This window comes from Atractosteus spatula, chromosome 11, assembly GCF_055471065.1.
Source record: "Atractosteus spatula isolate fAtrSpa1 chromosome 11, fAtrSpa1.hap1, whole genome shotgun sequence".
Classification (NCBI taxonomy): Eukaryota; Metazoa; Chordata; class Actinopteri; order Semionotiformes; family Lepisosteidae; genus Atractosteus; species Atractosteus spatula.
Genome location: NC_142716.1, coordinates 8,574,250 through 8,683,351, shown reverse-complemented (window position 1 = coordinate 8,683,351; position 109,102 = coordinate 8,574,250). Strand labels below are relative to the sequence as shown.

General features: G+C 36.6%; 4 protein-coding genes across 7 annotated transcripts; 3 read left to right on the top strand and 1 right to left on the bottom strand.

The window, feature by feature from the left end:
- Positions 1–29,945: 29,945 nt before the first annotated feature.
- Positions 29,946–42,783, top strand: LOC148823471 (palmdelphin-like). The gene is made up of 8 exons (XM_088928403.1): positions 29,946–30,091; positions 31,832–31,912; positions 32,394–32,524; positions 36,496–36,610; positions 37,105–37,129; positions 37,238–37,354; positions 37,838–38,911; positions 42,209–42,783. The coding sequence occupies exons 1-8, from the start codon at positions 30,047–30,049 to the stop codon at positions 42,247–42,249; spliced, it is 1,629 nt and encodes a 542-aa protein (XP_088784529.1). The 5' UTR covers positions 29,946–30,046; the 3' UTR covers positions 42,250–42,783.
- Positions 42,784–48,346: 5,563 nt separating this feature from the next.
- Positions 48,347–56,801, top strand: LOC148823470 (uncharacterized). Of its 2 annotated transcripts, XM_088928401.1 has the most exons (5): positions 48,347–48,404; positions 48,849–49,062; positions 52,780–54,979; positions 55,630–55,718; positions 55,943–56,801. In XM_088928401.1, the coding sequence occupies exons 3-5, from the start codon at positions 52,891–52,893 to the stop codon at positions 56,030–56,032; spliced, it is 2,268 nt and encodes a 755-aa protein (XP_088784527.1). In that variant the 5' UTR covers positions 48,347–48,404; positions 48,849–49,062; positions 52,780–52,890; the 3' UTR covers positions 56,033–56,801. The 2 variants fall into 2 exon arrangements, with proteins under 2 accessions (XP_088784527.1, XP_088784528.1); XM_088928402.1 differs by lacking the exon at positions 48,347–48,404 and having other exon boundaries at positions 48,773–49,062.
- A 2,501-nt stretch (positions 56,802–59,302) lies between these two features.
- Positions 59,303–73,695, bottom strand: LOC148823469 (ferric reductase 1-like). Its single transcript, XM_088928183.1, has 16 exons — positions 73,625–73,695; positions 70,234–70,432; positions 69,541–69,689; positions 68,775–68,869; positions 68,174–68,312; positions 67,707–67,889; positions 67,351–67,449; positions 66,493–66,640; positions 64,411–64,524; positions 63,950–64,065; positions 63,102–63,188; positions 62,085–62,182; positions 61,443–61,501; positions 61,006–61,149; positions 60,383–60,441; positions 59,303–60,214 (listed from the first exon to the last, which is right to left on the bottom strand). Exons 2-16 carry the CDS (start codon positions 70,430–70,432, stop codon positions 60,122–60,124), a joined length of 1,782 nt encoding a protein of 593 aa, XP_088784309.1. The 5' UTR covers positions 73,625–73,695; the 3' UTR covers positions 59,303–60,121.
- An 846-nt stretch (positions 73,696–74,541) lies between these two features.
- Positions 74,542–106,300, top strand: agla (amylo-alpha-1,6-glucosidase and 4-alpha-glucanotransferase a). Of its 3 annotated transcripts, none has more exons than XM_088927347.1 (34): positions 74,542–74,615; positions 75,700–75,849; positions 77,666–77,876; positions 78,790–78,959; positions 80,019–80,222; positions 82,093–82,274; positions 82,390–82,501; positions 82,879–83,005; positions 83,816–83,918; positions 84,009–84,106; positions 84,870–85,009; positions 85,527–85,714; positions 86,534–86,657; positions 86,935–87,098; positions 87,708–87,809; positions 88,349–88,504; positions 88,997–89,147; positions 89,534–89,658; positions 90,621–90,733; positions 91,467–91,601; positions 91,820–91,950; positions 92,095–92,231; positions 93,043–93,176; positions 93,567–93,742; positions 93,899–94,001; positions 95,254–95,479; positions 98,307–98,418; positions 101,288–101,423; positions 101,651–101,763; positions 102,638–102,849; positions 103,280–103,377; positions 103,635–103,722; positions 103,847–103,980; positions 105,169–106,300. In XM_088927347.1, exons 2-34 carry the CDS (start codon positions 75,768–75,770, stop codon positions 105,284–105,286), a joined length of 4,605 nt encoding a protein of 1,534 aa, XP_088783473.1. In that variant the 5' UTR covers positions 74,542–74,615; positions 75,700–75,767; the 3' UTR covers positions 105,287–106,300. The 3 variants fall into 3 exon arrangements, with proteins under 3 accessions (XP_088783473.1, XP_088783475.1, XP_088783474.1); XM_088927349.1 differs by lacking the exon at positions 86,534–86,657 and adding an exon at positions 86,137–86,260; XM_088927348.1 differs by lacking the exon at positions 74,542–74,615 and adding an exon at positions 74,929–75,065.
- The last annotated feature ends 2,802 nt before the right edge of the window (positions 106,301–109,102 follow it).

Here is a 109,102-nt window from a genome sequence, read left to right as displayed (position 1 = left end):
AAATGCTAAAAATAGTTGTATGCCTCTTTGAATTTCACAGTTTACTACTTGTTTTAAAGTCTAGTTCAATGAAGGCATTATCAATTAAATTCTAATAATCTCAGCAAATTAAATTCTTCGTAATAGGTAAATGCAACTAGACTTTTCAGTTTACAGCATTTTCTGATCAAAAGAAATGATAACTTTTAGAGAGCTATTATGGTGTTTTTACAGTTTTCAGTTTCTGAATTTATCTTATTCTTTGCGTCAGAGAGTGAAATATCTAAGTTATATTTTTTGTTCACATCTCCTTCTGTTAGCTAATGCTTCCCTTTTCTTCACAGAGGTATAAACAAAAAGATTTATGTGAAACAGCTCAGTCTTGTTACAAAAACAATTCTCACCTTGCTCTGGTAACCTTGACCTTTTGAAACAGATAGCAAACAGGTAGACAGCCAAAGCAGTTGTACTATGGCTAAATGTTTCAAACCATCGATTCTTTTCACCACTTAATTCGGAATGGGAACAAACATCTTAATCGAGTCACAGGTTTATGATTTCAATTCTCACTATGCCAGGATGTTGATATTAATGCTATATAAAGTCTCTGTCAATTCAGAAAACATTCTTAGGTGTGAACTTAAATTATATAGATTATCTTTTGAACTGAGTTGTTCTAACTATTAAAAAATGAATATTTTGAAACCTGTGGGATATTAGGCAAAGGTATTTGATATCTATTTTAAAGCAAGAAAGCAATGAAATCGGTTTTAGGTCATATTATATGATATTAATATGTTAATATTAATATTAATAATTAATGTATAATATTTTACATTAATTCTGCATTATTCAATTTACTGGCACTTAAGGAAGACAGCAAATATTATTTGATAAAATAACATTTTACACAAAGCCTTTAACTGAACTTTTTTTTGCTTATATTTCGTCTGATTATTAATCGGTTTTGATAAAAATTAAATCATTTTAGTTGCTCTTTTGTTATGAAAACTCCACAGGCCCTAGAGCATGTACAGTATGCTTTGTCCCGTGAGTACTGTGTTCCTCATTACATGTCTTTGAAAAGTATAGATACAGTTGGATTTTGTCAACAGGTTTCTTCTTATGTATCCACTATTCCAAAGAAGCATAATCTTACTTCTTGCTGTGAACAACATTTGTTTTTTAGATGTTCCTTTTATCAAGGAAATTTACTTTCACTAACCTATAACTTGTATTTCTTCCCATAGTCATCCTGCTATGGCAGAAACAGTTTAGTTGGTCTTACCAAAGTTCAAACAATTTAAACAATCTTTTTGCTTGCTTTTAAGTACTTCAGCTATGGAATATACAGTAGCCTACTCTGCATGGTCTATATCTTAATGAGAAATGAAAGGGTAAAAGTTAGGAAAGAGGTGACTTCTTGTCTCAGTTTTGTACTTTGATAATGAGATTAAAGTGATTTTCACACTTTTTTTCTATTCCCCTTATCACCCAAGGAATTCAAGTCCATCTCCTTGAATTCTGAAGGGAATGTCTTAAAATATTCATGTACTTCACTGGTGGTATTCCCATTTTAGCTGTGAGTACCTCGTCCTCAAAACCTTTCACTCAAGAGCCTACATTCTGTATCCAAGGGCAGTTCAATTTCACAACTCAGAGACACAATTGTGGGCATATTTTTTGTTTAGCCAATGCCGTTTCATAAAATGTATCCGTTGGTATTTGATATAGCCAACCCTGGGTCTCGTTGCTGACAAAGAAAAGTGAATGACAAAAAATACTTTCCATCATGTTAACAGCTGGCACTTTGGCACATTTGCTTTTGTTAGTGTTAAGATTGCAGTGTATATAATACAGAGTATGTTTGGTTACTTTAGATGATCAATCATAAAGAAAAACTGTCAGGTAATGCCTTTCATTTCAGGTACTTTGTTTGTTACGTTGCTCCTCTATGGATGCTGCTATCTTTCCTAGCTATAAATAACTTGATATCTATTGATGGAAACCATAAATGAAAGTCATATGATGACTTTATTTATAAAGCACCAAATGACAGCATTCATCAAGCTGATAAATTAATAGAGACCCCTTTTCAAGTAGGGCAGTTGCTTGCAAATGTAGGTCGGGCCATAGGAGAGATACAATGCTGTGACTGGAATGAAACAGATCTACAGCCTCAGGCCACGGCCTCAAAATAACTGCCTGATGTATCCGTTGATGTTACATTGTATTAAGTCCAGCTGCATTATATTGAAATCTGGAAAATGAAACTAAATTCCCTGATGGGTTTACTGTATATTAACCAATTCTAGAAAAATAATTAAGAACTAATGTGTGTGAAATTACCAAACCTCTAGTTTACTTATGATATAGGGAGTAATTAGAATCAGGTGGTAAAATAATTGGGTAACACTTAAACAAGGACTGGGTTTGGGCAGCCCTGTCCCATATATGTCCCATATTAGAAACTTTGTGCATTTAGTCTTCACTATATACAGTACGTTAGTGAAAATGCATCATACCACAATTTCATAGGACCTCAGCAAAAGAAGAGGTGATGCCCATGAGTCTGGAGAGGGTTACAAAACCATTTTTAACCACTGGGGCTACATCCATCCGCTGTCAGATAGTCAACAAATGGGGACTATTAAAGACTCTTGTCTTGTATGTATGGTGACTCTTGCCCAGGACCTGTCATCCTGCCAGGATCTCCTCAAGAGCAACCTGGAAAATCATCAAGGAAATCACACAGAAGCCCAGGGTAACATCTGTTGGCCTCCCTCACTGTGGCTAATGTCAGTGTAAATACCTCAACCATCAGGAAAAGACTGAATGGGAACATGGCTTTCATGAGAGTAAACACTGATTTCTAAAATTATCACTATTCTCATCTAATATTTGTCAAAAAGCAGCTGGGTGAACCCTAACATTACTGGATGAATGATTGCTAGACAAAAGAGTCAAAAGGGTTGCACTTTTTGTCCACAATAAGATATGTTTTGTGTGGTAAAAAACAAGCATTGACTTCCAACAGAATAATCTCATCCTAAGTGTCAATCATGGTGGTTGGAATATCATGGTTTGAGAGTGTACAGTATCAGGACCCAGACAGCTTTTCATCACTGGGGAAAACCCATGAATTTAGTGTAGTTTCAGCATATTCCTGAAAGAGAATGTCACATCTTTCATTGTCAGCTGACGTTAAGTCGAAAAGGAGTCATGCAGCAAGATATGTTCATAGAGATATAAGCAAAGCTACAACAGAAAAATAAGTTTTGCATTTTGGATTGGCCAAGTAAAAGTCTGGACTTAAACTCCCTTGAAATGTTATGGAAAACAATGTTCATTCATGGAAAACCTCAAATGTCACCACAATGAAGAAGGTATGTAAGAAATAATAGGCCTACATTTAGGGAATATAAGGGATCACATACAGTGCTTAGATACATACATATGTTTATTTATATTTACTGCTGGATCATTTTATTAATCCAAGCACCTTTCTTTGCATTGTGAGATGTGCAGCGTTTATTATTCCTCTTAGACCCTGGGTTCAATTCCAGACCTGGAGTGTTATCTGTCTGCAGGTTTGCATGTTCTCCTCATTTTCATTTGGGTTTCCTCCAGGTGCTCCAGTTCCCTCCCACAGTCCAAAAACATACTGGTAGATTAATTGGCTTCTGGGAAACTGTTGGTATGAGTGTGTGTATCTACTGTATGTATCTGTTCTGTGATGAACTGGTATCCCATCCAGGCTTGAAACTGCCTTGCTCTCCCTGCTTGCTAAGATAGGCTCTAGCTCTCCCATGACCCTGAATTGGAAGAAATGCTTAGAAAATGGATGCACTGTATTGTACTATAATATTTCTTAGTGTAATAAAGTCTCCAACTTTCTACTTACAAAACAATGAATAATTTGTGTTCATAAAGCCCCAGCAGTCACTAAAGAGACAAGTCGCAACTAAGAATGTACATTTTTCAGACATTATTCTCACAGGTTCACCAATATTATCACAATACTGCAATTTTACAGTTGCTTTTACAGCCTGGATTAGGGGCTCTAGACTCAAATAAAAAATAAAGTATTTCATTTCATCTTTGTTTATAGATTTATCTTTCATCTTTTTGCAATGTTGAAGATGATGTATGCAATTAGTCAGATTTCTAAATGGCCTCTTGATAGAGAGGCCTTCATACAACTCCTTATATACCTTATATATACCTTCATACAACTCCTTGATTTAACTTTAATTTATAATCCATGATCTACCCATACCTGGGATTTTGTCGCATGACAGGAGTAAATTCAGCAGAACATTTGGAATATATAATGTAAACTAATATATGATTCTTTTTTAAAAACATAGGTTTATGGTATAAAATATTTCTGCCAACTTTCTCAGGTTGTGCTGTAGTACCTTACTATGCTGAATAAAGATTCTAATACTGCCTGAAACAGATCAACTTCTTTCCTGAGCCAAGGAAGAATGTAAGCAGTCTGTAGCCAATAAGAGACCAAGCTTTTCTGAACAGATGGTTCAGGTTGTTTTCTGCCCCAGGGGCAATTTGGACAGATTTACGCTCAAACCTTCTAATCTTAGTGAAGGTACAACAGAGGAGAAATTAATGCCAACATAACATCAAGCTCAGGGCAAGTGGCCTTGGGTTTAGGGCAGGGAATTTGCAATGAAAAAAAGAATTGTTCACATTTGTAAATGTCTACTGTATATCTTCACATAATGTAAAATTTAATTGACTATAGCAAACCTCTCTGAAAGCAACATTTACAGACTTTGAAAATACAAATCAGAACTCTACCACTGAAAAGCTGGATAATGGTACCTATTAAAACAGGCAGGTGAAATCAGAACTACAAGGCAGAATTCAACAGTCAAAATTTATCTGATACTTTAAGTGACAACACTGGGCTGTTGTTTCAGCTCTGTAAAATGCAGTTGTCGCCTTTCTTGCCTTTATCTTTTCATGGCTTAGGTTCTTTTTAATATTCCCAAAACACCTTTCACAGCCTTGAAACAAGACTGTACCTTATTGCAAAATGTGTATTCCTTTGTTCCGTAAACACGTAAAGTTTCATTTTTGGGGCATCTACTGTTGCAGCCGCCTTTTATCTTACATTATTACAGTAATGTATTAGCCCCTTTTTTCTGTATAATGCTCATTTCACAGGTAATGTCATATTTTCAGTGTCTCCTTATTGTAAGCACTGTTATCTGTCAAAACGGCATCTGAAAAGCTTGAATGCTTGTGATGGAAAAGCTTTGAAAACCGCAAATACATTTGTAGAAAAAAACCTCCCTGCTAGAAATCAAAACAAGAATCATTTCAACAAATAAGACCTAAAGAAACATTTTAAAATCAATAAACAGATCTCCTGGAAACATATACATTCATCACGACCGAATTAAAGAAATGTAGCCTTGTGTAAGATATGAGAAGATGAATTGCATAACTCTGGTGCCTTCTTTGTAGCAGTGTCATCCTGTATTGTATTGGTAAAGTACATTCATACAAGTAGAAACAATAAAAGCTCCCAGCAGGCATGGGTACCACTGAGAGTGCTTTTGGGTTTCCAGCAGATATGAATTGATTGAGCAGTTCAGGCTTTGCTGCTCTTCAGCCTTTTTAAAATCATTTCTTCACCAGTGTGTTACATTCATTAAAATCAAAGACTAGTGGGAAAAGAGACTAGAATACCAAATACTGTAGCTCTGTCTGTGGAACTACTGTGATAATACAAAATGAATCAAAACATGATCTTCAAGGGGTTTCTATATGGACGGTATATGTACAGTAGATCTGAATATGTGTGTTTATTGCAAGCATTGATATCACATTTTACAGACACGCCATTTTTCTGTTACTTGTCAGCCGGATTTCAACTTTGACATTATCAGCTTTGATATTACCTTGCTTATCATAAACGTTACTGCCTTTACATATAAAAATAAAAGGAAATTATTAAAATGTTCCATCAGTTAAGTGTCGTACATTTTCCTGATTTATCTGACAGGAGTGGATTGTCTAAATAATAAAATTATCATAACAAAGAAAGTAATTGCCTGTGCTTTTTCTTACTAAGAAGGGGAAAGATGTCATAATTTAAAAAGACAAGGCTTTTTCTTGGAAAGGGGGTTAAAAATGACTGTTAGCCAGGCTCCTTCCATTTGGAGTGAGTAAAGCAGTCATTTGGTTTCCATGGCAGTAGGAAATCTGTATCGGTAAGTGATCCAGAAAAATAACTAGTGCTGGAAAATACATTTTCAACAGGTCTTCTTTATTGTTGTATGTATGCATGAATACAGAAGGCATTTTGATTTACTTTATATTTGTGACTCATGTTGACTCTTTGTTCGAATCAAGCTGATTCAGAATCAAATTCTGTAGATCTTAAATAATAATAACATTACTTTATCAACCCTTTACAATTCCTTGCATTAGGAATTTCTTTTTACATACCCCAGCTTGCTCTCCATGAGACACACAGACAGGAAGAGAAGCTTGGGGGTCAGAGCACAGGCTCTGCCATTGTACTGCACCCCTGGAGCAGTTGGGGATAAGGGCCTTGCTCAGGGGCCTAACAGAGTAGGATTTCTCTGCCAGCTGCAGGATTTGAACTAGCAACCTTCCAGCCACAGGCCTGGATCCTTAGCCACAAAGCCACAGCTCCACCCAATACTCAGTGTCTTTTCAGAAAGACATAGATAACCCTATACTATTAAGCTACAGTACATAGTAACCAAATATCTGGGTTTTGTATGACCAGTAAATAGTTTAAGTGTGTATGAAAATACATTTTGGGAGATGCAAGATACTAGAAACACTTAAAATATGCAGTTATTTTCGTGACAAACTTTTAATCACCCTTTGCAAGTTCTTTTAAGTTGTTATTTTTAGAATTATGAATAAATGCAGTAGTTGGAGAAGTGGTAGGTAAAGTCCTATAAATTAAGAATACTTCTTGATCCGCTTCTTGGTTGAAATTGTCTAAATCTGTCAGCTTGCACATCTAATATAAATTGTCCATTTCCTGTGGCAGAAGTCTATTTAATGATCACCTGGTTCTTGTGTCTGTTAAGCACCATCTGTTTTCACTGATTAGCAAGTGATACTGGAAGGTGTTGTAATGAATCAGCCACAAAGAAAGGAGTGTATAAAATATACAGTCAGCAAAAAACAGTGAAGTGGTTAATTTAATGTGCTTGTTTTTTGCTTACTGTTGTACTTTTGTATTGCTTGGAAGCACCAAAAATATACTTATGATACATTTTATAAACTACTACAACATTACACTCCTCTCAGGAGGAAGACACTGTATAACCCACTACAGAGTATTAATTTCATGGTCTCAAGTTAAGGTAAAGATCCAGCAAAAGACATTTAAGCATGAAACTAAAAGTCTATACATACTGTACTGTAGGTTTCTTTATACAGTATAGGCATTTGAGATGTAAAGAAATTAGAACAAAAGAACACCCATTACATCACAACATCATCCGAGGATCCAAGTTTCATTGCGCCGTGACAGAAACAGAACTATAAGTCCTTCAAACTGTCAGTTTACATTTAGATGCTGACAGCTGTCCCATTTCATGACACTGTCAAAATATTAACCTAAAAATTTACTGCTTACAAGGGAACTGAAGTATTGAAAGCTTCACAGATAACTGTAAGGTATCAACGTGAAACTAATAGTGCAGATAGCATTACTGTTTACAGTTAATGATCCAGTGGAGAAATTTTAATAACGCATCTATGAAGAATTTATCACTAAGAGGACAGTATAGTTTAAAGAAAACCATAAATAAGGGAAACTTAATAAATCCCTCAGTGTTTACATTTAAAACTGTATTCCTGGATACCTAAGCTCAACATAAATTGAAAACCTCAGGAGTGTGATTTTAGATCAAATCAGTAATTTAAGGCTGTCTGAGGCATTTAGGATTTTGCCTTTCTGGTTTTAATCTAGTATTTCGTGGTCTCAAAAAAAGTTCCTGTTTTTTTCAGTACAGTGTGAGTAATATTTCAAGATTCGTATCAGTGATCGAGGAAGTTCTATAAAATCTGTTGAAAATAAGGTAGAAATTCAGAAAAGAATGTGTATTAAGCAAAATAATTCCCAGCATTTGCCAGAATAAAAAGCCTTTCTCTGCATTACATTGGGATAATTAGTACTTAAACATGAATTCAGTTCTATATAATAAGCTGTTATTTAAGAACTGGTTAATTTTCAGATCCTGTCTGTGCTGCCTGAGAAAAGGTTTGACATATTCAAGCCTTGCATTCCCTGCTGCCCATGTAAATAATCACCATGGTAACCACACCAAGGAAATTATGAGTGCCTAACTGCAGCTGTCATCTCTTGGAGTCAGCTCTTAGTTCCTAACCCCCCCCAGCTTCCCCACCAGCCTGTGATTAACCATATCACATTCTGACCAACACCAGCACCAGTAAATAACTACGTAGTCCAGGGTAATTAATTGGAAAGTAATAGCAATACATTACATTTCAGGTGTGATTAGAATGATAATCAACTGAGGGAACATGCAATTTGGCTCATTTCATTCAGAAACAAATGTGATTTTCTACTATATTTTTGGACAGGTTTGTTTATTAGGTTTGGGTTCAGCCAAATATGTATTATTCTGGTGTTTAAAATATTGTATGAATTAAGATTGAGCACCAAGATGGGGTCAGATGCAAGATTGCTACAGTAAAGCTACTTGACATATAGTGTTAGATTTACTTTAACTTGCTTACTGGACAATTAACTTCCAGGCTATGAGATGAATTAACTCATTAATTGCCACCAAATTCCAGATCACAGATGGTAAATGAATTCTGAAAGGCTATAGAACCAGATTTGACCTGACGTACTGTATACAGGATTTTATGTTTTACATAACTTGCATTTATCATGGCAGAGAAAAGAGGTTAATTAAAGATGTGAAGTGACATATCTGATGCGGAAATATAATTTAAGTGTATATAATGGTTTTCAAAGCATTCAAATACACATTCAGTTAATAGTATTTTTTAGCAGTTTTATGTTACTTGTTTACCACTATGCATATGTACATGTTTGATGGCATTTGAATATGAAATGAAGAAATGTCCTTCTGTCACAGGTACAGAGTGAATTAAAGATGCAGTATAACCCAATAACCTGTCCAGTGGGAGGCATTGCTATCATTTTGACTCTAGCACTACTAGCACTAATATAATCATACATCACTTGATTTACCAAATACAGTCTGAGTTTATTTACTGTATGTATATATAGGACCTTTGGTCTATTCTCAGTGTAAAACCTTTATTCTGTATCACAGTTTTGACTTGAGAAAGAAAAGACAACAATTGGAATGTGATGAAAAGCCCAAGCTGTTGCTTTTGCTGTGAATAATGAGTTATAGATTTTAACAGATTGCCTGAACAATCTGTGACTTGTTACCATTTAAAAGACCAGGATTTATAACCTTGCCTTTCGTTCTAAGTTATAGGCACCATCTTACTTTATTGCAAGTTTGTCCTGAAAGGGCAATGAGAGAATAGTACATTAATATTATTGCTAGTGGAGCTGTGACAAGTGCCATAAAAGCTCATTTTAATTCAAGTCATGATTCAAAACTAAATTTGCTGTAACGCAGGATGGTTTAAAATCTATTCTGGGTCATGATTACCAGTGTTTTCCATTTACACTCTGGACAATTAAGAATAGATTGAGCAGGGATTTTCTATCAAGATTTTACATTATAGCCCAGAAATGAAATATATTGAGGCAGATAAATAATGTACCCTACTTAACAATCAGTATTTTTAAGCACAATAATGTACACAAAGGCTTACCACTAAGGAGGTTAATGAGAGTATCAGATTCGTTTATATTTCCAGATAATTTTACTGCTACCACATTTAACCTAACGTATCACTGTTACCATCATGTGTAAAGAATATGAAATTATTATTTCCTTTTGAATAACCAGAACACAGTGTAATAAAACAAGAAAGCAATGGAAAAAAAAAACTTGTTTGATTTTGTTTTCAATGAGGTGTTTAGGGAACATGTGTTGACTGCTTTGTTTAGCAATCTGAAATGTGCTTTGTTTCTACAGAGTTGTATCAGATAAAATTTAGCCTGGATTTAATAAGTAAGGGTTTTTTTGCTTGTCATTAGGATATGTTCGCCCTCTGTGTTCTCTAGCCTGCTTTCTCATAGATTGTTTAATGCAACAGTTGCTGTTGAGGACTGACAGTTCTGTGTTCTTTAGCTCTCATTAAATGATTTAATGCCGAGAACCTGTTCAGATTTTCGTTCACCTTGACCTCACAGAAGTATTTTCTTTGATCCTGGAAAACTGAATACCATCCTACCATAAGAAAACATTGTGACACTGAATAATACAAGATATGTCTCCTGGACCTTTTTTTTTCATCCAGAGCACTCAATTGTTTCAAAAGTCCCTAATTGAAGCCTTGTTTGCTAAGGCGTCTACAGCCTGCCAAAAGTATCACTTAGTCAGCACCTGGTAATGGCACATGAAGAGAGAAACAAAGTGTAGCAAAACCCAGATGGGGTCATAGCTTATATTTATCATGCTTGGCTGGGTCTGAGCCTACCTATTTTCACCTACTGCAGTTTAAAACACAAAATTAGGCTGTTTCAGAGCTTTTAGCTTTCAGCTGCTTCATTTTTTGCAATTTAAAATCTGACAAGTGAAGTAAATCTACTCTGAAATTAAGCATGTAAATTTTCCATCTGGTAGAATAAATTACTCTATATTCAACAAATGCAGCAGAATGATGGATGAACAGACCAATGACATATTGGGCCATTTTTGGTAAAGAATTGCTTACTCTTACCCTTGATTCATTCGTAGGGCTACAAATTAATTTATATTGAAAATTGATTCCATTTATGCTACAGTAGAAAGAATTTTCAGAAATGACCAAATGAAGCTCCTTTTTAGATTTTTTTCTACATTTTAATTATTTTTAAATGTGTATAATTACTTTGACAGTAACTTGACCTTGATGAGGAGTGATTCCAGTAATATTTAGCTTGATACTAACATACGAGATGAATCGCAGTGTTGCCTTTGACTTTGTGAACACCTGACTCCTCCATTCCTCTCTAAGGAACGTGGGCCAACAAGCTAAGATGACATCTAACAGCAGTGTCAGGGAAAAGAGAAATTTAGTGCAAGTTGAGTTGGGATTTAGTACCATCTTCTGGCGATAAAGGAAATCTCTTTATTAACGATTAAAACACCCTGTACAGGCACAGTTTACCCAATAATGTACTATACAGCTTCTGATGAGTGGAGAAAATAAGGATAATTTTACAGCTAATTTTTCCATAGCTTAACATTTATTTGTTGCCTCTAATGCACAGACAAGCAAGCCCAAACCAATACTCTTCATGTTGTAATTAATTGAAATTACATACAGTACATCTGTAATATACCTGTAATATATATTTAGACCTCTGACACAGAACAGTCATGAAATCTCCATGATTTTGTCTTGCTATGCCACACAGAAATTATGAAATGTTTAATACTCTTTCCTTATTCTACCCTAAACTTGTTCCAGTTAAATTTTAGTATAGCATATGAATGACCACCTTTCTGAGAAATGAGATTTCCCAGAGATGTACATTGTCGGTTTTAAACATGTTCAAGGACACCTGTAGCCATTACATAGTGTTAGTTATCTTTGTGATTATTAATGTGATGATTACATTGGCTGATAGGAATGTTTACACAAAATTCAAATACCCATATTACAAAACAGATACTGTATGTTTTACAGCTGTAATTGGGTATTTAAGACCGATAAACATTATCCGTAACTCATTTATAATCATCCTGTTATAATGTAATCTGAAAGAAATTTAATGAAGCACACCTCCTTGATTTTGATTCCTTCAATTAGAAAATGGTTTCCTTAAAAAATCATTTAAAGTTAACACAATGATAAACAGGCTCCATGGATGTTAAATCACATTGTTTTAAGCTGTAGTTTTGCCTGTAGCTGTATGAAAATATCAGCAAAAATATCATTTGAAGTAGGCATTTATAAAGGCTCAAAGCAACGGTCTCTGAATGAGGAAGGGGAATGTCAAGGACAACCTTAAACAAATGATTTGGCTCACTTTTCAAACAAGAAAAACAAAGAATAAACCTTAACAAAGGAGCAGGTTTTTGAACATCTTCTGACGGCTGTAGTTCATGATGCCTAACGGTCAAATTCAATTTTGTATTAGGCTCAGCGAGTAAACCAGATAGCAGTGCGCATTTGTAGCCTAAATTGAATCAAGTCTAATACTTTTATAAAACAATTTTGACAAAAGTTTTTATTTTCAATAGGTGTCCCATTCTCTACTGCATTATTATTCTGCGTGTAAAGAAGACATTTACATGAGTGCAACTTTTTTTGTTGTTTTGCATATTTTTGCTAGCAAGAAAACAGCAAAAAGTGTGAAACATGACAAATCCTCTCGTACACTCGTGTATGAAGATTAAATGTTTCTCAGATGTGGTAAACTTCCCATTTTTCCTTACAGTACATGCATTATTTACATACAGTAAAGTGATGATTTTGCACACCAAAAAACCTTTAAGGATTATTTTGCCACTGAAATGAGCAAATGTATGATAATAGAACTTTCATTAGTATATTACCAGCTTAATATTCTATACGTCACAAGCAGTTATTTTTCTGGTGCTGGTTCTGTAAGCCAAAACAAGTTCCAATAGATAGTGAACAAGGTACCAATATATACAGTATGTGTTGATATTGTAACACTAAATGCCAATGAAAATACGTGAAAGTTTAGCTCATGGGGTAAGAATGCTGGACTGGTAGAAAAACAAAGAAACGTTTAGAGGGCTGCCAGTAACTCATTTATCAAAAACAATTACTCAATGGCCAGTTGCAACGGTGTAAGCAAATACAACAGTGATTGGTTAATAACAAGCCAAGGAATGTAGCTTTTATAACAGAACAACGACATGCAGGAATTATTAGAGCTTGCCAACCACAAAGCTTATTGCGTAAGAGAACAATGTAATGTAAAATGAAACAAAATCAGAAGCCTTTTCTTTGTTTTCAGAGTCATTGTAATCAGTTATAACAGCAGAGGTCAAAACATGTCATCGGTCTTTATTAGGATTTATTCACCAGCGTAGCTGTTGTATTTTTGTATTTTAGTAGATTGTTTAAAACCCAATGGTAGTATTAGTGGTAGATATGTGGCGAACGAATTTCACAAATAATTCTAAGGAGACCAAATTAGATTAAAAAAAACAAAATTCCACATATCCGCCCTCAAAAGCAGTTTACATATTTTATTTCAGTAATTATCCTGATCCTATACTACATACAATTGAAAATGTGAGAGCAGAAGCAATAAATAGAATAGGAAATCAGAACCCCTGCTTAGTTTTTGAATGTAGGTTTACTTCTGCTGCCATGACAACAGTATTGCACCTTTGGCTTTGCTTAGATGATGAATAAATGCTTTTAGTAATTTTGCTCATTTTGAAGCTCTTGAGAGAGCACAGTTAGATTTGTGCAGTATTTAATACTTCATGTTATACTGCACTTGCAATCAACTACAGTATATACTGTAGATGATGGATAAAGAGGTACTGTGTATAGTAAATATGTACATGTGTATATATATACAAACATTTTTGCCTACATACAGTATTTGTTTATAGGTGTATGTACATATCAGACTCAATACACATTTGTACTATGCACTTTTTTTCTCACTACTACATATTTATTGTCCCACAACATATTTATTGTTCCTGTTATAATTAATTATGTTTGTAATGTACTGTCTACACTGTCTGGTGTTGTCTGTTGTTCTGTGGATATCCTGAGAGATCAGCATAATTAAGAATTCTGACGTACTGTACAAATGGCAATAAACTACTCTACTACCTTCTGTATTAAAGCCATTATCAATAAAATGTTGCATGAAGACCTACTCAAGATTCATTTTTTACCCATGTTTTAAGAAATTCCATTAAGAGGTGGATAAATGGAGAAACATTAGAATTGTCCCAATAGAATCTGCTTTTAATATCTTTGTTTTATGAATATCTCTTTAATACTGTGCATTTTGGATAAAAGTATCTAAACCACTCTGTTTCTAGGGTTATTTCAAGACTGTGTCTTGTACATGCAGTAGATTTGGTATCTCATTGGTAGAAAACTCACCTGCTGCTGTAGTTAAGGATGAGATGAGGTACTGTATATTGCTTTGGGGTCTGGACTCCTGATTGTTCGGGTTGTGGGATCTCGTTACTGTACCCAAAATGTGCTCCAGCAAATTCAGCTTTATATAATGGTTTTAAAAACTGCATATACAAAAAAGAGTGTATTTTATTTTGGATAAAAGTGTCAATCAAATGAATAATAATAACGCATCCAGGATTTTCTTTCCACACATTCACAATGCCCTAGAATGCTGGGTTCACTTGCAGTTTTTTGTCTTAAAGTTAACAGCACATTAACTATTTTTTAATACTGGATTTATGCTTCACATTATTTCAGTTTTGTGAAGTCATGTATTTTGAGCGGATTTTCAGTAAGCTGACAAAAATGAAAGAGCATTGGGCGCTACTGTTATTAAAATAAATTTCAGTCTTTAGTCTGGTGGAAATTGATGGGATTTTAATGTGGACAAGGTAAACATATGGAGTCAATGCATCTACAGGAATAAAATGCTATAATACTAAATTACTCGCTCTGCTTCAGAGTCAAGGAAATAATGTTTGTCACAGGAATTGTATTGCTCTGAGTGTTCGCATTCCTACAGTAAATAGCTATTTTACATGAATTACCTGATTAAAAGGTATTTTACAGCACACTGACAAATGTTTTTTTCTAACATGGTCGTGACATCCAATAAGTTATGGTATGGAAAACTTCCTTGCCTTTCACCTTACCAACTCAAGAAAGCCCTTATTAAAGACTTGTGTTATACCTTATTTTATTATTAAATTACTTTTTAAAATATTTTTCTTGCTGTATTAAAGAACCTGTTTATGCTTTTTGCATGACTTCATTAGTGCGTTTAGACCTTCAAATTGCAAGATAATTTACAATTTAATATTTTGTTATCATAGGCCATTACGTTCTTTGGCTAAACACCAGTAATGAATCATGGAGAGCATGAGTAATAGGAAACCTTAAAAGTTAGCAGTAAGAGAAGAGCATAGATGATACATACTTGTACAAGCAAACCATGTATGCGAGCAGCATGTGGGAGGAAGGGTGTAAATCTGAGAATTGAAAATTGACAAAAAACCCTTTGAATGGGAAGGAACATCATGGGCTTGTTTGAGGTTCGATCCAATGTTTATTGCCTTAAGCAGTGGAAAGCAAGATTATTTTTTGCTTTTCTTAAAAGAACCTGTGATCCTCATTCTAGGCCAATTTATTTTTGTGTTAATGCCACAAACCTCTAATTAACCTACAGTCAGATTTGCTTTGTACCTAACTGAAATGAGTATATGACCATATACTGAAACTTTACTTTATATGTAATGATTCAAATTACTTTTTATGTAATGTAATACATAAATCCATGGCTCAACAGATTTTGCCTATAATGGACAAAATCTTCTAAAGAGGAATTTAGCCTTATATGAAACACCAGACTTTGCATAAATAATAAAAAAAGGTCAAAATTAATACTTTACAGTTTGCAAATTCAGAAATGTTAACAGTGCTATTGCCTTGCTTATGATGGGTATTCCACATGATTTAGCAAATGTTATACATTATATATGCAACATGAATATGAATATAAGAGCTATTAGATACAGTATACAGTATCTGGTAAAAAAAGGCACAGGAAAAAAATCCATTGACTGTTGATTGCACTTGTTAAAAAATTTCAAAAGCTCCAAAACACATATATACACTGTATATGTACAGTACTGTATAAATTTCTCATATACAGTAATTGTGTTTTTCGAATTATTTAATCTATTATGCAGTGCTGCCAAATAGAATGGCAGAGGAAGGCCAGGAGGTGTCCAGGACCCAAGAGCAAGGGCCAGGGTTAGTCGTCTGCCCACTCCTGAAGGAACAAGGGCAGGGAGAAAAACCAGAGACAGAGCAGGATTAGTTAGTCTGCACCTGAAAGGACAGGGAGCCTGTCATCAAGTAGGTTTGCCTTGAGGCATGGAAGGTAGCAGGCTGAATGGAACATATGCTCTTCGTGAGGTGTCTCTGCCAGAGGCCAGGTCAAGCCCAAGCTGTCAGGGCAGCCTGGGGAGGTGCAGCAGGGACGGGGCCAAGCAGTGCACCTCCTGAGGACCAGATCCAGCGCAAAGTCTCGGAGGCAGGTCTGGACAAGGGGCAGTGCAGTGAGGCTAGCAAGCTGAAGCAGAATCCAGTGGGGAAAACCCAGGTGGAGAGCAGGCAGACTGGGGCACAGGGCTGGAGTGAAAAGGAAGGATCACTAAAGCTGACAGCTGCGTAGGGCTCCAGGGTGTCAGGCTGAGCTGCCAGAGCCCCTAGACAGCCATAGCACCACATGATGACTGAAAAGCCCAGCACAGTAGCAGACCAAATTGCACACCAAAGGGGAAAGTGCCATGCCAGCAGAGTGACTTAGACACCATGGAACTAGAAGCGCCTCACACCCACCGTGGGACAATTCTAGTGCATCAGGAGTGCCAGGGAACAGAAATGTGTATGCTAACAATGGGCAGCAGCCAGACCAAACCCACAGTCCCACATGGCACTGCTAACAACCAAATAGCCAGACGTCCGCTGCACACATCAGGCTGGAGCGGTGTGAGGGCAAGCAGAGTGAAACAGGAGAACATGGGAAACAGGGCATTTAGGCAGTCCGGGAACAGCATGAAAGCAGAAAGAGCTGCGCTGGGAAACTGCTGGCTCATGGTCTGTAAGTGCAGGGCAGGGAAAAGCAGGGACTGTAAACGCAATGATGGCTTGCTGAGGAGAAAATAAAAAGGACTTAAATATCCAGCAGCAGCTGATGCAGACTACTCATTACAATCAGGTGCTATGAGTATTTGTCTCCTCAGAAACCGGTGCAGTGCAGGCAGGAGAGCGGAGGCATGAACTGCAGCCATTACAGCTGCATTCCTCCACGAGGCAAAGCTCGTGACAATGTGATGTTCAACAATAACTGACACCCCATCCCCACTATTAAACCAACGGTTTACTGGACTTCTCTCAACCAAATCAATATATTATTTTGAACCTTGACATGCTGTTCATCAAATACCTATGTAAAGCTGAAAATTGTACTACTACAGTACATCTCAGGTGCTAATACATAAAGGGAAATTTAAGAACTCCATACTTTCCAGAAATGTATATATTTGTAACTTATATCTGAACTTTTCTGGAGGGCTATGCAACCATGTCTTTTTCCAGTGTAGGTGTGGCTATATATGAACTGTTTGCACTGGCAACAGTGTTCCCAATAGAGTTAAAAGCCAGTCAACTTTCTTCTTTTATCAAATTCTTGATCTATGGAGTAGATCAAGTACAGGAACTCGAGTGATACTCTAATGACATGCACTTACAAAGCTATGAAATAGCCCTGCCCTGCAGTCTGTTGACACTGAATTTACCTTAATGACACCAAGATCTTTTTAAAAATCTGAACAAATCAGGATGAGAGCTGTTTGGTGCATCATAAAAAGTGAGATAGTAAGGGAAAGAAAAAGTGGTAGAGAAATGTTAACAAGATGAGAAATTTATTAGCCTAGGACTTTATATATTAGCTCACATACTTTGAAGGATATCACCTACCTCAGCACCGCTAAATGTGTGTTCACACTCTTTTGCCATATTTTCTAGAGTGCTCTTTGAAACCTAACAGGCTTCCAAAGAGTAGTCCTAAAACTTTAATAGACAGTGTCAACTACTGAAGTGGTCTTTGAAGGACTACTGCTTTTATGTTGTTAGAATTTAAATCATTCAGCTTACTGAAAACAAAATCAAAAGTCATACTGTACTTTAATGTGTACAAATATCCTTTCAGTTCAGGAGTGTGGCAAATACAACAATTGTGGAATGTTTGTTGAAATAATGGTACATATTTGAAGAATAGTCTGACATAGTCTTTATTTTTTATTTTTGTAAGCGTATTTTTATTGCATTATTTCCAAAACAGGTTGTATCCACTTTAAGTTCCACAATAAATTAATAATTATATCTTAAATGTTTTTAAAAATATCCAACAGCCTTTAAATGTTATTTACCATTAACTGTTTAAAGGGGAATTGCAGTCCCAAATTCTCAGACTGGTTATTAATTGTCTGTAATAAAATTAATTGGTGGTAGTGCAAAATTTTACAAATTCTGAATTAAGTACAAAATTGTGATCTTTGTGAAAGATCAAACTGCTGGTCTCATCAAGGGAGAATTGTGACTTGAAGCGGCCCTTCCTACTCACTAGTCACTATAATATCTAATGCAATGCAATGTACGAGCGAATAATTACAAGTTGTGCTTCAGATATTTCACAGCAGAAATGTTACAATGTGATCTGTATGCAATGCAAAAAAGTAGTTTTTGTTGGCAAAATCGTCTCGAAGTCCAGAGTAATGTTTCTATTGGATTAAAAGAGATGTATTCACAAGCCTGCTTGTTTGCAATGTAATAGGGCCACTTTGTGTCACCAGAAGTTTTGGTATGTTGTTCTCAATCATAGACAATGATGGCAATGTGGAGCTGCCAATGGTCTATTTTGTTATGTAAAGTGGAGGTACATTTCACTTTTTAAATTGAAATGCACTCATCAATGCTGATTCTTCCAAAATATAAAAATAGTGTTGCAGTTCCCCTTTAACTTATAACTAAATTATACCATATTATTTGACGATGGCTGCTTTCTTGTCATTGCTGAATCCTTCTGTTAACAGGTCTGTCATGGTGAAAAGTTAAATACTGGGTGGTATTGAAGCCAGATAAAGTATGTTTATCCTTTTCTTTTGAAGGTTCAAAGACACAGCAGCAACGTGTCATAATCACTTTGTGACAGTTTTTCTGGAAACGAAATGCTAATATGACTATGAGGCTCTTGAACTTCTCAGCACTTTTATGGTTCAAAAGACCAATCCATATCTTGCCAGTAATAGAACCAGTTACCAGATTGTTTGCTCAGGAATGTTGAATTCTGCACTGGAAGCTAGTGTTCTCACATATACAGTAAATGGTGATGTACTGAGAATTCCTGAGGCATTATTCATGGACCTTCTGTCTGTGTTTTTTAAGATCAGATTTGGTTTCAGCTGTCACTCTTATAAATGGTTCCCATGTGTTGTGTGTTACTGATAAAGTTGCTGACCATAGGACAGATGCACAAAATGTGTGGTCTGATGGCTTTCTTATTAATTAAAGAGGTAATTTTATTTATGTAATATTTTTTATACATGCACCCATGTGTTAAATGGTAGTTTATTTGATGGCTAAAATTTGTTTAAGTGCTTTTGATACTACTGGGATCGCAAACTGTGAGCAAGTAGATTTAATGAGTCAATAATCGTTTCAATGATAGAGTCAATATACAGTATATTATATAATTATGCTATATGGTATTGCATATAATTATATCCTATATGATAGAGTACAGTCAATGATCTGTTCTCATTACATTTTTACATGTTTGTATGAAAAAAGCCTTACTTTACAGTAAAGTTAATTTACTTAGCTAGGTTTCCTGTCAAACGAGGCCTGTGTGTCCATTAGATGTCAGTGTAGGTTATTACATAAATATTCTTTATAAGTAGGTGTTATTGAAACTTATTGATAAGTGGAAAGTGAGCTAGATGAGACCAATGGTCTTTTCTTATTTGCAAACCATTACTGGCATAACAGTTATGGCAGGAGATAAAGTACAGATGATGCACTGTTGAAAGGGAAGAGCCTTGTAATTAAATGTGTTTTTCACTTCCTGTGTATATAATAGTTCTGTAAAATATTTTTTTCTTTTTCTAGACATTCGAGACAACTTCTCCAGGAGAAATTTAGATTGCACACAATGTTGCTCTGTACATGTTTTGGTATTGTTTTTTCTAGGACAATGCTGAGTTTATTTCACTCTATATGCATTTCAAAACCTTTACATATCTTTATTTCTTAGGTATTGTACAGTATGTCTGACCACTTCACAGAGGAACCAAAAAGTCTACAATTAATTAAAGGGCAACTGCAGTCCCAGTTTCTCAGATTTGTTATTAAATCTCTGTAACAAACTTAATTAATTGAGGTTATCACAAAATTGGACAAATTCTGAATTAAGCATAAAATCACAAGCTTTGTGAAAGTACTGTACGGCCGCGATGTAGTCGCAAAACCGCTAGTCTCACTAAGGGCAAGAGTGATACGTCACACGTATTGTGACAAAGTGGCCCTTCCTGCTCACTAGTCCCCGTAAGCAAAAAGGGAACTTGTTACTATTGGTTTAAAAGAGATGTATTCACAAGCCTGCTTGTTTTCAATATAATATAGCCACTTCATCTCATTGGGTGTTTTGTTGCCTTGTACTGAATAGTGACAATGACAACACTATGGCACTGCACTCTACTTTTCGATGTAAATAAGAGGTTTTCTATTTTATCGTGTACATTTTAATCTCACTGTAAAATGGGCATTGAAAGGGACTCATCAATGCCCATTCTTTCTAACCCTGAAATAGAAAAATAGCCTTGCAGCTCCCCTTTAAATCCATGTGCTTATTTGAAACACTGGATTTGAGCATTGGTGAAGATTTTAAATAGTTTAATTTATTTAAAAGGAAAATATTTTTAATTAAAGTTTTTAGTGTGCTTTCTAAAGAGAGAAAAGGATCCAGTTTTTTTTTCCCATGTGCGATTCTGTCAGTTTCCAACACCATGCTGTGTGTAGGCTGCAGCAAATTTAAATATTCCCAAAAAACTAGAACAGTCTGTGTAATGGCTGCAAGTGTGACAGTTTATGAATGCATTTTCATTAATTAGAGTGCTGGTTAGAAATGTTACACTTAGGTGAGGCCCAAATTGTAGCTGACCATAAATAAAAAGACAACAGTGTAGGAATGCCTGATATTTGCCTAGTTTCTGCAACCTGTCTCTCATTTGATTTGTGGATGTATTTTTGTTTAACCAGCAGCTCAAACATGCATTCTGTCCCTATGAACTCATTTTTTCATGTTGTAAACTTAGTGTTATATTAAATTGTCTCCATAAACTCCATAAAGGCAATATTAAGATATATTGTGTGTATGTCATTGTAGAGTTGTCTTTGAAATGAGCTTACATTTCTCAAAATGGGATTTGTATCCTCAAAAGATTAACTTTATCCCCAACATGAGTGCTCTTTTACAAGTTAATTCCCTGTCCAAGAATTTGTTTTTTAAAGAAAGGCAGACAAAATGTTTCTGCACTCTGAGCCTTGGAGGAAAAAGCACCATCATTGATAATGACTTTTTCCACACCTTCCAAAACTTAATCAAATGAGCTTATGAACTCAGCTGTTGATCCAGATGCAGATGCATTTTTACACCTCACTACATAACTCATAGCTAGCACAAATCTCTGCACAGGAATAAACTCATTCCAGAATTTCTTTTTAGATACAAATGTAGAAGATACCTTGCTACCCACAGCCACTGTCTTCAACAACACCACCAAAAACATTCAACAAAACAGTGCATCCTGAACATAAAGTGAATTTCTAAAAAAAATAAAAAAGGAAAGATGCCCCAAGCATTGACACACTGCTACAGGCTGTGTCAATAGATAAGTAGATAGAAAATGGACATCATATTTATTTAGAATTATTTAAAAATATTGATAAGAAATCATTGATGAAATTTAGTAGCTTATTTACATTATTTTTAAGTTGCCCATTGACTATTAAGAATAGCTGAAAGTAGACTAAAAAAACTGCTTAAAACATTTGTTTGGTCGAGGATTAGTACAATTTCTTATTTCCTTGTCACATATGAGCCAGGGTAATGCTAAGCATTTGGAGGTTCACCATGTTTCCATGGATACTTTTTCTACATGCCTCAGGCTCTCAGTGAAGGAAGGAAATCATTGTATCAGTGATAGTGCTGTGGCTATATTGACAATTCAAATGCTGTATACTGTTTCTATTTAAAGTACAAGATACTGCTGAAAATCTGAAATAAAGAAGCAAGGCAGGTGTCTAGGAGGCACTTGTAAAACTATCTGGTGTTTAGTCGTGTCTTACACTATTTTTTGTAATTTCAAGCATTTACGAAGTCTATTCGAACAATTCAAAAAGTTAATTTCATTCTTTAAGAATGTATTTGAATATTTCATGTTTGTGTATCAAGATGTGCATTAAATTACATTTTTTGTCAAAGTGACTTAATAAATGTCATAGGTTAACCAGTAATAAGTGCAGCTTAATGTTATGCTACTCATAATAAAACATGTTATGGAAAAAACAGGATTGCATAAATACTTCTATGAATGTTATTTTTATAAGAGTTTCCAAAAAGAATTATGATTAAGTTTGATATACTATATCATGAATTAATCCTGTACTGTATTCCTAGAGCAGTCAATCTTTCACTATGCAGTTACTGTACTGTGCAGTATGCGGGTCTGCATAAGAAAAGAATAATGTAATATGATATACAATATCAATGTGCATTTATAAATACAAATTTTGGCAAAGAACGTGTAAACCATAAATTATTTTACAGTGATTGTATTGGCAATATAAACAATGACCATTGAATCATTTTATTTTTACATAAACATTTCTACATTTTTAGAAACTATTAGGATATTATGCACTATGTACATACATCCTCAATATGTATTTTCCATTAAACTTAAAGGCTTCACATTTTTATGAATCAAAGGTTTTAAAGTTAGTTGCTTCACCTACTGTACAGTACCTTAGCAATGTAAAATTATTGAAACATTATGATTTGGATTGCTATAATAATAGCATTGGGTAGAAACTAATTGAAATTAAATCCAGTATCTACTTGCCAAGTAAATTAATTGGAGTTTAGGAAATCAAACAGCTTGACGTAATGGCAAAGCCTTTGAAGCTAATTTGGGAGAAAAGTAATTCCCTAATTGTGTGTTGGTGTCTAAGCCTGTGCGTGTCAGTTAGCAGGAGACAGCTGTGTAGACACCAGGAAGAGGCAGCCAAGTAACAACTTTCTGCATTGAAACTGAAGCATTGTTTTGCGCTGAGATGTTAACTCACAGACTGCTGAAACGCACTGCTCTGATGGCCAGATGAGATGTTGAAGGGCTGTTCTACAAGAAACTCACCCTTTTTCATTGGTGAGAGGGCAGTCTGCCAGGTCTTGGTAACCCCATCTCAACTCTCAGACTACCTGAACTCTCAGCCTGGTATTCAGAGCAAAGCTATGCACGACGCCACACAGACCACAAGGCAGTGAGCTCAGATTACAGTGGTCACCAAAGAAGTCTCCACTGATTTACAAAGACAGGTAAGGGATTTCTCTTCTGTGTATAGTTTTGCAATTGTAGCATATTTTTAGCTGCAAGAATTTGTACATTGGTCTTTTGTTTGATCGGTATGTTTTACATTAAGTGACAATGTTTCTCAGTTATCTGTGACAGTGTGCTTTCATTTCTGTAGAGCACTGCTAACAAACACTGCATTTTGTAGTTATATCCAAGAATGGCTTTGAAATTAATTTTAAAATTACATCTGTGTTCTGCTTTTGTGTGGTAAATTAAAACAAAAGAGAGCGATATTGTGGGGTCGATGATAATCTTTTAATCCTTCTAATCTTGTTGCTATTTCGGCCACTATGTCTGACAGTTGGAGGTCTTTAAAACCTATTGTCAACAGATGCAAGGAGTCGAGAGCAATAATATTCAAAGGCTAGTGGGGAAAAAAATAAAAAAAACTCTTTTTTACTTACTGAAACTCTCCTGTTAATAACAAACTTGTGAAAGCGGAACATAAATATCTATACATTTCTATAGCTCTAAAGAATAAGAAGTATGTGATGCACCATTGTAGTATTATTTGTGCCATGAACCTTCTTTTATTGCTCTTAGAAATGAAAATAAGTGGCTTTCTTTCTAAGCGAAACAATATAATGAGCATTCATTATGCAAATGACTGCTAAATCTAGCTGTAGCTAACAGATGGATCTTCGTTTAAAGAGCACCACACAGCCCTGTACACTTCATAAAAACTGATGCAGTCAAAATACCTGCTCAGTCCCACGGCCCCACACAGCCAAATCACACCCATTTTCTCTCCACTGAAATACTTTTTAAAAGCATTTGTATTTTTGTACAGCCCGCTGACAGATGCTCCTTCTCCGAGAAATAATTGTCAAGTGTGTTGCTTTTAAGTTAAAAACTTATGAGCTTTATGACAGAAGACAATGATAATTATGTTCTAGAGTGTACATTTATACAGTAGCTGCATGTCTGATTACCATACTAAGAGGGCATGTGTGCCAGAACAGAAGAGTACACAAAAAACAATGTGAATGTTTGTTCAGTTACTCTAGTTGAAGCAGATGATGAAAGAGATTTACTGCTTATGCTACTGGTGATTAGATTAGAAAAGTCAGATTACTGTGAAACCCCCTTCCTAACTGAAACCTTTAAATGTATTTAGAGGTTTACCAGCAATTATCTTTCATACCTCGTGTTCTTTACTAGAGCAGCTTCTTCAGGAGTGTTCACCATAAAGGAAGTCAGAATTGTAAAACAAGTATGCAATGAACATTTCCAAAAGAAGAAAAAAACAACTTGTAACAAAATGTCAAAATTCACTGGAGTGTTTTTTATGTTTATATTCATTTTTAACATTTATAAAGCTTTCTGTGGTTTTAAGTATCATCAAAGCAGCACTTAGAATATTATTTTCCTGATCCTACAGTACATGCTGTAATTCAGAGCACCTATAATGGAAAATGGCAGTTAATAATCAAAATGCATAGTTGAAAATGTTGGGTTTTTTTCTGAACTTTGAAATTTGCAAAAGTGGATTCAAAATATTCTCAAAATAATTAAATCTGAAAGAAAATGTTTTGAAAGAACTAAAAAATTGCCCTCATTCCAAATGTAACAAATGTAACATCATTGTTTGTTTAAAATGCATATCAGGTCGTTCAGTCCTCTGAACATTTCAAGCTATATACCACAGGAATGATGAATTTAGGTTTATTTTCAAAACTACAGTATCTTCACATACTGTAAATGCACCTTCAAATAAGAATCCCTGCTAGTCGCATATCCTGTATTCACATAATCAGACTGAAAGTATTTAGGGAGAGATTGTGAATCTTTATTAGAAATCCCACCATTCATCCAGAGCATTCAGTTTCCTTTTATTTAGCGTATTTCATAAAGGTGCAGAATGAGGAAAAAAAGAAATTTTCAGGTTCATTTTCAGACTTATTTTGATCATTTCTGAGACATAGCATGTGGCAATAGTAAGAGGTTCATTTCTTTTTAATTATTAGAATTTATCTTGCATAGATGTACTCCTTACAGCTCCTTTTTCTGTGTAACAATGGCTGCTGCCTGTTGCCATTCAGGGAGACTAAGTCCCTGGAGAACTGCATGCCAGACTCATTTGGTTCTTGACCGAGATATCACCTGTTGAAAATCTTCAGTGATCATCCATCGTTGTAAAGACTTTAACACACATTCTGGGTCAGTAGCACTAGCCTGGTGACGGCTGAGCTGGGTGGCCAGTTATTTTTAGGTGCTGTGTACATAGACATAAAAATGTAACTTTACAACAGGTGGAAAATAACTCATGCTAGAACCTTCTTTCATGTCATAGCCTTTCCTTGTAGTGATTGATTTTTCTAGGTATTGAAATCCGTAATGCCATGTTCTTCAACACACAAAATGTATTCCTTGCATTTATATATATATACTGTAACACACTGTGCATTACTTCAGCTTTAAATACTGCATGTTATGAAAATGTGACAAATCTCATAGGTGTGGGATAAACATCACATAATAGTGAGCCCCCCCCACCCTTTTTCATTTTTGTGTTTGTGATGGAATTTCTTATCCAAATAGTGACTCATATTTAATTATCATCTAAACACGATGCATAAACATCAAATACTGAACGTTCTTTGCCAGATTTTGCCCTGTAATTTGCATTGGGAATGTGTTCATAATAGATATCCCAGCATAAACTGTATGTACTGTATATGGTTGCTAGCTTTGAATTTATGTAAGTGAAATTGAATTACAGGTTTGTTGTTCAGACAGTTCAGCTTTCTAGCCTTGTGAATCAACCCATTAATATTTCCATTCCCATAATTCATAGAGGCCGTGTGCCATGATAAGGCACTTTAGGCCTGGAAGTTTTTCCTTGGAAAGAGATATGATGAGAGATATATAAGAGAGATATTGATGTTGTTAAATGAAGTTTGGTAGGGATGGTGACACCCTAGCTCCTTTTGCCTGACTGTTTTAAATAATAATTTCCAGTGTTATTTATTGTTTGCAATGTACCGTGTATCTTTCACAAATCCTGCTCATTTCACATTTCGTCTCATGCATCTATCCTCCATCCCATCCCAAATTTTGGTTAACTCCATATCCTGCCAGGAGGATCCTCAACCAAGTAGATGAAGAAAAATCTAACTTAAACTTTAAATGCTTTATCAACATCCTCAAATGCATGGATGTCATTATTCCTCATGAAATCAATTTAATTTCAGCAATTAAAAAATAGTTCAGCAATATATTGCATGCCTTTAAGGCTTAAGTGTTTCATTGAGGCTTCATTGCAAATTTATATACACAATTCATGTCACAATATATACACATATGTACTACTGTATATACCCAGAGTACAGTCCCCCCATTTAATTAGCAAATGCTTTTATAATTTAGTGTAATTTTGTTGCAGCAGTAGGAGGGACAATTGTTTCATAACTCCTTACCCTCCCTCTAAAATTAAAAAGTCTTGTCATGTTTTGGTGTATTTTCAAAGTGTTATTTTGCATGTAGAAGGACATGCAAGACTGTAAAGTTGGTCAAAACCATCTTATTAGTTCTAGTTCTTTTTTCCACTGGACAGTGAGTGAAATATAATAATTCTGACATCATGAGGTATTGTCAACATGTTTTACAGCCTTGACAATTTGACAAGTCAACAATCTGATTTGCCTTTGTAGAACACCAACCACTGTGACAGTAACAAATAGATCAGTTCCCACGGGCATCAGTTATTGACCCAGTTCATATAAGGTAATGCCAGGACACATTTCACGAGATCTTTCAAGAGATGACCAAAAAATATAAATGTACATAGTTGTGTGATTTTATCACGAAAATGTCAATTGTTGTAAAACAACAGTAGATTTTCCACTTACATTTTGCAAGTCAGTCAAATGTCAAATAGATATGGTAAACCACAACAAAAGATGTTGTGTTATTATATATTATGATAAATGTTATTTGTGGTACGAGCAGTTCAGCAATTAGAAACCACTCAGTGTGTCCTGGGATATTGCCTGTGTTAATGTGAATTAGTGCTGAATTCCTCTTTGTTTAAAATGTCATCAAGTGTCCTTTCATTAATCATTTTTCTTATTTACTGATCTCCTTAAATATGGGATAAATCAAGCACTAGCTATTTAAATTCTGCTGTTCACTACTTTAATGTTACCATTTAGAAATAATGCAGTAGTTGATTGGTGTTTAAATTAAGTTGTATCCTTCAGTACCAAGGATAGTAGGGAGTAACCAAGGAAGTAGAGAGCTCCGTTTAAGGTTGCACAGAATTGTGCCAAACACAGCAAAACACATCTGTACACCTAAGGTCTTATACTTGCACTTGAGATGCAAACATTTCCTTAGTGTGCTAACAACCTACACAGACACCTACAGAGTGTCTTAAGTGCCAGACCATCAGGAGTGGGAAGAGTTTTGTTTCCAGGGGAAAAAGAGAAGGCAACCATGCTGACAAGCTCCTAGAAGAGTTTAGGTTATTTATATCCTTACCCTTTACTCTATTATTTGAATTACAGTCTGTTTTATAAAACCCTATGCTGTATAATTTCTATATTTGATATTGGTTTTATTTTAAAAAAGTACAAAATTGGCCATTCCTTGCTTAATATCTCCTGGGGGAATCAAATTTGTATGCCAAGTATGTGTACAGTATATACATACTGTATGCAGATATCTTAACTCTAACCAAAACATATGAAATATATTGTTCTTGGTTAAATACAGTGACGCATTGCATTAGAGCCTACTCCAGCAGAGAATGTCTATCCTGCACACACCCAGGATACAACACCAGTATAAACTGATATGTCTTAGTACTGTGGGAGGAATTCAGAGCTCCTGGCAAAACTTCACAAGGCTACAGAGGGATCATACAAACTCCACACAGAAAGCACCCCAGGCTGCAATGAAACCGAGGACTCAAAAGCTGAGAGGCAACAATGCTAACTGCCAAGCCCCTGTGCCACCTCCATATGTGCTGTACATCAAATGTGTAATATATTCAAATTTTAAATTATATATATCTAGTAAAACCCACTATTGATTATGAAGAAGCTGATTCTCCCAATAACAGTTTCAGTACAGAACAGATTTTTTCTGAATACAGTCACTCGAGAAGTGAGAGCATTGGCATTTAAATTGTTCTGCTCTGTTTAGAACACATGTCTTAGAAAGGACATGTATCAGATTTCCAAAGGTTCCTGAAATTATGCAGCCAAACTGTCTCTGATTGAAAAACAGCTGGTAACAGCCTATTTACTGAATTTTCAGTACTACGACAGCATATCTATTGCTGGAAGGAAGTCATTTGAGGCTGTCATGTAGACAGCTGGTCACAGTCTCAGTCATCCACAGCGAGACTGAAACTAAGATTAACTGACTTGGGTCGGAAACTTCTTCTGTTTAGAGGTTTGCCAGCTTCACTCCTTGGGGTAAAAAAAAACCCAGTAGGTTGTATGCCTCCTTAATTTCTAAATAGTTATTCACTTGGGACTGTTAGTTGTTTAATCAACTGTCATACTGGTCCAATAAAAGTTGAACTTGGACCAATGTATCCTTTAAAACTTAATTTAAAAAACAGACATAGAAAACCTTTTGCATTCTGTCCGACAAAGTCCTGGAGCAGAGATCCCCCAGTCTAATAGTCTAATCTTTTTGGAAATTCTACTTTTCTCCCAGAATCTGTTTTTTTCCCCCATGGCACTGAAACTTGATCTTGTTCAAAATGTGTTATGAATGATTACTTTCCAATTCATATAGGTCAGTCATATGGGTGTCTAAAAGCAGAGAGATCTCATCACAACTACTCTTTAAAGTTCTGCCTCCAGGGCATCTGTTTTTTGTACCCTAGCTTGCACTTCCTCATTGTAATCAATTGATTTCGACAAGTGTTTTAAGTGAATAAATTTAGCACTCGTCCTCAGGGCAGGGAGTTGAAACCTACTTCTAATATTTAAATGTGACATAAATGTAAAATACAATGTTCACATTTGTTACTAGAGCAACCATTTATTTATTTATAGCACCTGTTAGAAATCTTAGGGGATTTCTTATTGTAAAGCTATGTCAGTTGTCCTGTCACCTAGTCTTTGATTTGAGTTCATCGCAGAAAGCAGACTCGATAGGATTGGTTGCACTGTTTATGGTTTCAAAGAATTCTCCAACAATGACCCTTACCGGTCTGCTGCTTGAATCACCTCTTAAATTCTTGCTGTAGAGACAATGATAAAATATTGCTTTAGTATCAAGTAGTGCTGCCTCTCCATCCCTAGAAACTTTTGTAGGATAACTCTGACATGTGATGTGTCAGAGAAACATGCTGGCTATTTCAGCAATCCAAGCCTGCGTCCCCCACCCCTCCACTCCTGTCACATGTGCCTCTACCCAGGAGAGACTCATCAGAACGTCTGTCCGGCTATCACAGATCCTCCACACAGCTTCAGCCCAGCATCCTCCTCTCTCTCTGCTCCTTGCCTAGGACTCCTCTTATTACAGCTTTCCCCATTTACTTTTGTTTCAGTGCGGAAATGGAAGAGGCAGAGCTGCTGAAGGAGAGACTCCAGGCCATTACAGTAAGTGGAGTTGGGCGTTAGTGTTTGAACAATTTTAAGAGTCTAAAGGGAAGCATTCTTTTCTGCTTAACATGCTCTGAAAAATGCACAGAGAATCTGCTTTTGCTTCTCTCTGGCAAGACCTTCAAACAGTCTTTCTTTTCAAACTAAACTCATTCTTCAAATTGAATCAGTAGCTATCAAACTTTTTTCATTTAAACGCTGAAACGTTTGGCATATCAACCTGAGGTCATTTTAAAAGGTGGGGGTAGTGCTTATTAAACTATTTTTTTCTTTCACAACTCAAAAGAGTCAGGTTAAATGTATGAAAGTAAAAGATTGTTCCTGGTTGTTACTCTGGGTTTGAAGGTCAAAAGTATTGTTCAATAATAGTTTATTCATTTTTTTATTTTTACTTGAAAATTTAGAAAAATTAATTTATCAAAATATTTAATTAATTTCTGTTTGTTTTCGTAAAAGGGGTTTAATACACTATTCAATGCAGGATAATGTCAATTGATTTCCTGTGTAAGGGGCTATCTGTTTTCACTGAGTCTGTGCTTTACTAGGATCAAGTACAGACTATTAATAGAACACAATAAGACTTCATGTTTGCTTTGCTACGAATTGTGCCTGAAAACACAATTATTTTTTGTACTTCATAGCTCATATATATACTATTTGCAAAGGACGTTTAGCTCAGAAGAGATATAAAATATAACTTTAATTTTAAATTTAATGTAAACAAGGAAAATGAAACTTTGGCAGTTTATGTATCTGGTCAATGATTTACAATGTAAATATATTATTGGCATACCTTCTAGCATGTTAAATTTCTTTAAAAATCATTACCCTTATGGAAGTTATTTAATATTTCCACTTGAATGTTGGAACAGATTCTGAAGTGATTTCATTTTCTATTTTTGTAACAAAGAAAGCAAGACCTGTGATTTATTTGTGATATTTGTTTTCTGCATTTGGGTCACGTACTTCTCTATCAAACTACATCTAAAAGCACAAAAGCGAAACACTGAACCAAAACAATATCTCAGAAGTGGTCTTCCTTATATCTTGCAATTTGATTAAATAAGTATTCGATCTGTACAACTGCAGCATCCATTATTTATGGATGTGTTGACATTAAGTTCCTGATATCCTCCTTGAAAACATTTGCTGAATAATTAATAATTAACAATAATTGCTTACACTTATATAGCGCTTTTCTGGACACTCCACTCAAAGCGCTTTACAGGTAAAGGGGACTCTCCTCCACCACCACCAATGTGCAGCATCCACCTGGATGATGTGACGGCAGCTATAGTGCGCCAGTACTCTCCCCACACACCAGCTCTCAGTTGGGAGGAGAGCAGAGTAATGAAGCCAATTCATAGAATAGTTCTATAAAATTCTCCTGTAATGGATATTTAGAACAATATATCCTCTGTTTACAACATACTAACTAAATTAATGTTTTATGAAAAGGACACCTTTGTACGTACCAATGTAGTTTAGTGGAAAATCTGTTTAACTGACTTAGAACAATGGATGCAGGTAATACATGGAAGCATTTGATAAGGGCTGCCCCAAAACAGTTCACTGCCAACAGGTTGCACTTTAAAAATAGTGCAAAATGCACCACAACGTTTGTGAGAATGACATATGTAATTAACACTTTGTGTGAGTGGGGAAATGGGGCATTAAAAAGTGTCAATCTCATGAAGGGATGAAAATCACAACATTTATACTGTTTTGTTTTTAAAGGATAAGAGAAAAATACGAGAAGATATTGCAAAGAAAAGAACAGAAATAGAAGAAGAAAAATTTAAGCTTCAATATCTGAAGGTACGGTTTTCCTCTTAAAAGATCAAAGTGATATTGTTAGTTTTTGATTAAAAAGTTAAAGGATATAAAAAAGACATTTACCTTCCAGCTGTCATATTACTGTTAGTGATAGGAGTACTATAATTATTTTAGGTCTAGGAATAACAATAAATGTTTCTGTATTTTTACAAAGTAATTCTTATGCAGAACTTAGTAATCCTGTTAAAATGTTTTTCAAACTTAGTTACTGATTACCTTGTATGCCAGATAACTAGGATCCAGCACTTATATTAAAACCCAGCTTTTATTGATTTTGAAGAAAAAGCAAACAAATAAAAAAATAAAATACAGTTTACACAGGTTAAAATATGAGGTGAGGAGTCAAAAGAGGTGGTATAATATTTTCACAGGATGACACTTCTGCTGTCCCTGATTTTTTCATTATGTTCAGCGAACAATTATTGACAGGCATAGCAAATGACTTTCTCTCTTCCACAAACAGAAAAAAGCCTTAAGGGAAAAATGGCTTATGGATGGATTAAGTTCCCCAAGTGTGCAGGATGAAATGGCTCTGAAACTGCAGGCTCAGGATAATCAACGACAAACGAAGATTTTGGAGAGTAACATCAGCAGGTACCTGACATAATGTGTTCTGTGAAAGCATGTTATGCTCAAGCTCTACAATACATTAGTCAGACCTCATTTATAACAATGTTCACTGTTGGTCAAAACTGATTATCATTAATCATTATCAGGGATTATCATAAACAGACAGTTAAAGGAACTAAATCTATTAATTGTAATTAAATCTCCCTCTGCATATGCTATGTTCTAGAGTTTATGTATAGAAAATCCTAATGGATATAATGTCTGATAAAGTTGGTTTACAAACAATGGAGAAGTATAGTTAGGGTCAACTCAGGGGACTGCTTTAGACAAGGACTGAAACAAGGTCCAGGGTTCACAACTGGAAATGAAAAGGGCATTAATTTGGCATGATGAATAAGATACAGTATGTTTGTGCTTTTCACAGTCATACTATAGGTGTCTGTAAGAAGCTACATGGTGGAGGCCCAAGAGGTGACGGATTAGGGTATAGATTCACTTGGCTACTAAACTGATAAATGAGCAAAATGAGCTGAACAGCCTTTCATTTGTAACATTTTTTAAATTCTTTTATAAACTCCTGAATCTTTATCAATGTGTAGGTTTTAGTTTGTGATTGTCTGGCAGCATCATTTATGATGCCTATAGGTAAGACACATAGGCACCTGACAGCATGACAGCTATGCTATGTCAATAAAAGTACAATTTGGGGCTATAAAACAGTGAAACTGGGGACTTTGAATGCCTGGCTAACCTAGCCCTAGCCTTAATTAACCATCAAGACCAGTTGTGTAAGGTTATCTGTAAGAATCACATGCTTCAAAAGACAGCTTTCACACCATAACCAAACATGGAAATTCCAATAAAGTCTGCCAACCAGCTGGGCTAGAATTCTAGTACTGTACGTGTTCAGCAGGAGAGAACTGCAGGAATGTTGCATCAGCTCTTTCTTCCCTGATAACAAGCAGGGAATGAACTAGGCTCCTCTAGTTCCACATGTAGCAGGTCTCACAGTGCATAGGAAGAAACTGTTATGCTGACATCACTCCCTAGGTCTCTGAATAGCAGTATTGCAGATTTAACTATTGTTGGTGGGGGCTGTGTGGGTCAAGGCTGGGAGATGCCTGAGAGGTGACAATTGAATCCCAGCTGGGGATGAGCTACACACATGTCCTAACCTTTATGCTTAGTTGAAAGTCAGGGGACTTCAGGCCATACATATGAGGTGAAAAAGTAAGCGTGAATATTCTTGTGATCAATGGCTATCTCAACCAGTTCCTAATTTATTGTATTGTAGGAACAGACACAAACACAATATAATCAGGGGGCTCTCTGTTTCTTAACTGCATGTACTTTCAAGGCTATTGAAAGTCTGAATTATTGAATAGGCCATTGTAAAATCTTACAAAAGAAACAATATCAAACAATAACAAATATCATGCCAAGCAAACAAATAGGTATCTCATCTCGGCATTTGTTGCTTTTGAGCTATAGGTAGGGTAACTGAGTGCTTGCTGAAACGTTTCCAGGAAATAACAGGGCCAGGGTGGAATGTGAACTGCACATTGGGATGGAAACTAATTTTTTCACAAAATCTCTAGTTTCCATGCAGAATGCAAGTCTTTGGGTTTATCTGCACATGAAAAGGACCTCGTCTCCTGTAGAGCTGCTTTCTGGGCTGGGAACACCTCTATTGGGGTTTCTTCTCTCTAAAAACTGAAATGTACAGACAGGATGTGACAAGCTCAGAATGTAAATCATTCTCCCTGCAAGGCAGAACTGACTTCTTGAATTGTCTGGTGTCTTTAGCATTCAATCCTATTTTACAATTACAGATATTATTTACTGTATTACTACAGTGATAATATACTGTATAATAACATAATAGTGAGTACATAAACTCACTTCAAATTAAACAAAAAATAATGTTGACAGAAAAACTATTGCCTTTTCTATGAAAATATTAAGTGATTTTTAATAGTTTTTTAATGAGTTTAAAATGTAAGATATTCAGTTATTTTAAAGTATAACTATAATTATTTTGTTTAAAAGATGATCAAGACAGATTATTTTAATTTTCTTGATGGCATCTCCAGGCTTCTCTAACAGCAATGTACTGTACTAATGTTAATTACTTTAAGCACTGTGTGCTGTAGGTACTATATAAAAAAACATAAAAGCAATGCTCAACATAATATGTAATGGTTGTAATTTCAATAGTGCTTAAATAGATTCCGTAACCTTTCCTGTAGAATGGCTAGGAATATTAATGTGGACTTTCATGTAACGTAAATTACCCCAAAGACTGGTTCCATTTACTAATCAGCTTTAAAAATTGCCCTTCACAGGTTTAAGGTTGGTGAGGTCAAGTATCACCACATAAACAAGGAAAAACAAAATTGTGTTTCTGAATATGCATCAAAATGGCTTCCAGCCACCTGTAATTCATTCAGAATGAATGGGTAACATATTTAATTCATCCCTGTCATATTAAAATGGGCGCACTTGACATAGATATTTGATTTGGGAACTTGACAAATAGAAACAAAAACCAGTGTCTGGTAGCTGCTGTATGTAGAACTGCTGTATATAGTGTAAAATAGTGTACATTAAGTGGAGTACTTAGAGCTTGTTTTTAATATGAAAGGTCTCACATTGAAAACAAGGTAAATAATCTGACATCTTTAGAGCTTCAAACATGAACGAAAACTATTAACACTATCAAATAATAATTGTGTTAATATGGTAATTTTGTCAATGGCATTCTGTAGAAATTATGGCTGTAAATATATTCTTTCACTATACTGAACATCAGAGAAGCACAAGATTTCAAAACCATGGTTGTAACAGGTTCACTGCCATTTTGCTTTGTTGCATGCACATAACAGGTAAATTCATGATGCTGGTTAACATTTGTCACAAACAGAGTGTCTAACAGAGTGTCTACTGTGAAAGTCACTGACTAGTACCATTGGAACAAATACAAGCTGTACATCTGCAATGAATAATCTATTCTAGGTTGCATATGTCTGCATATGAATTCTGTCCCATTATCCTCAAAGAGCTTGCAAAAGCATGTCCGTTCACTGGTCTCTGAACCCTACATGCCACACATCATCCCATCTCATCCCACAAATAGTTCATGAGGCTCATGTGGGGCATACCACAGCATACCTGTCCCAGTTTCATCTTACAAGAATGACATTGCCACACAAGTATGAGGCATGTGTGTGCATTATGTCTGGATCAGCCCACAGAAAAGGCAGCAAGTGAGGGTGACAGGACTTGATCAATGTAGCACTGTGCTGTCAGTATGCCATCAATCACAACAAGTAGAGTTCTGTAATGACAGGACACTACTGGAACTAACTGGCGTCATGTAGTTTAGACTGTTTAGTGCCTTATATGAGAAAAGGGAGGAGAACTTAAAAGTGCACTCTAAATTTCACAGGGAGCAAGTGCAAACTACATAGGATGGGACGTACATGTTGATGCAAAGAAATTGTAGGCATCACATGATCTAATTAGTGTAGTAATGTATATTCAGTGTACATTCAAATTAATTTATAATAAATTTAATTTGTGATATGTGATATTTCCAGAGGCAACATAATTGGAAATTACTTTAATGAAAATTCTGAGGTTTTGTCATAATTGTTTCTTATGTCTTAAAAAAATGGTAATATCTTTTGAGTTTTTTTCTTTTTTTCTGACCATCTTACTACCACAGCTGTGCAAAGGTTTTTTGGTACATATTACCTTTTCTCAGAAATATGTTTCTTACGTAAGTTGTAGAAGTATCACTTATAGGGCATACATTAAAGATTTACAGGTGAAAACCTGGCATTAACCATTTGGTTTTCAGTAATGAAAACAAATACTGTATAGTTTTTAAATTACATACTTACAAATTAAGAATTGCCAAACAAAATGCAGTGGGTGGAGGTTTGGAAACAGTATCTTGCATTTCAAATTGTGTTTTCCCACTCTGCCTATAGGATTGAAAATGAAATTGAGGCTCTTGAAAGGCAAGAGATGATGATTTCAACCAACGAGAGTCTCATTCTGAAGAAGCTGAAGGAAGTTGAAAGGTCAGCTGAAGACATCATAAAGGTACAGTGCATTTACCCATCTTCACTGCAAAACTCGGCATTCTGTCTTTGAAAACATCAACTTCTGTTCAGTTTGCATATGTCACGTGGCTGTTGGTTCAGGCCAACAAGCAAGCAAGAAAGAAATTCTGCAAAAGAAATGTCATAAATCTTTTTGGCTGAGACGATTTTCAGATGGAATTGTGGAAACCTTCATGACATGGTGGCATTTGTTTGAATAGGACAATGGAGTTGAACAAAAATCAGTTGATGGAGAGCTGGCTGTGAAGGTTCTGAAGACAGCAGAGTTATGTCAAGGATGAAAAGAGTAACCTAAAGAACATAGCCTTTCTAATGCCGAAAAGGCAGATTAGGAAAATGACACTTGTCGGTGTTTTTGATTTATTTTTTCTTAAACTTTATTTTGATATATAAACGAAACTGAAGAAAATGTGACTCCTGCATCGTGTGCTTGGATTGTTTTCAGTTTTTAATTTCTGAACTATTTCCTCACAGGCAGTAAAGGCAGATGTCAAGCAAGGTAAAGCCCTTTGTTGCTATTTTCATTGTCATTTGTTTCAATTTTATTCCTACAGCTAAGCAATCAGGAGGCAAGAATAAATAAATGGCTGTTTTATTTCCATTACAGAGCCTATTGAATATATTTATTCAGAGATCCCAGATATTCCAAAGTCCTACAGACCCACAAACCTGAAAAAAATGCCAAGTCCAGAACAGCAAATGGATAATGAACAAAGCAAAAAAGGTATGAAGCTAGGATATTTTACTGTATGACAGTAAACTTAGAGTAAATTTTCTTTTAGAAAATCAATGCAGGCATTGCTTTAATTCCCTGTGTAATATTAGATACTGTACTGTACATAAGATAGAAAAACAGTTAATAAAATACACAGATTATGTACGTACTCCATAACTTTGTCAGTTGAACTGAGAGACTTATGTGTAATATGAATACAAGTCTGAACTTCAGCCCTATGAAACCGTAGTCCAAAACAAGAACTGGTACTAAAATAAAACTTTATTGTTAAAAAATTAAATATCTAAACTTTGGGTTTATTTCCATGAAAAATTACAGAAAAAAATACAATGTTTCAGAAACAAATTGTGTTCTTCAATTTGACAGTGCAATTGTGGAAACAATGGTCTACATTGTCTCTGTAGTTTAATGAGTTGTTCGAATTGCTACTTTATTTGCTGGGGCAGTTTAACACTTTTCATTTCTCCACAGCACTGTTTGCAATGGAAATCAATGTAGAGAAGGATATGAAGACTGGAGAAAGCCAAGTTCTGTCGACCGCAACCGTCACACCTGAAGCGTTTCAAGAGAAAGGCATTAAAGTCTATGACGATGGTAGAAAGTCTGTTTATGCACTGTGCTCTGATAGGGAAGTTGCTCACAACGGCGTTGATGAATTGACTCCTATCGAAGTGGAGGAGCTCTTGAGGAAAGCCACAGAGAAAAAATCCAAAACTGCCTTAGAGTACCATGAACCTGTGTTTTCCAGCTCATACAGCAGACCATCAACTCCACGGCGACGTGACAGGCCACAAGCCAGTCCAGAGCCCAATGGCCTCCAAGAGTCCCCTGAAAAGCACACTCCCATGATGCCAGAACTCTCTCACAATGACACGGCCCATTTTCAGGAGGAAATGGAGTCCCACATTCCGCACAGACGTCCTGACGGGCCTCCGAAATTTGCCGAAACCAGCCCAAATGGCAAGACTAACCAAAACATTTTCTCAAACGGAGATGAAACCCATTTACTGAGCAATATTGCCAAGTCAGAGCCGATGCCATATCAAGACTCCAGGGATGCCCACCATGCTGCAGTATTTGTTAATTCAGTGGATGATAACAAACAGTCAGCTGCAGCCTACCCAGATGATCCCAAATGTAATGTTCTTCATGCTATGCCTACCAGTGTTGCTAACGAGGAGCCCGTCACCATGATATTTATGGGTTATCAGTGTGTTGAGGATGATGTGGAAACACAACAAGGTATGGGTTTTGAGGGGGCCATTCGGGCTGAACTGGTAGTTATTGGCGACGATGATGACAATGAATCACAGCCTTCTTACCACCCTGATGGATATCACAGCAAGGTTTTCCAGCCCAGTATGAACTCCAGACTGAGCCATTACCTCCCAGGCACTGAAGTCAATTGCAGCACAAACAACGTGTTAGCTTATAGCGATTCAGTCCCATTACAGGATCAAGAAACAAGACCAAACCACGTCCCAAACAGAACATATTCAGATGGGCAAACCAGCAGAGATGCCACTGAAGACGTCTCCGTGACAGGTATTAAAAAGAGAAAAGTGAGCTGCTGCACACTGATGTAACTCATTTATCTGACACTAACATCCTGTTCTCTGATGTGAGTGTTTGCAAGAACATTTTCACCAGCTGGCCATGCTTTCTGCAGATTGCATGCTGATTTTACTCATCTGCATATCTGTGCTTCATTTCTTAACATTGCTCAATCAAATTATAATGAACAGCAGAATAAAAATGCAGGCACTGATTCTGTAGTAGAAACTGCTTAAAAAGTACTAGAACAACTGTCTAGAATTCTCAAATGAAAACAGAAGATTTTTAACGTGCCCATTTGACATATCACTGGTTATGTCAACATTTTGACTTCTGGAAGTGTAACCTCAGCTCTTCCACTACACAGTGGCTGATTCTGTATGAATCATACACAGAAAGGATTTTAAAAATGAATAACTGTGTAGCGTAGGTAGTACATGTACTTGAACAGCTCTCGATGAAATATCAGTTAATAGTCTTGGACTGAGTCATTTTGTTTACATTTTTGATTATATAATTTTTTTTCCAAATCTGTCTTTTGTGTTCTCACAATAGTTTGCATGACAGATGCTTTCTCTGCTCTCTGTTTTGTACATTTTAATGATTTTCTTGATTATTTTCTTCTCCTTTGTATTTCACTAGTCTTAATTTAGAAGTTTACAACATTCTGGATAATAAATATTTTAGAAAAAATGCTTCTTTCTGCTTAATTCTTTCCATTTTCATTAGTGTTTCCCATTTTTCACTTTAACTTTTCTGATCAAAGACATGAAAATTTTGGCAAAGCTTCCGTTATTCTTTTAATTACTAAAAAGCATCTCACTAACATCCGACAGCAGCCTCAAGAGTTTTGGCTGGGCTGCTGTTCCAAAATTCTAACAAAAATCCCTTTTTTTCTGTTGATTTGTTGTTTCTGGTGTCATTAATGGTGTAATGGTGTCATTAATTTTCATATTAATGAAAACGATCCAAATAATGCTCGGATAACAATACATCCCAGAAAGGCTGAAGAATTTGAGGTATTTTATAAAGTTTATTGCCAATAGTCATTTCCTCCAGGAAAATGTAGGTAGGTGCTACAATACAATTGCAGCTGAAGGTGCTGATAGATTCATTGAATTATCTGTTATTTTAGAAGTGACATTTAAAAAAATCAAGGCACAAACTGTCACAATAAAAACAAGGTCAAAATTGGTCCATTTACTCAAATGAATGCTGTGATAATTTTCATAAAATTAGACTACAGTATGTAGTGACAGATTCATAAAGACAGGAACAGCAGGCATGGAAATGCAATTAGCAGTGGTTAGCATTGCTGCCTTGCAACCCTGGGGCCCTGGGTTCATTAGCACACCTGGGGTGCTATCTGTGTTGGGTTGGTATAGTTTCCCTGTGTTTGTGTGGGTCTCTCCACCCCGCTGTGACCTTGTATTGGCCCTGTAAAACAGATAGAAGATAGATAGATGGAACAGCAGGCTTGTTTTGTTTGCTCAGAGCTGAAGTTCCATTATTTTTTTCCCAAAGCGAATGACTGAGGTGGCTGTGTGAGGGTGCATTTAAGATGCAGACTTTTGCCATCCACTATCAACCCACACAGCAAAATCCCCTCAAAGCAGTAATTAAACCACACTGCCATTTCATTTGGCTGTTGCAATTAATTAATCCAATCTGTCCTAAATAAGTCTCTCAAGATGTCTTTTTATCTCATTTTCATCAATAGCTTAGCTGGGAAATAAAGTTTCGAAATTGCAAAAGTTTTGCATTGTATTAGCAGTCTGACTATAATTTACATGTCTCTGTAAACACAAATGAAAGAAAGAGACTACATCTTAAAACACGGATTCTGTAAAGGCACTCAAATAGTTAACCAATTAGAAATCTTTTGATGGGGGGAGGAATGACAACATAATTTGTACATACGTGGGGTTATTTTATTTTACTAGATTTCAGCAGTGAATAGTATGAATTAGAAGAGTAGGAGAAGCAACTTTGAAATCAAACCCTGTTAAAAACGTCCTTACTATCTGTGTTTAAGAACAAATAGTACCTAGCACAGTGATATATTACAATTGAGTTGTCTCTTATTAATCTGTTCTCTTCAATACTCATCAGTTTATTCCTGCAGTTCAGTTATGTATGTATAATATACACTGTGTGGCATTTAAAATGCAACAAATGAATATTGAAATAATAGTGGTAGTGTTCTGAATGCATTTCAGTATATACAGCGCATGTATGTTAGTTATCTAGAACCCATTTCATTGCATTTACAGAGCTCTTCAACATCACTAAATTCTTAAATTAATGTCAGGCCTTTTTAGATAAAGGTCTTCTTTCAACCATGTTAATGAATTAGCCCTGCTTACCAACCATAAAAGTCAGAAATCTATCAGAAGGAGATTATTATGTGATTTGGTGTGAAAGGCTCCTCATTTTAGTCTAAAGCTCACCATATTTCAGAGATTAAGTATCATGCCATCCATAAATCTAAAGGTTTTTCTATGCCATTTCTATTTCTTACAATTTATCTTCTAGCACTTCAGGTAATAGTGATACAGAACCTTTAAAAGTGTATTTGGGGTGCCCTATATCATAATACTAATCAAGTCAGATATCAGTCTACAGAGAATTCTTTATGCCAGTGCATCCCAGAGCACTGTGCACAGCTTAGCACAAGCAATACAACATGTACGAATAATAGCATACGACTTAAAATAATTCAGTTTCAGCCTGTGCAATATCTTATGGTATAAAATTACATAACCACAGAATCAAAAGGAGCATTTTTATACAACCAGTCAGAGTGGGGAAATCTGTCATTTCAGTGTGTTATATAACTGTTAGCCTTCTCTATGAGGTTTCATTCTAATAGAGCAGGCCAATAGTTGCATTATATAGTACAATATACTGTACCAAGAAACATTCAAATGAAACAGATGCTATTGGTTCCAATATTCATTTGTTGCATTTTAATGCTATTTGGTATATGATAAATGTGATATTTGTTCATTCATGTTTTAATGATTATTCAAAAACATTGTGATTTGAGTCTACACCATGCATGGTACATTTAGGCTTAAAATGTGCTGATCTGTCACTATTTGTCTCTTGGTTTGGTGGCTTAGAAAACAATGGATACCTCTTATACATGTACAGTACTTTCCACTTTTGTTGGTTTCCTACTTTTATTGCCGTAATAGTCTAATCTTTTGACAGTTTGTCCCCAAGGGAGAAATGTATTGCCATCATCAAATAAGTCATTTCATTGATTTTTTTTCTTGTTCACAGCTTTAGGAATGAGAATGACAAAGCTAGGCAAAAGAATGTAATCAATGAAGAGCAAGATTCCAGTAGCTGCCTTAAGGATTCCTTGAAGAACAGTCACAGAAAGACTGTCCACTGACATGGACTCTTTTACGTTTTGCACAATATTAAAAAGACTAACCTACTGTTGACCACTGTTGATGATAATTATACAACTTAAATATTGTATCAATGTAGACATTAGGGCATCATTTATAAACAGTTCGTCTATGCTTTCTTTTACTAGAGAACGCAAAAAAGATATTAGTTTCTATTAATGTTTTATTTTCCTCTTTGATGAAAGTGCCATTCAAATATTTGTTGTTTTAATATACAGTATGTGCCTTTGGTAAAACGGTGACTAAATAAGATTTTATATGCTGCTTTACTAGTGTGAGAATTATACTCATTTAGCAGTAGGGGTTATTCCCAATTGCCAAAATTCATATAAAAGTTCATATAAGCGAAGCCAAAGATGTAAACAAAATATGTATGCAATGTGAGGGCTACTAAACCATGGTCATGTTGCACAAATATTAATAAAAATAATGCTGTTCTCAACACTTCTAAATGTTTCATTATTTGCATGATAGTAAAAAGTACATTATCTCAAACCACACATAAAGAAACTGCAAAAATCAATTTTCTTTAAAACATGGTTTATATTTTATTTTGTTTGGACATCATACCAAAAATATATTAAATTGAGGTCACAGGGATTTTTTTTGGTGAGTTCAACCAGCATACTACAAATAAATAACTCTCAAGGTAATGGATTACAGAAGTCAAGTTTACCTCTCTATGTTAACTAGGAGAGCACGATCTTATATTTATGCAGCTGTGCTCATCTATTGACCCTTAAAAATGCTGTTTTTTGTCACCATATGAAAACTTTCTAGGTTTTTTTTTACATCGGTCATAAACGTTACATTCTTTTTTTCTGATGTTCAAAACCTACAAGCTTAAGTTTAATGGAAAGAAAGACAATAAAGGGAAGTTAAAACAAGGCACTGGTGGCATCTAGTGGCAATTAGGAGACTTACATGAAGAAATAACTGAACAAAATGTACTGTGGCATAAAGCACAAAGCTGGTCCTGATTCTAAAATGATGACAATGAGCACAGCTCAAAAGAGGACTGGGTAACTGCTAAGATCTTCTTATAATATAAACAGAATTTTGTGTTTATATTATACCATAAATAGAACACTGGATGCTGTGCTTTTACTTTTATTACCTTTTCTCAAGGGCAGAGGGGTGGCTCTGTGGCTAAGGATCTGCACCTGTGGTTGGAAGGTTGCTGGTTCAAATCCCTCAGCTGGCGGAGGAATCCTACTCCGTTGGGCTCCTGAGCGAGGCCCTTAACCCCAACTGCTCCAGGGGCGCCGTACAATGGCAGACCCTGTGCTCTGACCCCAGGCTTTCTCCCTGTCTGTGTGTCATGGAGAGCAAGCTGGGGTATGTGAAAAGATAATTCCTAATTCAAGAAATTGTAAAGGGTTAATAAAGTGATGTTATTATTAATAATGAATTAACCTTTATTACTCCTAAAGGAACTTATCTTGCGCTCAAAAACATAACATATGACAATAATACAATACAACAACTGTAAGAAATCTTAATACAAAACAAAATTCAACAACATTGCTCAATCAGAACTCTTCCAGTACCATAAAATTAAAAACAGACCTTGTAAAAAGTCTACCAACAACAACAGACGTGTTACTGGGTCCAAGATTGCACCAGTAATCTTGGCACCAGTTCTGATCACTTTGTTCATCTTATTTTTGGTCTGCAACAACAAGGCAACTCCCCATAATCCTATATTCATGAAGAATAATGACACCCAACAATTACATGCTTCTGAGGATGTTTAAGTATTTAGGTAAAGTGATATTTGGCTTAACTAAATGTTAACTGGTCCCCCTGGCCTTAGGAAGAGAAGTCTGGGATCCCCATGCAGATTGAGGTCACCAAGGAATAGCGGCAAGGTGGAGAAGGAGTGGAGGAAAAGAGCAGGAGATAAAATACAAAAGGGTTTGTGTATGATATACTGTATATACTGTAGCTCTCAAGAAGTGACATCAGGAATGATTGATTAGGAACAGCTGGACAAAAGTCACTTGGTTGTCATCCGTCCCAGGTTTCAGTTAGATATTCCATTTAGTTTGCATTTAGGCTTCAAACAGACACATTAACTTCCTGCTTAAAAACTCATTTCACTTGTCTTTTCATTGTGGCCGTGTCCAAAATACAGAACCCTATTTTACAGTATGTACGAGTTTCATATGTTATTGTTTATGTATGTGTGTTAAAGTATATGTGTAGTTTATTTGTAAGTAGCAGTATTGTATTTTACTGAGTGTTGTTGGTTAATGAGATCTATGGTTCTTAATGCAAATAAAATTCCATCAGACTGCATTTAATTAAGTAGCACGGAGAATGTATAAAGTCTTACCGATTAACATTTTGAATTAATCTTGGAATAATAGGCTTCAAGTATCATTCAATAATGTACAAAAAAGGGAACCAATTCGCTGCCAGTCTGAGAGTTAAGAAAATGCTACCTAATAACATTAAATTTCAAATAAAAAATAAACTTGCTTGGCTTTTCATATGGATATCCTTATGACCCATACACTGACATTAAAGAGTGCCCTTTGACTATGTGTGTTAGTGTGGGTTTGTGTGAGCAGAACAGGTGCTGTTCTGCCATTGGTTAGTTCCTTCACATCCAGTTGGTGTCTCAGCTGATATATTTTCAGGCAGAGAATCTAGCAAACACCTCTACTCCGCAGCATTTTGAAAAGGTAGGACAAAAATAAACTTTGTTTATGGTTTTTTAAAAATGATTTGTGACTCGTCTTAAAACAAACTACTTGTTTAGCAAACAAAACAGAAAATTATCATTATGTAATTGCTGTCTGAAGAAAGAGTTGTGTAATTTGCCATGCACAGTGGTTTTTTGGGGCGTGATGGGCTGCTACAAAAAGGGTTGTGCAACTATTGAACTCCCAGTAAAGAGGCTGGAATAACAGGCAGCAGACTGATTAAGAGGTGGAAATTCAAAGACAAATAGCCTGATTCAATATGTGCAAACTGCTCTCCGCTGAAGTGTGTGGGCTGATGGAAAAATCTGGGAGAGCTGGGGACAGTTTCAAAAAACAGGCAGCTTTAACCACTGAAATACCAAATCTGTCATACCTTATTCCTGCTCATTTTGGGGCTTCACTCATTTCCATATTTTTACAGTACATTCTTAGGATGATAACACGGTAACAGTGCTACTGTACCTTCTGCAATTTGTTTTATTAACAAGTTTAGGGAACTGCTGGTTTTCCCTTGTGTGTGAAATGGAAATTTTCTGTGTTTTTAAGAAAGAAAGATTTTTTTAAAAAGCTTGTTTGAAATTTGGGCAGGGTGAAATCAAAAGCATGAAAATGTTTGCATGCAATTCAATTAAAACTATTATTCAAAGCACTCTATATCTAATTACTCTTTATGTTTGTTAAACTTACCTCTGCCTTGATTGAAATTACATGGTCTGAATCACCTTCCTTACATACTCAGCTTGTTTTGCCACTCATAGTCTATGCAGTTGTCCACTTGGATACTGTTAATTCACTATTTTATTTCTACATCTGACATTTTTAAAGTGGCTAGAAGTGCACTCTAACCAAATCAAGCTTTTTTTTGTGATCAGAATTGGTGTGCATGCTAGTTACAAAGTTACTTCATGCATGCAGTTACATAAAACCCCCACATCACAGCCAATACCACGTCATTATTATAAACAAACATCTCTGTCTTGTCTCTGCTTTCAGGAATTTCTTACACCAGCCTGTCACATCTGGAGGCACAGTATCTGTGCCTGACAGAATGCATCAGGTTACTTGTAGAAGAAATAGAATTTTAAGGATTTTGCCAGAATATCCCAGTCTTCTGGTTTTCCAGTTCTCGGGTCTTTTTGTTGTAACTATCATAGCTCACCATTCTTTGACCATGGTCCAGTTATTAGCACTGAATAGGCATTGTCTCCTTAGCATTTTAGATAACATCAGACTGCAGGGTGTCAGACTTAATTCTACATAACTAATTTAACTTTATTTAAATTGCCTCGTGAAAGTATGATGTTCCAAAGACTTTCTCTCCCTCCCCATGATCAAAAATCTTTACACTGTACAAGTGATGTTAGAGGGAAAGCAGGCTTTGTATTTGGAAGTTGATGTTTGAATCTCTGGATCTGTGCAGTGTTGCACACAATCAGCACCTGTGCTGGGCTGCAGAAACACTGTTAAGGGTTTTCCATTGCATCTGAAACTCAGTTCCTTGGCTATTGTTTTTTTTCCTGAAAAAAAGGTTCATTTTAGGACTTAAGTCACAGAATAATGGAATGGACGTGCAAACCATTCTCAAATGCTTTGTACATGACCCTTGCTTCCTGTAAGGTAGAGAAGTTAGCTCTTTCATAAAAGCAATATGAACTCAGGGTCGTTGCACCTCAGTGTTGCAGCTAATCATTCCCTCTGCATTGTTGTAATTTTGATTTTATAAGTGAAATCCCCCGCTGTGGTAGTTTTCTTTTCACTGAGCTTTGAGCAGGAGCAAAATGCACTGTGATTCATTGGCATTATTCTCTGCTGAAAAGAGCCTGCATTCATCCTTGAGACTGCAAAATACATTCTGTTGCAACGTTTTGTCTCTCAGAGGTGCTTTGTTTCACACTGATAGCTTAAATTGTACATACATTCCCAATGATAGTGGTTTGTCAGAAGTTTTGTTCATGTAGTGCAGTAAGAGCCTCCACTTTTAACACTGATGTCACATGGATTTTTTAATTCCATTCTGCATACAATAATTAGTCTGGAAACAAAATCTATTTGATAATTTCTGAACAGAACTCTGACCTTGGTTGCTTATTGACTCTGTTCTAAAAGCATGTGGGCTAAACTGAATAAGGAGAAGCAAAACTCAATAGCTGGACTAAAGTACTCAAGCCTGGAGGCTAAACTAAAGGCTCTTACCATACTGGTAATGTTACCAATGCGCATAAACATAACGTGTCTGTTTAATATGGAGAAAGTGCTTGAGGGAAGTACTGTTTGTGTGATGATGAACCACATTTCAGTGGTGTGCATGCCAATACCTATCTCATCTCGTCTAGATCAATTCAGACAGACTCCCTCTGTGGATCGATATCTCCGAATCTAAAACTCTCTTTATTTTGCTCATTTAGCACTGCTGGATTGTTAAACAGACTATATTCGATTCTGAAATGCTGATCTTTTGGTAAGTTGGAGATGATTCCCTTCTGGCTGCTGTATTTGAAGTTGCTGGTAGGTAATAGTAAAAAAATATATACTGTATACAGAATCTGAGTTTCTGGAGCACAGAAACAGTTGTTTTAAAAATAGTCTAATGCATGTTTTGTGTTCCGAAATGTTTAGGTATTTACCAGCAAGCAATTGTGTGCTCACAGGCAGAAGGAATAAACTGTTTGAAAGATATTTCTTTATAATCATCAATGTGGTGCATGTATTACGCAATTATCCATCTGTTAGCTGTTTTTTGTTGTGGTGTTTTGTTTTTTTAATTTTACTTGCATAGTATGAGGGAATTTTCAGCCCTAGATTGTTTCATTGACTTTCATTATTTTTAAATGAATTTAAATCTCTGATCCACAATTTGTTATGCAATGATTTCATTATGATTGCAGTAAATGTGTTGTACAAAATTACCATTTAACAGCCAGCAAAGCCTTAACTGTGAGGAGAAAAAAAAGCGTTATTTTCGAAGGCTGTAAACAAGAATCAAATCTTTCGCCTGTGGGTAGAACTATTAGTCAATTCATAGTTTATTGCATCCAATATTTTCTGATCTAAATTGATAATGCTTTGTTGATTAAGAAACCACTCTTATTTGAATTAAACAACAAAATATGAATAGTTCTTAGAAGACAGAGCATTCTGCTTAAATGAGTCACAGTCATCTACGATATCCAATCCAGATAACCTCACTTAAAGACACTTTGAATGTCATTTATTTTTCACTGAAAATTTGTAATCCTATTTCGTATCCTATTTTAGTGAACATGCTGTATTTTTGTCTTAAACGGTTTGTTGCAGGACGTGATGAGTAATTAATATCAGAACTTCTATCAGAACATTAATATCAAACTAAAAGTAAGTTTCCCTGCTCTTAGAGCTTTATTTGAGTTTGGAAAGACTGGAACCTGTATAGCATAAATTTAAAGGAACTGACCTTCACGGGTGTATTTTTAAAAGTTTACAAAAACAAATCAAATTCTGGAAGAAAGGAGAATATTTCTGTCTCTAAATATTTGGATTATTTGCTTATTAATAAGAAAATAGATCAATAATGCAATTGAGTAATGGCATAACAACATAATATAATTTAAATAATAGACAAATACTGGTTATACATTATGTGTATTTTTTCTAGGTTAAATGCCACAGATCGCTATGTGTGGGCAGTTTATCAAAAGAAGGAAAATCACTCCTTCAAAAAAAATGAAAGTGGCTGCTTTTGATTTTGTTTGTTTATAATATGAGTGGATGAGGTAACGTCAGTTTTAATATTGAATGTTCCATCTCCCGTTGTCAAAGAGTTCGGCTCCGGTTCGATGCCTCTCCAAAATTTGGCAGGAGGATCTGGATGACATCACTGTCAGATGTGTTTCTGAATGATAGCTGAATAAATGCCTCTCAGCTCTGGTGGGAACTGGCTGGAGTAGCACAAGGAACAGAAACTCCTTTTCTGTTCTGAAGAGCACTAAGTGAGCAGGGTCTTGGGAATAGAAGGAGCTATGGCATCACTCGGGTACAGGTTATTTATTTACTTCATTTTTGCATGTGGACCCTTAGATGAAAATACAAGGTATAGTGGTTTCTATCAAAATTGTGAAGCATGATTAATGTTTGACAAGGTAATTTTTGGAAGAAAATTAAGTATATACAGTAATCAGAAAAAGGGTCAATTCAGAATATTTCTATTTTGACATCTTTACGAATTTGTGATTTCTTTTATCATGCTGGTTTTCTCCTGTATGACATTAAATATATACCTGTAGCTGTGGTAACTACCTTTGAATGATTGTGGCTGAAGATGATGAATAATATGTGCTCACTGCATGGGTTCATACAGTGCTCAAAAGAGCTGCAAAAGCTATAGTCCCGTTAGTTATTTGGTTTGTTTTTTGTCTATACAAGAAACAAAGGTCACTATTGCAAACTTGGCTATTCACTGTGAAGGTTTAGAACAGGGACTGAAAATATTTGTAGAGGTTTAGACAAGTAATTATGATACTGTACATATCAGAGTTTCAATGACTGAATACCAATGTTGAAGATAGAAAAGATATATACTGTATATTAACAATTAATACAATGATTATTCCACCAGATATTGATAGATTTAGTGTTTATGAAATTCGCTGAATAGAAGAATATTCTTTATCATTAAAAAGTGTAAGGTTCAGCATTCACATTGCGCAGATCAGACAACGATCGTAAATAGGATTTCAGTTTGTCTAAGATTATTATCTTTTTCAAGTTTCATAACATACAGTAAGGCACTTGCAAGAGTTTTTTAGGCATTTTTGTTGTTTATAGACTTTAGCTTGACTGAAAGGAGAATACATATATCCAGAATTATATTCCATATAGCAGCATATTAGTCAGAATTTATGCACCTGTAATAAATTTCGTTTTTAAATAGAGCTTAGTGAGTAATGAATGAAAGGATAACAACTGTATGTTCAGTAACTCTGCTCTACTCATTTTCCATGCTTCACACTTAAGAATCAGCTTTTTCGAATGTGACCCTAACTCTCTTCTGAACCTTTCTTTCCCAATCCAGTAAAATCAAATGACCTTTGATTCACCAAAATATCTAGAATATTGTTTAAAGAACTAAACTTGTTAATGGCTGGCATCTACAGTACCAGCCTAGATCTCTGCATATGTACAGTAAGGAGTAAGCATGTGCTTTCAGAAACATGTACAGTATCCATGCCTTCAAAATGTTTATTTTTTATAGCTAAATCAACATTAGAAACTCTAAAAGTGTTGTAAAGATTCAGAAAGAATTTAAATCCACATAGGAAGAAATGGGAATTTAGGCACTTGAGTGTATTGTATACTGGGCTCAGTGTGTTTTCAATAATAGTGTATCTTATCCACTACTCAGTGGCACACAATTTTAGGTATTTCAGAAAAAGGTGAGCAATGGAACACTGAATGTGTGAAGGATACAAAGCAACAGCAGCTTGAATTATACGTGTTCATCACCAAAAGCAGACAGAATTTCTCAAGTGTACATTATTAATGAACTCCAAAGTATGAACCAACAAGTTGCAGAGGGACAGATGATTGACAGTCCGTAGAGAACCTGGTTGGGGAGTACATACCTATTTTATTGGATCACTTGTTCAACTAAAGCCAAACTAGTCTTTTCTTGTCCAGGTGTATATTTGGGAAGCTGTATAAAAAAAACTGCACTAATTTGAATTAGTTTTAATACAGAAACAACCTACTCCTCAAACCACAGTTTTAGAATTCCATTCCAGCAAATAGAAGTGAATATCTGGATATATTTAAATATGCAAGACATTTAAATATTTTTGCTTAAAATGCACAGGGTAGCCTGAAGGCCTAATCACCTCATAGTTCACCCCACATTCATACCAGTGTAAAAACACAAGCAGAGCTCATTAAGGGCTTGGACCCAGCCATAGGGATCTGGCCTAATGCCTGACGGGTTTACTGGAGCTATCTGCTGCAGTAACAGTAGCACACAGGAACAAAGCCGTGGGTGAACAATTTAATCCTGCAGTGTTATGTAATTCATCATTTAGTTCAGATGGATTTCATTTCTGCCTAAGAGTGCATGGCCTACTTTTTGTATCATAGAAAAAAACAACTGCAAATTAGATACAATGAATATTTTAGAATGCAATCTACAGTATGTTCCTTCATCTATGCTATATTGTGCCGTGATTATCCCTAGGTTAATTTCAGATGTGTACAGTACGTTGTCAGGTGATTTTGACTTGAAAACAATGTTGCTTATAAGTAAATAATCTTGCCTGGTATTGTTGAAAAATTATTTAGGCAGTTAATTCACTGGCAACTAAATATGCTGCCGTCCCAATCAAGCTCAAGTGATGTGACTGAAGATGAATGATAACCCCACCACACACATTCTCATAATTTCAATGAAGGTAAGAATAGAGTTGCGGGAGTGTGCGCATATTTAAAAATAGTGGTAATTTTGTATTGAATAAATTAAAACAAATTAAATTACGAACATTGACAGACATACACTGTATGTTAATTTTAGAAATGGTATACTGTAGTTCAGCTTGAATTTGTTACTGATATTGCATAAAAGGAAGTGTTGACTATTAACAAATCGGAAATGACTAACGTGCTTGCTTTAACATAAACAGTGATTGAATTTATCCTTGATATCAGACTAAACAGGAATCTACTCAGCAAGGTTATTACCAGCTATGCTATGCTTTTTTTAGTTTTTAAATAAAGGGCTCTCTGGTACCACACACAACCAGAATCATCCAGAATCAATACATATTTTGATTCATGAGATTGTCTCCCCTCATTAAATTAGATTTAAGTCTGTACACTGGTGTGGTGATTAGTTCTGCTGCCTATATAACTCATGAGTCCTGGGTTTGATTCCAGTTTGGCGTGACTTTCGTGTGTGTCCTCTCCCCACGCACGGATGAAATTCCTCCCATGTTCCAAAGACCTGCAGACTGGGTGAACTGATGTCTCTTGTCTGTGTGCGTGCCAAGGTGTGCTCCCACCATGTGCCCTGTGCATCTGGGATAACCTTCGGGTTGCTGCAACTCTTACCTGGAATAAGCAGATGTCGAAAAACAGATGGACAGACAATTTAAGTCTGACACTGACTTTAAAAAACTGTAAGCACTCCCCTCTTCCACCCCACCCCTCCCCCCAAAAATAGGAAAGAGAGCTACACACTAATTTGTAGTCTCTTAGAACCATGCCAAACAAATTACACACTTGGTTTGAAGTGTGTTTCACGGATATTTGGGTATCGTATGCTTTCTTCCCACCTCTTCAACATCACAAAAAGATAAGTTCTGTGAACAAATCAAAGTCCCTGCAGTTCATTTTGCAGGGAGAGAGAAGGGGGTGATTCTCCAATCGTAACACTTGCATTCTGCTGCTGGGCTAGCAGTAGAGGTTTGTGATTCTGGTGATTTAATTTATTGTTTGTGAAGGAATGAGAAGCTTCTTCACTGTGCAGAGAGGTAGGTTTTTCATGGTAAAGGCAGTAACAGAGAGGAATAGAGAAATGTATTTTTTTAAAGATATGAATATTATTAAGTTTGTGAGGGAATGACAGAGACCAGAGAGACTTAGCATGTATGTACCGAAAGCTTTTCTATCCCAAATCACAGGGGCTTCTCTAATAGAATTAATTTTAAAAACAGAACTTGAATAACATTTTCAGTCCTCTCAATGTATTTTAACTTTTTTTTTCTTTTAGAGAGGCACAGCTGGAGTGAAAAAGAATAATGGAAATGAACTGAGTGAAGACTGCAGCCGCACTCAAAATCTGAAACAAAAAGAACAAAAATACTTCTCTGAAACAGTAACCATGGAGACAAGCCAGCTCTCAGAAATGGCTACTGTAGTCGACAATAAAATGGATCCTGTTGAATCAGAAATGTCTGAAAATAAATACTCGCCTGGAGCAGCTGGGCAAGCTAGTTTCCAGGCAGATTTCTCAGAGTCAAAAGAAGCACAAGATACAACAGAAATCCGTGTTGCCACGCCACGAGGTGAAATTCAAAGTGATGAATATGAGGGCTTTGAAAATGAAAAACAGGGTCTAAAAGAAGTTATATTCCAAGATGAAGCTTTAATTCTAGAGGTCGGATTAGTTGAGTTTAATCGGACAGAATCTATTACCTCTTCAGTATCAGACACAACATCTAGCGCAGGAAGTGTCTGTGAAAATGAATTCATTCTCAGAAGACGAGAACCGGACAGCCAGGATCATCCAGAAAATGTGGTTACTGTGGATGAATCTGGAGTCAGCCATGTCACAGAAACAACAGAACATGCAGTCCAAGACATCATACCTGAAAGCCCCGGAGATGAAGAACTGGAGACCTCTTTCTTAGAACAATGCATTAAAGAAGAAGCACTTTCTGATGTGTCCACAGAATCCTGTCATGAACTTGACAACAAAGAACTGATTGAGAGTCTACAGGATGAAATAGCTGCTGCTTCTTCAGACAGTGAAATTGATGAGAAATGGAGAGCCATATTTTCTTCCTCCGTCAATAAGGAAGGTGAAGATCTCTTTTTGGACACCACTAATGAGTCAAACATCCAGGAACTGTTGTTTGAAGAAACTGACAGGGATGTGCTCAACCCTGAAGCGCTCAATCAGAAGAACGAGGAAGTCTCTGACATCATAAGTATTGAGGACAAACCTGAGTACCTCACAGAACATGACTTTCAAGCACAGGACCATTATTACAGCTCTGCTCCTCTGCTTCATGGATTATCCAAAATTTCTGAAGATGAGGAAGAACTTAGTCAAAGTTTGAAGCAGAATATTTATGTATCACACTCAGCTTTGTCAGATCCTACCAAGAAGATTCCTGATGATTACTGTGTAATTCAAGAGACTAAGAATGCAAATGTCAGCACAGAGCATGTTGACTTTAGAGAAGCACGAAAACAGTTTCGGATGATGGAGGAGCAAACAAAATGCCAGGCCTGCCAACCTACTGTTAAGCCAAATACATGCCAGGGTGGCCATAGCTTCATGTACACTCCGGTCAGAAACATTGACAGGCCAAAAAAAGATCCTGAGGGTGATAGTTTAGGATTAAATGATTATCAGAATACTCTTTTCAGTCCATGCTCTGAAGACTCTGGTCTGGGTGACCCCAGCTATAGATCCCCTTACGATAATCCAAGTTTCGCCTGTGACTTCAAAGACCTTTCGGATTCATCATACAGTCGCCGGCTCATTCCTGAGACTCCCATTGAAAAGGAAATCCGCTTAGCTTTGGAGAGGGAAGAGAACCTCCGTCGTGAAAGAGGGCTTTCAAAATCAGTCAATGCTAATGAATGTACAGAGACCAAACCTAAACCTGTAATTCTACATCCAGGCAAGTACGACAAGGGAATGTGTCAGGAAATTGAGGAGAAGAGAAAGATGTTTGAAACTCGGGAAGAAGTCTGCACTTTGCAGAGGTCTCCAAAACCTCCATCTTTCACTATAACAGCCTCACCATCAAAAGGGCCTTTGTATCATGAAATGGCCGCTAGTAATGTCATCATTCTGGAGCCAGACACTTATCTCTCTTCCCCAAGACACCGTGCAAAAGATGCACTAATTTCTCCAGTGGCTAAGAAGTCAAATGAATGGCCTTCAGAGGCAACCAATGTTATCATACTTGAGACCTCCAACCTTATCATAAGGAGTGCATCAGAGTTTTGCCTGAACTCTGCGTCAGAGGAGAGTCAAGAAAACACTTTCCAGAATAATCCTTTCTTCAAACTGCGTTCCAGGAGCACCCAGTCTCTTGTAGATCAGGAAATTAAAGTAGCCAAACAGAGAGAGGAAGAACTGCAGAGGCAAAGGGCAAGTCTGTATGCAAAAGAGAAGTACAACACTGTCCTGGTATCACCGAATCTGCTGGACAGCCTGACCTTTGACAAATCAGGTAGGTTTCTATTGACAAAATAAGTTCGAAATGCATTGCTTTTTTGGAAGGAAAGCTGAAAGTATTTGCACTAATTTTGTTTTTGGTTTTGTAATGATTTTAAAAGCCATGTAACAGAAAATTCTTATTTTTATTACAAATGTTATTGTAAGAGCATTTTTCAAATAGGAAATAAACTACAGAAACAGTCCAGTTATTATTTTTTTCAGAATTTCAATATACTGTACATGTGATGATGTATACATTTTTGTGTTAGTCATATGTTTTCGAAATATATACAAAAACCCTTTTAACCATAAAAATGTAAAAAGGGTTACAAACAATACAAAGCCTTTCAGCACAGTTTATTTGACCACATGCAGCTAATTCATCTGAGAATCTTATCCAGGTAAATTTTGAAAGAAGCCAACATATCAGCTTTAACACTATAGCTGGGCAAATTACTACAGACCCACTGGTACATATAATTTAACAAACTATTAACTGAAGATTTTGTCTTCTCCTTAAGCTTGAAACAAACTCCAGTAATTTGACCCGTGCTTTGCCCCAGATCTATTAGTTTAATTCAAAATAATGGTTAATACTTTTAAAAATGTCTAACATTACCTCTGTCTGTGTTATTTAAGTACTATTCTTAAATTCTTGAACAGATTTGCCCGTGAGATGTAAATCTTCTCCATCGTCACCAATGAAGACAGCATACAAGATGGATCGATCAACACTTTCTTGTGAGACTAAGGTACTATCGTCTTTGTACATTATTTTTGTTTGTTTTTTTAAAACTACATTAATTGTATAACAGTTATAATTAGTAAGTAGTAGTAATGAATAATTTCTATTTAGGGGGCAATGTTATTACCCAGTATTCACGGCTTACACTTTGATTTGAAGTTGAATGCCTATCAATACCAGCCTTGAAGTTGAAAAGCTTCATACAACTACACAGACCAAACTCTCTTACAGTTTCCAGATTCCTTCTCTGGAGCTCGTCGCAAAAGTGCCATGGCATTGCGCTGGGAGGCTGGGATGTTTACCAATCAAGAACAAGAATGAACAGAGGATGCCATCCAAAGTAAAACATATAGATATTCTGCTACATTTGTCTAAAAATGGTGCAGGTCTATATTTGCTCATGGTTAAGCATGACAACGAGCTGCTTTTGTAGTTTTATTGATAAAAGGTTTATGCACAAATGAGCCAGAACATATATTCTTTGTTGTTTTGTGGAAATGCCACAATGCCTGTGTGCTATTTGGATTTCGTATTTAGTCCACAGTTATTTACGTATTACTTATACAGTGTAATTGTGTTGAGCACAGCTTTTGTACATCATGTCCATGCTTCTCTGGAGTTATATTACAGAAAGGGAAAATGGCATTTATTTATTGGATTTTCTTATCAAATTTACTCACCTGGCACTTCAGATATGTATTTTTTCCCAAAATGTGGAAATAGAATTTGATTTAGTGACATAAAAATCACAAACATTTAGAAACCAATTTATTTTAGGCATTCAGCATTATGCATCCCATAGTAACAGTAGATCATTTTAACTTGTTTCAAAATGCCTGATTTTGTGTTTGCAATATTGTTAATTTTTGTAAGCTTGACTGTGAAATGGTGTCGTTTACAAATATGTTTTCAGATTTAATTGTACTACTTGCTTATTCCTGAATTTGAATATTTCCTATAATACAGGAGCACTTTGATTGCCTTTTCACAGCTAATCTTTTGCTTGGTTAACCTTGTATTTTGAAAAAAATGAGTGTGTGGCAAAAGGTTGATGCAAAATAAAGGTGTGGCGAATCATTTAGAGACAAAATGGTTTCCTTTCTTTAATGAGTTACTAATGAACTGCTTAAGCCATTTGTGAAGTCTTTATTTAAGTCTTTTAAATTGTGGATGCAATTTTAGGAACATCATGTTTATGGCATCCCAGAAATGCTTACTCAATCTTTGACTGCTGTTCTTGGCAAAAAAAAGCCCCCCCCCCTCCCCCCCGCTGAGTGCTTATGGTTTCTCCCAATATAGAGTAAGAGTTCTGACTGCAAAATTATGGGTCGTAATTTTTTCCATGTTTCAGACGCCATGTGGGAATGAAATATTTTCATTTCATCTGCTGACATGTTGACAATTCCTTAAAATACAAATGTTAATGGAGAGCAATGAATGGTTTGACCTAAAAACTGAATCCTTAGCTAGAATTCAGAATGAACAAATACAAGTTGTGACTAATAATCAATTATTTAAGACTCCTTCATATAGAACAGCATATATAAAGTTTAGATGAAGTGCAAGTCTAATCAATATAACATGCAAGTACAATCACACACTAAGCATCAAAAGAAACCTTTTATTCTTAACACATTCACAAACGTTTTTGGGGAATTTGTTGATTTTCTTGTAGCAGGTACATTTTCATTTTATTGAACAGACAGGACACAAATACATTCATTATGCTGATTAAGATTTGTCATCAACAGGTCTGATTAAGAGGTAGTCAACAAGTTACTATCCTAGAAGAATGTGTTTAATTATTGGAAGCAACACAAGCTGCTCATCCACGATGAATCCTTGGCACCAGTGTGCAGATGCTCTCTAATGCGATTCTGTTCCATTCTTTTCATAGACTCTGAGCAGGCATGGTGTGTTCATTGGTCTCTGAGCTGTACATACCACACATCATTCCAGATCATCCCAGAAATGTTTAAGGAGGCTCCAGTTTGTGCTAAGTATGGCATCCATGCTATACTGTAAATGTAATATTGTCATCTCACAAGAAAGTATTTGTTACACAAGCAGCATGAGGACATATATTGTAACAATCTGGATGAGTCTGCAGGAAGAGCAGTAAACATGGACCAGAACGTAACCATGGTCTCAGGTTGTCATCAGTCACTACATCTGGACTGCTCTAGAAACTTAGACACTGCTGCTCAAATCATCACACTTGGACCTCCCCATCAGAATTGACCAGGTGTTGTAAAACATGAAGTTAAGAGGTGTGAGCCCTGCCAGTACCCGGATGGGAGACCTCCTGGGAAAGCTAAGGTTGCAGCTGGAAGAAGTGTTTGTGGGATCAGTAGGGGGCGCTCACCCTGCAGTCTGTGTGGGTCCTAATGTCCTGTATGGTGATGGGGACACTATACTATAGAAAGGTGCCGTCCTTCAGATAAGACGTAAACCAGAGGTCCTGAATCTCTGTGGTCATTAAAAATCCCAGGACATTTCTCGAAAAGAATAGGGGTTATGGCCTCCTAATAATCCCCATCTATCCCCACTGACAGTTGAAGTGTGGTACTGGTGCACTCTGGCTGCCATCGCATCATCCAGGTGGATGCTGCACATTGGTGGTGGTGGAGGGGAGTCCCCATTACCTGTACGGCGCTTTAGTGGAGTGTCCAGAAAAGCATGTAAGTGTAAGGAATTTAAAAAAAAAAACATGGCCTCCCAGATCATGTCCCATCATGGACTTACTGACTGTAACATCTTGCCTGGTTACAGATAGCATGGCGTGAACAATCCACACAGCAAGCAACAGTGTGCAACTTAGTCCACCCTCCAACACCAATGAAATGAAGGCATGGCTCCTTTGACAAGCATATTGATTATTTTCCATATTCTTCTTTCTTGATTTTTCACGAGTCTTGATATTCAACAGATTAAATCACCTCACCACTTGTGCCCAATCAACTCTCTCACCAATGAGGTGATTTAGTGATTACGCAACAATCACTGGAATATATGATCTTGAAAGACGAATTAATCAAAATGATGCCAAAAACATTTAATCTGTACCCCAAAACTGTAGACTTTATTTTTCTAAAAACAAACTTGCATACACAGTGTGATGGTACTATTGAAGTACCATCAGTACAAAAGATTTTTTTTTTAAATTACAATAAGGCTGGAAATGCAACGCAGCTGCTACACAAGATTAAGCCAAATGAAAAAATAGTAAGAACCAAAATAACATCATGCAAACATGAGTGTGGACCCAATACAGCCAGGTGGACACCGTTTGAGTTTCTCCACTTAAATAGGTTCAATTTGCAAATTACTTTACCTCTCTGAGAATTAAAAATATTAGCGCAATACTTTTGTAAGAGCTACTGAAGAATGTAGAGTGAACAGATGAAAGAGAACAGATGAAACAGCTGAGCCTGAGTAAGTGCTAAAAAGAGGCTGCATAAATATAATCAGTAACCTGGCAGATTAGTAATGAGATGGCAGCACAAATTCAGTTCATAATAAAAGCCATAAGGCACCCTTCTTTATTGAAAACAACCATTAAAATAAAAATGCAAAAGAAGGCACAAAAAATCATTTTAAAAATGTGTTTATTTATGTTAGAGGATTGGATGAGTCATATTGAAGACACAAAGTGCATTAGCCCCATTTGGGCTACATAAACTTTATTTAAGGATTAGGGTCTGAAGACCTACTGTTGAAGTTCACAGCACCACTGACTTTCACATCTGAACTGTAGGCACCTCCAATAAAATTTATCTCTGCTCTCCACGAGCATTAAAATCTAGAATGCACACGTTTTGAAGGCTTATTTTTTCTGTGCTGCTGTGTTTTCTTTTTGAAACACTAAAACAAAAGTAACAATTCTGTCGACTGGTTGTGAAATAAATGTTAATATCTAGCCTGATAAAACCTTTCCTATCTTCTGTCATGCTATTATATTTTCCCAATTTTTCCTGCATAAATGGTATTTGAAATAAAAACTAAATCTTACAAAGTCATATACTGTATATCAACACCTATTCCTTAGTTAACCACAAAAGGTTACTGACCATTAGTCAGCTTTTATGCATGTAAAGGCAGCATTAGACTGAGTGCAATTCTTAGTTGTGGAAAAATGTCCTATTACAGACCTACACCTTCTTCACCTAATTCTATATATGCTTCCAACTCATTTGATATTTCCTTAGAAGCACATTGCTACATACACAATATTTGTAAACACCAGGGCTATCCATTCTTTGAGGTTTTGTTCTGTCCTTTTATAAAATTCAACCACATGCTCCTCATTTCTGGTGGCTCTTGAGGGAAAGTACAACTGTATCTCACTCCAGAAGCTGACTGATTCTTCAAGCAAGGAGGTAGGAGGTCAGTTTCTTTATAAGCCTCTTTTCACATGTCATTTATGGCAATCAAAAGAGTAACGAGAAATCCCACATTTCCGCAGATATAGACTGCTAAAACAATCTTCTTAAAGAGGTCACCCTATAAGGAGGACAAAAGTGTTAATTATGTAAAAGAGCTAAAGAATTGTCCATCATAAATATTAGTTTTTTTTTTTCAAAAATGTATGACAAAGATTTCTAGAACACTGCCTGTAAGACCTGCAAAATTTCTGTCTATAGTTAAAAACAGATTTCATTGCATTCTTACCTCTGACGCCTCTGAAGATGAATGGATAATTTCCTCTTCATCATCTGCAACATTCTTAGCTATAAAGAAGTCCCATTATTAGATCAATTACCAGAAATCTTTCCATGATAAAATTCCCTAGTTCTAGAAACCCAATAAGTGAGCAAGTGTGTATTTAATCAATCTGTTTATGTATAAAACTCAGTCTGTACTGATAATAGAGAGTAAGCACATTTCAAATGCATACAATACAAAAGAAAGCATTTTGTTGACAATCCTGTTTATTATGAAGACAATAATCATTCTTTTAAGTGAGATGCTTAAAGTGACATTTACGCTACATTAGTATTCATCCCACGCTCGTTGTAAAATGACTGCAATAAGAAGGTACTTCACTGCTCTTTGTGCAGTCTTTCTGCACTAAATGGCACTTACACCTGCCTATGAATTATCAACTGTGCTCCAAAAAATTTAACATCAAATGCCATGGAAAATAACATTCATTTGTGAAGCGTAATTAGGATTCTTCCGATATTTTCTTTTTATACTATATCACAAGGAAACAAGAGACACAAACATCTGCTTTAAGAGGAAAACTGTATCTGGCATTTGTAGCAGGTTAACTTGGGGAAAAAAAGACCAACCTTTATGAATCATGTGGTAGTTGTGTATCTCCAAAACCAAATCTGCAGCAACATCCCACACTACAAACCCACACAGCACAAATGTATCCCAAGGGCTTGGAAGATCCAGAGCTTGCTGGTGAACTCCCAAGAACATAGCTGCAACTGAACAAGAAGAAGCACTCTTTTTGATAGAGATTATATTGTGGAGCTAGCTTTACACAGTGTTTATTATTTCTCAAGTCTATGCCAGCAGGGAACATCTCTTAAAATGCCAATCAAACTTGGCTTATAATTAAACGAAATTCTGAGTTAATAACATAGAGTTACCAGACACCAAAACAACAAACACGCCAAAAGGCCACTACAAAACAATTTTGTGATGAAGAAAACACAGTGTTAGAAAAAGTATTGTTATGCAGCACATGGAAATTCAATCTATAAAACATTGTACTTACCAGCAATTATCCTAGCAATGGTGCCTGCACTCCAATGCATCCAGTTAAAAATGTACCTTCTGAGGAGGAGAAAATAGTTGCACATTGTGTTTATTTGAAATACTTATTTTTCTGAACGTTTCTTCCTCCCTCCGCCTTATATATTAACATTGTTTTCAACTTCTCTTCAAAAGAACGCACTAAACAAATGGGCTGTCCATGAACGGGCAGTTTACCATAAATTGTTAAGGTCAACTACAAGGTGTTCAGTTTAAATGCAAACAGCAGAGCAAAAGGCTAGTTATTACTAGGATAAATCCACATTTCATTTCAGATCTGTTACAAGTATAAGAATTGATAAGCCTAGGCACCTCTGCTTGTCATATTCCCTTGAAAACCACCCTTCATATATTATAAGCACCACTTTAGGACAACCATAGGATATGTTGGCATGCATACATGTATATATTAGCACAGCTCTTACTTCATAATCACTTTTTCATGCTACTTAGAAAGCAACGCACAAAACGTATCTAAAGTAAATCAGGATGTAAGTCAATGTGTATTGTGCACACTGTACTGAAGTATTATAAAAGAAAATAACATAGGTAAGACAGGTGCAGAACAGTATAACTATATGGGTTTTTTTCTTTATATCTTTACCTCAAGGAATCAGGATGTGGCCTTAAAATAGCCATGATGGGCTGGAGAAGAGCAAGAGCCATAACTGTACAGCCAAGGAAAGGGTGGGCACCTGCATGCTGCACATGACACAACAATAATGAGAGATTTTTTTATTTTTTCACCCATGTTAGGATTGGCTTGATTGCTTCCTCACCAATCAGATCACTTAAAAGGTATTCCTACTGCTAGTAAAAGTAATGCTGCCGTGGGATGGTAGCAGCAGTGAGTGGGTAAGTATATGCCGCATGCTTGACTCAAAGCCTTTGTCCTCATCTACTGCTGTCTCAACCACTCTACACCCCCGTCCCACTCTCTGCACTCCTCCTTCCCCTCCACCAGATGCTCTATAATCCTTCTCTCCTCCCACTTCCAGAGCCTGTTCATTCTCAGCCTTTGCTGTTCAGTAATCGAATGAACTACCCACAGTAATAAATACAGCTGGGCCCCTGACCACCTTGTGGCACCTGCTCAAGGCTCATCTGTACAGACATCATCAGTGATTTCTCAGATACATTCAGTTACATTCCATATGTACAGTACATGTTTGGCTCTCAAGTCAGTAATGTGACTGTGCACTGTTTTAAACCTTAGTGTCTAAATTCACATTGCCTAGAGCAGAGCATACATTGCACTTCAATATTGTGCCTTGACCTTTATTTTATTAGCTTGTGGTGTGTACAGAATTGTGATTACCTAAAGTAAATTTCATTTTATCTTAAGACACGCTAGATGATGGCGTCCGACTTACAAAATTCAGCACAATATTTTAATTTGGTAGGAAACAGTGACCTCTGCTGTTCACACTGCGAATAGCACAGAGAGCGAAGGCAGAGAAATCGGGTCAGATGAAAATGAAGCGATTGTGTGAAACCGAGCAAATATACAGTTTAAATATTGTGTCAGCACCGCAGCTGTTAAGAGATCTACAGCTAAGTGAAAATGAAGATGGAATGCCAGAGGTTTTAAATGAAAATCACACAGAGACTCAAGACTTACGTGATTCCAGCCACCTCTGTAGGCAAAAGGCAAAACAAAGGCACAACAGGTGAGTAGCACTGTGAAGGTCATTAAGATACGATGCACCTAACAAAGCCAAGATTAAAGGCAGATGTAATTAAAACTTATTTTAAATAATGTTTCTAATTAGCACCATGATAGTGTAATTATTGCAAGACCACTGCTAGTTATACCGATTAATTTGAGGCTAAAGAAAACAGGTAATTCAAGCCGAGTGTCTAAGAACAAAAGCTACTACAGAGCCAAATACTAGTAGGTAGTTCATTTAAACTCATATTAAATGTGAAAGCAACACGCTGTCCCAGCTGACACACAATGTACAAAAGATGTGACACAACCTCTCACAACACTGACAGATGAGATGTACAGTGAATCACCATGAATCACAGGCCTAGAAGACTGTATCAGAGACATCCAACACAGTAAAACTAACCAATCATCGTTAGTAATATTAATGTATCTCTACTGATCACACCCAACTTAATATATTATTTGCATTTTGTATTCAAAACATTGTCATACATTTGCAGTGCACTTTGTACGACACTTTCTATAAGAGCAATTTCAAACTCCATGGAAAAACAGAAAGAAATAAGGAGACACCATTGTGATATGAAAAATGATTACCCAATGATGTCAGTGAAGTTCTAAAAATATTTTTCAAATTCTGTTTAGCACACATTTTCATAATAGCTGCAACCCTAAGTAAAAAATAAACTTTGGAGGTGCTCATTATCATGGTCAAAAGTCTCATTTCTGAACCTGTTACATTTTGATGACTATGCATGAATTCAAGTGTTCTCTCAAAGATCTTCTAAATCTCTCACCTGAAACCATATCTGCTCACCAAACAGTCTGCTCTCTGGCCACAGGGGTTTAAAAAATCGAGCAATAATGACACCAATGCTAACAGTTGATATCCATGCAACAAGCATTAAAGCACCTGCAAAATTAAGAGAGTCATTTCAAGTGGAAGAATTCAGAGAAGAAACCTGAGTGCTTCCAAACCCTGCAGTGTTTGATAAACAAGCTATTAACTGTGTACATTGATTGTAATTCCACATAAATGCATACCTTCCATGCACACTAAGTATTTAACTTCGACTTCTGAAATGCAAAATATTAATACTGCTTAAGAGCAAATACAAAACTGGTTATGATGTAGATCTCTGATAAAATGCATCTCATTTTGCAGAAGCAATGTATAAAGTCAAATTAAAACTGAAGCAAACTTGGGTACTGTATTTGATAGATACAACACTTTTTTATTCTTCCAGGATGTACGTACCATGAGCCTTAATAATTAACGGAGACCGTGAGCCAACTAAGTTGCCAGGTGGTCCAGAAATAACCTTCTTTTCTGATGAAATCAGAGGCTGACGGTTATGCCTGTGAATCATCCCTTTAATTGATAGGAAAATACTTCAATTAGTTTCACAAGAAGGACTTTAACACATGATATGTTGATACAAATTTCCAAAACTGAAGTGATTAGGATTTGCACTTGTCAAAAACTAAGGAAGTTGGTTGAAAACAAAAAAACTGTAGGTTAATATTATATATATTTAGCACCTTTTGTGAGAATGGCTGCTGAAAACATTTATATTTCATAGATAAAAGTTAAAACAATCTTTAAATAATGTAAAATATTTAAAAGCTATTACAAGCTAAAAACAAATTTAAAATATTGTAAAACAAACTACAAACTAAATACTTTGTTCGGCTTGATCAACCTAGGCTCGGCTGTCTGGTTGAGGGTGTCTGGTGTTGAAAGACCTGAGACACTCAGTGACCCCAGGTAACATCACCGATGATGTGTCCAAGTTCATCAGACGATGTATTTTTAAACTTTTTTGTTGTTCAATAGCTAATGACAAACCAGTTAAAGGACTGGCTGTCTTGAGGTATTATCTTGGAAGCAAAAAAACTGCAGGAATGGAGAATTCATAAACTCTGACCTCATTAAGTCATGTAAAAATCACTTTGTCAGGAGCTTTATTGTTTTATGAATGATTCTATCCTGCAAGTCTAGCAGTTAAGGTTTACTTAATATAATCTGTAATTTTATTGCTCAGTAAAAACACAGGTGAACACAAATCACAATTTAATCTTAGCAGATGCAATCTGAAGTTAAGCACAATCAAAACACTACAGTCAAACTTATACATCAATAGCTCATTTGGCACACACTTTAAATAATGAGCAGTGATGTTTGTTGATTATAAGAAATAGTATTACGCTCTAGGGAAACAAAATAATAGGCTCAATTCTTGTAATTTCATAAAACTACCAGGTGTCCAGTGTCTCATATTTAGGCTGAGTCTAACTAATCTGCGTAACTATGTAAAAAGGCATGGTTTTAAAAACATTTTTTGTATGAAAAAATGCACCAAACCCCCCCACTTTAGTAATAATGAAGATTTATTGGCTCTTGGACACCTGTGAGAAAAATTGCCTGAAAAATAAGTTGCTCCACTTCGAGAATAATTTCGTTTTAAAACTATTTTTAAAAAATAGTCTGACTCTAGACTGACACATCCATGATCCATCTGCATAATCATTTTCAGACTGCGGTGACCACACCACAAAAAAGTCAAAGACGCATTAGGTTGACATTAACAGAATGACATAGTTTGCATGACATGATCTGCATCCTTTGAGGTTGTTTAGGGGCAACATGCTGACAGATGGGAGACTAAATGTCTGAACAGCTGAGGTAGCTGATTTATTCACCAAGTTTCCGATCAGTGGGAAAATGGCTCTGTGTTAATACTGGGAGGAATCTCCTTTCACAGAGGAATGTCTTTAGTGCAGATAGAGGATATTTTTAAGCATCCATGATAAAATATATCGAATTTTAAAAAGTGATTAAAAAATAAACAAAAGTCCTTCTATCCTGCAAAAACATTCCACAGTAGTCCACCCAGAAACTAATCAGATCCATCATGAATACTGCCAGGATTGTGTTAAAACTCAGGGACAGCATACCTAACTTTGCAATGTTTTCAGTTTGACTGTTTCACATTTTATACAGGAAAATATGTTATGTTTATATTTAAACATATATATAACTGTATATATTTTTAAAATATATTATATAGAATGAGTCTGAATAAGTCTTGCATATTTTAAATGCATCAGTAAACAATTCTCAGTGTTGCAGTTCTGTTTAAAATATGAGACGTTTACCTTTGCTCAGCTGTGTCAATAAAAGGCTGAAGGTAAAAGACCAATTACATCAATAATGACCTAAGCAAAAAATACCAGACTGTCTCAGCAGTTAGAGCACCAGTCATTCAAGAGAAATTCATAGGAAATGTAAGAATAAATGAAGCTTAAATTATTGTATAGAAGCTATAGTAACACTCACCGTGCTCTGCTTTACCACTTGCTAAGAATATGTAGTAACTCGTATCAAGATTAAACCTGTGCTCCTCTCCTGGTATCTGAATATTTCTCTGAAATGTACACTGAATAACTCCATCTGACAATCTCCATGCCATATTCTTCAATGTGCCCTACAAAACATATATAAAATTGTAAAAAGAAACACATCATCGAGGATAGCAAAGGACATTATCAAGATCACATCAGTGTGTCAAAAATTCTTTTAACAAAATTGTTTAAACTCTATGTTTGTGATTGTCTAGGGAAACAAAAAACATAGCTATGGAAAAGTGTAAGCATCTTATGTGCCATTATGAGTTACAAAATAAGCATGTTGTTAGTAAAATGTACTGAAATTCTCCACTAAAGACTTCTGCTTATACAAAAACTTTGTATAGATAAGTATCAAACTTTCAAACTTTGAACAGATAGTATAGATTATCTGCATGAAAGAAAACCAACAGTGTCACTTTGCAATACTTAATTCACTTTGATCAAAAATGTGATGACAATAGCTCAAAATAAACAGTCAATGAACAGCACACACGTAGCTACTCCATGAAATTTGCCAATTAAATCTAATTGATAACACATTCCCAGGTGTTTCTTATCATTAAATTAATTTGTCCCTACATTCTGAAAAGTTAAAGGCTTTTTTTCTGAAAAAAAGCTCAACCTACGAAGAGAAACTGTTAAAAAATGGCACCTATTTCAGTAGAAGATCAGCACAGAATTTCTACATTAAGAAGGATAAAACAATCTGTGAAAAGAATAAGTAAATTCTGCACAGCAGTGTACCTATGTGATATCAGTACTTTTTAGGATTGAGTTGGTCCCCTACCTGTAACTCTACTTCAGGATGGGTTCGGCCTGTGACATATGCTGGATTTATGTCCACATATTCATTTCTTCTAACACATAAATATACATCGTCATCACCCTTTAGACAAAAAGAATCAATTAGAAGATCAATAAGTTGCATGAATCATAATAATGTTCCAACCCCCACTGCATACAGCTCACTGGAGTTGCAGAGCATAATCAAGATACTAGCCCAAAGCTAAGATGCTCATTAATATTAAAAAATATATTCTCGGTGAGAAATGAAGTCTCTTGGGGGGAAAAAGAAGTGTTTTACTTCTTTTCATCATGATTCTGATGCTTAAGGCGTGAAGTAATCTTGGTATATTCACCTACCATCCATTTGTCATGTGACAATGCAAAAGATACGTATCCCTCAGCAGGTCCACTGACTTCAAACACCACTGACTGCTCCTGGCCAGCGAATGAAAGGAAATGGCACTTTGGATCAGTCTCTGGATCACAACCAACTGGATCACGCAAACAGGACTTTGTCCTGCCACAACCCTTTGAGGTAAACTGGGTAAAGAAAAAAAATGATTAGCTCTCTAATTCATGCTACACAGAAGAACATGAATAGCTGCCGAGTACAAGTTAAAATGTTCGTGAAATACAGTCAACATTTAACATGTAGTACAGAATGATATTTCTGGTGTTTGGAGTATTTAAAAATACACTCTTAAATCTTAAAATCTTTGCTCCTTTCCAGGACTCCCCAGAAAATAAAGACTGGGTACTTAGTAAGATGTTTCTTAATTAGTGATCACAAAAAATAACACAAACACAAAGAGGCTTAAACTTACTGGCTTTGTAAATGCAGATGGATGTGTTGTCTGATCAGTAGCTGAAGTTGGCAGGGTTGGAGGACTCACATTGTTCTGAGATACAACTGGGCCTGGTATTTTGACCCAGAAAACATCATAGTGTTGAACAACTGTAGCCCTGAAACAAAAGATTTTCAGCAACAAATTCTATATGCTGGATTTATGTCCACATAGTCATTTTTTTGTAACATATACTGTAAATATACAGTGTCATCAGCCATAAGATACAAAAAATCAGTTAGGAGATCAATGAGTTGCATGCATCAAAATAATGTTCAATGTTCTCCATCCATTATCAGAAAGTCTCTTATTCCTGTACATAAAGCTGTACCCTGTACAGAACACCAGTCCATCACAGGACAGGCACACACAAGCACAATCGAGACATAATAATCAACCCAGATTAATAAAATACACACAAACATATGGAGAGACATGTTATTTTATTCTACTGTATGAAAGTTAAAACATACCCCCAAAAAACAAGTTAAAACATCCTTTCTGACAGTGGTCTTGTTTTATTTAAGTCAAGTCAAGCAACTAATTTTTAAAAAAGTGGAGAATATAAGGAAGAACTCACAGAAATTGGACGGAAGGTGGAGAATTTTTAGGCGCATTCCAGATGACTTTGATCTCCATCTTTTTGGACTTACTGGTATGACTAACTGCTGATCCCTGAAAAGAAAAGTATTGAAGCACTTCACCTAAATGAAGAATATTTTCAGTCTAAATGACATTAGGGTATCACTATATTCATCCATCCATTTTCTAATAGCTTTATCCAACACAAGGTCACAAGGGAGCTGAAGTCTATCTCAGCATTCAACGGGCACAAGGCAGGATACACCTTGGATAGGATGCCAGTCCATCGCAGGGAACACATTCACACCAGAAGCCAATTAACTCACCAGCATGTCTTTGGACTGTGGGAGGAAATAGGAGAACTTGCAAACAAGGGGGAGCATGCAAACTCCAGGCAGAATGTACCCCAGGAACTGGACCCAGGACCACAGTGTTGTGAGGCAGCAATGCTAACCACACTGCCACTATGGATATGTCAAAATTACCTTTTTAATTTGCTTTTAATTCACAAATCAAAAAAGAAGAAGAACTAAAGCATAACATCCATTAAATTCTAAATGTGCTGGAATTGTACTGAGAGGCATAAAAACACAACAAAAATGTAGGGGCACCAATTGAATCTGTTACACATTTAAAGCCTCTCAGTAAATATTGCTATAAAAACTGATATGAGTCCTTCAGCAATAAAAGTAAATACATCACTCTTCCTCCAATACAAATTCCACAGTTCTTTAAGGTGAAGCATTTTTAAAGCGATATTATACCTTTGTGCCCCCACAGTTTAAAAGCTGTGCATCAGCATTACTAAGAAGGCTAAATGATCCAACTGCATCAGCACTCAGATTTGAGGTGTCCCGTGCTTGAATTAGAAACCCTTTAAAAGGCTCTCCAGGTGCAGATCCAGAGATAGTGACTAGGAATGAATAAGAATTCAATTTAAAGACAAGAAACTGTAATTCCACAAAACGAGCTTAATCTTCAATATTCCTATTCAGTGCTAAAGGAACATGGAACCTCAAATTTACTTTTGTCTTAGCTATCTGGAGTTTACAGTTAAACAAAAAAATAATTTCTTAGATTCTATTTCTTTATTATAAAGATCTAAATTTAAAATCTAAAGTTTAACCAAACCTCACTGAAAAGTAATACACTTTACAATACAAAAGCTGTGTGGCTCCGTCACTACTAAGTTATGATTCATAGATTCTGATATAATGGACTCACTATTGATTTGTTACAGGAAAACAGCATTGGAAATATTTTCATTTCTAGTAGCGTAATGCAATTTGTTTTTTTCTACTTTCAAAACTAGAAGTAAGAAAGCAAATGTAAAAATTAACTTCTGTAGTATTAAGACCATCCTTTCTCAATTAGATATAACTTAGATATAATTAGATAAAAAGTCACATGTTTCTTAAGATATTTACATATAAGTGAATCTGAATCATTCCACATACCTCTGATCTGATCACCAGGACTGAAGTGATTTTTATCAACAGATATCTTGTAGGGACTAGCCTTTGTGCTAGGAGCATGACCATGGCCTGGTCTCATACTTTTACAGGATTTTGATACTTTCCCATTACTATAACCAGCAACAGTGTTCAAGGAGAGAAACACAATGAAAAAAAAGACACCTGCCATGTTTAAGTCCATCTGAAAAAAAAACATATTCAATGATTAAAGTTAAGTCTTCATACTTAATCTATAATCTAAAGATATATAATCTATATATATATATTGATTTTGAGAGCTACAGACAGGAGTTACTGTGCAGTCCGGTTTCTGTATAAGTATATCAAGTATTACAGGTTCTGTGTAAGTATAAGTACAGTATAACAATTATCTTTGAATTGCAGTTTGAAGCCAAATAATGCCTTCATGTCTTTATAGACAAAAAAATTGAAATGTTTACTAATCTGGAAAAAAACATTTAAAATGGCTAACATCATATTTGTAAATAATCAGTTTTTCAAGAAAAAGAACCTGGCACTCAGTGATCAGTTGATTAGTGTTGTCTGGACTTCAGTGATCTTGTTTTGCACTGGGGGTTACAACAGGTTCACCACTATGGAATATGACATAGCCACCAAACATTCTGGACAATATAGCCAATACAGGCCTGTAAATGAGGGCACAGAGATGGTTCACTAAAGCCACTCGCTAAGTGGCTCTACTATGTCTCATAGGTATGTAGCTGGCACAGCTCAGATCATGTTACAGAGCTGTTTACGTTGCTCTCCATGACTACTTACCAATCAGAAATGTGTTGCTAAGCCAAACCAAGACAAGGCATGGCCTAAGAGAGCAGTTGTGGTGAGCTAGAAAGATTCCTATTCACATATAATGAACCTTTTCCCTTGGACAGGGCAGTGCAATTAAAAAGATGCCCAACAATGTAACAAAATAGCGAGTGAAGAGGTGAATGTCCTGTTTCTGATGAACAAGACACTGTACTGTATGTGAATTCCACCTTCCTCCAATTTGACCTCCTCTTTAAAGACTGAAACATACAGTAAGTGACAACAACAAGAGCATAGATGAGATGAGTAAATAGAGGGACATGCATTTAGAGAAATTGCATTTTATACTGAGGTCAACAGCACCCCCTAATACTAATAAAAGGTCCAATTAAGAGATTTCACGAAGTATTTTAATGAAATGAAGATTGTATTATTCAACTTTTTTCCAATTATGGACAACGCACACAGCATGTGCTAAATAAAAATAACACTTTTTTCCACAAATACTTCTTCAATTTAGAACTTCTCATATTCAGGCATGGATGAATCATCTCTGTTTACATAAAAAAGCAAAACTTTTAAATCTAGTGTTAAACAACATGAAAGATGTTGGTAAATTTTTCTGTACAACCTTCAATACCTGGAACAGAGTTTAAAAATCCCAAAATTGCTGCAGTTATTTCTTTCCAAGTTACTTATAAGAGGCATCATAGTTTAAAATAAGAAGACGGTGAAGTCACTCTTTTCATCTTTTAAGGGAGCAATTACAGCACTGCTTTATCTATACTGAAACATTAAAATAAATTAAATTATATAATAAAGCACCATGAGAAATGTGACTTTTTGGATGTTTTTGACTCCACTTTGGTTTAAATGTGTATCTTCAAGCTGATTCTTGAACAATATCAAAAGCTCTGTCTGTCTCTAATTTTTCATTAACCGCATTTTACCAGGGATCTAAGGGCAAGTCTTCCTGCCTTTATCAGTATGATTCTGAATTATATAATAAAAATGTAAATAATTCTCTAAATGTGGAAAGACTGCAAGGAGACTCATTTTGACAAGCCTTAGTTAAAGTTTTACAAGTTCTGGAAAGAAATTGGAAGCCTGCTCTTCAAATCTTATCTTGTAGGAAAACAGGAACACTGTTCTTATTTTGTTGCTGTTTTATCAGCTATTGCAGTTAAGTGTACTGGTCTGGCCGTAAAGATAAAGGTTATAACAACCTCATTTCAAGTTTCTCTGAAACCCAAGTACACCTTTGCCTTAAAATATATTAATTCAAACATAATTCAAATTAATGTGAAGTTATTTAGAGTTTGTATAGATAAACGTTACAAATTCAAAATAAACTAATTTGGAATGCATATTTTTTAGGTATTACTAAAAGTAATTGAACTGAATTTTGAAATGGGTTTTAACATGATTCATGCTAATCTTAAAACACACTGAAAATGCTGTAAATGACTGTTTTGAACCTACGTAGGTAAGCTCATTATTTGTTCATGTCCAAACAAGTTATACTGCAGACTAGTATTACTAAACACTATGTGGCAAATTTAAAAAAAAAATCTTAAGTTTCTTTAAAAAGAAAGAAATAGAGGCACAATGAGAGCAAGCATCTCATTTCATTAAGCCAGGGGGCCTGCAGTTATGTACCAAAACAACACTTAAGAGCTCTTTTCTTAATATATCTTTATAGGCAGTGGTTTTACAAGATGTAACATGTAGAAAAGTTGGAATATTGTGTGAATCCAGCTACATACAGTACAGTAATAATGGAACTAACAGTCCACTATTCATTCAGCTGATTTTTTTTAAATAAAAGCACTCTTTTTCTTAAATAAGGTATATGTGTGTAATTCTATCTTAGTCTTGTTTAATATCATGAATAGTTCTCTGTACTTGGGTTCATGTTACAGGTACACTTCCTTTGAGCAGATTTCAAATAATATATAATTTCTGTTTCAAAATCATGTTTCCATTAATCTGAAAAACACAGGAATTGGTCATTATTGTATCTAGCTGTTTAAAAGACACCAATGCTTTAGTAGGTCAGATAAATCATTTATCCTGATTAATTTATCAATTAAATTGTAAATGCTCAACATTAACATTAACGTCCAAACTCTTAGCGAAAGCCTACAAGGAACCCTAAACTGTAAAACATATTCATCCAATTACTGTAAAGCACCAAATTTAAATTATGATACTATTGTAGATATAATGTACATCTATGCACATGGATAAAACATCGAATTTATTTTCATTTCTTAGATGACTGAAAGTCAGATCAAATATTTTACTGGATCTAACCCGCGAAAAGCAGAAAGATTTTAAAAGAATGAACATTTTAGATTCTGTATGTTCTACTGCGCATCCATTGATGGGACACAAAGGATGATATTTGATTACCTGCATTTCAAAGTCAGAAGCATTACACCTGTCAATGATACCAATTCGGGAAGTAACTGAGAACACGATTAGAAGATGTGAGTGTATATTGCAGCTCGTAAGAATTCACTTGTTTCAGAAAAACAAAATCTAAAATAACGTCTTTTGAAATAATACATAGGATAAAAAATTGTAAATGTCATTCGCTCACCTTGCTTGTGCAGTCTCCTTCACTGTTAAGGAAGTGCAAAAAAAAACACAGCAGCCCATTCAAGGAGTAGTAGTGGCAGGGGCGGTCCTTCTGCCACTGGTTTCGTACGTAAGGGATGTGGAGTTGTCACAATCATCTCACGTTCCCCCCAGTCCTGGTGTACAGCAGTAATTGCCTGTAAGTCGTTTGTGAGCTGTGCCCCCTGGCGGAGCTGAAGCCAAAGGATAACCTGAGAAAGGGCAAAAGATGAAGTATTAATGATTATTGAGCGCTGCAAAGTCCTGAGCTGCGTTTTTCTGTTTTTCGGCTGCTTTTCTGTTTTTCCGCGTCTCACGAAGCGTTTGTCTTTAGAGGGAGCTGGGGCCATTCAGAGTACTGTTAAGGCTTAAGGTTTAACTACATGCTGGAAGGGACTAATTAACATATCATGCATAAACACTCAAGCACAAGGCGTCAGAAAATAACCAGCAGCGTTTCTTTGGAAATAAGGAAGAAACTGAAATAACTGGGAAAAGCCGGTGTGGCGGGGGGGTATACCATGCAAACTCCACATATAATGTACCACAATCTGAAGTCAAACCCAGGACCAAAGCGATGCGAGAAACCATGCATTAATTTTATGTTTTATTAAGTTAAGTGCAACTGATTTGAGAAGAAAAATGAAGTTCCCTCCCTACATTGTTCCTGAAGAATACTTTCAGTTTTCAGTTTCAGTTTACGTGTATGTCTAACTTAGGCGACGTGATGTATTTGTCTGTTTCTAAGCGTGCATGAAAGCGTAGGTGGAAACAACAGTGAAAAACCAAGGTATTTTGGCAGATGAATGTCCCTGAGGTAAAAATGGTCCTGCAAAAATAAGATCTTTAAATCGTATATTAGAAACAGTACGGTAACGGCGGGTAAAAGGTTGCGGAATTAACGCCACGCCTCTCTCTGCAGCGTCTGGAACAGCTGATCCTGCAGCAGCTCAGATAGAACCAGGAAAAACAAGGTGATTCTGTGCAGAATCAATTATTTTTCAAGGCTTGGGTTTTTATATATGGTGTGAAAATTAGTTGCATGTTTTTCTGTGTTATTACTCTTTAAAAACGTTTTGCGGACATTCGTCTTAAATATGCGCGTTCATGTTGAGGCGAACGTTATGCACAGGGATATAGTGTCATATTTGCACGGTGGGGTGAATTTAACGTGAAGCTTCATCGGTCAAGACGGTTAAAATAGCCTGACCTTCTTCAGCTGAATTCCTGACCTTGGGAGATGGTTAATTATGGCTGCATGGTAGCTGCTCGGTGGAGCAGACTCTGTACGGGTGTAGCAGGGATGTGAGCTGTTTGCGGTGTGACATTGTGTGATTAGAGTAGAGGGTCTTGGGTTTTTTTTTTTAATTGGCCGGCACAATTAGTGCTTCCTGATTAATCCAGACTCAAGATACAAATCACAGGTGTGTTTTAAAAAGAGTTTTGCACGGATTTTCTGAAGAAGGTATCACTATGTATAACTTCGGGGCTTCTTATAGACGTTTTAACGGTTCCGAAACTTTTTTACCACGCAACAAGTGTGCGCATTAAAAAGGATGACAAAGTAAAGATGGGTAGCAAGATTTTAGCCTGTTGTTTAGATTAGAGTGTTTCATTTGAGTTTATTGATACGAATGTGTTTACAAAGCAATGTGTTCTGCCTGTATCTGTTTGGGGACTGGGGATGAGGGACTTTTGGAGAGGTTTCTCCGATTTAAAATGAGATGTTAGCACCTAAGCTGCACGCGAATGCTGAATGGGTGAAGGACAGTTATTTTTAGAAAGCAGAATAGCACCTAACAGGCTGGCTGTCTCACTATTGTAGAACCGGACAACAACCAAAGCCATTATTACAAACGGACCGCAGATGAAAGGATCTGTCATTTACTGTACCTAGAGTGTTCAATTCAGACTATTGAACGTGCATTTCGACTCTCTCGCAGTAGAAAATAGTTGTTTATTCCGTCTCTTGGGCATTAAGGATGTAAGTAAAAAGAATTATGGAAGTTTTTTCTTGTAAATAAATGTAAGTGTTCGATCCTTTTCTTTTTGTTAAAGGTGGTCTGCTGGAATCCCAGTGTATCATTTCCTTTGTGTGAAGGTGAGCCTTGTGAAGGACAGCAAAAATGGTCGCCAGCAAGCAAATTAGGGTTTTGCTTCTCAGTGATATGGAGAAGCTTGAAAGGACCCTCTTTAGACTGGAGCAAGGTAAGAACATTTTCCTATAGCCACCCCCATGCTTTGCACAGAGTTTTGTAATGGGTGTGCAAATATTATGCATTGTGATTTATTGGTAGAAATTTTCATTTTAAACTCTGTGCAAAGAGCACTTAAGAGATTCTGTTACAGCTCAGGAGCAGTCGTGCATGGTTATTTTAGGAATGTTTCGGTTAAGAAATATATTGTTCCTGGAAGTGTTTTAAGGTGACATGAAATGGGACAGGTACTGAGTGCTGCACTCAGAAATAGTGTTCAGCCAGAGTTCAGTTCAGCCAGAGACGCACATTCTTCATTTAAGATAAAGAGATTAATTGAGATTTTGCACATTAAAACCTACTGGGCTTTCTTGTGGAACTGTTATACAGTTGATATTGTTAAGGGGGTTTTAAATTTCAGTAATGTATTTCAGTGCTGCTATTTATAGACGTGCATAGAGCTTCTTGTCTCTGTGGATTAATGTGAGTGTAGTTTAATATTTAAAACGGTAATGTTTTTGACATTGTAGAGGGCTTCCTTAGTTGTGAAAAGGAGTAGAATTTTATTGATTTATTAAGTCAAATAAAAAGGAAAACAAAATTGGATTGCAGAATATGAATTGTGCATTCATATCATCTGGTCCTCAGTTTTTCCATATTAAAAAGTCAGGTCAGAAATAGCTTGTGTTCACCATAAAATCAGGCCACTAGTGTATTTTCAAATCAAGTAAACGAGTTAATTTTTTTCAATTCAGTTTTATGAATACAGTGTACACTTAGCTTACCTACCTATTTTTTTTTCTGCAACAAGTGTGCACTTGTTGAAGTTGAAGAAGCTGGGTGTTTAAAAACTATCCAGTATCTAAATGTTTCTAAACTTGGTTCTTCAGACATGGTATTTGAAATTACATGATCTTACATAATTTCCATTCATTCAGAAATTTCCCTCCCCCTGACTCTTGCAGATTAATAAGATCTACTTAAATTCACCTTTGTCTAATTAATCCATTTAGCACATCTTTAACAAGCCTCAGCTAAAACACCTGAAGAAGGACAACTCTGTCTTCAGTGTTAATGAAATACTCCTCAGTTACACAATATTACACAACTTAGTTTTTACAGCTATTACTCAAGCAATGCTGAATTTACTTTCTTCTAAGAGTTTTTCTGTAGGCATTTTAATGATAGGTATTTAATTCTTAAATGTATTTGGTATATGGAAGAAGGATAAAAATCTGGTTCAGAATGCAGATATCATTTAGACAAAAGCTGAAGATATGTTTATTGGATATAATGGAGGAGCTAGATAAAGAGTTGTGAAGGTGACAGTGTTAATATTAAGAAAAGAATGAAAGTTGGAATTCAGTTGCAAAAAACACTGATGAAAGCTATTGAAGACAAAATAGTGTTTTATTCAGAACAATTCTTGGTTCTGGCTGCACACAAGTATATGCAAACCTTTCTCCGTCCTGAGCAATACTTTTTTTGCGTGTATCAATTTAATATGGGCAGGAAATCAAACTGTTGCCTCATGGATGACAAACAGCTGTGGAACAAGGCCAGACTCAATTTCAAGTCTAGGTTTGGCACCTACAGTATTTCACACCAAGGACACTGGAAAAGTACAGAGCAGTTCAGGACCAGAGCATTATAACTCGATTTCATCAACAGAAAAATGTATATAGTGAGCGTTAAAAACTAAATGCCTTTCAGCAAGCCCGTGGAATGAATTTCAACGTGTGGTAAACCTTGTTTTATGTTTTTGTAATGTATATACTGTATATTGCAGATGTGCTTCAGTATTGCAGAAGTTTATTTTTTGTTTTAAGGCTATGAGCTTCAGTTCCGATTAGGTCCTACGTTGCAAGGGAAGCCTGTGAAGGTCCACACGAACTATCCACTTCCTGGAGAGCAGTTCAAACGCCATAGTTTTAGGACATTGGATTGGTTTAACCCAACTGGAAGAGAAGATGATTCTGATAAGTTTTGTAAGATTGACCTACAGAGTGCAGGATCTTACCAGTATTTTTTTGAGTATGGGTAAGTTGCTATTGCTGTTTTTCATGATTCAATCTGTTTTGAATGTGAAAGTTGCCAGTCGGATTGGTTATAAATCTTTAACTGCTGCAGTCACTTACCCTCTATCAAAGCAAAAGTTAAAGGGGAACTGCACTCCCAATTTTGCAGACCGGTTAGTAACTCTCAGTAACAAAATAAATTAATTGACAGTATAGAAAAAAGTCAAATTTCAAATTAAGCATAAAATCATGATCTTTGTAAAAATACTGCGTCGCCATGTTGTCTCAAACTGCTGATCAGGAGAGAGCAAGAGTTTGCGTGAACTGTGATGTGAAGTGTCCCTTCCTGCTCACTAGTCACTGTAATGACTAATGTGATGTAGGAGTGAAAAGGTACAGGTTGTATAGCTGATATTTCACCACAGAAAGTTTCCAGCGTGATCGGCATGCAGAGTTAAGAAATAGGTTCCATTTATCAGCAGAAACGTCTGGAATTTGAGAGCAATGTTTCTGTCGGATTAAAAGAGATGTATTCACAAGCCTGCTTCTTTACAATGTAATAGGGCTGCTTCACGTCACAAGATGTTTTGTTGCCTTGTTCTGAATCGCTTAATATGGCGCTGCACATACCTGGAAATTTAGTCTGTTCTATGATGTAAATTGGAGGTTTTACAAATTTATGTGTACTGTACTAAACTTTTACTTTTATTGTGGTTTGTGGTGCACTCATCAATGCTAATTCTTTCTAACCCTGAAATATAAAAATAGCTTTGCAGTTCCCCTTTAATACTTTCATAGTTCCCAAATGTTTTGTTTAACACCTCAGGGTCTGGTGCATGGTAGATTGAGCATTGTCCTTAAAGTCTGTGCCATGTATGCTAAATTGTGCTTGATAGGATGCTCTAAATGGTAACATATTGAAATATTCTTTAAAGGAAAGAAGAGAAGAGAGGTGGAGGATATGTGGTTGTTGACCCTGTGTTGCGAGTTGGTGCTGATAACCATGTCCTTCCACTGGACTGTATTACCATTCAGACTTACTTGGCCAAGTGCCTGGGTCCCTTCCATGAGTGGCCAGACAGACTGCGAGTTGCCAAAGAATCAGGTAGGGACAGTATACAGCATACAGTTTACAAGTATAGTAAAGAAATGTGTTTTACTTGTGTGGGCGTCTGTGTCTTTATTATTAATCCACTTATCACCTTTGAAGGAGCTCTGGTATTTTGTTTTAAAACCCAGTTTTAAAATGGTGTCCCAGTTTATGCTGAATTAAATTATTAAGATATTCGCAGTAGTTATTTATTTTACCAGAAAAAGACGAGTCATGAAATTCTAAATAAACTAAATAATTTGGTATGCTATAAAAAAGAAATAACATGTTATCTACTAGTTTTGACTTCAAAATTTAGACATGATTTAATTTGGTACGTTTAGCCAACATGCCAAATATAAACTACAAATCTATTATTTAATTTGGCCTCCTGACTGGAAAAACCTTCATCAAACACAATTCAAATATTTAGCCAGTAGTTTTAGGTTGGTCAGAGTTTTTGTTTAATCTGGGCTGTAGTTTTGATGTTTAGACTTCAGATCTTCATGGCAGAATGATCAGGTGTATGCAAGGTGTAGAAACCAATGGTGACAGACGTTGAAGAGTTCTTTGTTAATCCCAGTGATTTCAGTGAACTTTTTAAAACGAATACATCAGATTTTGTAATTCATTGTACTGTACCAGTATTTACATTACTTTCTGACCCTGAATAACTGCATGCTGCTTTTGTTAAAGCTTCTCTAGGGTAAAGGTTTTGGTTTAATTATTAACCAGTTTCTTTTGGATATAGGTACAACAAAATTTAGATCCGTGTTTTTGCTTTTCAGTATTTTTTTACCATATGTAAGCGATTCAGTTGAGATTGAATACGAATGATCATATCAGTTTTCTGAAACTAAAAGAATAACTGCACTGCCAAATTTTCAAAATCATTATTTCCAGTTTGTACTGGAGGTGTATTTAAAATAGATTTTTATATTGCTACAACTCGCATTATTTTTCAAAGCCATTTACTTTTCAGATTGGCTTGGAAAGATGAGATGATTGAACTTATCTATAAAACAATGCACATCATCTGCTGAATCTACAGTCTTGTTCTTTTGTGTCCTGTAGGGTATAACATGATTCATTTTACACCACTCCAGACACTGGGTTTATCTCGGTCATGCTACTCCTTAGCTGACCAGCTAGAGCTGAACCCAGATTTTTCAACCTCGGAAAAAAAATACAGTTGGGCAGATGTTGGCAAACTTGTGGAAATGCTCAAGAAGGAGTGGAATATGGTTTGCATTACAGATGTGGTTTACAATCATACAGGTATGTGAACATCTGCATGCCAATCTGAGAGAGGATTCCCTGTGTCATTGAGAGCCTTTGAAGAAAAAGCTATTCAGGTTTAAAACGGATCAATTTCATCCTGGAGAAACATGCCTAAACATTTTAATCAAATATTCTATAATTATTAACAAATGTACTAGCCTCTACACTTTAAAGTGTGTAGAACATAAGCAAAATCCCTTGCGTGTGCCGTCAGATAAATCAAAAAGATTTAGAAAGTAATGCCTGGTGGAGGGAAATAAGGAAATCCTCTTTGTTCCTCTCCCTGATATTAATGTTCCTTGTATCTCTGCTTGTCTCACACTTCCGTCATCTTAAATGTAACCTCTCTTCCCATTCCTAATTGTCCTGGATATGTACACCTTCTGAGCAAATGCATAATAAAAAGATGCTGCAGTACATGACTGATATTCAAGAATAATTACTGTCCAGTCCTGGTGTATACAGCTTACAGGATGTTCATAGCCTGCACTTAGAATGAGCACAGCTGAATCTACTTTTAAAATAGCCTTTCAGAATACCATGAAGCTTAATGAAATGAATGCAGTTGGCTACTTAGAGCAGAGCTGTAGCCAAGCTACAGTACAGGGTGGAAAAAGGTCAGCTGTGTGTGACCTGCATACAGAACGCTATGCTAGAATAGCCCCACTGAATGCAGAATCTGTTGTTGGTGAATGTCTGAAACAAGGTGCTACTTCATCTTTAAAAAACGTTGGTCTCCAAGGAGAAATTCGCAGAAAAAATATTCTGCAAAAAATAAAGGGACATTTTTTATGCTATGCATGCACAAATTCAGACATTCACTGAAAGGTTTCAGCTAAGAATTCAAAGCCTGTCAAATCTATAATTGCAGATTGTCTTTCTTCTAGTGGTTGGTTTTGTGCTACAATTCCCTGCTGCACCTTAAATTCCCTTCTTTGGCTAAAAATGTATTTCGTACTAGGATTTGTGGACTGACGCACCATTGACGCAATTTGCACAATTTTGTGCTGTGTTTGTGTGGGTTTTCAATAGGTGAAGATCACCATTAATTGCCACAAGAGATTTTCATTTACTAGCTACAGAGCTAGACTCTATGGTGAAGTGAATATAGGGAATATGTCTTTTGCACCAACATGATTTGCACAAGAGGAGCAATGAAACATTCTCACTGGCTTGAGCCCAGTGTTTTAAAGGTCATGCACTCAGTGAAATACAAGATGTTACTCAGTTTAAATTCCAGGTTCTGCTCTGAGTCTTAGTTGAGGAAACTAAATGTAACCACTGTAGGTACAGTGTCATTCCACACAGCTTGTGTTTTCTTAATGTGCAGCAGTTTTCAGGTAATCAGCTGCTACTACAGTACGTAATCTACTACAACATACATTTCAGAAATATAATACAGTTGCAGTCCTGTTTTCCCCACAACTATAGTTATACTGTTTCTGTCTTTAAATGAAAGAGTACTTTTTTAAAATGAAAATACAGCATTGAACAGCCTCACAACTGCTAGAAAATGTGTGTCTAAGATGTGCATCATGAGACGTGCCTGTTGCATTTGCGCTCAAATCCTAATTTTGCAATTGCTCTTTTTTTGTTTTCATTCTGTGCGTTTAGCTGCAGAATACTTTAGTAAAGTGACGTACAGTGTATGGATTATTTCACTACAACACAATGCACATTAGCATGCAGTAGCCTAAAAGTTATAAATGAGTAATTTGACATCTCTGTGAAAATCATATCATATTTAACTTTTGATTGCAGTACAAGTGAAATGCCAGCTTCATTGATAAGGTCATTGTAGTCACCATTTGTGGGAGTGGACTTTTGATATGTGTTTTTGCTCTTGAATCCTTTCTTTTATATGCAGCTGCCAACAGTAAATGGATTCAGGAACACCCAGAGTGTGGCTATAACCTTGTCAACTCCCCTCACCTTAAGCCTGCCTGGGTGTTGGACAGGGCAATATGGCACTTCACTTGTGATATAGCAGATGGGAAGTACAAAGACAGGGGTCTGCCTGCTCTGGTTGAGAATGATCAACATTTAAATGTAAGTTATTATTTTCACATTCATGAAACCTCATCCAAGGGCAATAAGGCTGGTGATTGCCCCCAGGTAGCCCATTTTCATGTTTTTGTACAATGTAAGATTCTTTTCTGTACAGGCTATTCGCAGAATACTCTGGGAGGATGTCTTCCCGAAGGTTAAAGTGTGGGAATTTTTTCAAGTCGATGTGGAAAGAGCTGTGGAGCAATTTCGAGATCTTCTCATTAGTGGTGAGTGGTAGTGATGTTAAATTTCTGTGGTGAAGAGGATACTATGAAGCTCTGCTAACTTTTGTCATCCACTGTAAAATGATTGTAATTTTTCAAGGAATTTTGTTAGCAAAGCATTAGAAGATGTACTGTAAGTGAATGGCTTAAAAGCTTTAAGAGCACAGATGCTTTGATTTCTCAACTTGATCACCTTGTAGGAAGTAAAAGATAACCCAGATCTCCACCCTTCTACTGCTTATTGCAGTTCCCATTTAACATTAAAGTGCATCTTCATTAGCCATTTAATATTGAGGTTACATTTTCAGTTATTAAAAAATTAAGGATCAATTTCTTTTTTTTTCTAGGCTGATTTTTTTTTTATATTTGCTTTTTTTCAGGCAGTCAGGCGAGTAAACACAAGACTGATACTAAACAGCATCTCAAGATTATCCAGGATCCACAGTATAGACGGTTTGGAAACACTGTGGATATGAACATTGCTCTGGAAACATTCATTCCACATGGGTAAACTTCAGATGTTAGAAGCAGAACTACCTATGCGAAGTGCTTGGATTTTTCAGTGGGATTTTATTTGGCGCATGCTGTGCTTGTAAACTTACCTATGACCAATTGCTTCCCAGTTAAAAATAGTAAAAACCTGCTAAGTTGTGACATCTCAGTCACTGAGTGTTATGCTTCCTCCATACCAATAGAACAACTTACAGTTGATGCCGTCACTAAGTCCATTTAACTAGAATTTTAGCTGGTTAATGATTGATTCGTTTCCATGATTAAACCTATTTTTGTCCACTGTAAAAAAAGATATACTGACAGCACCCTTTTAGGTTTTACGTTATGTGGTATGTCACAGTAATGCTTTGTTTAGCATGGCTGCCTCGCAGAGCTGGGGCCCTGGGTCCAGTTCCAGACCTGGAGTGTTGTCCGTATGGAGTTTGTGTGTTCTCCCTGTGTTTGCATTGGTTTTCTCTGAGTGCTCCTACCCTGCTTTTGCTTGTTGAGATAGGCCTTGGCAACCCCCACAACCCTGAAGCGGATTAAGCAGTTAGAAAATGGATGGATGGTGAATAACGATCACATCCACAATAATTTAAAATATTATGGAGATATGGATATATAGATTATCACTATGGAGATAACAAAAAAGAAATATCCGATAACCAGCCAAAACGAAACACCCAAAATGAATTAAATTGTGATCAGGTCAAGACTCAAGGGTAATAATTGCCTTTTAAAGGGAGCTACGTGAAACAATCTCTGACAATTTCACTGAAAGGATTTCGTCTTCATCTTATTCTGAATATTCCTCTTTCTCAGCAATGGACCATCAGCTATTGATGACTGCTGTAACTGGTTCCATAAGAGACTTGAGGAATTGAATGGGGAGCACTACAGGGAAATTCACTATCATCATGAACAGGTTTGTTTGTGTCCAGTCTTGTGTTTTTTGTAGTTGAATTACCCACAATTTACTAAGCTCTCTTTGAGGTTTACCTTTGATCTTTTTCAGGCAGCCAATTGCATTGTGGGAAATGTTGTTTATGAGCGTCTTGCAGACCATGGGCCCAAATTAGGCCCTATCACCAGGAAAAATCCCTTGGTAACAAAGTATGTCTTTCATGCTTGATTTGAATTTATTGTTCATGTAGAGAAACTGAAGATATTAACTATCAAAGTGAAATTAGTTCAGTATGAGAATTTTGATTTATAAAGAAGCAGCCAAGCTAAAAACTTTTTTTTTGCAAATATAGGAAGGGGCAGGCTGTTGAAGTATCTGAAATAGTTTCCATTAGAGGGCGCCTCTGTTCACATTCAGAGTATGATGCTTGTAGTCATGAGAGTTGTAGCCTCAATAGGACTACTTGATTCATTTTATGATCCTGGCAATGCATTCCTAACCTTCCAAAGTCAATGCAAATAGTTGCTGCAGTTAGTGGGACTGCATAACATTTGAATGTTAGTAGTTTCCATACAAATTTATTCAATTCATATACTTTTTTCATTTAATTGTTTGACTTAATGGGGATTGAGAAAAACACATCTTAGATGTTCTCATGGGGATTTTGAGTGAGCTTTTTTGTTTAGTAACTCATCTTACAAATTTTAATACGAGCATGGACTGTAGGATAGACATTGGTGTAAAGCACATTATTCTCCCATCTGTTGTTCTTTTTACAGTACAGAATAGGGGTTTTCAAACTAATTTTGTTACAGTTATTTTAGTTTCTAACATGCGTCAAACATAGTTTAATTAGTTCCTCAAAGATTTACAGCAGGTCCCCTTCGGAGGTGTTGATCCTAATTTTAACACCCTAGTCTTCTAAAGAAATAAGCCAAGAAATAAAGACTGAAAGCTGACTTCCTTTTTCAGATATTTTACTTTTGTTTTTGGCGAGATGACTCTGAAGGCAGAGGAGGCCCTCATGCACCAGCCTGACAAAGCATGTCATTTCCTCGCTCACAATGGTTGGGTGATGGGAGATGATCCCCTCAGAAACTTTGCTGAGCCAGGTGATCTCCATCTGACCTGCCACCATTCAACAGTTTCCTATATACAGTATTTAACCAAACCAATCCTGTTTGTTGTGTAATTGTGTGCTTAATGACATTGGGTTTACTGTAGTTAAACTATATTAATAGTCCTTCATACACAGAACACCAGTAAACCCTTTTTAATTTTGAAGTTTAATGGTTTTAAGATGAGAAAGGCTGCCTGGTACAGACAACCACATTTCTCAGTAAGTCTAGTATTAATGAAAACGAATTAATAAGTTTTATGTAAAAAAAAATTACAAGAAGGTATTGAATAGCAGCACTTAATTTATTTACCACAAGAATACCATTGTTTTGTAAAATGCTTTTTTTTGTAGAGCATTCCTAGTTACATTGAATGTACAGTATGTCATATACTTGTTTACCAGCAGGTGGCACTGTTGGATGGGTCTGCATGTTCCTTTTGCTCCATTGCAGGTGTCCCAGTACTGAAGTTTTTATGCTCCTGTTTGATGAGGAATGTACTGTTTTTCAGGGTCGAATGTTTACCTGAGGAGAGAGTTAATTTGCTGGGGAGACAGTGTCAAACTGCGTTACGGCAATAAGCCGGAGGATTGCCCCTATCTTTGGGCTCACATGAAAAAGTATACGGAAATCACAGCAAAGCACTTCAGTGGTGTGCGTCTTGACAACTGCCACTCCACTCCTCTACACGTGGCTGAGGTAGTGTACTGTTTCTGTACAGCTCCTTGTTTCAACTGTTATCAACCCTGTGTGTTTTTTTTGTAGGCCCAATTACATTCAGAAGTTTTAGTTTTCAAATGTGGCAGTTTGTGACCTTTTTAACACTTACTGGAGTATACACTAAAAATATATAGTAGGTGCAGGTCATTCCATTAATTTATACATTTATGCATAATAAACCTTAAAGGAGCAGTCTTAAAACCAGTTCTTTCACATCTCAAGAGAATTTTGGTGTTCTTTACCCATAGCATACTATGTTTATACAGTGTCCAGAAAGGCAGAAATTAAAAGGCAGCTTCTTTGTCAGGGATTTGTTTATTCTGTAAAATATAGAGTATTTGTAAGTGTGGTGTACAGTATAGGGCAGCCTTTCTGATGCCATGAATTGTTGTACTCTGTAGGAGATGCTGGCAGCGGCCAGGTCAGTCAGGCCCAATCTGTATGTGATAGCAGAGCTCTTTACAGGCAGTGAGCTGATTGACAATGTCTTTGTCAATCGCCTGGGGATTACCAGTCTGATCAGAGGTACTGGTGAATGACTGCTTTGCAACAAGAAGGGGGGCATGACACTAAATCCTCTCTATTTGTCTTTCTTCCTTACTCCTTGCTGACTTCATACTTCTGACTTGATCTTACTACCAACTTCACTTTTATCTTAAAATGCCTTTCTGTTTCCCCTGCCTTGTTTCTTCCTGATGTGGCTTTATTTTCTCTTAACATACTCATCCTGCTACGTGCCTACTTTTGCTTCGCTCCCTTCATTTGTCTGGCCTGTTTGGTTCGCTTTGCTGCCTGCAGTACATGCTGGACACGGCCCGAGCACTGCGGCCTGATTTATATGTGGTGGCTGAGCTGTTCACAGGAAGCGAGGAGCTGGACAATGTCTTTGTGACTAGGCTTGGCATAAGTTCCCTTATAAGAGGTAGGCTGTCTGAATAAAGAATTAATTGTCTGTGCTACATTGAATGAAAAAGAAAACTGTGTTACTTCTTGGAAACCGAGCAGAAGAGAGCAAAAGATATTGCAAGGCAATTCTTGTCAGTTGCATGGGTAATAGTGTAATCGTATATAGTTACCATAATTAACTTAATTTTAATGTTTTACATTATTTCTGCTAAGTGATTTTGCTTGTGAGTACTAAGAGCAAAGTGATCTTGCTCTTAGTGAGTTCAGTAACAATTGTTCACTGTTCCTTCCAGAGGCGATGAGTGCCTATGACAGCCATGAAGAAGGAAGACTAGTGTACCGCTTTGGAGGAGAACCTGTTGGCTCTTTTGCCCAGCCCAGCCTGAGACCTTTAGTACCCAGCATTGCTCATGCATTGTTCATGGATGTTACCCATGACAACGAGTGTCCTATTCAGGTGGGACATTTATTTTACCCATTAATGTTATAACTCCATCCAAGGGAATGTATGCCTTCCTGTATGATGAGGGCAAACCTGCAGAAATAAATGTGGTCAGTGTAACATTAAGGTATTTAAATAACCAATGTAAATGTCACCAGATAGTTATCGAGCAACTCCACTTATCCAGTTTCACCATCTTATCCACTTAATCTTATCCGGTTTTACCGTCTTGCAGTTCCATGATATGAAAAATTTCAAATTCAACTTAAAACGTAAAGAACTTTAGAAAGACTTCTCCCATTGTACTGCTCTGAATCGCAAATAATCATGGGAGATTAATTTAATTTTTTTCAAATAAATAATAAACCTGAACATTTATTAGAACTAATCTTTGCATACATTCACCTTGAACTTTTTCATGGCTCTAGAGTCAAATGAATGAAAGTCAGGTTTAGAAATTTGAAAACTTATAATATTGGAGTGTTAGAATGTAAGTAGTTCAGTATTTTTCTTTTAGGTTCACACAATGACAGCTCTCCTGTTTTGGAGAAGGGGACATCTATAGATAGATATGACAGAAGGTGACCCTGACATGAGTGTGTTTAAATTTTCTTCTTGTTCCAGCTGCGCTCTGCGTATGATTCTCTCCCTAGTTCGGCAATAGTGTCCATGGCTAGCTGTGCCACTGGCAGCACTAGAGGTTACGACGAGATGGTTCCTCATCAGGTCTGTGATCATGTATTCACACCTTCTTTATAACCACAATCGACAAATACCGTTTCAGAGTGTTAAAACGACATCGAAACTTTCATAATGTCTTGAAATTAGGTTCATCATAAAACCTAGCAAAATTATAGTGCTAGTACGTATGGTTCTGTAAGTCGTGCTGTAAATGAATATTAATTGGATCTGTTTCTTCCGGATCTGATCTCCCTAACACTTGAAGGTTAAATCCCTGGTCCCCATAATGAGGACAGTTGGGCATCCCTCCTCATTACTCTGTCCTAACAGGAAAGGTTCTGTAGGTTTAATATCCTACTCCCAGTATCAAGTACAAGTCAGAATTCAGCGATTAATTAAATTAAACCACTTGGGATTGGTTACCACCTTTTGAGTATAAACTTGTTTGTCAAATTTTTTTTTTAGTGTTTGGTCCCTGAGCAGCCTTTGCTTATCCACTGTTCTACATTTTTTAATAAAGTTTTTACAAAATTAAGTTCACAGTTCATGTATGTAATTTGCACTTCGCCCTCTCTTTTGATCAGATCTCCGTTGTTAAAGAGGAAAGGCTGTATTGCAAATGGAATCCTAAAGCAAAGCCTTCATCCCCAGGGGAGGTTAACCGTCAGAGTGGTATTATCGCAGGGAAACTGGCCCTCAACAAGCTGCATCAAGTGCTGGCCAGTAAGGGCTTCATTCAGGTGGGTGGGCCTTGATGTCTATCCAGGACTTGAAAAGTAATATTTCCTTAACTGACCTAAAAGAGGTGTAAATTAAAATATTGATATTGCAGATACGGCAATCCTCACATTCCCCAGTTCCCTTTTCAGTATTAGAAGGTTCTTTTCTAAGCATTCACACCTTGTCATCTAACAGATAATATTTAATGTAGATATAGTAAAGCATATATATATATATAAAATGCCACAATCTATGCTTTATAGTTATAAAATGTTTCAGTACAACTGAAATCAAGAATGTAAGTCATACATTTAAATTGTCATATATTTTCTGCATTTGTGGATAGATTGTCCTTTAGTTTTGAGGCATAAGGTTTTAATAATTATGAGAATGTTGGAAGACCTTGCAATCGGCTTTGAGCTGCAGTGTCTTTTTCTGTAAGGTAGAAATAGAAGGTTGTGCTGCACAAATGTGAAATTTCCCAGTGCTGGCAAGTTGTGTGTTGCCCTCAGGTCTATGTGGATCAGGTGGATGAAGACATTGTATCAGTGACCAGGCACTGCCCCAGTACACACCAGTCAGTAGTGGCTGTGTCACGTACAGCCTTCAGGAACCCCAAGACTTCCTTCTACAGGAATGATGTGCCTCCCATGTGCATCCCAGGTAAATGCTTTCATTGCAAAAAAACACTTAAGAAGGAATCGGGTCTGGTCTTTTTTATTTCTGTGTCTTTGATAGTGCATTTCTGGTACAGAAAGTAATCCTAGCCAGGGTCACGTCCTGTGCAGGTCTGATCTTTTTTTATATGAATAGCCCTAATACCCTCTTCTTAAATCATTCCTGGACAGATATCATCAGCTTGTAACCTCCCCTCCTTCTTGACATTGTCGTGTTCAGTGTTATCTTTTTGATTTTTTTTTTCCCACATACTGTACTGTACGCACCTTCCTGCAGGACAGGTCTATGATAAAAATCAACCTTCCTTGGTTGAGGTATCAGCCGTCATTCTGTATATCTGAAAGTAAAGTAACTTTAATTGTGTCCTCTAGGTAAAATAGAAGAAGTTGTGCTTGAGGCCCGGACCATTGAAAGAAATGCTGGCTCATATAAGAAAGATGAGAAGAGTATTAATGGCATGCCTGATTACACTGTGGAAATTACAGAGCATATTCAGGTAACATTAGCAGACTGGGAATTGTATAATTACAGTTGAACAGAATGGATATAATGTCCAATACAAGTCTTGCTACCTGAAAAAAAAATCTGGCATGATGTTTAAACAAATAGCAAAGAGAATTAAGTTACTTTTTAAACCTGTGTTTTTTTTTTTCTCTTGTGTTCTGGAGTGCCAGAAGTCCTGTTTAAAGTAGTGTCCCAGTTATTAACCATTATGGGTGGAATGGTGGCACAGTGGTTGGCATTGCTGCCCTGTGCTGCTGGGGCCCTGGGTTCATTTTCAGACCTGGGGTCCTATTTGCCGTGAGTATCTCTCCTTGTTTGTATGGGTTTCCTCGGAGTGCTCCAGTTTCTTTCCACAGTCCAAAGTGGTACTCGTAGGTTGGATTTTGGGAAAAGTGGCCCCGGTGTGACTGTGTACATGTTTGCGCCCATCTGTCCCCTGCCATGTGCCCATTGCTTGTTGGGATAGACTTCAGCTCCCCTGCGACCCTGAATTGGAAGAAGTGGTTAGAAGATGGATGGATTGATTAAAATGTAAAATACAGTAGACTTGCATTTTACATGGTAGTTTGGTTCCTGACATAGCGCGTATACCCAAAATCACATACTATCAGAACACCCCTCTTCAACCCTCCTATTCCCCTCAATTAAACAAGTAAATTAAATCGTAAGTGTTTTATTATGTGTATATATGTAAAGTATTATGAAAACAGTAATACAACATAAGTTGTCTTGACTTACCTTTTCCCTTTATACAGTACGTGTTTTCGGTTTACGAGCCATATTGAGCGCGATGGCGCACGATAAAGAAAACACTGGAGAAACGTCCCGCATTATTTGATTTTTCATTTACAGTATTTGGATTTTTTTCGGCGCCAAGCAGATTCGGGTAAAAATATTTCGTGTGTCTACTGTACAGTACTCGTCATGAGATGCAATATTTTTGTTTTCTTGAAGCTGAAAGACAGCAAGATTGTGAAACAGGCCGAAGTGACATCCAAGGGTCGCCACGAGTTTGTGCAGGAAATTGTGTTTGAACACTTGTCGCCTGGAAGTGTGATTGTGTTCAGGTAAAATATCACAAGACGGACGTCAGCCACAGCAAAACAGGAAATTGCTTTGCTTTATTTCTTGTTAGTTTAAAACACATAGGAGCCCACATACTGTATATTGTCAGAGGTAAAGCATAAATATTAGCATATAAGCATATTTATGCTTTACCTCTGACAATATACTCTATAAAAGTACCTGTGACAGGTATATTTTACCTAATTTTATGTCAAGATTTTTCTTATGTGTTTTTGATTTATCAGAGAAAAGTGGCAAAAATGTTCTACAAGTTTTTGTTGGAATAAGACTGTAATAATACAAGCATGTAAAAAGCACCATTGTGACTTGCAAATGTCATGATTTTACAGGGAGTATCACCAAAACTAGGATTAAAAGTAACAAAGACAGCCTGAATGACTGGACAGATATTCCTTCAGTAGACAACAGACATGGGTGTGTTTATCAGGTGACAGAAGGGTTAGGGTGTGTTACCCTTTAATCATGTGTTGTGCCTTTAATGACTCCCATACTGCATATAGTTTTGAAGAATTTATTTCCTATATCGTGTGATGCATTTTTAAAATACTTGTCTGCTTACTCCTGGGCTTTTGAGCAAGAGTCTGAATTTCATAGTTTCTGACAGCTGTGTTGCAGTTATAACATAACTGCATGTTATGTATTGGTCAGGGGTAATCCCTGCTGAAACGGTCAGTGATTTACACAAATTCCGTTTTCCCACTTCTCTTTTCACAGAGTGAGCTTGGACCCAAAAGCCCAAGAAGTGGTTAGTTTACTCAGGAATCACCTTATTCAGTTTAGCCCTCATTTCAAATCTGGCAGTCTCCCTGATGACAAAGCAGAGGCCATACTCAAAACACCATTTGCGTCGTAAGTTGCTGTTCTGTTTTTCATTTTGTACATTTTTCCCCCCTTCATCTTCAATATCCTCTAATATGCTGTGAACCAAAATCATACCATGTCAATGTCCACAAGTCCATCTTGCAGTTGCATGCATTTTCTATACAATAGTATCAGTTCAGTTTAAATTGACCTGTGCAGAATGCAGCAGCTCTGCTACTTCATTTGTTTTCCTCTTTATGCTACAGTATCGCATCAAAGCTGACCCTAGCTGACTTGAATGTGCTGCTTTTTCGCTGTGATGCTGAAGAGCAGGAAGATGGAGGAGGTTGCTATAATATCCCATCATGGACGTCGCTGAAGTATGCTGGCCTTCAAGGTACATAAATGGAGTCTATAATGAGTACCTACAATGGCCAGGTTTATAAAAACACATTTAACTTCGCCCATTTTAGTTATTACTTGCATTGTGAATAGCGTCGGCCCACGTTTGTGTTCTTTCATACATCTCTGCGGTACCCAGGTCTGATGTCAGTAATGGCGGAAATCCGGCCTAAGAATGATTTGGGCCATCCATTCTGTGACAACCTGAGAACAGGAGACTGGATGATTGACTATGTGAGCAACCGTCTAGTGAGCAGAGGTGGCACCCTGGGCGAGGTAATATCTGTCGCCTTTCCCTGAGTATGTGTACAATACATACCTGTAGTTATAATAATAATTAATAATTACTTACACTTATATAGCGCTTTTCTGGATACTCCACTCAAAGCACTTTACAGGAAATGGGGATCCCAGCAGCAAGCATAGTTTTTCCCAAGGTGGTCTGCCGTCCAGGTACTGACCAGGCTCACACCTGCTTAGCTTCAATGGGTTGCCAGTTGTGAGTTGTAGAGTGATATGGCTGCTGGCAAGTTACTGCTGTATGATATTGTATTTCATTTGACATTCATCTTTGGCATAATTGTTCTGAAAATGAAGCATTATATTGATACACAGTGAAACTTTCTTTTAAATGTTTTATAGCTGTTTTCCCTTTAAAGGTTTTTTTTTATTTGCAGCTTGCAAGAGACAAAGATCTACAGTACCAAAGCATTTTGTTCTGCAAAATCTGACCTTTTTTTCCCCAAAGTAGTGTCACCTGGCAGCATTCTGTGCAGCATTCTTTCTCACAACTCCCTTTGATTTACAGAAGAGTCATTTATGGTGTGTGTTTCGCTCTCCTGCTTAAGCATCTATTAAATAAATGAGGGCTTGCAAGAGGCAGACTGTAGGAACTTGCATCGTTAAAGGATTTAATAATGAGTTAACATGCTGCGCAGATTGGCATTGTAACAGTTTTTTGTGTTTATTGTGGATCATATAATTTTTATATAATGAAGTTTTTGGCGTGCCTTTCATTTTCTGCATGTTTTATTGAAATGATTTAGCAGTTAATGCAATATAAGGCTGCAAGGTTTTCTCTCAACAGGTTGGAAAGTGGTTTCAAGCCGTGTTTGCATACCTGAAACACCTTCCTCGTTATCTCATCCCGTGCTATTTTGACGCCATTCTTGTTGGGGTCTATACCAACCTTTTGGATGTCGCATGGAAACAGATGTCAAGGTTTGAGTGATCAGTATAACATGCTTTTTGAAAGGAAAATTAAAACCTAAAAAGGGACAACTATTCTTTCCAAGTCAATGGCTTTTAATCTGAGAATGTCACAAATCCAAAAATAAAAGCATATTATGCCTTATTACATTGTTAAACAAGAATATAGACTGCCATGTGGGGAATTCTCTGAAGGCATAATATCTCTTTCTTAATTTATTATGGATTTGTTTGTTTTTAAATTACTGTGGTGTAAAACCCAGTCCACATGCATTGAACATGAGAATGAATTTTTCAATTCTAAGTTTGAAATGTTTGTCTGCTTAACAGCAGCCCTAATTGCAAAGCCTTTCTTTCCCAATTTAAAAAGGTTTTTTTACACTTGCTGGGTCTGGTTTTCAGTTTCGTTCAGAATGGGTCCACGTTTGTGAAGCTCCTGGCTCTGGGCTCCGTTCAGATGTGTGGCGTAGGCCGTTTCCCTGCCCTGCCTCCACTATCCCCCGCCCTGCAGGGGGTGCCATACCGTCTGAATGACATCACCAAGGAGAAAGAGCAGTGCTGCGTCTCCTTAGCTGCTGGTGAGAGACATAACCCCCCCCCCCCAAAAAACAATATTTCTTCATAAAAAACATTTAAATACTTCTATTCCATTTTCATTTTAGAGTGTGATTTAATGGATAAATTTTCGATTGAAAATTTATATTAATGTTTCACTTTCTCTTCTGTACCGTAAGGTCTGCCACACTTCTCTTCTGGAATTTTCCGGTGCTGGGGACGAGACACGTTCATTGCCCTACGAGGACTGATGCTAGTTACTGGGCGATACCTTGAGGCCCGGTTAGTTCATCAGACTAATATTTCTAACCTTTAATTCACCAAGACAGATTTTAAAATTCTTATTCTTCAATGTTAGAATTTTCTTTAAATGTAAATTCAACTTAACTAGTGCAGAAGTTGTAGGTCTTTAATGTGTTTTTGATTTTTGTATCACTCGTAGTTAATGTTTTTCTCCCATGAAAAATCTCATAAACACACAGTTAGCTGGATGACATTTTCCTTTCTGAATCCAGATGTTCCTCTGCATTCAGAGAAACCCTAGATAAAAAAGCATTTCTGATCAATGTAAATACAATACTAAAATAGTATGAAAAGTTTAAGGACTGAACATTCTCAAAACTTTTACAGATATATATGAGTAATATGTTGACTATACATTTTGAATTTTTATTGAGTACTTATTTTGCTCAGTCCTCTTTTCATGAAATTCTTCTGCGTGCTAAAAGCCTGCATACGGCATATACTAAAAATCTGGTTTTCCGTCTTTGTCTTGGTGAATACGGTGGTAGCCAGTGTAAAACCTGATTTAGTGAACTAAATCGAGTTAGTGATGTCGTAATGGAATAACTAAAGGTAACCTGTTGAAAAGCACAACATTGGAAAGTTGAAAGAAGAAACAGTTTTGTCTGCTGAGTCATTTTCACACCTGATGCGAACTATGTAGTCATGATGTAAGAGAATACAGTTGTCTCATTGGTTTCAGGTAAATATTTATTTGGAGACATACTGTACATTTTCTTGTTTGCTATGCACAGTTTCCTGCTCAGATTTCATGTGCACACACCTTACCAATGTCCACCTGAAGCAGTTTGATGCATGACATTTCTTTGCAGTAGAAAGCTGGGGCGATTGACTAATTTGATACATTTTTGTGCAGTCTGTAAAATCCCATTTTACACAGGACATAACAATAATTTATCACAAAAGCCTGTTTGGCAGCAATTGGGGACTAACTAAAAATAAAGATGGAAATGATCTGCCAGAGAAATTATAAATATGTATTTCAAGTAATGTAATTCTATGCATTTCTTATGGGTTGTCACATTGTTTATGCAAAGTCACTCTTTCTAGTGTGTTTCACAGATTTTATGGCATTTTATAAAGCCATTAGGTAGCTCCAAAATTATATCTCTGAACCATCTAAAAATATATAGATTAATTGAGCTTTGGGCACCTAAAAAACATACACAAATCGGTATTGTAAGCTATTTTTACTGGTAAGTAATGAACCAACTATTCTTTTTCTTCTCAGGAATATTATTCTTGCTTTTGCCGGTACTCTGAGACATGGTCTGATTCCAAACCTGCTTGGCCAGGGTACCTATTCCAGGTACAATTGTCGCGATGCTGTTTGGTGGTGGCTTCAGTGCATCCAAGACTACTGTAACATTGTTCCCAATGGAACTGAAATCCTAAAATGCCCAGTCTCCAGGATGTACCCCACTGACGACTCTGAGCCACAGCCAGCTGGAAAAGTGGTGAGAATGTTGATGTTCTTTGAATTCCTGAGATCACATAAAACACAGGGGCAAGTTCTGGGTGGTTGATGAATTATATTTGCCTACAATATATGGTATATGTTTTGAATAATGACACTTCAAGTGTGATTCAGATATTTGAATTGAAAAGTAGTTGCCATTAGAATAAAATTAGAACTGTTTTTGTCTGGGATGACTGTTTTTTTCTCTGTTTATTCACAGTTTCCCAAAACCAGCATTGATTACTTTAGAGGTTTTACATTGACAAATCTTGGCATTTATTTTGTAAGGAACTCAAATTGTGAGGATTGTGTGGTCCTTATTAAGAACAGGCTTTGAATTATAGAAATGCATCCTGTCTAGGTCTGACCTTTTCATAAGACGAGGAGAAGTGACATTAATTAAAAGGTATGTCACAAAATTAAAACGCATCCGTTTAGGTTGTTCTGCTTCCTCATTTTATGAAATGGTCAGAGCTAATTCCACATCTGTTCCCAGAATTCAAAGTTAATATTTACATGCAGACAAATACAGTATGTTTCAGCAGGTCAGTATTTATTACAATATTACAATGAGGAAATACAACGTTCTTCAAATTGGGTACGGTATTAAAGGTTGTTTTTCACAAGTAGTGTACCTTTCCTGTCATCAGAACACATAATTTACATGGATAGTGTAAATAACTTTTTTGTTCAAGCTATTCTTGTTTTTTGAAGAAAATAAATTTATACATGAGAGGTTTGCATTCTTGAAAAACAATAAGTCACCATAGAGCAGCTCCTGGTGGATATTTTGTTTACCTCCCACAAATGGACTGCTCTTGTAAAAATAATACTATTGTTGTATTTCAGCACAGAAAGTAGGATGTATAGCAGCATAATAAGCCTTTATAACCTGATATCTGTTGTGGTTTCAATTCAGGTGTTGCTGTGATATTGTAATAAAAGCTTGTTTTCTTAAGTTAAACAAATATTTGGTGCTCTTTTAGTCTGTAGTCTGGTTCAGGAGTTGGTAACCGTGCCTTCTCAAAATCTGATATTTTGTTTTGCTTCACTTGCATGCGGTCATGTGAAAAAGAATGTACACCCTCTTTCAGTTCTATGGTTTTATATGTCAGGACATAACAAAAAATCATCTGGTCCTTACCGGGTCCTAAAATTAGGTAAATCTAACTTCAAGTGACAAACAACACATTAACTAAAAAAAGCCAAAATGCAGAAGCCATGTGCGAAAAACTAAGTACACCCTATGATTCAGTAGCTTGTAGAACCACCTTGAGCAGCAATAACTTGAAGTAATCATTTTCTGTATGAGTTTATCACTCTCTCACATCGTTTTGGAGGAATTCTGGCCCTCTCTTCTTTACAACATTGCTTCAGTTCATTGATGTTTGAGGGCATTCATTTGTGCACAGCTCTCTTAAGGTCCTGCCACAGCATTTCAATGGGGTCGAGGTCTGGACTTTGACTTGGCCATTCCAACACCTTGATTCTTTTCTTTTTCAGCCATTCAGTTGTAGATTTGCTGGTGTGCTTGGGATCATTATCCTGTTGCATGACATAGCTGTCGGACAGATGGCCTCACATTTGTCTCTAGAATGCTTTGGTGTAAAGAGGAGTTCATGGTCGACTCGATGACTGCAAGCTGCCCAGGTCCTGTGGCTGCAAAACAAGTCCAAATCATCACCCCTCCACCACCGTGTTTAACGGTTGGTATGAGGTGTTGTGGTGATACGCTGTGTTTGGTTTTCGCCAAACATGGCATTGTGCCTAATGACCAAACATCTCCACTTTGTTTCAGAAATCTTGTGGTGTGTTCAGATGCAACTTTGCAAACCTAAGCCATGCTGCCATGTTCTTTTTGAAGAGAAGGGGCTTTCTCCTGGCTACCCTTCCATGAAAGTCTGACTTTTTCAGTCTATTTCTGATACTATTGTCATGATCTTTAAAATTTAACATGTTAACCAAGGCACATAGATCCCTAGATGTAGCTCCTGGGTTCTTTGTGATTTCTCTGAGCATTACAGTATATGGTCTGACCTTGGGGGGGGGGGGGGTGAATTTGCTGGGACATCCACTCCTGGGAAGATTGGCAACTGTCTTGAATGTCCTCCATTTGTAAAAAATCATTCTCACTGTAGAATGATGAATTTCAAATTGTTTGGAAATGGCCGTATAATCCATTTCCCAGATTAACCCAGATGGATGAGCTGCAACAATTGCTTCTCCGAGTTCACTGCTGATGTCTTTTCTCCTTGGTATGGTGTTAACGCACATCTGAATGCTCCAGACCACCAAACTGCCAAAAGTTCTGCTTTTATAGAGGTGGTCACACTTCCTGATGATCAACTAATCACGTGCATTTGATCAGCAGAACCTGGCTGCTGATTCCCTTCTTAATTCCTATGGAAGCAGTAAGGGTGTACTTAATTTTTTCCACAGTTTCTGCATTTTGGCTTACTTTTTGTTGAATAAATAATGACATAGTGAATCTGTTATCTGAGGCTATATTTGTCTAATTATAGAAGTTGGTGAGGACCAGACGATTGTTATTTATGCCCTGATGTGTAAAACCATTGAATTGAAAGAGGGTGTACTTTCTTTTTCACATGACTGTAGCTCAGAAACCTACTGTACCTTTGATGTAGTTTAAATGTTCTGTTATGTTTTCATCATTTTCATAGTTTCAGTTATTTTTTGTATAGTATAGTAATGCATTTCCCAGATAGTAACAAGGAGAAAGTTGTTTTTGTTTCTGTCCTAAGATGTCATAGTCTTCATCATCTGTAGCAGACGGCATATATGAACTATGTGGTGTTGTCTCCTAGGACCAGCCTTTGTACGATGTAATTCAAGAGGCAATGCAGCGACATATGCAGGGAATAGAATTCAGAGAGAGGAACGCTGGCCCCCAGCTGGACCGAAACATGAGGGATGAAGGTGCCCATTGCAGATGAGAACTGATCTCTGTTCAGTGTTTGGTGATGTATAGAAAAAAATCTCTTAAAGGTCCTAAAGACATACTAATCTTTAAGATCAATTGATAACAAGCTTGCCCCCTCTGTGGATGTGGATATGTTTATGAACATGTTCCACATTCCATGTACAGTAGGGTCTCAACATCTGCAAATTTAACATTTTGCGAATCTTCTTATTCACACGTTTTGGTCTGGCCTGCATGGCCTTGGGTGGAAGAAGAGTGTAACGACTGACTGAGATGAATCTAGCTAGTGAGAGAGCTTTTCCCTGCCCCATACCTGAGTACCCACTAGCCAGCATCCACATCTCAGTGTAATCTTGTTTTTGTACTGTGTAGTGGTTTGATGGGTTTACTGAGACAATTATTAATTGTAACAGTAATCACGAGGTTGTTCATTGTAGCTTTTAGAAAATCAATCGTCAGAACAACTAACAACGCACACACACGGGTTCAATACACCAGATACATTTATTAATATAAATTGTGCACCAAAGATATACTAGTCTGCCTGGATACGAGAGGCAGACCTTACTGTGAGGGTTATCAATATACAAGGTATATAATCTCGAAGACATGCAAACACAAAGAGATACACAACAGAGAATATATGTCAATATATATCGTTCGGTTACCAAATCGCTAATCAGTGTTATTACCCACTGTTACTCTAAACTCGGAAGTAAATACATTACTCATGAATTAAATTGATAACAACTTGTGTTGAGGTACAATTGAATTCTCGAGACGCAATGTAGAACATGGGGTTTACTTATCCACTGTGTATGGATTTGGAATCTCCCGGCACGAACACCAAACCAGCTGACAGGCTCTGTTGCAGCCTCTGTTGCAGCGGTTGTCCAATGGGCATTGTGTCGGCATCCTCTGGCTACCGGCCAACCAGTCAAGGCGCAGCTCGGAGTAGGACGGGCGGAGGAATCTGACTGCGGCGCGCAGGGCAGTCGTTGCTCCGAGGGGATCTACCAGCAGTACGGCTGGCTAGTAGAAAGTCTCTGCACCGCGAGTCCTCACAAGTCACTCTTTTGCCTGGGAAGAAGCTGGTTCGTTCCCGGTCCAGCGCTGCTTCTGAATAAGCTATTCAGGTTGTCGACGAGGGTCCAACTGTAGGCTGCTGTTGATCAAGCGGAGCATTCACGTTGGTATATTCTGAGTACGTACGGGATCCTCGGCCTCGCGCTTAGAACAAAGTCCAAGTCCTTTTGCAGACAACAGCAGTTGTCACGTGATTGTCTCTGAGGATGCGCGAAAATGGCCAAGGAGAGCCCCGATCTGAGCTTGCACTCCCTTTTTGACCAAGGCCCAGATGTGTGCTGATTGGTTGAGAGTTTGGCGGGCATTGGAGACCCACGTGGTATTACCACGCCCTGCCAGTCCCTGATTGGTTGGTCAAGATGAGATATAAGTCACTTACTCTTGACACTTAGGAATGCAGTCCAGATGTCCATTCGGCACTCCCTAGACTGATAGGCACCAATGGGTGACCATTGATCATGATAGCCAGGCTTAGCTAAGTGCATCCCCGTCTGGGAGCTTGTTCCTTATCAAAAGAAAACATCTTAAATCAGCCTGCATGAATACTTTCTCTGTGGCTGCACCACAGAGATGGAGGGTGAGATGATGCCTCCTTTAGGACAGCATACCAACGCTTAATTCTGTCTTATTAACAAGCATTGCCGCTACAACTGTAAAGACCACTCTCAGTTCTGTGTCAGCGGCATGGAAAGTAACAGAATAAAGATGACTTTACAGGCTCACTGGCAGTTTTATTGCCCATTTCATCGCAGTATGGAGTGCTCATCACGGAGCAGGGATAACCGAGAGAAAGTGCAGGCATCCACTGGACACAAAGGAGGGATTCATGTTGTTTAGTTTAGCCGATTACTATAAGTTTGTGATCACTGTAGTTAGTTTCAGTTGGATCAATGTTTCATAAATTAACCTAAAGCCCATGCATAAGTGCTTTAATTGTTATATAAAAGAGGCTGACCTATGGGTTTTAGCCATGCATAATATGTTACATTGTCGTAAGTGAAGTTAGTTGTACATGACGTATCTCTGCACTAAACCCTTGCAAATGTTGAGACCCTATTATATTGGAGAATTCATGAATGCATCCCTAGAATGTAGAATTTCCTGCGGTGTGAGCCTAATTACATAATTGGTGCTGGACTGGAACTCTTCGTCTCTGACAGGCATTTATTATTAGACTGTCCCCAGCACTCGACAGTCTTGTAATGTGACTTTTTTTCTGCAAGCATTTTTGCAGTTTTCATGTTGACGCACTTAGTTTCCCAGTTTTAAATCATCCAAAGCTGAGCATCAGAAAATGAAAGGTATGTATGGCTCATAACTTAGTGCTAATAAACATTTAGCCATTAAAAGAATTCAAAAGGACTTACAGACATGTTGCAAAACGTGAAGACTCTACACAGAAGGTGCCCAAGTCCAGAATTGAAGGTCCCGAGCTGTTAGGCAGCAATTCTAACCAGTATACCACCTTGCTGCTCCATTGTTTATTTAAATATACAATATTCTTAGTACATCTTATGATTAATGCATATTCCCTTCTGGTCTTAAAGAAGACCAGAAGGTCTTCCACCAGATTTTCAGATAATAATGCTCAGTGAGTACCTGTTAACTATGCGCTCATCAACCCATTAAGGGATCAGTTGATTCAAATCAAGTCATTAAAAGTCCAGGAAAGATTGAAAACCAGAAGACACAGCAGGCCTCCAGGACCAGGCGTGAATTTTAGTGATGTAATTGATCTGTTGCTACTATAGTTTTTCAGATTTTTTCTTCTATTCTTAGGTTTCAGTGTCACAACCAGAGTTGACCCTCACACTGGTTTTGTGTCTGGTGGAAATCGATACAACTGTGGCACATGGATGGACAAGATGGGAGAAAGTGAAAGTGCTCAGAACAAGGGAATTCCTGCTACTCCAAGGCAAGGCAAAACTAATCAATACATTGAATCCAGCTCTCTGAGATTCTGCCTAGCTTCGATAGAAATGTAGCTTCTTTTGCAAGGCCTGAGGGTGTATGTTCAGTTGGATTTAACTGAAATTAACTGGTTTTAATTTGTCTTGCTGAATTGAAATGTGCTCTGAGTGTGGTGTGTTTCTGGGAAGGCTGCATGTATAATGAGGTGTAACAAGCCCAGTGTTGTTTCAGAGATGGGTCAGCAGTGGAGATCGTAGGCCTCAGTAAGTCCTCGGTGCGCTGGCTGGCAGAGCTGCACCGGAAGAAGTTGTTCCCTTATGCTGCAGTCGTGGTTCAGAGAGATGGTAAGCCACCACCATACACTCATTCAAACAGAAGCCACGCACACAGTAAAGCTAAGGACTTCCTTTAAAAACAGAATGAAAATAATTTCATATGCTGTATATCTGCTCATAAAATATTTATGTCTTTGCTTCTTAAAATCACCAAATGAATTTATCTGCTTTGGTCATTTTCCAAAAGTTTGAGAAGTGGAGGGCAATTTAAATTTACTATAGCTTAAGTGTGTGGCTGCCATTTCAGTGATGAGACAGTTGTTCCTCTTTAAAGGACCAAACTGTGTTGTTGAATATGACACTGACATTACTGATCAGTCATAAACATGGCTTGTTCAGCAGTCAAGCAAACAATTGTTGTGTTTTCTTTCTCTGTTGTTCAATCTGTCTGCACATACACATCATCACTGTGTTGTTGCTCAGTATAATAGATTGGTTCTGTGTGCTGGAGGTCAAAAGTCACATTACATGACGTGGCTTGGTCCCTTTTGACCATGTCTATATCAGCTCCCAATCCTGGTCCTGGAGGACACACCTGCTTGTTTTTGTTCTAGCCAAGCTCTATTACACAGCTGAACCCTTAATTAATACGTTAAAAATAGGGTTAATTTGAGCTGTCTGGGTACTTTTAGCTATTGCATTTCATAAGTAAAATAAAATCCCATAATACTGAGTGCAAAAAATGGCAGATATTCCAATCAAGCAATATGTCAGTTTAATTAAGGTTATGATTACGTACTTAAGCATGGTTGGAATGAAAACGGCAGGTGTGTGGTCCTTCAGGACCAAGATTGGGAATAACTGGTCTGTAGTCTAGGTCAGAATCCAGCATGCTTTCTAGGGGTCTTTAAGTCATCTAATAGTTGAAGGGTTCTTTGGACAGGAAAGCAAGTCACGGTGTCCTACGACGAGTGGAACAGAAACATCCAGGAGAATTTTGAGAAGCTGTTCTACGTGTCTAAGGACCTCTCTGATCCTAATGAGAAGCATCACGACCTGGTTCACAAAAGAGGGATTTATAAGGATAGTTATGGGGCCTCCAGTCCCTGGTGTGACTACCAGCTCAGACCCAACTTCACTATAGCCATGGTGGTGGTAAGCTGTCCTCAGACTGAATTAAACACTTAGTTTGAGCTACTGTATGTACATTAGTGTGGTTTTCAATTGCTGCAGGACTTCTGTCTAGAGTATGTTTTTATGTACATGATGTTGTGTGTTCTAAGCATTAAAATACCTATTGGCCAAGTGGAATTATGTTATTAGGGCCAGAGTCTTTACAAAAAGAAACTGTGAAATTTGAAAGTTTCTTTCAATAGATGTTTAAAAACATTTCTAGGAAATAACATTAGTAACACACTGTGAAGATTTTCAAATGAAAACTGTTTATCAATCAGATGCTGTGAAGATTATCTTGTTTGCATGCAAGGGTTTTCTTATTTTGTACACCTTCTGACTCCCTGAAGCATGCAGTAGGATGTCTCCAGCAAGCACGCAGCCCAGTTCTCTTGTTTATTTGTTTTGATAGGCTCCTGAGCTGTTTACTGTAGAGAGGGCATGGGAGGCCCTGGCTATAGCTGAGAAGAAGCTCCTGGGACCTCTGGGAATGAAGACCTTAGATCCTGAGTAATTATCCCTTTTTTCTTTGGTCTGTAACAACCCATGAACTTCACCATGATGCAACTAAATGGGAAAATGCCTTCAATAACTGCTGCTTTTTCATATCACTGAAAGAGAGAGCTGCTGTAAGCTTGACAAAATACTTCACTGTCATCTTTAAAACAGTCAAGCCATGTAACCTTCCCCACACATCTGCTTATGATCTTGAACACCAAACACATTTTAGCTGTTTCTAACTGTTTCTGACTGTTTAATATTCACAGTGACATGGTGTACTGTGGTGTTTATGACAATGCCTTGGATAATAACAACTACAACATCTCTAAAGGTTTTAACTACCACCAAGGACCTGTAAGTAGTCTTTCACTTTTGGAGAAACTACATTTATTTATTTACTTTAATCTCAGACCCGATTAGTGCACCCCTTTGTATGTATTGAGTAAACACTGTAAATGTGCTATACCTCTTCATTTAGGAATGGCTTTGGCCTGTTGGCTACTTTCTACGTGCCAAGATTTACTTTTCAAAGAAAATGGGCCAGGAAATGTATGATCAGACAGTCTACCTTGTGAAGAATGTTCTTTCTCGTCATTACGTTCACTTGGAGAGGTAGGTTTTTTTTAATTTCACAGTGACTCCAAACTGGGAACTGCCTACCAATTTCTTAACAGAACTTAGAACAGAAAATGTTGCTCCCTTATGAACCTGAACTATGTCTAGATTATACTGAAGATACTTTGTTTACATAAGGTCAGTGCACTTCACTTTTATTTAGTTTTATCAAATCCTACGTAATTTAGGCTTTTTTTTTAATGGAAATGGTTATCACTGCTCTTGTTTTAATTTTAAATTTACCTAGAAGATAACATTTTTGGCCATGCTGTACTTTAATTTAGGAGTTGCAAAATGACAATTTATGAATGAATAAAAAGCCAGGTGAAACAAGCATATAACCCTAGGGTTAGGGATATGGTTCAGGCTAAACATGTAATTGATTAATCTAAAGGGCTAAAGGACTTGGTAATTACCACATTTGTTCGAAAATATGTAAATATTTACAAATGACAATTTTAAACATAATCTGACATGTTACCTTTCTAAAAAACATTTATAAACTGGAAAAGTAGGCCTTGTGATTTTTTTGTGTTTTTTAATAGAGAACTGAATGCACTTTCTCTCCAGGCAGGCAATAAATACATTGTTTGGTAATACATGTAATAAAAATCTGAGTGTGCAGGATCCATGTTATTTTAATTTTTGTCCTTTTGTGTTTTAATTTTAACAACTGTGCATTTAATGTCCCTAAAGCTATTTTTTATTTTAACCTCAAAACCTTTTGTGTAGTTTGTGTAGAAATCGGTGCAAATGCCCCCTTCTGATTGTTCGCATTATGTTTTTGTGTAATCACAAAATGTGTTTTGTGCATTTTAAAAAGTGATCACATATCTTTTATTGGTCTACATTACATCTCTACATAGTCACTGATTTTGAAACTCTCGCATTCTAATAACTAATGGTTCATGACCCATCCTTGTGCAAAACCTTTCGGTTGCTCCATAAGACACAGTGCAACAAGACTGTTTGAATTTGTGATCACTGGCAATTATTTTATGGGCCCAAAGAGCTGAACATGGGGTAAGACTTGCCTTTACTTTATGAAGCTTATATATCTCCAAAACAAAAAAGCCTGGGCCATACGTCCTATAACACAGTTTATAACAAGAACAGGGAGAAAAGTGTTCTCTAAAGTAATATGTTCATATTTTCCTGTGTGGGGAAACTTTTTCTCTCTTTCAGGTCTACATGGAAGGGTCTGCCAGAGCTGACCAATGAGAATGGGCAGTACTGTCCATTCAGCTGTGAATCTCAGGCCTGGTCGATCGCCACCATCCTGGAAGTCCTCCATGACCTGTGAGAAGTCACTGTTTGTGGGTGATTTCCCAGAAGCCCCCCCAGTCTTCCTGCACTGGTTCTGTTTTGTGGTTAATTGAGTTTTTGGTGGTGATTTTGTGCTTTCGGTGGGATCTTTGTTTCCTCATGCTTTTGCTAAAGACTGTTTCAAGAAGATTTAGTGTCCTGTAAATGTGCTTCAAATAGTATTCTGGAAAGATAGTCATACATTTTTTGGAATTTGCACTGAGGAGCAAATAGTAGCATTTTCTGAATGCTTAGATCCTAGCTACTTTATTTTACTTGAAAGTATGCATGATTTAACATTTACAAATTGTAATGTTGAGAATGGACAGGTAATATCAAATGGACAGGTATGAACAACAGCTATATCATTTGCCTTGAAATTACTGAATAAGTACACAGATTTGCTGCACACAATGGTACTGTGCTTTGTAAAATCCTAAATAGGTTATTTTACCTATCACAACCAATTAAAACTAGGTAGAAAACACAGTAAACTTAAAGTGCACCATTTTAAGTACAGAACATTTTGTTGTTTTCCATTGTTTCATACTGTATTCTGTTACATTTATAGTTGAAATACCAAAGAGATAGTTACAAGCCTTTTAATATTTTGAATTTCACCAGGGTTCACGGTTCACTGTTTCTTAGCCACTAAGCACTTTAATAAGATTCACGGAACCCCAGAAATGTGCTGTCTGTCAGTATTCAAGTGTTTCAAAGAAGGCCTCATACCTTATATTCCATCATTTGCTCTTTTGCAAGATGGTTTTCTGGCAATGATCATGACATTACATCATTAATTATAACGATTTTTAATATATTTATTAATTCATTCAAATATGCAGTTTGCCATTTCATAATGTACTAAATGTTTGTGTTCAAAAAGTATGTTGTGCTCCTGCTGTGGTACTTTTTGTTTAAAATCTTCTTGTCTGTCTCGCCTGTATGTTATACTTGTTTTTAAATTTTTTCTTGTTACTGCGGTGTTTGATATAAATAGCATTCTCCACTACGGCTATGCTTCTCATTTTGCTTTTCTGGGGGGAAAATTAATGTGGAATATGATGTCCACTTTCACAAAGTGCAATTCTGAATGCAGTTTAAGATCCATCAGAAATGTAGAGTGATAACTTAACCATTTAAAAACCTTTTCCACACTTGCACAGAAAAAAAGTAAATTGTGACTTTATACTACATAATATGTGGTGAATGCTTATACAAACATTCTGCATATGAGTTTTCTTGTAGTTTTTCTCCTACCCCACTAAAATGTGTGTGCAGCACCAAGTATTTCTATTATCCCTACAAACTGTGTTAAAACAGAATTTGAATATGCAAAGCTTCACCATGGATTTCAGTTTTACAAGCTATTTCTCAAATAGAGTATTTTTATCACTATAATATACTATAAATATTGCTGTTGAACTGATGACTCGGAGAAAGAAAGAAATAGGTACATGAAAATGTACCTATAGTATTGTTTGATAATCCTAGAAGGGCTTTCTTAAAAACAGCATTAAAAGTATGTTGCGATTCCATTTGCGAATTCAAGCCAGTCAGATCCTGTTTTTACAATAGCTGCCTTTGAAGTTTTCATGCAATTGTAGTGCTTCAGCACTATGGCTTTATAAATTCCTGTTGTCCTTCTAATACGATTTTCTGTTTGGTTTTAAAAGAGATGAGGACACAGACCTTAAGACATTTCATATGTGGACAAACAAGTTAATCAGGTATTTTGAGTAAGTGGCAGAACAGTGATATATGCAAAAGAAATTCTAAAAACCCCAATCCAAGATATGTGGTCCTAACAGGTGATCTTTGCGGAGTTCTTTAAAGACGTTTCAGAGCCACAGAATGTTGTACAGGACAAAGCTGGTTCAAATTGAAATGCTTTGAATGACCAGCGGTCCAGAGTGTTGGAGAATACGTAGTAAAATAACATGTTTTCTGTCTTGACTAATTTTTGCCATAGTCCCCCCCTTAGTTTCCTTCACTGCCACATCATCTAGTCTCTATACTGTAGCTATTTGCAGTGAGTAAATTCCTCAGCATCTACATTTAAATGCTGCACTTACAATGGTACTGCATGTTCCCATTAATTGCCATGCCACTATTAAAGGTTGTGTGCCTATTAAGGAAAACAAGAACATCCTTCCACCTATTTCTCTTATTAAACACACAGCTAGCCCATTCAAAAGTCAGAATGGATAACCCTTGTGCACATCTGATTACATGGGACATACAATATTAAACTGGCATGCAGTGTACTTTTATTGCAGGTATAAGCCAAAGTAAACTTTTATGTAGTAGCCAAGAGACCTAAAATGCTCATTATTTTATTTACAAATAGAAAATACTACATTTTAATCATTCTTTCACACAGTAATTTGACTTAATTACACATTTGAAATGCTAATAAAATTTCTGTTCTCTACTTTACATGTTTTTGACTCCTACTTCCTGCAGGAAAGTGAGAGGCTCATGGTTAGCAGAATCAGTATAGAATGCTGAAGAAGCTGGGGAAAGAAAGAATGACCGCATGTAACGTCATATATCAGCAAAAATCCAAACACCTATCATGTAAGTTTATGGACAGCCTACATATATACATATCATCTAGTTTATCTTCTTGTGAGAGCTGGATTCATCTAACGTCTTCTAATCCTCTAAATCCACCAGTGTTTCCTCATTGAAAGTGATCTGCACATTCTATTCATATAATGTGACTGGAACATCTGCCTGCAGGTATTTAATGAATGTTACAAGTGAGGTCATAAAAATATGAAAAGACAGGTACTGGAATGTAATTATAGTGTTTTAACAGCCAGAATACTTACAGAATTCAAAGATAATGTGGTAGCGGATGATTTAACAGTTGGGCTCTTCACTTTGACCCAAAACGTCTCAAAATCCTTGACAAATGTTGCACTGGGAAATAAAAAATATTCCAAAATTGTAGAGAAAATGTGCCTTCATTTTACTTCGTAAATTACAAGAATTTAAAACCTTGATTGCTCTGTTTGTCCCAGTGCTCGGCTTTAATGTGATATTGATGTCTACAGTTTACTATTTGATTAAAATAAAACTAAACAATGACATTCTACTATAAAGTTATGTACCTGTAAGTAGACAAATACAGAAAAAATATCAACCTGAATTCAATATCACCCAAGGTATTATTGCTTGGTGCTTTCCAGACAGCTTGCAGTCGTGTCTTGGGTGAAGCAGATGTTTGGCTAAGTGAGGAATTCTAAGAAAAGTAAATAGTTATTTAACCAAAAACAGCTGTCAGTGTGAATCCCACAATTTTGTTTTATTGTTCAAAACACAATATAATTCAATGAACACATACATGTACAAAAAGACTGAGAAATCAAAATACGAACAACACTCTTTTAGATGCCCGTATCTTCACCAAAACCTTGTTAATTTGCGTTATGATTTGGGATTATAACATTCTATTTATCTGTGATCAAAAAATATTCCAAATTATTACAATTTAGAACAATTCCTCAATACATGCATTACACAACAAGCCCTACAATTTCCATGTTACTGGTTCAAAAAGAATCAAATGTCGAGTTTAAAAAATGGAATACAGTAAACTGTCAAATTCAGTTTGGTAGCTGAATGGATTAGTGGTTAGGACTCTGGATTTATAACTAGAAGGTTGAAGTTTTGAATTCCAGGTTGGGCACTTAAATTGTACATTACGAGATATTTTACTCCCATTGCCTCAGAAGAAGATCCCGCTATATAGATGGGAAAGAATCGTATATCCTTGAGCAAGATATTTCATTCACATGGTTTCAGT

Excerpts from the sequence above, each read along its gene's own strand:
- LOC148823471 (XM_088928403.1), top strand. The coding sequence starts at position 30,047 with ATGGAAGAGGCAGAGCTGCTGAAGGAGAGACTCCAGGCCATTACA. Across the intron at positions 36,611-37,104 it reads CAGCTGAAGACATCATAAAG|GCAGTAAAGGCAGATGTCAA; the intron begins GTACAGTGCATT and ends ATTTCCTCACAG. Across the intron at positions 38,912-42,208 it reads TGAAGACGTCTCCGTGACAG|CTTTAGGAATGAGAATGACA; the intron begins GTATTAAAAAGA and ends TCTTGTTCACAG.
- LOC148823470 (XM_088928401.1), top strand. The coding sequence starts at position 52,891 with ATGGAGACAAGCCAGCTCTCAGAAATGGCTACTGTAGTCGACAATAAA. Across the intron at positions 54,980-55,629 it reads CCTGACCTTTGACAAATCAG|ATTTGCCCGTGAGATGTAAA; the intron begins GTAGGTTTCTAT and ends ATTCTTGAACAG. Across the intron at positions 55,719-55,942 it reads CACTTTCTTGTGAGACTAAG|TTTCCAGATTCCTTCTCTGG; the intron begins GTACTATCGTCT and ends ACTCTCTTACAG.
- LOC148823469 (XM_088928183.1), bottom strand. The coding sequence starts at position 70,432 with ATGGACTTAAACATGGCAGGTGTCTTTTTTTTCATTGTGTTTCTCTCC. Across the intron at positions 61,502-62,084 it reads CCACATCCTGATTCCTTGAG|AAGGTACATTTTTAACTGGA; the intron begins GTAAAGATATAA and ends TCTCCTCCTCAG. Across the intron at positions 60,442-61,005 it reads CTACCACATGATTCATAAAG|CTAAGAATGTTGCAGATGAT; the intron begins GTTGGTCTTTTT and ends ACTTCTTTATAG.
- agla (XM_088927347.1), top strand. The coding sequence starts at position 75,768 with ATGGTCGCCAGCAAGCAAATTAGGGTTTTGCTTCTCAGTGATATGGAG. Across the intron at positions 89,148-89,533 it reads GCCTCCCATGTGCATCCCAG|GTAAAATAGAAGAAGTTGTG; the intron begins GTAAATGCTTTC and ends TGTGTCCTCTAG. Across the intron at positions 98,419-101,287 it reads CCGAAACATGAGGGATGAAG|GTTTCAGTGTCACAACCAGA; the intron begins GTGCCCATTGCA and ends TTCTATTCTTAG.